Source organism: Urtica dioica, chromosome 8 (assembly GCF_054948205.1).
Source record: "Urtica dioica subsp. dioica isolate 48M chromosome 8, U.dioica_male_clone48M_v1_H2, whole genome shotgun sequence".
In the NCBI taxonomy this organism is placed as follows: Eukaryota; Viridiplantae; Streptophyta; class Magnoliopsida; order Rosales; family Urticaceae; genus Urtica; species Urtica dioica.
This window is the reverse complement of record NC_142763.1, coordinates 6,518,959-6,634,902: the sequence shown is the minus strand read 5'-3', so window position 1 is coordinate 6,634,902 and position 115,944 is coordinate 6,518,959. Positions and strand designations below refer to the sequence as shown.

General features: G+C 37.4%; 11 protein-coding genes, 1 non-coding gene and 3 pseudogenes across 13 annotated transcripts; 7 read left to right on the top strand and 8 right to left on the bottom strand.

Moving 5' to 3' along the window:
* The first annotated feature begins 6,288 nt into the window (after window positions 1-6,288).
* On the top strand, window positions 6,289-8,703 carry LOC149387667 (uncharacterized). The gene is made up of 6 exons (XM_089623836.1): window positions 6,289-6,430; window positions 6,515-6,601; window positions 6,922-7,067; window positions 7,153-7,231; window positions 7,338-7,462; window positions 7,996-8,703. Exons 3-6 carry the CDS (start codon window positions 6,996-6,998, stop codon window positions 8,047-8,049), a joined length of 330 nt encoding a protein of 109 aa, XP_089479962.1. The 5' UTR covers window positions 6,289-6,430; window positions 6,515-6,601; window positions 6,922-6,995; the 3' UTR covers window positions 8,050-8,703.
* A 5,135-nt stretch (window positions 8,704-13,838) lies between these two features.
* Window positions 13,839-17,904, bottom strand: DGL1 (dolichyl-diphosphooligosaccharide-protein glycosyltransferase 48kDa subunit family protein). The gene is made up of 13 exons (XM_089623633.1): window positions 17,556-17,904; window positions 17,334-17,470; window positions 17,062-17,187; window positions 16,752-16,805; window positions 16,500-16,613; window positions 16,233-16,288; window positions 16,112-16,153; window positions 15,613-15,688; window positions 15,362-15,433; window positions 15,115-15,240; window positions 14,916-15,020; window positions 14,463-14,546; window positions 13,839-14,272 (listed from the first exon to the last, which is right to left on the bottom strand). The coding sequence occupies exons 1-13, from the start codon at window positions 17,821-17,823 to the stop codon at window positions 14,225-14,227; spliced, it is 1,308 nt and encodes a 435-aa protein (XP_089479759.1). The 5' UTR covers window positions 17,824-17,904; the 3' UTR covers window positions 13,839-14,224.
* Window positions 17,905-26,751: 8,847 nt separating this feature from the next.
* On the top strand, window positions 26,752-30,427 carry LOC149387665 (Pentatricopeptide repeat (PPR) superfamily protein). The gene is made up of 5 exons (XM_089624814.1): window positions 26,752-26,973; window positions 27,212-27,298; window positions 27,426-28,492; window positions 28,587-28,926; window positions 29,302-30,427. The coding sequence occupies exons 3-5, from the start codon at window positions 27,463-27,465 to the stop codon at window positions 30,332-30,334; spliced, it is 2,403 nt and encodes an 800-aa protein (XP_089480940.1). The 5' UTR covers window positions 26,752-26,973; window positions 27,212-27,298; window positions 27,426-27,462; the 3' UTR covers window positions 30,335-30,427.
* A 3,034-nt stretch (window positions 30,428-33,461) lies between these two features.
* On the top strand, window positions 33,462-37,370 carry LOC149387664 (NEDD8-conjugating enzyme Ubc12-like). Its single transcript, XM_089621869.1, has 6 exons — window positions 33,462-33,673; window positions 34,521-34,637; window positions 35,095-35,203; window positions 36,080-36,158; window positions 36,253-36,369; window positions 37,005-37,370. Exons 2-6 carry the CDS (start codon window positions 34,529-34,531, stop codon window positions 37,143-37,145), a joined length of 555 nt encoding a protein of 184 aa, XP_089477995.1. The 5' UTR covers window positions 33,462-33,673; window positions 34,521-34,528; the 3' UTR covers window positions 37,146-37,370.
* A 1,300-nt stretch (window positions 37,371-38,670) lies between these two features.
* LOC149387663 (deSI-like protein At4g17486) lies at window positions 38,671-41,641 on the bottom strand. Its single transcript, XM_089621868.1, has 4 exons — window positions 41,359-41,641; window positions 40,276-40,513; window positions 39,725-40,012; window positions 38,671-39,157 (listed from the first exon to the last, which is right to left on the bottom strand). The coding sequence occupies exons 2-4, from the start codon at window positions 40,487-40,489 to the stop codon at window positions 38,919-38,921; spliced, it is 741 nt and encodes a 246-aa protein (XP_089477994.1). The 5' UTR covers window positions 40,490-40,513; window positions 41,359-41,641; the 3' UTR covers window positions 38,671-38,918.
* Window positions 41,642-43,696: 2,055 nt separating this feature from the next.
* LOC149387662 (arabinosyltransferase RRA2-like) lies at window positions 43,697-45,476 on the bottom strand. The gene is made up of 2 exons (XM_089624669.1): window positions 45,190-45,476; window positions 43,697-45,085 (listed from the first exon to the last, which is right to left on the bottom strand). Exons 1-2 carry the CDS (start codon window positions 45,379-45,381, stop codon window positions 43,958-43,960), a joined length of 1,320 nt encoding a protein of 439 aa, XP_089480795.1. The 5' UTR covers window positions 45,382-45,476; the 3' UTR covers window positions 43,697-43,957.
* A 1,563-nt stretch (window positions 45,477-47,039) lies between these two features.
* On the bottom strand, window positions 47,040-49,450 carry HVA22K (HVA22-like protein K). 2 transcript variants are annotated; one of them, XM_089624144.1, is made up of 8 exons: window positions 49,311-49,450; window positions 49,181-49,239; window positions 48,707-48,804; window positions 48,356-48,407; window positions 47,985-48,048; window positions 47,695-47,790; window positions 47,505-47,577; window positions 47,040-47,402 (listed from the first exon to the last, which is right to left on the bottom strand). In XM_089624144.1, exons 1-8 carry the CDS (start codon window positions 49,326-49,328, stop codon window positions 47,287-47,289), a joined length of 576 nt encoding a protein of 191 aa, XP_089480270.1. In that variant the 5' UTR covers window positions 49,329-49,450; the 3' UTR covers window positions 47,040-47,286. The 2 variants fall into 2 exon arrangements, with proteins under 2 accessions (XP_089480270.1, XP_089480271.1); XM_089624145.1 differs by having other exon boundaries at window positions 47,040-47,390.
* Window positions 49,451-55,151: 5,701 nt separating this feature from the next.
* On the top strand, window positions 55,152-55,952 carry LOC149387660 (uncharacterized). Its single transcript, XM_089622213.1, has 2 exons — window positions 55,152-55,466; window positions 55,656-55,952. The coding sequence occupies exons 1-2, from the start codon at window positions 55,152-55,154 to the stop codon at window positions 55,950-55,952; spliced, it is 612 nt and encodes a 203-aa protein (XP_089478339.1).
* Window positions 55,953-64,055: 8,103 nt separating this feature from the next.
* Window positions 64,056-66,959, bottom strand: LOC149387659 (pfkB-like carbohydrate kinase family protein). Its single transcript, XM_089624143.1, has 10 exons — window positions 66,869-66,959; window positions 66,748-66,833; window positions 66,551-66,670; window positions 66,160-66,262; window positions 65,962-66,009; window positions 65,781-65,878; window positions 65,549-65,663; window positions 65,240-65,322; window positions 64,683-65,154; window positions 64,056-64,215 (listed from the first exon to the last, which is right to left on the bottom strand). The coding sequence occupies exons 2-10, from the start codon at window positions 66,829-66,831 to the stop codon at window positions 64,157-64,159; spliced, it is 1,182 nt and encodes a 393-aa protein (XP_089480269.1). The 5' UTR covers window positions 66,832-66,833; window positions 66,869-66,959; the 3' UTR covers window positions 64,056-64,156.
* A 6,341-nt stretch (window positions 66,960-73,300) lies between these two features.
* On the bottom strand, window positions 73,301-74,146 carry LOC149387658 (pentatricopeptide repeat-containing protein At5g50390, chloroplastic pseudogene; annotated as a pseudogene).
* Window positions 74,147-74,244: 98 nt separating this feature from the next.
* Window positions 74,245-74,958, bottom strand: LOC149387657 (pentatricopeptide repeat-containing protein At5g50390, chloroplastic pseudogene; annotated as a pseudogene).
* A 3,857-nt stretch (window positions 74,959-78,815) lies between these two features.
* LOC149387656 (uncharacterized) lies at window positions 78,816-79,282 on the top strand. The gene is made up of 2 exons (XM_089622211.1): window positions 78,816-78,832; window positions 79,123-79,282. Exons 1-2 carry the CDS (start codon window positions 78,816-78,818, stop codon window positions 79,280-79,282), a joined length of 177 nt encoding a protein of 58 aa, XP_089478337.1.
* A 9,206-nt stretch (window positions 79,283-88,488) lies between these two features.
* On the top strand, window positions 88,489-88,722 carry LOC149387655 (transcription factor RADIALIS pseudogene; annotated as a pseudogene).
* Window positions 88,723-90,159: 1,437 nt separating this feature from the next.
* Window positions 90,160-90,263, top strand: LOC149387654 (small nucleolar RNA R71). Its single transcript, XR_016301118.1, has one exon. It is a non-coding gene; the product is annotated as a small nucleolar RNA R71 (small nucleolar RNA).
* An 18,706-nt stretch (window positions 90,264-108,969) lies between these two features.
* On the bottom strand, window positions 108,970-110,183 carry LOC149387653 (pentatricopeptide repeat-containing protein At5g50390, chloroplastic-like). Its single transcript, XM_089622210.1, has 2 exons — window positions 109,486-110,183; window positions 108,970-109,387 (listed from the first exon to the last, which is right to left on the bottom strand). Exons 1-2 carry the CDS (start codon window positions 110,181-110,183, stop codon window positions 108,970-108,972), a joined length of 1,116 nt encoding a protein of 371 aa, XP_089478336.1.
* Between the last annotated feature and the right edge of the window lie 5,761 nt (window positions 110,184-115,944).

Here is a 115,944-nt window from a genome sequence, read left to right as displayed (position 1 = left end):
TATTTATAGTGAATGGATGAATGTTGGGATAAAACTGTCCTTTAGCTGCTGTTGGGTCACGGCCCTTTTTGTTGAAGGAAAATAGCTCGCGATCCTTTTTGGTGAAGGAAAATGTCTCGCGATCTTTTTTTGTGAAGGAAAATGGCTCGCGAGACTTTTTGTGAAGGAAAATGTCTCGCGATCCTTTTTTGTGAAGGAAAATGGCTCGCGAGACTTTTTTGTGAAGGAAAATGGCTCGCGATCCTTTTTGTGAAGGAAAATGGCTCGCGAGACTTTTTGTGAAGGAAAATGGCTCGCGAGACTTTTTTGTGAAGGAAAATGGCTCGTGAGACTTTTTTGTGAAGGAAGTGTCTCGCGATCTTTTTTTGTGAAGGAAAATGTCTCGCGATCCTTTTTTGTGAAGGAAAATGGCTCGCGAGACTTTTTTGTGAAGGAAAATGGCTCGCGATCCTTTTTGTGAAGGAAAATGGCTCGCGATCCTTTTTGTGAATGAAAATGGCTCGCGAGACTTTTTTGTGAAGGAAAATGGCTCGCGAGACTTTTTTGTGAAGGAAAATGGCTCGCGAGACTTTTTTGTGAAGGAAATGTCTCGCGATCCTTTTTTGTGAAGGAAAATGGCTCGCGAGACTTTTTTGTGAAGGAAAATGGCTCGTGAGACTTCTTGTGAAGGAAAATGGCTCGTGAGACTTTTGTGAAGGAAATGTCTCGCGATCTTTTTTTTTGTGAAGGAAAATGTCTCGCGATCCTTTTTTATGAAGGAAAATGTCTCGCGATCCTTTTTTGTGAAGGAAAATGTCTCGCGATCCTTTTTTATGAAGGAAAATGTCTCGCGATCATTTTTTATGAAGGAAAATGTCTCGCGATCTTTTTTTGTGAAGGAAAATAGCTCGCGAGACTTTTTTGTGAAGGAAAATGTCTCGCGATCTTTTTTTATGAAGAAAAATGTCTCGCGATCTTTTTTGGCATCATGGGCGAATTTGGGCTGGACTTCACATTTCTTCATTTTTTGGTTGGGCCTTAATGTTTTTTCGGGTGAGGAAAAATCCATCACAACAGTAAGGATTATTAACACGTTTGAACTTTCAAATTTTAAAATAAAAATCGTTAATTGAAAATAAAAATCGCTGATTGATTTTGTGGGATTAAAATCGGAATTTTAGGATATTTTGCATTATTTGATTATGATTCTTTCTAAAATTATAGGATGAGTTAAGCAATAAAAACGTTTTCTTGCAAAAAAAATGCAAGTTTTCGCTGCTAAAATAAGAGACAAATTTCCCTCTTATTTTTGAAATTTTCAAATCGATGCGATTTACCGCATTTATAATTTTTTCTTTGAATGTGGACGCGACTTGTAGGGTTTATCCTTGAATTTCATAAAAGCGGGGTGAATCTCCCGAATCGCGGCCATAATATTTGAGAACATTTAGGTCGCGTCTCTTGTGGGAAAATTTAGTTCGTGTCTAAAAGTGCATTTTATAGTAGCGGTAGTTAATTAATGAATTTGATCGTATAGAATTACAAAAGAATTTGAGCATATATTATAGTACGAGTTGCATGGAAATAAAAAAAGAAGACCGACCAAACCAACGATCGAAAAGAACATAATGAATAAGCACAATATTTTAAACAAAAAATTAGTCAAATAAGTCACCGAAAATCTAAGAATTGTTAAATAACCAAATTTTTGTAAATAACCACTTCAACTTATTTACGACACTAAAAAAAATAAAAATATCCAAAAACATTCCCGCTTATTTTGGATTTTTTTTTATCTTTTTGAATGCCGTAAATAAGTTGAGGTGATTATTTACAAAAAAATTACAAAAAATAGACTATTATACCAAACGTTATAAGTCAAATGACTATATAACTAAAAGACCATATTTTAATTCTTTCTTTTTAACATTATACGAATGACAAAAAACAGGAAGAAAAATACAAGTTGTATTTGTATGTACCTTGACTATAAATTATATCCGATGTATTTTGTGTGTGTGTGTGTGTGTGTGTGTGTGTGTGTGTGTGTGTGTGTGTGTGTGTGAGAGAGAGAGAGAGAGAGAGAGAGAGAGAGAGGTCTTAGCAGTATGTATTAAGAGTGATTGTAAGTACTGTATATGTTTCCACACCTTTATATAATCCCTTCTAAGTTCTAACTCTTAAGTCTCCTATTTTATTTTTTTTATAGTGTCTATCCTAATACTTAATTAGGTTTAGATAAGGAATCAAAACTGTTTTTCATGAGTATCGTTAGGAATCCCACGTAAAAAAATAATGGAAACTAACGGTCATGAGTTACTAATGTTTTTTTTTTCTCTTTGTGAATATAGATACCCCAGAAATATGGAATAGAATCTCTCTCTCAACTCAATTACAGAGTGATTTGGTCAACCGGAAGAAATATAGAAAAGGATAACCATAAATAGTATTTAAGGCACGGTGGACAGGATATGGTTCCTTAAATTTTGATATTTTTCCGTATATATATATATATATATATATATATATATATATATATATATATCTATTAAAATATAATAAGTGTAAATCCGAAGTTACTGCTCATAAGGTTTTATCCAATTAAAATATGCCACGTAAGCCAACTCTTTATACAAACCGTTTTAATTTTTTTGTTTTTAATTTGTAACCGTTTGTGGGTTTGTTGTTAACGCTCTTTTTCTCTCAAGTGAGAATACCCAGAGTTTTTTTATTCACACAAATACCCAGACCACGATATATAAACACGTCGATTCATTGTTTCTCAATCGATACATCTTTTCACTTAAAATAATAAAAACCGTTGTTGGGATATAAAGAAACTTTACAATTTGTTGCTTGACACATTTAATATATCGACGGAAACTCGAGTGATTTTTTAATATTTAATTCTCAGGTTTCTCTTGATTCTTGATTTTGAATGGAATCTCTTCACTTCCACGCGCCGATCATTTCTCGGCTATGAAGACGGCGACGAAACCGACATCCAGGGAATCGGAGACGGCGACGAGGAGGAAGAGGAGGTCTCGATCAGGATCATCGGCGCGTCGGAGCACGAAAGAGATAGCGCCGGAAACCGGACTGGAAATGCCGGAACGAGTGACGGTGGCGCCGGGGACGGAGTCGCTGGAGACTCGGTGGCGGAACGAGAGAGTCTTCGTACCAGAGATAGGATATCCAACATTTTGCGCGGTGGTTTGAGCAGATTTTGCCGTTTACTCTGTTTCTTCTCTCGTTGGAATTGTGCGAAAGTAGCCTCTACGCCAGAAAATCCGGAGACATAAACGAACCCTAAAATGTTTCGTCTGACAATGGCCCTATTCCTTCCTCGCTCCTCCCCTGTGAAACGTTTGTTACTGAACACGAATTTTGTATTGTACATGAACATTTTTTTTTCTTCATAGAAATGGGGGATTTTGAAATTGTGTGTTTGATTTTGGGGTTCTTGTGCTCTGGATCCAAATTTGAAATTATAATTTTAGTCTTTTCACGTGTGCTAGGTTTGAAATTGCTACAGCGTTGCATACTTCCAGGTTCTCTAGCAGCAGGTTGTGCAGAACAACTGTGTATTATTACTACAGCTTTGCATACTTGCAGGTTCTATAGCTTTGGAGGCGACAAGAACTGAGGAAATAATTTCTCCACATCTACCTTCAAATATGATACCCACTCTTTCGTAAGTCTGCTTGTTTGTTATTTTTAATTTGGCTTATGTCGATTATCATGCTTATGTAATCACTGTATGGTTTACTTTTTTTTATTTGAATTTCTTTTAATTGCCCTATTCTGCAAAGTTTTTTCACTGTTTGTTGAAATGCCTCAGTCAAGGTTTGTTGAAATGCCTCAGTCAAGTTTTTTTTTCCTTTTTCTTTGGTCAAAATTACCAATCCTTCGTGTTCCAATTTATCACCCTAAACTTCCAAGACGACATTTAAACCCTAATCCTCAATTTAGCTCATGAAAATAGGCTGCTTTTTTTTTATATATATATAATTCAACGAAATGGTGCACTGCATATATATTTTTCTTAGCCTTTGGTCGATTTGCATTAGTATTTAGTCAGTTAGAGCAGAATACTCTGTATACTGAAATCAATGATTATCGCATGTTGTAGTTAGTGGATGAAATTACAATGTGTTCTCTTTTTTTTTTTTATTGATTAGCTTAATTTGTAATTATGCAGGACCATTTAGTTTTGAAGAAAGAAAGCCAAAAGGGAGTTTGCTAAAATTGCATCTTAATCCACATTTTTTCCCAGGTTTCAAGTATCATATATTTGGATACTCCTGTTGGCATTGGCTATTCTTACTCAAGACGCCGAACCAAACAATCCTTGATTAAGAGAAGCCACATGCAAGCCTTGGTCCCACCACGAGACGTCAGCTCACAGGCTCCCAATCTCTCTCTCATTTTCTAATTTTGATTTCATGTTGTAATTTTCCTCTTTTCTTTTAGATTGCAGGATCTTGGGGTTTGTACAAACACCAAAAGTATTTTGGTTGTGAATTCGTGCGCGGCTTTGCCTTTGTCCAAAATCAATTAGGAAGTTATGAATTCGTCCTTATTCTGATTGGCCATTGTTCTATGGTTTGTTTGTTAGACTTGTACACGCTTTTGTATCAGACCATATAAAATTGAGGATTGTTTCTTCTGTTGAATTTATAGTTTGGGTTCTTAAAGAAAACATATTCAATCTATTTGATTCTTTGGGCTTTACTCTTTTAAAATGTATATCATCAGGTGGAGGACAATGTTTGGTATCCCAGCCGTGCCTCTATTTTGTTGGCTCTTTCAGGTTTTCGTATTTTTAATTAAGCTCTCGACACAATTCGTTCTGGATATGATTGATTTGTTTGCTTTAATATCCTAATGACAAATATATGTCCACTTTTCTTTCAGCAAGAGAAGATTCCTCAAGCCGAAAAGGCCATCAAAACATTGTATGGAAAAGAGGATGAGGTCATCGCTTATTTATCATCTGCAGGCCAAGGTTCCACTGATCCCGATGCGCACTGGTTTGATCTGTTTAGTACCCGTTTCTGGAAAGGTATATTGATATCATGTCTAGCTAAGGATAGTATTTCGTGTGGGCTACTTTTTGGAAAAGCTTCGTATCATGGTCGGGTGGTTCTTGGTTATGTCCAGTCTTCTAACCGAACCAAACATGACCAAATAAATTAAAGGAAAAAAAAACAGATTGAAAGTGTTCTTGTTATATGATGGAAGTACTTTGTAGGTTACGCATTTAGTTCATTTTGAAACAATAACTCTCACATGCGCGTATGTACTTTGTAGGTTACGCATTCAGTTCACTTTGACGGATGGCTCAGAGAAGTTCGAAGCTGCGTGCTTTGGTTACACTGCTGAAAAGATCTTTTCATGCAAGGCTTCACAAATATCCAAAATTTTGGAGCAGGTTAATCAATAAATGAAAATGTGTACTGCTTATCTAAATTATTTTGAATAATTTACAAAACTAATTCACATTTGCTAAAACAAGCTACGCAAAAAGATTCTTTGAAACCAATATTCGAGGCCAAAGAAGCTATCACAAAAACATTCTATGTTCAAGACACGAGAATTCTAAATTCAAGAGGAATGTAAGACCAATTCACCGTTAGCCAAGTTTACAAGCTCTCCGAGCTTAATTGTGTCGACCAAGAATTGAAGAACGAAGATGATGATCTCTTCCCTGCAACATCCACCTCCAACAGAAAACCTAGGCTTTGATTGAACTATTTTTTATTTTATTTTAAAAGATTATCATGCATTTTCTATGTTTTTCTTTTTTTTTCTTCCATACATTATCGTTGCGTTTTGGGATTGCGCGTGTTGATTGAAAAACTATGGGAAATATTAGTTTTATTTATTTGTTTGTGAATACGATACTTGCTTTATATTTCTTATTATCACAAAATTCAAATGGCTTCACTATTAAGTGTATCATCCACTTAAGTATTCAGTTTAGAGATCTCACTTGAATTGGTTGTTGTTGAACTATCTCTTGAATATTTTAATTACGTTCTTATTAGCCTCGGATCTGCTAATCTATTAAAATATAATAATAAGTGCAAATCCGAAATCACTGTTCATAAGGATCTACCAATTAAATTGCGACATGTAAGCCAATTCCGAAATGTTCACACCTCACTTTGAATACAAACCGTTTATTTTTTACTTTGTCAGCGTACGAAATGTTAAGTGCCTATTCATTTTTGTTGTGACTATTTGTAATCCAATAAGATTACGACACAACATCACTTTCTCTTCATTAATATAATGAGAATCCAACAGCAGGTTGAGCGGTTATATTTGCCTTGGAAGAACGAAAGAGAGAAAAAGAGAGGCTCAATAGAAAGAGAGTGCGAGAGATGGAGCGAGAAAGAGAGTTCGGGAGAGAATTGGATGAAGAACGAGGATTCAACCGCTTAAGGTATGGCTCTCCTTGTTTTCCTTTGGTTATCTTTTGAATTTTAGATACGAAATTCTAGAATTTCGTCTTGCGTTTGATTTGAAGGTTCAAAGATGAAATTCGTCTTCAGTTTTGGGGGTTTAGGCGAGCAAGTGGAAAAGAAATTATGATTCATCGTTGGAACCGCTCAAGGTAAACAAATATTTCTTCTCGTGTTGTCATATTCCCGAATTGCGACCTCTTATGGGTTTTTCATTTGGGATGTTTGGGTTCTTCAATGGGTTTTATCTGTTTATTTATATTTTCTGGGTTGGGATATGATTTTTTAGAGTCGAACCTCTCTTAGTGTTTTCCTTATACACGAGTATGATATTTTAACTCTGAAAAAAAGCTATAACAATATTTGTGTATTTTGAAATATGACCTATCTGTAGGCATTTCTAGGGTTTAGCTATGGTATATTGATAAGGATAGGCTTTGAGATTGATATTTGGTGGTATTATGGAATAAAGCGAAGGAAAAAGGAGGCTTGGTCTCGAAAAGTTCGAGTTTTGGGGGGTCTTTGAGTTACACCGTCACAGCGGGTATGGGATTGAACTCGAGGAATGATGAAGAGGATAGTAAAGCTGTGGCCAAATTGGAAGAAGTGTTTTCCTCGGTCAGAATTCTTCATTCTTTTGGTTTAATTTAGGGTTTATGTAATTTGAGTTTGACTGGTGAGAATTATGTAATGTTTTTCACAGATGGCCATCCAAATCAGTAGATATATTGTGACGATGATGAGTACGGGAGTAATCCTGGGAGTTGGCTTTCGGATATCTGGTAAGTATCAACAAAATTAAAATAAATACATAAATCATGTACTGAAAATGTTTAATGTTTAATGGCTTACAAATTTGAACCTGGTTTTTTTTTTTTTTTTTTGAAGGGGGTGACAGTGTTGATATGGTACAGCTGGCACAGGGGAATCATCATCGGGACGATGATCGGGTCCAACATGGTTTTGGAGGAGTATTGCCGAGCCGGTCCACGCATAGTCGTTATAACCAGAAGGTAAGCAAAAAAAAAAAACCCAAAATCGCCTTTTGATTTCCTTATTTCATGATGCAATGATTAAGGTTGATAAAAACTCGACGTTGGATTTGCTTGTATCGAACAGTACGAGGGGGCTAGGGAAAGCGCTCGCTCGTGAATTATATATATATATATATATATATATATATATATATATATATATATGTGTGTGTGTGTGTGTGTGTGTGTATAGATAAATAAATAGAAGTCCTTTTTTGTCACTATTACTGCCACATAGAAGCAAAGTTGGATTTCAAAAATCTAAATGATTTGGATACACACATTTCTTAGTTCGTCTAGAGCCATAAAGAGATTAACTTTTTACTTTGGTGAATGTTTTTAGGCTTATACTTGTATGTGGTCTTGTTTTATATTACTCTGAGTTTGTGTGAATTTTTATGTTGTTGGCTTTGAAGTTTGTCTTTCACACCTCCCTATTTGGTCTGGCTCAGTACGTAGTTAGTATTACTCTTTTGTAGTTATTTCCAGTGCCTGTGGGTGTGTTATTGCAGGGGCTTGTAGGTTGCAGCACATTCTACTCACTGGTCGCTACAAGCTTCAATTAAATTGTGTTATAGTGATTACATGAATAACTTTGTGTATGAAACTAATGATCTATTAATATTATAATATTATTAAAATGACGAGCTTGACGTTCCGCCTTCTACCTCGATGACGAGCTCTTAAGCATGGCCTTATCCACGAATTCAGGTTCATATTTTCCCTCTCTCTCTATTACAAACTCACTTTACCCCTTTCCTTTAATTGCAGTCCAAATAATTTGATTCGGTGTTTTCTCTTCTCCAAGGTACGTACATTGATGTCTCAAACATTTTCTCCTCACAGTTCATTGATTGATGTCCTGCGTAATTTCTCCTTGCAGTATTAGGTTCTAGGGCATGATTTCGGTCACAAATTTATAGGAGTTTTCTTATTTAAGGTGGTTGTTCATCAAAGTTAGCCTATTTATGTAAAAAAAAATTAATTTACTTATATATTATCAAGTTTGAAAGCATAATTTACTTATATACTAGCAAATTTTATCGAGCCATGCTGAGCGCAAGAACATAGCTTCCGGTAGGTAATATAATCTGAGCTTCATGTACAATGTCTCTCTGTTGCTAGGACTAATTGTAGATCACTCCTTGAGAATTACTCTGTCAAATCCTGTTTTATTAATTTCATTTATAATTTTCTCTATTTTGGATTTTGGATGTTAATTTCAAATGGATCGGTTGATGTTTTGTTCTTGAATTTGGGTTTGTTTCATATTTTCGAAGTATACACCTATATAACCCATTTGTAATTATAGTATGTTTTCCGTATAATGACAAAGTGGTTAATCTCATCAAAATTCAAGTGTAAAGCAATGGTGCAAATAATTGAAAGTTCATAATTATTTAGAAGGTCATGGTACTAATGCTTCTTCCACATTGCAATGATGAAATTCTAGAGATGAAGAATCAAAATCTATTATCTCTTACTTAATTTGAATTTATTTTACTCCCACGGTTTATTATGGAATATTATCTCTTACAATTTCATATTATTTTTCAATTGTATTTTACTTTGATGAATACTGGTAAAACTCTTTAACAAAGATGTATTAAAAAGCCATACCATTATTTTAAAATAAATTTACCAATTAATATCTATAATCACCACGTGCGAAGCACGTTCTACATCCTAGTATATATATATATATGTATTTATTCATTTTGAAAAAAGACTGGAGAAATGAGATGAAATGTAGATAGAGATCAATTCGATTTTCCCATAAAATGTTTTGATTTGTGCTAATAAGAATAACTCGAACCAAGCGTGGCCTAAATGGATAGAGATCAATTCTAAAATACTTCCTTTTTTTTTTTTAATATCTCAGGTTTAATTTAAGAAAGAATATGATGACATTAATTTGTTTTTCCTCCTTCTACACGGGTACACTTATTCCGTTACCCTTATCCGTTACAATTTTTTTTACCCATTATCCAGTCCCGTTTAACGGGTTTTTGAAGTGGGCCAGATAACGGGATACCCGTCGAGTAAACGGGTAAAAAATGCTGGACCCATTACCTGCTTTAAACAACAGGTACCGCTTACCCACTTACCCGTTTATAAAAATAAAAAATCACCCAATGGTGGACCCAAAAATTCAAGTTGACGGTAACCAAGATATATCAATTATATAAAACATCGTATAATAAACTATATTCAAAATGTCTAATAAAAACCGTTACATAAAAATATTAAAATAGTGAATCTCTTACGATTTGATCTTTTTTAATTTATTTTCTTATTTTGTACGACTCAATCTCTATTTTTCAAAAAAAAAAAATGATCCATAAATTTTTCGATACTGATTTGGGACCGGACGTTTGTCTCAATGTCGACGTGGGATAATTTGAATCGAACGATTGATAGAAAAGTTTAAAGATTGGACTTAATTAGTCGCCACATATAAATTGTAAGAGAACCGATAAAATCTGCACGAGAATGTGCATACAAAATAATTTATGTAACTCATCACCGGTTGAAATAATTGATTTTTATGATGATTTAAGCGCTTTTTATTTTCCTTGTTAGATATTTAGATTAAATTATTGCAAATTTTCAACGTACTTTCGCAAAAACTATTTAACTAATTTTGCTAACACCACCTACCCTTAAATTTATACTATTACATATTTGTATAATTTCATTGTTCTAATTTTATTATTATTATTATTATTATTATTGACACCAATATTACCATTTTCATACCACTTTACAAAAATAAACCAAAACTCTGAATTTGACACATCTATTATCAAATCACATGTGGAAAGCTCATACACCCTTTTACCAAAATCAACTAATGCCCAATTCTTTTCTTCCTTTTTTTCCTTTTAGTTCCGTTTCCCCATCCCCTTTCTCGGACTTTGGCAGCTCACGAAATTGAAGAATTTACTGCCCAATCTGTCAGAAAATCTTGTTGTTGATCTGCTATGTTCCCTCATCAAATCTCGTCTTCAAGATTTCGTGACGAATCGATCATGCATGATATATCAATTTCGTGATCGATTTTTCACGAAATTTTGTGATCCACTGATCACGAAATTTTATTGTAATTGAATTTTTTTTTTGCTTCAACTTCGTGAGCTTGCTTTTTTTTTTTTTTTTTTTTTTTTTTTTTTAAGATCAAAGTAATTGAAATCACTTGATTGAAACAAAATTAAAAAAAAAAAAAAAACCATCAATCTTTGTTTTTTTTTTTTTTTAACTTGACTTTCCGTTTGACTTATGAGATGGTAAAAAATATGATATTCGTGACCAATCGATAAGATTTTGTGATTAATCACTCAAGAAATTGGAGAATTTCATGACAAATCTGTCACGAAATTGGAGAATTTCGTGACAAATCTATCACATAATTCAAGATTTCATGACAAATTGATCGTGCATGACAGATTGATCACGAAATTCTTCTATTTTGTCACAAAATTCTCCACTTACACGACCGATCTGTCACGAAATTTTGAGAATTTCGTGAGTATTTGACACTCCAAAAAAATGAAAAAAAAAGAGTAGAGGAAGTTGTTTGTTATTGAAGATTTTAAATCTAATATCAACATGAATTTTGTGTACGTAACATTTTTAAAACATTATATTATGTATTGAATGACATAAAACAATGCTTTTTGGTATACGAAAGTTCAAAATCACCTAAAATCAAAATCTACATCCATCACACAAAGCAAGATAACTAGAATTTCAAAATAAAAGTGTTATGGGCAATTTCTCACCAGCAAGACTCAAACAAAAAACAAAACCTAAACCTAATGCTCTACTCTTTCTCCCATTAAAACTGGCTGTGAGAGAACAAAAAGAGAAAGAAGATCTATCTCTCCCACCACACAAAAAAAATGAAAAAGAGAAAACATTCTCTCCTCTCGACCTCGCGGTTTTGCTTGCTCCTACAAAAATCCGCCACGCAAGTAACCAAACTCTCGGCGAACCCGTCAGACGATCCCGATCCCGAGATCCCAATCTCGAGCTCGAGCCATCGCCGGACACTAAAGTCGTAGACGGTGCGTCAGAGCTCTCCAACATCTCCACAGATAGGATCTCCGCCGCCATGGTGAACATCGCCGCTGGACTCGTCGTAGGCCATCGCATCGTCGTCGATGGCCTTGCTGACCGGAGCCTGAGATTGCGGCTAGGATTGAAATTCTGCGGAAACCGGACGGAAATCAGAGTTTTGGAGAGTACCGGCCCCGGTTCTTACAATACCGGAACTTTCTTTGAATTTCGTGGTAATTCGGATGGTAACCAGGACAAAAACCGGTTCGTGAAAACCGGCTTGATTCTATGGTTTTTTTCCAAAAAAAAAATCATGGTAGTTTAGAGAAAACTGGGACCAAAATCAGAAGAGTGTCGAAAAGTTTTAAGGTTTGTTCCGCTAGACTGAAGGTGATTTGTCACTCTTTCCTGCGTCCCGACGGAAAGCGAGCACGGAGACGGGTAAGTGTTCAAATCCGTTTTTTTTAGTTAAACATATAATTATTTATTATATTTTTAAATATTTAAATGTTAACTGACCAGGTGTCGAGTAATTGAGAACGGAAGGACTATTCCGTTATCCGTACCCGAGCCTGTTAAAATATTAACGGGTATTACTGTTAAAATAGGGTACTAGGCCGAAACGTGGATAACGAACCAAATTGCCATCGCACTAACTTCAGCAAAATAATAAATAATTTTTGGAAATCCTAAATAATTAACGATTTTTTTTTGGGCTTGTTTATATTTCTGATTACCTGCACTTACTATCGATGCAATTCGGGTCAAATTCATTTGTTCGATACAAGCTTAGTAGTTAACAAGTTAGTTGTACTTTTAATATGATCAAAATTTCCAAATTGTTTGGGCTCATATTCATCGTTTATATAATTTTATTGACATAGTTAATATTTTGTTTATCTTATCAATGCATATGATTATAGATTTCTTCAATCCTCCTTGGTTGTAAATCACTATGTATAAGACTATATCTTATTGTTTGTGATTTCAAGCTATCGACATGATAAATTTGTAATTGTCAAATTTTTTTTTAATATTTATTGTCATAATAGTTGTACAGGTTCTTTAATAAATTTTACATTGTATCGACCCCTATTTTCTAAACTAATAAGCATTCAAAACTAGCAAATTTTAAGTGACGTCGCCTCTTCTCAACTTAGGAGAAGGTTATTTTTTATCTTTATTTTCTTTTTCACAAATATATATATATATATATATATATATATTATGTTTCAATAATCCAGACAATCAGATATGCTTTTTGTTTCGACCGATCTTTAATCGAAGTGATTTTGAATATTTCTTCAGGTGGAGGCAATCCAAGGCCTCTCCAGAGACTTATAGGCGAAGGAAGAGAGGGTCTAGGGCTCGGGACTCTCCACAAGGGCTTCAAGGTAGGAGTTGGACCCTCGCTCAGCGACAATGACTTCTAGGGTATTGACGGTAAATTGCTTGGTGGTAAATTCGGATGCAGGATCGGCGATGGTGGCGAGGAGGTGGTAGAGGACTCCGTGACGTCTCGGGACGGGGAGTTTGTTTGTGGCAATGGCTATTTTTGTCCAAAAATGAGACAAAATTCTAGTTTCAAATATTTTAGATAGCGAGTCCAACCACGATATTGACCAGATTTTTAGATCTATGATATGAATTTATTTTTTTTTAAATAGAATAGGAAGTTCGATGGCACGACTCCCCTCTGAGCTCTGGCGGTTGGTTAAGTTGAAATCCTCTCACTAGCTCAGGGTTCGAGAGTTGTAAATTGCGGTTTACGCTCTTTTTAGTTTTAATCTCTCAACTTCAAGATATTAAGCTCTGAAGAAATTACTTCGTAGTTCAAAACACACAAGCAAACTTAAGACTTCAGCATGTTTAAAATATCAATAAGAATTACTATTAAGTGTCTAGAAAGTTAGAAACTATATGTAGTGTGTAAAAAAAATTATCACGGGAGAAAAACACATAAGACGACTCGACAATTATCATCTTAAAAGATATATAACACATTCAACCTAGCAAATTCACCCCAACTGGCTGGCTAGTCCAGGTGGCAAGACCTCTACTTGTACTGTCATATCATGCAAGATGGTTTAATCTCAGCGAAACTAAAATGTTATTATTCTTAGGGAAATTTACACTAATTCAGGGTGATAAATAATTGTTTTTGAAGCTTAGGATAAAAACAACGGTTCGAGGTTCACTATGATGTTTTTTTTTTTTTTTTTTTTTTTTTTTTGTAATGACAAGTCAGCTATGCTTTAAACAATTTGTAGATGTGCTATATCAGCATAAACAAAGCTTTAAATAAAAATATGTTGCATTATATACTTTGAAGCCAAAATAAACACAAAATGGTAACATACAAAATTACGGATTGGTAAAAGTTGAGAGTTCAGAGTTCCAATTTGCTCCTCTTTTTTTTTCTCCTTTAAACGTAGACATAATGTGTGTTCATTTATATGAAACTAAATTAACATACCAAGTAGCTTTGATGATAAAGAGAGTGTTCCATTTAACTATTCAATGACAACTGACATAAAAAGATCATATTATATTGAGAAAAATTAACCTTGATTCTCATTTAACCCTCATCAAAATTTCCCATCCAAGCACTAAATAATATCTCATGCCTAAATTAACGTCTAAACATCTCCCGAAATCTATCCTTTTATTTTCTTTAAAGATCTACTTGCTGTATAGGTGGACAGCCGTGAAGACGAAGAAACCAGCCATCTGCAAAGTAATTGGAGAGTTAGCTCGTTAAATTTTCACCGATGATTAAAATGAATGCGATAAAGTATCTTCACATAGCCTAAATCTTAGTCAATAACTCTCTCTTACATCCATTTTAACATTAGTTTATGGTTTATATCTAATGCATGTGATGTTCAATGCAGAGAGAGGGAGAGAGAGAGAGATATACCATAGAAAATACTGCTCCGTAGTAGGGATAAGCCGTTGGTATAAACCTCTCATACTCATTGTGTCTAAATGGCCGGACTGGAATCTGCAATTTCAAAGTCCAAAAATCATAAACACAGTTTTTTTATTGCAACTTGACATCTTCATAATTCTGTGAAAGTTAATTCTCTAATTTTCAGGGGCAGAGATTGTACTGCATGGAACCTGATAAATACTATAATTATGCTCAATCATGTTCAAGTTTCTATGACAATTTCAAATTCTAGGTGATATACTAATCATATTTAACGCTGGCATTAAAAAAAATGAGGAAAACTCTTTAAGACGTATAGGTCGTTATGCAAATTGTTCAAGGTTCAATTTACAGGAAAATGTTCTCTCCCTCTGTTCAGTGTTCATTGGCTTTGTATATATGGAAACACAAACGAAATCATTTTCAAAGAACACCACATACCTGCTTGGAAAGAGATAAGGCCGTGTACCCAAGTCTCTGGTACTCGACCTTGAACTGGAAAACTCCGTAAACATCTGGGACTTTAAATGACGTAAAATAGTGACCCTGCAGTAAAAACATCATACTCAATTAAAATGGTACTGAATATTTTGTAACTCAAGCTATATGCAAAGAAGGAAAATAATATTTTAAATGGTACCTTCTTGTCGGTGGACAAGGTTTTCAGAACATAGGGACTCATCATGTAAAACTGCACTTGAACATCATCTGCAACATATGGTTCCCAGCTTTTCCCAGACCATTCATAAATCTCAACCGAGTATTCCTTCAAACATAAGTCAACATGAGTAAACTCCAAATATATATATATATATATATATATATATATATATATATATATATATATATATATTCTATAAGCAGAACATCATTGCAAGAAAAATTACCACGTCGTCGTTGATCCTGTAGATTGCAGGTTCATTCGTTTCCCCAACTTTGTGGTGCCTTACATCCACGGCCTATAGTTAAATTATTTCCTCTTACAATGAGATATTAAGAATCTAAAAATTATCTGGGCATAATAGAATCCATTAAAGTCATTCCTTTTTCAAAACTCTTTTTCCCAAACGCTAAATCGAAAAAGTATTCAAATATAAAGAACATATCCAGAGAACAGTCTAAAATGTGATTGGCTCACCTTGAGGTGCCCTCTTTCATGGAAAATCCATTTGCTAAGTTCTGTCAAAAACTGCTCATTACCAGATTTCTCAAATCTGTAACCACATGATAGCAACGTCAACGTCAAAATATTTTTGATCAACGATAGAGAAGAAGATTATATATCCTACGGACACAGGAAGTTAACTAATTTATCAAGTACTCTAGCTTACATGAACTAGAAGATTAGTAAAATTTATCTTGTTTTCCTTAGTAATTTCAGCAATTTTATCCAAGCTCAGGCTCCTAATAGCTTCCAACAGGCTCAGCCTAGGTTCTCAATACGTTCCACATATTAATATCCACTTTTAGACTGGCAGGAATATTTAACTCTTTTGTATAATTACTAAAAAGGGTGTTCCTCCATCTATAGAACATCACCAGCTGACATTCTTACGGTTTTTTCCAAATTGGGGAGTCGGGACCCAAAATCCATTAACTGATTTGATGAAATGTAGGTTAGCAGGAATATAACTCACTTAATGGGGCTCCCAGCCTTCTGCACCTCAGACCTAAAGAATCTGAAAAGAGATAGAGATCTTGTTAAAGGAATTGTATAAAAAAAATGAAGACATCAGACTTTCGGAACAGACTACGTACTTATTGCTGAACATACTCAATGAGCCAGAGATCAATACACGTGCGTTATTTCTAGCCTGCCACCAAATTTTTGTATCAGCATTTTAGATACAGATATTTGTGTTTCTAAATACATTCATACAGTACCAAAAAGCTGGCATAAGGTTAAATCACATGTCTTCTAAAAAATCTTAAAGCCAAAAAAATTATATGCATCTTGAGTCTTGAAAACAAGACTCAGTAAAAAAGAAATTGAAAACATTTAGAATTTATTTCAATCAAACATGCCTGCAGAACTGAGACCAATGATATGGAAGATCCACTGAGTGATGGAGGATTTGACAGCTTGGACTTTGGGTTCACACTATATGCTGAAGCCGAAGCAGAGAGAACTTTCATCACCTAAATGATGGTTATATTCACGTAAATGGCAGGATAAAGAATTTAATAAAATGAAACTACTGAATGTAAATAGGTAGATGTGAAGTAAAAAAAATATAACAAACAACATAAATTTTATAGGTCAGCGAAAATTCTCACCAGACTATTGGAGGGGTTAATAGTGTGTCCAATTCCCTGAAAAAGCACAGGTGCCTACAAAAATATCGCGCAGAAAAATTAGAATTTCCGATGTAGAATAGAGTGAAAGGTAATGGCCATTAATCAAATATAAGCCCTTGATTTCTATATTCTGATAATTTTCTACACGGAAAAAAAAAAAGAATCAGCATTTCTTCTTTACAGAACAAGCAGAACATTCACAAAAATAACAAAGCCCAGCACAAAATGCATATTGGTTATCACGGGCTATTTACAGAAAACATGAATTATGTAGAAATCTTGTACTTACCTCAATCTTCTCACTGCCCAACATCACATCGGAAGCAATGAACTCGTCACTGGCGATCAACGTGTGATCTCCTTCAGTGTCAGAGAGGGCATGGCTGGTGTGATCAATGACCAGAGCAGAACCGTCCTGTCAAAGAAAGAAAATTGCAAAAAACAAAAACTTTACGTTTTGAATGAATCTGAATATATGACATTTCGAAAAAATAAAATGTCATTATGGAAATGTCATATGAAAACGAGAGTACAATTGAGCAGAAAGAAAAGAGATTAAACCTCGTCAAAATCAACTCCACATTCGACGGCGATCTCACGGATCAAATCGGAAGAGTTGACATCGGCCGCGAGAATCAAATCGCGTCCTGAATCCACAAAATCCAGAATCGCGGCAACATCGACCGAGCCTCCGAACCCTAGGGAAACCCGATCGAATCAATCGGAATCAGAAATCGAAAAGACCGAACTCTGTAGTACGAAAGAGAAAACGAGGAGCCTTACGATCTACTGTGGGAGAGAAGACAACGACAGCGTCGTAGAAGTACTGTCCATATCTCTGTAACGCGATCTTGGGGTCTTCGGCGAGCTTGAAGTCGAGGTCGAAGCCACGGGACCGGAGGGAGTTGAAGAAGAGGGAGTGAGACGATCGGAGGGCGAGATCGTCGAGGATAACTAAGACACGGCGGTCTGTGGGTTTCTCCGGCGAGAAGGAGTAGCAGAGAAATGGGAGAAGTAGGGTTAGCGCTACGATGGAGATGAGCTTCGACATTGCTTCGCTCAGAGATAGAGAGAGAGAGGGTTTTCTTTCTTCTGAGTCAACAGACCTGAGGAGAAGAGCTCCGTTAATCTCTGTTCTAAAACGATTTAGTTTAATTTGGTTTTTTGTGCAAATAGTCCCTGAATTGTTTTAAATGTGCTGTTTGCTCCCTAGCCTATTTTTTAGAGCATTTTAACAAATATATAGTTTTTTTTTTTTTTTTGAGCAGACAAATATATAGTTAATCTTACAAAATAAATTTATGAGATTTTATTATATTATAATACGCTCCTCAGACGGAGTCCGATGAGATACGACTGTCTACGATGATGTACGACGTGTTCCTTATGTGTACGCTAGTGTTCGACAAGACTCTCTCGTATTTTTGACCCCAACGCCTCAAAATGGCAAAACTAAATTAACAAAGGCATAAAATCTTCATTAGAAGTTTAGAACCAAAAGCGTCAAAAATATGTCCTCAAATTTGAGGGAAAAAAATATATTGTATCAGTTTATTTTTTAAAATCAAAATTATAAGTTTTCAATATTTATTTTACGAAATAAATTTGACTCGCTTGATTTTCATAGATAATTAAACTACTACATACCGTAAATTTGTTTTATTTTATTAAAATAACAAACGTTTTATTTACGTTTATATTATAAAAAAAAACCATGATAAATTGCACTGAAATGACATAATGTACCATTTTTTAACTAGTTAGTACCAATTACCAAGTGTATTAAAAAAAATATAACAGAATACTTAAAAATAGAAACATATACAAACTATCTATTTAGATTTTCAAATGCAAATTTTTTTGAAAGAAATAAAAATTTTAAAATTTTCCACTCTTGAATTGAGTCATAGATTTTTTTGAATAATTTGGTCTTAATAAATATATGGGCGGGCTAGATTTATGGCCATTTTGAAACTTGTAATTGCATTTTAGCCACCTTTTAGATAATTTGTGACAATTGGCCATCTTCATTTATTACCAGGTGCAAATAGTCATATGTACCCCTACAACTTATTCCCGATTAACGATAAATACAACCCGATTAACGAGGCATTTTTAAAGCTAACACTCAACAAACTCAAACCGAATACCAAAGGTTAGCGAAAACATAGAAATGAAGTTGAAAACAAAGGTATCTGAAAATCGCGGATAATAAAAGGGGAAGATATTTTGCAATGGCGAAAACAAGATTTGGGAAGAACAAACTCGAAGCTACGGTGGAAAAGGTACGAACTTTTGGATTAATAATCGGTAGTGATGAATAAAAATGGGTACATCCATTAAAGAATAGTTCATTTTAGTTCATGGAAGATCGATAGTGATGGAAAAGTTTATGCATGTCCATATTTACCGGTGATTATCAATAACAATGGGAATCTCCACTATTTCCGATTATGATAGTTGTTTTTTTTTTTTAAGAATGAACCGGATTACGAAATTAAAAAAATAATTTTTTATAGCAACTGATATTGAGACTGATATGGAGACGTTACAACTGAGTTTTAAAAAATATTTTTTTTTATTAATGAAAATTATACTGTGTTGATTCGGAATGAAAAGTATATGTATGTCCATATTTCCGGTTATTATCAATAACAAATTAGTTTATGATATTTCAGATTATTAATAAGAATAAATAAAGGGTATTTTGGTTGAATGAAACGGTTGAACATGAAAAATCAACTGAGATAGAAACTCATATATGAAAGTAATTATTTTTTATTATTGGAAATTAAAGTTATTATCAGTAATTAAAATTTTGAATTGTGCAGATGAAGAGTAGTAATAGTGCAAAACAAGTGAAAGGGCCGAAAAAGATTAAAATGGTTGAAATTGTCCAACCAGAGGTATGTTCTTAAATTATGGATTTATGTTCGTTATTAATGACATTGAATTGCACATTCTGATGGTTTTTATTTTAAATTTCATTGATATCAAATTCTGAAAACAGGACATTTGTTAGACTGAAAAATTGGTAATGTTAATGAAATGAAGTTGTACATTTTTTTGACTTTGAAAAGTAGGCAATTAGTATTAATTACGTTTAGGATAATTTTTATTAATAAAAATGAAGTGCACATTCTACTTTCATTATTGTTGAAAAAGGTTACTGATACATATAATTAACAGGTTGGAGATTTCGTTGTGCGTGAACACAACTGGAATTAAAAACAAAATATCATAGCGCGATCGAAGTTTAACGTCATTGAAACAATCAAGTCAGGACTGAAAAATGAGAGGCAACAAACTCTTTTCCAGCATGGGCCGTTTGGACATATCCAGGATTTGGAAGGGACGAAGTTTCCTAAACATCTAATGCACTTACTTGTTCTGCATCGAGTGGAAAGCAATAACTCAAAAGAGTTATGGTTTGACATTGGTGGAAATATAGCTGTTTTTACAATGTACGACTTCCAAATAATGTCAGGTAATCTCAAAAACTTGTGATGTTATTACGTTATATTAATCAGAATAACAACTTAATAGTTGTTAATAGTCAAAAATCAACTTCATGTATGGTTAATAATGTATGGCTTTGGGAAATTGTTATTAATAAATGGTAATAATTAAGTTTATAACCCGTTATACAGGATTGAAGTGTGGTCCGATACCTAGAGCCCAAGACAGGCCTCATATTGTTAACATGTTGGCGGAGAAATATTTCACTGAGAGGGGATCTAAGAGAGGAAGACGTTTGTTGTCTATGCTGCAATCTGATATGGACGCGACAGATGAAGAACGCGTTGCAATAGCAAACTTGGCAGTTCTTGAAACCATGATACTGCCAAAACAAAACAACACCAACATGGATGATGAACATCTTCTCCTAGCAAACAATGCGGAATTATTTGCAGATTACCCTTGGGGGATACTCAATTTCGATGCTCTCTATAAAAGTATGAGAAAATCTGGAAACTTCGTCATGAAATCACCAGATGGGTACAACTTACAGGGTTTCTTGCATCCACTTCTGGCTTGGGTATACGAAGTGGTACCTCAATTTGAAAAACAAGGATTTACCGAGAGGATAATATTTCATACCATGCCAAGAATGTTGAAGTGGACCTATTATAATAGTGTTGGGTATGACATGTTATGCAAGTGGATTTTCAACAATGTTGAGGTATGTGTCATATCTTATTATAAATATTAATTTTGAGAAATTATTAGTAATTACCACATATTATCATATTATAGGTGGACATTAAATGGGTCCAAACAACAGCAGAGGAGATTGCAGCAGGATACCCTCAAAGAGATGATATTCCAAAAGAAGATGAACCCACACTCCAACCGGATAAGGGAAAAGGCAAAAGCGTAGCTAGTAGCTCGGATTCGAACACCGAATATCTGCAAAAAGCTGTAGAAGACCTCACTAACGGGCTTACATATGCGTTAAACCATATAAATAAACTTGAATCTGAATTGGAGATGGTGAAGAACAAGCTGGAAACAGTAGAAGGTTTGGTAAAGGGACAATCGAATCAGGTATAATAATATTACGCTTTTGATTGTTGATATTAATGGTCTTTTATGTTTAATTTTTTTATTAACAATGATTACAGGGAAACAAAGGAAAAACTGTTCATGCAAGTGAGGAAACAACACCTACTACAATGGTAACGAGTTAATAAATTTTATATTTAAAAAAAAAAACTTAGTAATAAAAGAAAATTATGAACTAATAAATGAAACAGAATGGTGTTGGCAAGAATTGGACAACCCCTACTGCTAGTGCAAGTGTGGAAAGATCTCATTCTTCAATGGTATATTGTGATAGTTTATATTATTAATTAAATTAGTGTTGGCTGATAATGATAATGAAAAATTTGGTAATTAATAGTTATCAATCATTAATATTTGTTAAAAAACCAGAATGGTGGTGACAATGCTTGGACAATCACTACTGCTAGTGCTACTGTGGAAAAAACTCATCCTTCAATGGTAATGTGTGGTAGTTATTAGATGGTGTAAATTTTTTTTTTCGGTAAATTATTAATATATGGTAATTATCATAGAATGGTGGTGGCAATGTTTGGACTACCCCTACTGCTAGTGCAGAAAAAACTCAGATACCAATGGTAAAAAATTCATCCTACTATATTAATATGTGGTAATTATCATATAATAATGTTTAATACATGGTATTTATCATAGAATGTTGGTGGCAAGGCTTGGCCAACACCTGCTGGTGAAAGATTGGTAAAGTGTTTCATGTAATTAGTAATAAATTTATTTGGTTGTTATTAATCATTCATTTGTGTTAATAAAACAGAATGGAGGTGGCACTACTTGGGACAGACACAATACTGATAAAATAACACCGGAAGCCAAAAGCACCGTAAGTTTGGAATTATAAAACTTTTGTTCTATGTTAAAAAAAACTGTTCACTTATACTCTGATGATTATTATAGGACAATTTGACCACAAATCAGATATAAAACAAAGAAATTCCAAATGAATTAACTCTGAATGACATGGTAAACAATAATAAAAAGTATGTACTTGCTTTAAATATTCCTATAACAAACATTGATTTTGTGGAAAATAGATGCGAATCTTCATGGATAAATTGAGCTATAACAATCCACTAGATAATACGGTAACTATTTATTCAACACTATTATGTAAATTACTGTTTATTAACCGAATACTAACCATATCTATTTGTGTTACAGGAAAAACAAAATGCGTCAATCTCAAATTCAGTGGACGTCCAACAAACAACTCCGTCAATAGGATATAAGATCAATGATGGTAAAAGCAATCTTGCAGAGGTAATTTGTGTTAATAACGTATAATATTGTGGAAAACATTGCTTCATGACTAGCATGTGATTTGACAGGAAACGCCTATAAAGACGGAAACCATGAACAACGTGGCAATGACATCAAACCTGAAGAACCAAAATAACATGGTAAATATGAATTACGTATTTACATAGTGGATTATCATGTATACATGGTATTAATTTATGTTAATTATTACTTATTAATAATAAGAAATAATCGTTTATTACTAGAATTTAACAAAAAGTTATTAATCGCCATAAACAGGAATTGTCCCCGTTGTTAAGGGGTTTAAAAACTGCTTGTTATAGCTCCTCTCAGTTGTGGCGCATAAACGACGACGTAGCATACATTTTAGATAATTGGAAATACATTACTGACGATGAAACAAACTCTCAGGATGTTCAAGAAGAAGAACCGGAGGCAGTCTGTATGAGTCCACTAATCATGAAGGCACAAAAACGCGTCAAAAAAACAGTGGAAGTGCGACCTCCGATCGTATTGAGACCCAAAAGAATTCAGAAACGTTCAGCAGTGACTAAAACACCCTACACAACGGAAAAGAAAACGAAGAAAAATAACGGGGAACAGAATGGAAGCCAACCAAATTTTGACTTGGGAATTTGACCATGTTTATCGGCTGTTTAACATTTTTTATCTTTATTATGTTTTGTTTTGCAAAGCATTGTGCCATTAGCTTTAATAAATGGTGCAAAAACAATATGCTTATGGGTTGGGTTTGTTTTGGAATTTTCTTAGTTTGAATTATAATTATCTTTTGTAATGCGAAGCATAGCGCCGAAACATTTATCTTAAGGTTTGGTCTTTTTGGTCTCATTCTTAATATCTACTGTATGATTCTTATTTTTCGTAGTTTACAACATCCTGTTTGAATTTGGTTAATAACTAGTAATAAGTCACGTGGGTAATAACTGTTAATAATACATTCAGATAATAAAGAATATTAAACAGAGTGCATCATTAACAACAACACGAATCTTGTTGGAAAGGTAAGATTGGAATAATAAAACTTTTGTTTGATTGGGAATGAAAATTATAACATGAAAAAAAAACAAACAAACAAGTAACAAAAATTTAACAAATATAATTAAACGAAAACTAAACAGCTTTGCAACCCTTTTTGTTGTGACCCGGCTTCCCACAACTTCCACAACGTACATGGTATGGTTGGAAAAGCTCATGTTTGGATCGATATCTCTTCATCTTCGGACGACCAGATTGCCGCTTTAAAATTGGTGGTGGAATTACTTCGTCGTCATCCAACAAATTCCAATCACCATCGTGTTCTATTGGAAATACATCTTGTGAGTAGGTAGCTTCATAGTTCTTCTGTGTGTAGTAATCAGGCACAAAGTCAATTGGCTTCAAATTCCTCCGATACAACGCTGCGGCCGCATGAGTGCAAGGAAAATCATCTAACTGCCAAACACAACAAGTACATGTTTTGTTCGCAATATCAACAATCCTGTGGAAACTACCCTCGATCACCTCGAACTGGTTATCATTAATGATATTGACCTGCAATTCCATAAACAATTAACAATTACTATGCGTTATTAATAATGATTTCACAAAAAAATCACAGAAATATACTTACCTCCATTGTTCTTGAATACTCTTCAGAATTGAATAAAGCTCCAAAACCAAGTTCGGTAAGACCCGATGACAACGCCATCTTTGGAATCAGTGCCCTTTTTTCGTTGAACCATTTTTGAACTTTACAACGCCAATACAACACTAAACAAGCCACGGGATAGCTGCGAGCTTCCTTTAGCACCGAGTTTAAACATTCGGAAATGTTAGTCGTCATAACATTGAATCTCCTACCCGGGAAATGACTTCGAGACCATAAAACAGGATTTGCATCCAGGAGATAACTTTTTATGTTAGGGCTTGTCTCACCAATTGCATTCAACCAGTAATTGAAATCTTTGTGCGTATAAGCCTTAGCACAATTATAGAATAGTGGCTGGATAAAAGATTTACCAAACTTTGCTTTAACGTTTGCCCACAAGTGTTGCATACAAACAACATAGGTTGCCTCCGGAAAAATGTTGCGGACAGCTTTCGGGATCGATGAATTCCTATCAGAAACAATTACCAACTCATCTCTGACACCGAACGCAGCACGAATGTGAGTCATGAACCAATGCCAAGCTCTGTCATTCTCAGAATCAACGATCGCAAATGCCAACGGAAATAAATGGTTATCTCCGTCTTCAGCCGTGGCCAATAGCAAAGTCCCATGCGATTTTCCTTTGAGAAAAGTGCCATCAACAGATATTACCGGGCGGACATACTTCCATCCATGTATTGAAGCACCAATGGCTAAGAAAAAGTATTTGAAATTCCCATCATCATCGGTTTCAGTAAGCGTGTATGTTCCTGTTATTCGTGGCATATAACTATTAATAATACATTCAGATAATAAAAAGTAATAACCGAATTGCAGCTGTCATTATCCCACAGATAATTACTGTTAATAATACATTCTGATAATAAAAAGTAATAACCGAATTGCAGCTGTCATTATCCCACAGATAATTACTGTTAATAATACATTATGATAATAAAAAGTAATAATCAATGTGCATCATTCAAAAGTAGTAACTACTATACCTGGATTTTTTTTCCTGAATCATCGATCCCACAGTAGGGAAATGTGAATATGACTTCTCAAAATCACCCCGAAGATCATTCAAAACTTTCGCACGCGCCTTCCATGCCTTGAAATAACTAATCTACACTTTGAATCGGGTACGCATAATCTCCGCCACACCCTGTGGTGTAATCATGTCCGCCATACAACCCGAAAAGTCAGGTTTGAGACACTTACTGATGAGGGAGGCCGAGCTTGTTTATGGCGATGCATAATATTCTTCCCAAAACAAGAATGCACTTTCACAAAAGTCCTAATTACCCAGAATTTAGAATCCGAACAAATATTAGCATTCAACTTCCAGGAACAGTCAGAATTAATACATGTGACACTATACCGTGTCTTGCTCGATCTCCTGACTCTAAACTGAAAATTGTTTCTCATGGCCAACATACTAATCGCCATAACCAAAATATTTTTACTCATAAACAGATTATTGACATCAAAATCAACGTTTATGGGTAAATTTTTCAAAGTCTTGTCATCAACCAAAACAATATCACCGTGAATTTCATCATGATCAGAGGATAATGAATTGGCGTTAGAGAAACACTGACGATCAAAAATCTTCACTGCAAAAAACATAAAACACCAACAACAAACGATTATTAAATTGCCTTAACTGATATACATCACAACCGAAAAAACATGATCACGTAACAAAATAACATACCTGACTCGCTAAATTCCATACTTGAACCATCCATCATGAAAAAAAAACTGAGAAGACCTTACTGTTCGATTGACCTTTATTTTTTTTTTTAAAGAAAATAGTAAATAGGCGCTGAGTTTACTGCTAGTGCTAGTGTGAAAAAACGAAATTAAACGTTCAAAATCTAACTTCTGCGATTATAAAGGAAAAATTCAAAAAAGAAACAAAACAATAACGTGTTGCGATTTTAAAGGACGAATTCAAAAAGGAATGTCAACCACAACGTGATAGCTGACCGTGATAAACTGAATCTCTATAAAAAAGGAAAAAATCAGTCAAATAACCACGTAATAAAAATCTGTCAAATATACACGTATCTCTTTTTCATAACTTTTCAAAATAAATTCGTTTAAAACAGGAAGGTTATAATAGATATTTCAATCTACCAAAATCAATGACACGTAAGGGAACTGGCTATTTTTCAAAAAAATCTCAAACGTGTGACAATATGAAATTGATAAGTTTTAAGTAGCTTACTACGTTAGAAATCTCTAATATATCGATCTAAAAGAGTTATATTTTCTTCTGAATTTTTAACATTTTCAAGTTAAAAAATCGAATTTAGCGTGCTTGATCAAATTCAATTAAATTTATCATGTATTATTAAAAAATAAATAGAATATTACATTTTGTTAACATGATATGTAGTATTTATTTATTTATTTATTTTTTCCCTAAAACCTAATAGAAATGAACTTACGAAACAAAAATTAACTTCCTTTATTCCTCTCCTCATTCCCGCCTCTTCAGTGCCACCGGTGAGGACACGTCTTCGCGCCGCCGCATTACCTCAATCCCTTCGGAGAGAACAGGAAAGAGCTCTCCGTCGTGCGACTCAACTCCGCCGCATAGCTCCGGCAACATTCGGCCTCGACGGTGGAGTCACCGCGTTCCGGAGGCGTCGAACATCGTGGCGGGAGAGTTAGAGGAAGATACAGTCAGTTCTCGTGCTGTTCCTGGTATCTTGATTCGTTACTAAAGCAAGCTAATGAGTTATATGCTTTGTAGATTAGTGTTATGGTTATATAGAGACGAACAGCTTATGCTGTGTTGTAACTCCGTAACTTTTCTCTATATTTTGGCTCGGTTACTCTTTTTATTATGTGCTGTGGATTTTTTTGTTTGTTTGTTTGGAATTCGCGTGACTTGTGAGTGATCTTCATTCATTTTCATCCCAGTATTGATATTGCGTTTCAGGGAGCAGAATGATTGAGATTTTTGAAGTTAAGGAGAAGCATATAGAGATTGCTGGAGAATTGGAATGATTTATGAACGAATTCTCGTGTACGGACAAATGACCATTCAGATTTTTTAAGCTTCAACGAACTGTTCTTCTTCTTCTTCTTCTTCTTCTTCTTCAGACATGGAAATGTAATGATTCCTCTTTCTCTTTCCTTTTTTTCCTTCTCAGGGATTTCAAGCCATGAATTCCTTCTTGAGCTTCGAATATGAGAGCTCCAATGGACGTCCGTGCTCAGGCCAATCGCTACGCGGCTCAGCTTCTGTACTGCCGGCGTCATATTCCGATCCCGCAATCACTCGCTCGAACGGTCCATGCCAACATGATTGCCTCCGGATTCGCGCCACGTGCCCACATTCTGAACCGTCTGATCGATATCTACTGCAAATCTTCCAACCTCGTTTACGCCCGCAAGCTGTTCGACGAAATTCCCGAACCAGACGTTGTTGCGAGAACGACCCTTATCTCCGCCTACTCCGCCGCTGGAAACCTCAAAAGAGCCTGGGACGTATTCGGGGCCACCCGGTTCGAGATCCGAGACACTGTCTTCTACAACGCGATGATCACGGCTTGCTCTCACAACAACGACGGTTCGGCCGCGATCCGACTCTTCCGTAGCATGGCTTCCGCCGGAATTAGGCCAGACAATTTCACGCTATCGAGCGTTCTCAGCGCGTTGGGGCTCATAGTCGAGGACGAGAAGCAGTGCCGGCAAATGCACTGCACTGTCGTGAAGCTCGGAATGGGATACACCACCTCGGTTTTGAACTCGTTGGTCTCGCTCTATGTCAAGTGCGCTTCTTCTTCGGAGTCTCCCTCGTCGGCTTTGTCGCTGATGGGTTATGCTCGGAAGGTGTTCGATGATATGCCGGAGAAGGACGAGCTCTCGTTGACGACGATTGTCACTGGGTACGTTCGGTGCAATGATTTGTCCACGGCTCGGAAATTCCTCGACGGAATGACCCAAAAGGTCGGGGTCGTGTGGAACGCTATGATGTCGGGTTATGTCCACCATGGCCGTTTCACAGAAGCTTTGCACTTGTTTAGGAAGATGCGTTCTTCGGAGATTCCTTTTGACGAGTTTACGTACACGAGTGTCGTCACCGCCTGTGCTAACGGAGGGTTGTTTCGGCTCGGGAAGGAATTACACGGCTACATCTTGAGAACCGAAGCCGAGCCGAGCAAGGACTTCTCGTTGTCCGTGAGCAACGCGTTGCTCACGATGTACTACCGGTTCGGTAAGATTAAAGATGAATTTTACATTTACTTTAACAGATAAAAGTTTTGAGCAAGGACTTCCAGTAAAAGTTTTAACCGTCTGTGCACCTTTAGGTAAGATAGGCGCGGCGCGGGAGATTTTCAACCGGATGAAATCAAGAGACTCGGTCTCGTGGAACGCGATCCTGTCAGGTTACGTGGACACGAAGCGGATAGAAGAAGCGAGAACCTTTTTTGCGGAGATGCCCGAGAGGAACATCTTGTCGTGGACTGTCATGATCTCGGGCTCGGCCCAGAATGGGTACCCAGAAGAGGCCATGAAGCTCTTCAACCAAATGAGGTCCGAGGGCTTTGAGCCCTGCGACTACTCATTCGCCGGTGCGATCATATCGTGCGCGGTCCTTGGCGCTTTGGAGCAAGGTCGCCAGCTACACGCACAGCTGCTACAAATAGGGTACGACTAAAAGTAAATTTAAGGTTAATTTCATTCACCTTTTAACCGGAAAGTAAAATCCGGTTAGATTAACCAAAATTAATCAAATATGTTTGATTTTTTATTCGGTTTTAAAATACAATCGCCAAAGAAATGTAGGGTTAGCTAGATATATATCCTTATAAACATGATAAAATTTATATACAGCTAACCTTTCGTCAATTGTAAGTAAATCCAAATTTGCGTAAGTACACAAAGAGGTATACATGAAATGCTCGAATTGTCCACGTGATGTCACGTCATCCGAATGGCTATTTACGTATAATTAACGAAATATAGACTCTATAGCAATTCGCAAACTTTTAATGGCTTAATTACTTATAAATTCATCTTTAGGTACGGCTCGAGCCTGTCTGCCGGGAATGCGCTCATAACGATGTACGCTCGGTGCGGAGTCTTCGAGGCCTCCGAGCTCGCGTTCCTCACGATGCCGTGCGTGGACTCGGTTTCGTGGAACGCGATGATCGCGGCCTTGGCTCAGCACGGGCGAGGCCCCGAGGCCGTTGAGCTTTTCGAGCAGATGCTGAAGGAAGACATCCACCCCGACAGAATATCCTTCCTCACGATCCTCTCGGCCTGCAGCCACGCGGGCCTAGTCGAAAAAGGACGGCACTACTTCGGCTCGATGCAGAGAATTTACGGGATCGCCCCCGGAGAAGATCACTACGCGCGCATGATCGATCTGCTCTGCCGAGCCGGGAAGTTCTCTGAAGTCAAGGACTTGATCGACTCGATGCCCTCCGAGCCGAGCGTGCCCGTATGGGAAGCCCTTCTCGCGGGGTGTCGGACCCACGGGAACATGGATTTGGGAATCGTAGCAGCGGAACGGCTCTTTGAGCTGACCCCACAACACGATGGGACGTATGTTCTCTTGTCGAACATCTACGCCGAGGCGGGGAATTGGGAGAACGTTGCGAAGGTTCGGAAGCTGATGAGGGACCGGGGGGTCAAGAAAGAGCCGGGTTGTAGCTGGGTCGAGGTCGAGAGCAAGGTCCACGTGTTCTTGGTCGACGATACTAGGCACCCCGAGATTCGAGCGGTGTATTTGTACTTGGAGAATCTGGTGCTTGATATGAGAAAACTGGGCTATGTACCGGATACGAAGTATGTGTTACATGACATGGAATGTGAAGCGGACAAGGAATACGCGCTGTCGACTCATAGTGAAAAACTAGCCGTTGCGTTCGGGCTGTTGAAGCTTCCTCGAGGGGCTACGATAAGGGTTTTCAAGAACCTTAGGATCTGTGGAGATTGCCATAGTGCTTTCAAGTTCATGACGAAAGTTGTGGGCAGAGAGATTGTGGTGAGAGATGGTAAGAGGTTTCACCACTTCAGAGATGGGCAGTGCTCTTGTGGAGATTATTGGTAGATCAAAATGTCTAGTTAGCAATCGTTATTTTATTTATTTATAGAAAGTTGATTCAAAATTTTGATACTTACAGGCATAATAGGTACTGTTGAGCAACTAAAAATTTTTGATACTTACAGGCATAATAGGTACTGTTGATTCAAAATCAACGTTAACGTTATGTTGAGATGTATTTTCTTTCATTTGTGGTCATGTCTTGTTTATTAGATAGAATCAGTTAGAGCATCGGAGATGCTAAAAATGACCATTTTGACAGGTCATTTTATAAAATATATTTTAATTAAATATCTCTCCACATAAGCATGAGCAACTAAAAAAAAAAAAAAACTTCAATGATGAGCATCTCTAAAAGTTACATGAGCTCACCTTAATATTTTATCATTTTATTTAGGTACACCAACTCATTATTTAATTGTTAACAAAAAAGAAGAGCTGAGCATCGGTGCTAAGTAGAGGCGTCGATACTCAAAGTTGGTGGTTCTAGAATACCCACAATGCATAAAGCACTAGTCGATGTTTTTTTTTTTTTTGGAAATTTTACACTAGCCTATGGCACTCCCATTAGAGTTGTCATTATCTTGTTATGTGCCTATATGTGCGTGTTGCACGAGTCGATGTAAATGACATTCTCATAAATTACCTTATTTGGCATGTAATATACTTTTAAAAAAGATTCACAGGATATTAACTTTAACTGTAAAATTGGTAGGATAGAAAAATGGCTCATATTATATTATAAAATACACTAAACATTTTGAACAATGGTTGTTTCGTCCTCTCATGAAATTATCAAGAATGCTTTAAAACGTTGTCAAGAATCCCTAAAAAAATAAATGTCTAATTTAACAAAAACTTTGGCCGAGCAAAGTACACATGGCATAAAAAACTTTCTCTCTCTAGAAATTAGGGTTTCTCTCTAAACCTCTTCTTCTCCTTGTAGCAGCCGCCGCCGCCCCCCAGGATGCTGCTCGCCGGCGTGCTCTCAGCCACGGCGTCGGTCCTGGGGGGAGCCCAGTCCTCGACCCAGCACCTGAACTCCGTCCTCAAGATCCTCTTCTCTCGCCGGAGCCACATCCGCGCCGGCCTAGACCTCTTCAGAACGGCGCACAAGCACGGCGTCGACCCGGACACGGAGTCCCACAACATAGCGATGCGAGGCCTGGGTTTGAACGGCGATCTCAGCGTCGCCTACAAGGTGTTCAACGAAATGCCCAAGAGAGGCCTCGTCCCGGACCCTCCCCCCTCCGACCCCCGTGATGTCCCCGGCACCGGTTCAGCCCCGACGGTGTGGACTAGCGTGTTTTGGAGGTGCACAGCGAGTCCCTCCCTCTCGTGTGTAGATCCGAAGCTCCGACGTGGTCCCGTCGACCCCGATCCTTATGGTCCCTCTCGGATGGAATCGCTGGAGGTGCTCCGTGCCACGGGTTCGAGCCATCGAAGCTTGATGCCGAGTGACAGTTGTGGTTCGTCGACGTTCGCGACGCGGCCGTGCTCGCTGCAGATCTTGGGTGCGGGTGTCTGCTTTTTTTTAGTTTGTTTTGGTTTTAGTTTTTTAGTTTGTTTTTCTGGTGTTGGAATGGACCTATCCTTTTATTGTTATGCTTTGTTTTGTGTTGGACTCGGATTAGCCGTAGTTTCCTTTCCCGTAGTGGATTTCCTGTTAGGTTTTTATCTATACAGGTTGAAGAGCCACCCTATTCGTGGTTATCGGACCAAGTTTGGTTGGATTTTTCCATCGCCATTCTTTGGGTTTTTTAACGAGCCTCTTGTGTGCTCTATTGGTGCTTGTAATTCTTCCCGTTGTCGAAAGTTTGCACATATCGTACTTTTACCGAAAGTTAGTGTTAGATTCACCTCGACTTAGGTCTTGGTAATCCATGTACTAAGGTGTTATTCTCCTGTGTTGATGGGTTTTTTACCCAATATTAATGAAAAATCCGTGTTATTAAAAAAAAAAAAACAAAAACTTTAAACAAATAGCTTTTATATTTTAAATCTCTCTCTCTCTCTCTCTCTCACACACACACACATCACGAACTCACGACCTAGCATATAAATCGATTACACACCTCACCGCACGAATAGCGATTTCTCTCTCTCCCTTCCTGACCCATCCATTTTTCATCAACTAGTTCGCCTTAAAGGTCTAATATTAATTATGTTTTATGACAATTTCTATATAGAATTAATGTATTAATGATCGATTTTATGTTTTTGAAGTTATATAGGTTTCAAAGTGGTTGATAGAAGTACATGTATTTTAGGGTTTCACAAATATTTGTTATGAATAAAAATTCATTATGTTGTGTGATGTGGTGAGCAATGACTTGCTATGGTGTGCTGTAATGTGTTGCGGCTTGCTATGGTTCGCATGGGACCGCAGTCACCAGAATGGACTTCACCTTCATTCGAAATCCTGGAAAATTTGCAAATCTCTAACTCGAATATTAGAATTATAAATCTAAAACAATCAACCAAATTCTTCATTTTGTTCTTAAAAACACTGATAAGCAACCATAAAAAACTAAAACAACCATTAGAATGTTAAATCTATCATTAACAATAAACTCTCAAACTCTACTTACTTTTTTTTATTTATTATTATTCTCAATGTTAGTGGTGGTCGAAGAGCGAGCTTCTTGGCGACGGCAGCGACATATCATTTTTTTCTTTTGTTTTTTGAGTTGGGTTAGAGAGGGGGTGAGATGAGAGAACGAGAAAGTTATTTATTTTTTTTTAATGAGAATGTGAGAATGTTTAAGGGTAATTTGGTTAAATATATATATATTTTTCAAATGTCTCCTTCAATTTATGTATAGTTTCTAAATTTAGTGAATTTTAACACCGAATTTCTTCAATTTCTCTTTTATTATTATTAATATATGATAATTACTATTATAATTGTACATTCGAAAGAATATAGAAGTTTAAGGGTTTTCTAGGTTTAGTAACCGGGGCTTAACATAAGAATTTTATAAGTTTCCAAAAATTGAAGATCAAGAACTTGAATTTCAATTATTTGTGAAAACCTATCAATTATCAATTGGTAGAACCCTTAGAAAAAATAAAAAAATTAAAAACTATTTTCCTTGTCCATATGTTTAATTATTAAAATTGAAATTCTGTATCAATTATTAAAGCAAAAGTCTCTTTGCGATCACGAGTAAATACTGAACAGTACACACGCGCATACAGACACAATTGTTCAGAATCAGATTCCTTTTCAAGCCGTCTCTCTCTCTCTCTTCTCTCTCATCGCGATCGTGAAACCTTTTCTTCATCGAAGTCCAATCGGACTAGCTCTCGTTCCGCTTCTGTTCGTTCTAATTCTAACCCAAGGTTTTTATGGTTCTAAGATTCAATTTACATGTTTGTTTGTTCGATTGGGTTTCGAAAACGAGTTTGATGCTTGATTTTAGAAAATCAGAAAAAATAATAATAATAATTAGAAGTTGTTAACTTTTTATTTTCTGTTGTGATTATGGAGCTGAGTTCGATTTGGTTTGTGATTAAATCGTTGTCTGTGAAGCATCGATTATTAGCGATGAATAGTTTTTTCTTTTCCTTCTTCCTTTTTGTTTATTTTTTCGTACCACACGGTATTTATTCGGAACGCTTTTGCGTTGTTTGTTGTTTCAATTCCGCGAAATTATGGGACTTTATTTGAGCTGGGCTTACTATGGCATATATCTATGTTTTTATTTACTGTTCTGTATTTGTGGAATTTCTAGATTGTGGAATTCAGGCGAATGAAGTAAATTTTTGTAGTATGATTTTGGTCAACTTTGGGTCAAGCTAGGAAAGGTTATGTATGAACTTCAATTACACTTGTTTTGGCCTCAATTGGAGTATGATGACAAAGATAAGTGAAGTAGAGTAGATTAATTGGGTTTTTATAGCTTGGGAATAATAAAGAGAGAAATTTTCTTCTTGGGTTTTTATATTGTTTATCGATTTGATGTTGTTCCATTGTTAGTCATACTTAAGCTAATAAGTTGTGATGCCCGAATTCATTGATTTAGTTTTAGTATTGATGGTTGTATAGGGGATAAAAAATTATGTTGTATCCAGTTTATTTTTTATTGCAGGCTCTATTTTTAGGTTGTGTGTTGCGGATTCAATATTTTCTATAGCTTTTTGAAATTTTTAACAAAAAGAAGTTAATGCTTTTAATATTGTGTTTCAGGAAACAAGATGATCAAGCTTTTCAAAGTGAAGGAAAAACAGAGAGAGATTGCTGAAAGTAACAAGGGAAAGCCACCAGTCAAAAAGCAAAATGCGGGAGAATTGAGACTTCACAAAGGTGCTCTAATTTTTTTTGTTTGGTTTTATTTTTTATTTTTTATTGTCAAAGTCCAAGTGCTTCTGGATGAGAGTTTCTATGGATGCTATATTTATGTTTGTCCAATATTTAACATATATATGTTAACTTCGAACCTATATCCTGTGGAAATTACCATTGTGGAGAAATTACCAATACCTGTTGGATTGGCTGAGCATATCTTCAGAAATATTTAATTTGTAATTATTCTCCAAGTGCCGAGTGGTTGTGCTGATTCCAAGAACTTTGATGTGAAAACTGGCACTGCTAGATGATTAGGATCTCATACTGTGCTTTTCTCTTTGGACCTTGTTTTTTATTTTCTTTTCTTTTAACCAAGAACTTGTGAGTGCCTTATGGACACAAAGAAAGATTTGCTTAATATCCTCATCTTCTAATTTCTCTACCTCTTGACGGCGACGCTATGGTTTTGTTGCAGATATTAGCGAGTTAAACCTACCAAAAACATGCTCTATATCATTTACAAATGGCAAGGACGACTTGATGAATTTCGAGGTCACAATTCGGCCTGATGAAGGGTATTACAGGTGAGTACTTTTCTCCAACGTAGTGTTATTTTATTCTAGTATGCCATTGATTCTGCGCTGCGTTAGATTAGATAGTCTTGCCGATATAGATACGTCCTAATCAAGAAATATGTTCCCCTCTTTGGATGGAAGTTCCACGTTGAAGTATCCCATTTGGCCTCTTCCTTTGTAAATTTGTGGAAGGATGATAATAGGAGCAGAAATTATGGTCAACCAAGGAGAATATGTGATTGTCAAGGATTCCCTATCCCTGCAACGAAGAAACAGAATATTCTGTTGAAAGATCTTATATGTTCAAAAACTTGCTTGTACAAGCCATGTCTCGTTTTTTTATCTAGGCAAGCATAACATGGGTGGCATGGTGAATTTTTTTACTGAAAACAGGATGGTGTAAAGGCAACTTCCTTTAACCTCTTTGTACACTACTCGGGCAGTGCGATTTGTTCTGTTCTTGATTACTTCGGACATTGACTTATCAATGGATACACTGAAATACACAGGTTGGATTGGATTGCCTTGGCGATTTCCAAACTTGAGTAGAGACGGGTTTGTCTTGCCTCATGGTTACCCGGTTATATCTCTTGAGAGATCCTTTTCTAAAATAATTTTTATTTTTATTTCCATGAGAAAAACTTCCATATGACTCGAACCCATTTTCTCATTTGGGATGGAGGTGTTTACTGAGCTATACTCTCTTGTCATTTCTTGAGAGATCTTCATGCCTGAGTTCAATAAACTTAGATGAGCTTCATGACCCAAAGAGCTCAAACAACTGGCGTGTGACTGCCAGTGTATATCGTACCAGTTCATTTTTTTTTATCAGTTGAATAGCTTAGGTATTTAAAACTTTTTAACTCCCGTTATCTTTTGCTGTAGTGGCGGTTCCTTTCTTTTCTCCTTCCAAGTTCCTTCTGTCTACCCTTACGAGGCACCGAAGGTCAAGTGCAAGACAAAGGTAAAAAAATACCAACATTTTTTTTTTTCCTTGACAATAAGATAGCTCAATGCAGTGATGGCAATAAAAGTATCATCTCACATCCAATTTGCAGGTATATCATCCAAACATCGATTTGGAAGGAAACGTGTGCCTTAACATTCTAAGGGAAGATTGGAAACCCGTTCTGAACGTAAACATCGTAATATACGGCCTGTTTCATCTCTTCACGGTAATGACTGTACCTTTCATTTCCTTCATAATTATAGAATTCATGGAATCATAATAATTATTAGATATTCAGGGGTTGGATATAAATTTACAAAGTTATATTATCAAATAATTAGGAAACTAGCCATATTTACACTTTTAGATTGCTATTTGGCCAACCTTTAGTAAATATTTGATAAATAGCCAATTTGTATATATTGTTCATATGAAATAGTGTTAATATTGTGTAAATATTATTCATATGCAATAAAAAAAAATCTTGTGAATATTTACTAAAGGTTGGCTAAATAGCAATCTAAAAGTGTAAATATGACTATATATCTAATGGACCCTTATATTATTAGTCTATAAGTAGGTGGGATTATAGGAGAAGAGGGTGTGAAAATTGTACGAGTATTGATGAAGGAAGAAATTTCTTTAAGGTAGAGCAGAGACCTCTTAAAGTATGCAAATTGTATGAGAGTATGAAACATTCCTAGCATTAAAAAAAATTGGATGAAAATGTTGACGAAGGGTATGAAAGTTTCTTTAAGGAAGAAATTCCACGCTTCTCTAAAGTCCGAAAATCTATCATTGTGTATAGTATATACCCTTAAAGAAACACTTAAATTATAGCCAATTTGTCGTGCATCGCAGCAACCCAATCACGAAGATCCGCTGAACCACGACGCGGCCGCGATTTTGAGGGACAATCCGAAGCTGTTCGAGTCGAATGTGAGGAGAGCGATGGTTGGCGGGTACGTTGGCCAGACCTTGTTCACTCGCTGCTTGCAATAGTATCATTGGCACGAACAAACCCGAACTGTAAAATCACTGTGACATGCGTCGCGTGACTTCGTTCTTATATGAACACGCTCTTATTTGTGATTTTTTTGGGGAGTGACTTGGGAACTCAGTAATGTGATTTCTAATGTGACTTTGTAGTAATGCACTCCCACCATGTCTGTTCATATGCTAAAATTGTGGTGACTGTACTGTGTACTCCACAAACTTTTCTTTTCACCTCCAAATCATTGTGGTATTCTGAAAAATCTGCTTAATTCTCTCAAAATGTGTCAAAAATCTGGAAAAAGTCTTAATTCTCTGGTTGAGGCGAAAGTTAAGATCAAAAACATTTTTATTCATCTTTTAATTAATCTGAAAATATTCCGATAAACGGAAATTAACAGCGGAATTTTCAAATTTACGTTTTTAAAAATAAAAAACCAAAAATGCATGTTTCTTTGTGGTGTTGGTGGTCGAGATTGTAGTAAATATTACTTCCAAAGATTGGAGATATTACGTTTTTATCACGATCAAACCGAGTAACTTGGCCAACAAGAAAATGATATTAAGCCGAGTAAAAACAAGATAATGAGATCAGACTGTGACTCCAGTGTGAGCTCCACTACTCCATGTGACCCTTCCTGGAGTGAAACATGACGAATATTTTTATATTATTATATTAATGTGAGATATTATGTGGTATAAGCATAACCATATTAATCTTCAAAATTTGCCCCCACACCACTTAGTAATATCAATACTAATTTTTTTCCTACACATTGTCACGTATATATGACGTATTATCGACTAATTATATCCTCTAGATTACTTTTTATTCTTATATATGTTGATCTACATAAATATGATCGTGAGTGTGTAAGTGGATGTCCAATGGGTATGGGTCCGACTGCTTCTAATGAGCACAGCTAAACACCTTTACCCACCAATTATAGTGTGACACCAAATATCTGTTTTAGAGACGCTTTTTTTTTTGTGCGTGTGATTGCCACTTATTATTGTTTAATTATTTCAGAGATTTTTGTGGAACAAAGAACAGAGTAAAAATCCACTAAAGAATGAGAGTCTCGTTTAAGCACCAGCGATTAAAAGTCTTCTCTTTGTATTTCTTAGGCCATTTAGGTTGGGGTGCGCAAAAAAAAAAAAAAAAAAATCGAACACTTGTAAATTGGATCGAAGTATCGAACCACCGATTTTCTAAACTGTACTGTTAGTCCGATTTAAAACCTTTTTTTTCCTAACTCGGTCTAGTCCAGTTTTTAAGCTGGTTTAAAACACTATAGAATGCTTCATGTTAATATTTTTTTTCTTCAGAAAATAGTTATTTAATTGTTAAATTTATATGTTATATGAACAAATTTAAAGCAACCAAAATGGTTTAAACAGGGCAAACACTGTCTAAAACAAATATGTTCAGTTTGATTTATTTTATTTTTAAGACACTTCTGTTAGCCCGTATAAGTCTGTTATTACTTTGACTTTTTTGTGACTATAATTCTTCAAAACAAACACAATGAAAGAAGCAATTCAATTTCAATACCATCAATGATCAAACATCCATTTCACAATTTTACAAGAATGACTCGACTAACTTCACAAACCTGGATTCAGCACTAGGACGAATGAAAGTCTAATTGTTAATATCAAATTTTAAATTTTTTTTACAAATTGAAAAAAAAAAACACGGCGTTTTTTTCATCCAAGAACTCACGGGAAGAGAGACCCGAAAGGGGAAAAAATGGCGGCTCGGTTCTCTCTTAGAATTGATTAGCCTTCCTTCAAGGTGGAGCGATTCCGGGAGCGCTTGAGCTCCCATGGCGGCAAACAGCCTTTATAGTGAGAGTGTAGAAACAGTGAAGACATTGAAACTTCTTTCTGGTTCATGGATATCGAAGAAAAGCAACCGAAAGCCGTTCTCAGCCTCTTCTTATCGCTCTCAAACTCTCCCGAGTCCGGAACCGCTGATGCCTTCAGTGCCTCCGGTAATATGCAGTTGCAAAATGACCCTTCAAAGAGAAGAAAAGAAAAAAAAAAAAAAGTGACACAAATATTAAATTCCTTAAATCCTATTCGATAAAAAACAAATGAACTTCGGCGGCCAAGGTTTGGAACCTGAAAAAAAAAAAAGTGAAAAAAACAGGGAAAAAATTGACAGCTTTTATCTTTGTCGTGTTTGGATCGAGGAAAACATGAGAAAGATGTAAAGTTGAAGTGGGCAAGATTTCATTTTTTTTGTTCTCACAATGGAGTGGATTATCAAAGGAAATTCAAGCATCTCACTTTTCCTATCTCTTCCTAGTTATTCTAGTATTTATTTATTTTTCTTAGCACATCACATGAAATCTACTTTTTTCCGCTCAATTCTTCCACAACTTCCAAACACAATAGAGAATTTCGATTCTCGATCAACATTCCCTCACACATCTCCACTTTCCTCCCAAAAAGAAATCACACTCTTTTAGAAAAATTTCGGACTGCGCAACCGAGGAGCCCTAGATTTTCAAGAGAATCGTTCGTTCATCGAGCGAGCGAGCGAAAGAAAAGAGTATAGATCACCCACTTGGGGTTTGTACCTATTTTGGCGAGGCGGTTGACCCAGTTGGGCATTTGTTTGCCGGTGAGCTTGAAACAGGTGTCGGCGCAGAAGTGGTTGCAGTTCTTGACGATCAAGTGGTACGTGTCCCCGTTGTAGTTGGTGGACTGGCGTTCCATGAATTCTCTGACCTGGAAAGGATCGAGGCAAGTCGTGCCCATCAAGATCGCCTTCCTGAACTTGAAACCCGGACACTGTCGAGGGTCCACCTCAAACACCCCGCTCGTCGAGTAGTCATGGGCTCCAAATGCATATTCCACTCCATGAACTGTATAATTATCACGCAAAAAAAAAAAAAAAAAAAAAAAATACAAAATAGCCATTTGCACGTTTTAGCTATTTCTCTAATTTTAGACAAACTTTCGCTTTCTTATTTTTCGACGTTAGCAAAGAGGACCACGTACAAACCATATTTCAACTCCATGAAATGTGTATCATGTAAATTATAGTCCCATAAACAATTTCACTAAAAGCAAACAAGGCCTAGTTACTGTTTCACCTTTCATGTAGAAAGAAGAAAAGGCAAATTACCTTCGACGCCGGAGTGAAAGATTCCAATGCCGGCCCAATAAACGTAGCCGTTGACGGGGGTCAAATCGTAGACGTTGAGGTAGACTGGCGTGTTTCCGGGGTAAGCCGTTTCCTTCACTTTCGGGAACAGACAAAACTGGGCCGCGGCTTTGCCTCTCAGACACAGAGGCATTATCGATTGCCATCCATTCTTGTTCTTCGATCCTGATTTCATTCTCGAACGCGAAACCACCTACTTCTGCACATGTCACGAGAGAGAGAGAAGCCCGATTTTCGTATCAAATCATTGTATCAATGCAAATACTGCAAGTAGATCCTTTTTTTATATATATATAAACTATCTAATCACTAAGTTCAAAGTCCATTTTTTTTTGGGAATTATTAGGGATTAAATTCCAACTGGGCATTGTAAGTTACTAATAAAAAGAAACAACAAATGAAAAGAAAAAGAAAAAAATCAAAGCTGAACTCATTTCCAGTCATTGATTTCTGGCTAGGTTTCTATGAGTGTCCATATAAACAAAAGTATTGTCATCTCTCACTAAGCTAAATCTAATTGACCATATATACAAGATAATTTTTTTTTTTATTTTTTTTTTATTTTTTTTTGGTGTAAGAATGAATATCAGATGACCAGTGACCTATGAAAAAGATTTTGAATGAAACACGGAGTCCGAAAACTTTGACTTTTTTTATAATACGGCTCTAATTTTAGGATAAGAAAAAACATGAAATCGGCTAGTTCCATCCATTACACACAAATGAAAAGAAAAGAAAAAAAAAATTGTCTAAAACTACAAATCTAGAAAGTAGTCAACTTTACATTTCCTAATAAAAACAAAAAACCCAGGACTTGCTACAAAATATCTGATGATGACAATCATAACATACAAGGGAATAAATCAGATTCGTGAACATTAATGATTCAAAATTATGATAATAAAGACCAGCTAGAGAAGTAATAAAGAAATGTGTTTTCTGATCTCAACCCAGAAGGGAAATAAATTCAGTAGATTGGAAAATAATCAAAAAAAGAGTCGACGACATAACAAAGGAGACCAATGAATGAGACCTAAAGCTGACCTCTCTGAGGAATGAGAATCGAAGCCCATCAAAGAATGAAGAAAATGCAACCACCGACACCCAAAGAAGCCATTTTTAGAGCTCTGAGATTCAGAGCTTCAAATGTTTTCACTTTCTTCTTATTTCCTTTTGAGTCTCTTGACACCCACAGCTAGTTGATTTCTGTTATTTCCTTATTTATTTCTTCTGCTTCTTCTTCGAGCAAAAAATGAAAGCTGGCGAAGAACAGAAACGACTGTCCTTTTTTTTTCAAGATCAATAAAGAAAAGAAATTATTAAACTCTCTGTGTTTATTTTATTGTTTTATATTTATGAGAAAGTGAAAATATGGTAAGAAATCCTGTCTCTTATGTGACACTTTTGACTGGCTTTGGACTACTTTATTTTTAATTAATTCTGGAAAATTACCTTTTAGCATATTTAATGCGTTGCTGTCACACTAGAGTTAGTTGGAATAGTCTTTCTCCTGCGCAGAACACTTTGGAATCCAAATTTTAATGAAAAATCAAACACTTAAATTACGAAAATAGGAGGGAATTCGAAAGAAAAAAATTTAAGAAAAATAAAGTCCGTATTGGGTTTGTTAATTCACTGAAAATTTGAGAAAAACAGAAGGTTTTTTTTTTTTTTTTTTTTTTTTTTTTTTTTGTGTTGCTTGAAAAATAGAAGTTCTATAGTTTTAATAATAAATCTCCTCATTTTATTTTCTCAATTTAAACAATACAACAAAAATTCAATAAAGTATGCAACCGCTCTTTTTTATTATTATTATTAATAAAAAAAATTATATGCTCCAATTTTCAATAAACAAAAAATTTGGTATACTCATGTGAAAATATATAAATTGTATCAGAGCTCCAACAACAAGATCCGGAGGTTGCACATCAAGGATTTACAAAAAAACTGATTCGTGATCTTGTTTACACACCAATTCACATTTTATACCTTACAAATAAGGTAACGCAAATCACACATTTATAGTTGTATAAAAAAAATTGATGAAATTATGATAAAAACAAAGTCGCCGCCTGTTAATCTTTCAAAATTTATACACAAATAAATCTAAAAAAAGACGACGACTAGGTGCCTCATAATATTTTTTAGGTTGTGATAAATTTGGCAAATAAAAAAGAGTAAGTTAGATCTAGAGAATTGTGAGAATGCTTCTGAGAAATTCAAATTTTTCCACAGAAGGTTTTAAAAAAACCAAAAAAGATTTTGTCATGTTATCATTAGCATAGTATTCAAATTTTTCCGCTAAAGGGTTTGGAGATATTTTTTAGCATCTTGTTGTATTATTTTTGTTTTTGTCTCTTTCTTCCCCCTAATAATAGCTGTTCAAACTTCTATCTAGGATGACATGTACTACAATTTGTTTTGATTTAGACTAAGTTAATAATTGATCAAATCATATAGCTTGTTATTACTTTTATTGATCAAATAGTTTGTTATTAAGTATATATAGTAATTGAGACTGGCACTGAATCTTACACAAAATAGTTATGCACAGTATTATTTGCTCTCTCTCTCTCTCTCTCTCTCTCTCTCTCTCTCTCCATTGAAAAATAGGATAAAATATTGTAAAATTAGTTCTTGGCCAATATTTAGGAAGAGAAATAAATGAATAGTCTACCGCACGGAAATGAATTAAATGATTTGTGCGGTTGTTGTTGTTGTTGAATGAATCGCAAGGCATTACGGAGTTGTGTTTATAATTTTATCAAGTATAACCAAATGAAATTTTGGCATAAACTACAATACAAGTGAGATCATAGTTTTAGACAGTTCCCAACTTTCCATGTCTGTTCATGTGTTTTCATATTTACTCGAAAGCTTGAAGAATCTACGAGTTATGTTCGTGTTGTCTTGTACCTAAAATCGGAGGCTGGTTCTATTAATAAATTTCAGCCAATTAACCACAGGAAATGCTGGTCGAAAATTGCGAGCCACAGAATCAGAAGTGGTTGATCGACCGCTACAAGTAAGTGTCGCCATACATCGTAGAAACTCATTTTCAGTTTGCACATTCTTTAATCTTTCAACTCTTTTTTGAGGTGAAACCAAGTATTTCTGTCCGTCACAAATCATTAGTGAGACCGTGACGAAACCATTGCTGTACTGTTCTGACTGAAATCCTAAGTGCAGGTTTTGGTCCGAGGCAGAGAAAGGATTGAGGTCCTGGGATTGGAGAACAAATAATGCAAGGAGATCTCAAGGACATAAATTGATGGATTAGGTATGCGAATCGAGAAAGCGAGGTCTTCTATTTCGATGCCCGTGGTGTTTCATATACTAGCTAAAGTGTTTACTAATAATAAAAGAAAAACCAAAGCCAACATTAAACAGCAAAATTTGCCTACCCGGAAAAAGATTCACCAAATAGAAATCATAGAGGATAAAATATACATAAGCTTAATTCATGCCTGGTATTTGTTCTGTTCACTCGCTAGAAATCTCCACAATGATACAGCAGCTTTTTGCTACGAACACAAAAGGAAAATGTAATTGCAAAACTCCCTGAAGAAATTATAAATTCAAGTACGATATATATATATATATACACCCCAAAAAAGGGCATCTAAAACCGAGCACGAAAACTCTACCCCGAGCCAACGGGGAAAGAATCTAGAGCATCCTGTTTCCCATTCACATAAAAGTCAACGATCGCTCTCATCCTCGGAAGCTTATCCGGGTGATAGTTCACGTGAACGATCACCGGCTTCAACTTCCTCAGCTCCGAATCTCCCCTCACAGTCTTGAACAAAACCTTGCTGTTCATGAACTCGTAAAAATCCAAGACCCTCCGAGAAGCGTGAAGCCCATCGTAGCCGGGCCGAGAAGGGTAAAAAAGCTCCTCGTTGAACACAGCCTGGTCCCACGCCCTCGAGTCCCTCGCCAGCCTGGCGGACACGCGGTCCAGAAGCTCGATGGCCTGCACGGTGGGCCTGATGTAGAAGAAGCCCGAGTTGAAGACCCAGTGCCGGATCGTGTGGGCCCACCGGGCCCACCCCATCGGAGGGTCGTCGGAGACGTCGTCGAAGCCGTAGGAAGTCCGGTTGTCGTGGCCGTCGGTCATGGACTCGACGTCGGAGTCTCGCCGGAGATGCTCGAACGGGTTTCGAAGGTACACGATGTCGACGTCGGAGAGGAGAACGGAGTATCCGAGCTCGAGGAAGTGTCTCAGGACTCGGAACTTGAGCCCCGAGACAGCGTGGTTTCCTCCGGCGCGCCGCGCCACCGCGGAGGAGGAGAACAATTCCTCCGGCGGCTCGTGGAATGGGACTTTCTCGGACTCGCAGAGCTGGGCGGTTTCGGAGTCGAGAGCCACGACGAGGAAGTTTTTCACTCCGACTCTTTGCAGGTTTTCGTACCAGAGCGCGAGCATGGCTCGAACGTTCGAGTTCGCGAGAGCTACCACGAGCTCGTTGTCGATCGCGACTCGTTTGAGGAGCTCGGCGAGCTTCGGGTTTGCTGACTCGTTCGGGATTACGGTCGGGTTGGTTCGGGAGGACTTGACGGAGCCGAACGGGCCGGGTCTGGATCGGAGGCCGAGAAGCTCGACTTCCTTCTGTGACTGGCCTTTCTGTTGCTCCGCGAATTGGAGCTTCGAGGTTAGTTCTTTGATCTGTTTCTTCAGCTCGGCGCTCTTGTCTTGCTCGGCGATGAACTTAGATTTCAGAATGTTGATCCTGTCTGGCGATTCGCATGAAGTCCAGGCGAAACCGACCTAGAGATCGAGAGGCAGAAAAACGCTTTCGATTCGCATCGCAAAGCAGAGGAAGAGCAATAAAAGTTGGAAACCCTAGTTTGAGCGGAGATTGAGAAAAGAACCTGAGAAATGGAATCCACGAGGCGGCGATTGAGAGACGAAGCGGTGTTTGGGAGGAGAAGGCCCTTGGGGAAGAAGGAAGCGGAGAGACAGCCGAGGAATATCCCGATAGCTATGGCGGCTGTGACGCGAGATTTGCAGTGACTCGACCGAGAGTTGTCTCTCATCAACGGACCGTCTCTCCGACCCGCCATTGCCGATCTTCTTCTTCTTCGCCTTCTCACTTCTTGGTCAGACTTGGAGTTGGAAGTGGAACAGAGCTTTTGAAAATAAAGATGTTTTTTTTTTCTTTGTTAATCAGTAATGTACTTGTACAATCTTACTTAATACGTTAGTTATTTTTCGAAAGGATTCTTTTTTACAATATAGCCGATTCAAACTTCTCATTTATAATAGTGTAAAAATATTCAAATATACTTTTAATTTTTTAGTGAACCCGTTTTTTCAGGATTTCAAAATAACTAATGTATGTGTCTAAATTTTAATCCATTCTTTTGTACCAAATAGTTTCAAAACTAATTCTATCATCAAAGTTAGTTAACAAATTTTTAAAAAAATTAATCGTACTTCTAATTTTGTTAATCCAGTTTCAAAACACACATGATTTCAAAAATTTTAATCGTGCTTTCAAAAAATTCAATCCACTAAAAAAAAAAAAAAAAAAAAAAACTAGATCCGCAACGAGAAGGCAACGACGTGTCAAAATATTTAATCTTGTTTTCAAAAAATTTAATCCACTTTTCGATAACAAAAATACTCAAAACCGAAAACGAAAAAAAATGAAGAAGATGATGGCGGTGGTGATGACGATCGACGTTGATCTTTGATATCTGACATTCGATCTCTGACGGTGATCTAGAGACCGCCAAGTCCTAGTCCACTCACGTAGATTCCGGCAAAAAATTAGAGTTTCACGTCGGAGAAGATGAAGATTAGGTTTTCACGACGATTCTGATCCATGATGGAGCAAATCTGGATCGAGATCTGGAACACACGAATCGCTTCTCCAGATCGAAAGAGTTGAATCTTCATACTCCGTTCTTCAATTCACACTCTCTTCGATCTTGATTCTGATCATCACAAGGCCTTTGAGATACTCCAACACGTCGTTGTCGGCCCAAAAAACTGGTGGACGAGCTTTATTTGTCGCCAAAGGAGAGACTGAGAGGAGTGAATCTTCAACGGCGACAAGATAGTCTGATTTTTCGGGCGGGCTATCAAACGCCCTGAGATCCTGAAACACTCCGAGACCTACCACGTAGTTCTCAAGGCATTGGGAAGAAGAAAATTCATGAACGTGGCTTTGGTTCTGAGCGACACGAGAGCTTAAAGGTATTTTTGGAGTTTTTCAATTTTGAGCTACTTTAATTCAATTTTGCAAAGTTGGATTATTCTAACAAAGCCAAACTTAAAAATGGCTAGATAATTGCATTGCCCTTTTCAAGATGAGTAAGGTTCCATAAAAAAAAATAAAAAAAAGATGAGTAAGGCAAAAAAGAAAAAGAAAAATAAAGACTAAGCGTCGTCTTAAAGTAATGAGAAATCCTTGTTTTGATACACTTGCAAAGAAAAGGTGAAGAATTGCAAAACGGTCCTTGAACTTAAAATATACATGTTTCAAGAAGGAAATAGTATATTCAATTCAAAATTTCCAGTTTACTTTTTTTTTTCCTGGACAAAATTAGCTGAGATCTTGATCGTTATTTTCTTCTAGTTTTGAAAATCATAACGCGACTATTATCTATTTATTTTCCGGTTTGAAATTCTATAATACAATTTTAAATAAGAAGAGGGAGGGGAGCAGTAGTTTTTTTTATATTTTATTTCCAAAACTAAATGAAAATTCAAGACATAACCAAACACTACATGATTAATGAAATATACCAATGATTCCTCAAGGAATCTTAGCATGAAAGTAATTAAGTCCCTCATCCTGATCAAGATCCTCTGGCACACACTGAAACTGGATACCATAACTACTCTATAGTATATAGTATACCTCCATATATGTACAAGGATCTTTAACTAAAAACATCAAGGCATTAATTAACATTGGAAGCATATGTCAGAAGTTGTGGAAGAAGAGTGATGATCAATGATCAATCTTCTTTGTCTGATGAAGAGTCCTCTTGTGTGGGACCCTCGATGGCCCGGCCCAATCGCCTTCCCACCGCCGGCTCCGGCGGATTTACAGCGCTCTTCACTATTCCATTGGCTGTTGTCAGAAAAGAGAGATTAATATCATCGTCTAGTCTATGAAAATAAGTTTATTGAGAGGGTCATTATAATCACAAGGAAAATAAAATTTAAAACATACTGTACTCCAGAGTCTTCAGCAGAGCTGTCTTTGCGAATTGGAACTCAGCTGCGTGATTGCTGACAAATTTACCCTAACAAGACCGGAAATGAGATGTTACTCTTTCGATTCAACAGTTTGACCGCAAAAGTATAAACAATATGGAATGAGTATTATGCTATCAATCAAAGTCACGGAATTTTATTTTTACCATTTCACGGTACAGGTACTCGGCGATTTGATCAAGTCTTGCTTGATGTTTCAGAAAGAGGGGTCGCAAATGGCTCTGGTACAATTGCTTAGCTCCCTGGTTAACACCAAATGAATCATTTCTCAAACTTTTATTCTCAATTTTATCCTCGACCAAAGTAGCTGATAGAAATAAGAATTGAGAAATTGAAAAACTTCTTATTCAGTCTAGAACAAGAGAGGCCTGTTTCGAATATTTATCTCTTTTAACGTTTATGTTCCACAAAAGTTTTCTAAAAAAAAAGGGCTTACATTGGAAGATGGAAGCTGTAACCAAACAAGAAATGCAAACTTCGCATGATAATAGAGCGGAATCCTGATGAATAGACAACACACTTTCAGATCGATAGATCTTGCTATATCAAAGTAGAAGAATTTATGAATCGCCGATCCAAAAACACATAATACAAGCAAACATTACAGGGCTTCTTATGCATAACTTCGAGTGAGATAACCGACACAGCGATACTATAAGCTTTTCAAACTATAGCTGAATCGTGGATAAAACGTTACAAAAACAAGTCCACTGTATTTCAAGGATATCGTCACTTAAGTTTTGCTTGCCATCCAAAACAAAATAAATTCTTTGACCAACTTAAACAATGTGAACACGGAAAGTTTACCAGGAGATGAGTTTGTCAGTAAACAACTCGGCGATGCTGAGAGATCCAAAAGCTGCAAGGTACAGAGAGACAGGTGAGTGAACAATTGAAAATAAAGCTCGGAGATTAACATCACGAGTTAAATCATTGGATAAGTACTTCAAAGCTCGTTAAATTTTCTCGATCGAACACTCCTATAATCACCGATTTAACTTTGTAGTAAGGCATAAAATCCGTACAGAAGGATATATCAGTGTTTCTGTTCATTTTGTCGATTCAACTGAGTTTTTTTTTCGAAACAATCTTTCAACGAAAAATAGTGATAATGTTGGTGGTTTTAAAAAAAGGATACGAGTATTGAAAGTTACGGACCTGCCCAATAAACAAGCCACCTTTGTTGCTCACTCTCGTCTTTGCTCTCGATGGCTTTGAATGTCGAGTAGACAGGCAAACCGAATCCCACAGAACAACTGCAACAAAATCACGATTCTCAATCTGGATAACAACTCATTACAAAATGTATCGTAAAAAATGAAACAAGAACATCTAATTACAACAGCGATAACAGGAAGTTGGAAAAAAAAAAAAGAAGCCTTCTGGCAATTTGCATAAACCCCTTGGTTCTTTTCAACGAATTTGACAGATCAAAAGCGCAACAACTTTTCTTAACCCTAATATTACGAGTAATACCTAACAAAAACAATATGAAATTATAATAATAATAATTATAATAATAGTAGTATTTATAATAAACCTACATACTATGACACATAAACCGTGTAAAAATGAGCCGAAACCTAATTGGCCGGAAACTTGAAACTGAACAGAATAATAGGAAATTCTTACCAAGCTGTACGGACAACAATGTTGGAGCCAAGAGGGCTAAGCAGCAATCGCAATCCCATCTGTATATTTGAAAACCAATCAGGAACCCAATTTCGCTATCGAATTTCTTTGAAACGAGAGAGAGAGAGACCTCGCTTGGGATAGCCATGGAATTACGATCGGAGAAGATGGATTAGTTGATGATCGGTCGATCGATCGATCGAGTGCAGTTCTCGAGTTTCTTTCTTTCTTTCTGATATTGTTTTGGTTTTTGAAAAAAAATGTTTTTTTTTTTAATTTTTATTTTTAACCAGGGTTTCTTTTCTTATTGACAAAATTAATTGCCCTTTTAGTAATATACTAAGATCTTCGTAATTTCACGATTCTGCCCCACGACAAGATATTATTTACATTTGAGTACTTATAATATCTTTGCCATTAATATTGATGCAAAAAAATAGCTTCATATAATATAACACATAATTGACGCAATATATTTACGAATATTAGATTGATGGTGGTTTAATTATGAAAAATGGTCAATTTAGCACTCGAATAGATTTTAAAAAAAAAAAGTGGTGTTAATATAAGGAAAAGTAAGCGTCATAGATGAACTTCGTTTTCTACTTGGGATTCCTAGTGTAGCTGATAATTTAGGGATTTCAAAGCGAAAGATGAACTTTGCAAGATAACGTGTGATGACGTTATGAATTAGAGTACAGAGTCAGGTAATAAATAACTTAAAAGAGAAAAGATTTAAGTCTTTATAATGATAATAATCAAGGATTAAAATGCCGGGAAATGTCGTGGAAATTACGGCGAAATCGCGGTGATCGGAGGTGGCCGGCAAAAATTTGCCCATTTGTCGTTTCGAGTTATTTTGTCGGCGAAATGCCCTGGAAATGTCGTTTTCGTTTCCACGTCGTTTTGCCGATGATGTGTCGTTTGGTTCCTTGTATAAAACCATCATTTTCGGGCGACGAAGATCACCGACAAAACGACGCAATTCCCATCGTGCCCAGGTAATTTCGAGCGTCCACGAACAAAATCAACATATTTTCGGTCATTCCGTCGTCAAATCGCCATGATATCGGCTAAGTGTCCGAGAATTTGTGTTGGACTGAGAGAAATTTGGCATTTTTGTGTGTTTTTGAATTTTTTCTTCTCCATGTTTGAATGTTTAAGGTCTGTAAAAATGCCGAAATATTGGTGAAGAAGAAGAAAAGCGTGGCCCACTTGACACATGCGGAGAGAGAGAGAGTCAGACTCTTTTGAAAGAAATTTTTGAAATAAATATATATATTAAATTAAAGCAATTAATTCATGTACTTTTATGGAGAAACGTGAGTCCAATCTATTAATCCATTATAAAACCAAAAGTCCAAATTGGTGGTACACGTAGCACACCGTACAAGTAAAGTTTGAAAGATATTTATTCATCTAAAATTGTATATAATAATAAAAAAATTAAAGAAATAAAAAAACTGATGTCCATATATATATATATATATATATATATATATATATTATTGTACAACATTTCACTTTCAATAGTATATTTTCACTTTCAAATAATAAAATTTTAACTTATTTCAAAGAAATCTTAACTTATATTTTATTATATTATTTGTGTTTCGTTAATTATTTTGTTTTGAATTTAAATTTGGACAATGTATAACGAATAGTTTTTTTAATTTAAAATTATGCAATATTATTTCCGTCGGCATTTCCGTGTTTTATCGAAATTTCCGTCGGCACCGCAATTTCCGTCGGTATTTTCTTAAGCAAATTTCCACATTTTTTCCGTCGCAATTCCCATCGGCCATCGCAATTTCCGTTTTTTTAGGCCATCGGCACGAAATCGGCCGTCGGCATTTCAATCCTTGATAATAATAGGCTTTCTTCAAAACAAAAATAATAATAATAATAGGCTAATATAATAAACTAATATATGCTAATAATAGCTAATTTGAATGTTGCGAGTTTGTGTCCTCTAGAACCCCTAAGACGACTATATATTTATAGATGGTGAGGAGCTAGATTAGTTTATGTGTTGGTCGGGTCGAGTAGACTCACTTACCCAGTTGAAATTAACGTGTACGTCGTTCAATTATGTTGGTGGAATTACTTCTTAAACAACAGATTGATTTTAACAAGATTATAAATCAACAATCAAATAATGAATTAAACAGAAAAACAATAAAAGACACATATAATTGATAACCATGTTCGGTGATAAAAACATCTACTCAGGAAGACTGATACGTGAATAGTCAAAGGTACATGAATATTAAGTTTGACGAACTTCATTCTGCAAACACCTTCGTCTTTGACTCACTTTTGTGAACGGTAATCTGAGCTCCCTTCAGATCAGTGACTCACTCTCTTTTTCACGCGACTCTTCCTCCCGAAGATCGTGCGATCCTCTCCCAAAGATCTTCTCAGCGTATCAACGCAAAACACACTCACAAAACTGTGTACACATAAAGTACAGCAGCAGCAAGTTCCTTGAACCAGTTGTCGATGGAGATCTCCTAGCAGAGAAGCTAGTTCAAAGTTAAGGTCGACGTGAATTGACTAAAAATTTCGTCAATAGATACAAACCCTAGGTGGGTTTTATACGATACAATTCATAATCTCCCACGGAATCTAAAAAGTCAGATTTTAATTAAAATATTTGATACTTATTTGTTCATAAAAATCGCAGTCGAAAGATATTCCAGTTATATTCACGCAGGAGGAAAAGTGATTGACGTAACCCGAGTTGGTTGAACAACTTCTTGCAACTTCGACTTGAACAACTGTTATAATTTATTTTGTCAAATTTATCCACGCCACACACGACCCAACACCAGTCACCAGTGATGTAGTATTCTACGACCTAATACATGCTATAACGTTGGTGGTATAACTGATTATGAAAACTAGCAATAAAATTAAAATGAAATATTTTATACTTGAATGATTAATCTGCTTTTACGTATGCAAGTTGATACTAACATTGTTTTGTTGTTCAACTATTCTACGACCTAAAGGCATAAACACTTTTTCACGAATATGAGATTCCTCAAGTCTTATAATCTAGAGAAATTGCCCTATTTGCCACTCTTTTGATAACTTTTTTCCACATTCCACTAAAACCTTAATTTGTCCAAAAATGCCACCATGACAAGAGTAAAAAGTCAAGTTTGCCCTTCACTATCTATTTTCTTTACAAATTGGCATCTATGTTTACTCAGCCATTTTCTCTCGAAATGAAGACCGATTAATAGGTGAGTCTCAGTCAATCTCTCTCCTTCATCCATCTCTTCTCTCTTTCTCGTCCAGTACATCTAGGTCTCAGTCTCTCTCTCTCTCTCCTCATTCGTCCATCTCTTCTCTCTCTCTCTCTTCCAGTCCATCTCTTCTGACTGTCGTCCAAATCTTCTCTCTCTCTCTCTCTCCCCCATCTCGTCCAAGCTCTCTCGTCCAGATCTTCTCTCTCTCTCCCCCACTCTCCTCCATCTCGTCCAAGCTGAGAAAACTCGTGAACACAGCTCAAAAACGTCGTCGGATGAGCTCAGTTATTGTCGGAGGAGCATTCCGAATGTCAGCCCAAAAAAAGAGAAGTTGCAATCCACGAAATAAAACCCTAGGTTCGTTTTTTTTTTTTTCATTTTCCGGGTATAAAAAAGCTTTTCGTCTTGAAATAATGAAGTTTTTGTTGTTTAAAAGCATGGGTTTGTTATAGGTATGTTATGTGATTTTTGAAGATGACGTTCACTATTTGTTGACATCAGATGTCAACATTGTTGACATCTACAGTCAACAAATAATAACTCTATTTACTTTTTTGTACGCAGTGATAAGGGATATTTATTTATTATTCAAGCACAGTGGTACTTGGGTTGAACCTGGTCGGTATCACGAGAAAGGATCTTTCGGAATCGTGGTGCTGTACAACGTCAACTTCGCTAGTTTGATGCAAATTATTTACACGAACTTGCGTAAATCACCATCCACTCATACTGTTGGTGTTGCATACTCGATGGCTGGTGCAGTGCAGCCTGTTGAGATAACCAACGATGACACGCTCAAAGGTTTCTTATATTTGCGGAGAAGACGAGAAGATGACATGGAGAATTTTCAATTGATATTGGAAGTAAATGAAAAACAATCGGGTCCCGATTCAGCAGGGATTGGATCCACTCCCAACAGCCGTGGTAGTGGTTGTGTTGGAAATCTACCTAGAAGAGTTTCCGACATGCCATCTATAGCCGAGGAGGGGTGTGGTTCGGTCCCAACTCCTAATCAAACTATGGGATTAGATGAGTTTATGTTATTTGACGATGCGACACAACGACGAGGCTCTCCACCACCACAAAACTGTCCTCCACTACAAAACTCGCCTCCACCACCACGAAACTCGCCTGCACCACAGAACTCGTCTCCACCACGAAACTCGCCTCCACCACGAAACTCGTCTCCACTGCGAAACTCGCCTTCACCACAAAACTCGTCTCCACTGCGAAACTCGCCTCCACCACAAAATTCGTCTCCACTGCGAAACACGCCTCCACCAGAAAACCCTCATCCGCCGCCACCACGATCTCCTCCACCACCACGCAACTCCAATCCTCCACTGTATTCGCCGCTGAATTCACATAGCGTCCCAAGTTCATCTACTAGGAGCGGTGCAGACGATAATACTATTGTTTTGGATGTCCATTCCCCTGTATATATTGAGCTTAATGCACTGTATGCTAATAAAAAGGCTTTACAAAAATACTTGATGTTGTTCACTGTAGTCAACAACTTCACATATAAGACAAAGAACTCAGACAAAAAATATATGCACATTGTTTGTCCGGGAGAGAGCTGTAATTGGTCTATTCGAGCTGTGAGAAAGGAAAACACGCCCATATTTCAAATTAGAAGGTAAATTGTCTTATGTTCCATACGTTCTCTGTCTGTTGACTTCTCTTCTTATTTCTAGTTGATTTCTACTGTTGACGTAGATGTCAACAAACAAAAAGCAGATTGTTGCAGATGTCAACAATGTTGACATCTCATGTCAACATTGTTGACATCATGTGTCAACATTGTTGACATGAGATGTCAACATTATGTCAACATTGTTGACATCTCATGTCAACATTGTAGATATATGATGTCAACAATGTTGACGTCTGTGTTATAATTCTGAACTTTTTCCCTAGTGATACTCATGGAATTTTCATGTTTCAGGTTTGACAAAGACCACAGTTGTGCCTTACACGTAAGGCAAGGACGTCACTCGCAAGCAACGAGTGAGCTAATTGGAGAGGTTGTAAAGCACAAGTGTATTGATCCAACGACGGGTATGTGCAGACCGAAAGAGATAATGAGTTATATGCAAATGGATTACGGTGTTTCCATGACTTACAAAAAAGCTTGGCTGTCCAGAGAGAAGGCACTAAAGTCCCTCTACGGTAGTTCAGCAGATTCGTAAGCGTTCTTACCTAAGTTAAGGTACATGATCGAGACTAAGAATCCCGGTTCTTTTTTTGACCTAGTCACTGGTGCGGGCGGCGTATTTGTCAGTTTTTTCATGGCACTCGGCCCTTGGAGAAGTGGTTGGGAGTACCTTAGACCTGTGATTATCGTTGATGGTACCCATTTGAAGAACTATTATAAAGGAACGTTGTATACAGCGTGTGGGATGGATGGAAACAATCAAATATTTCCGTTAGCCTATTGTGTTGGTCCTTCAGAATCTAACGAGGCGTTGAGTTACTTCTTCGCCAAATTGAAGGACGCTTATGGGGAACGGGAGAATCAAGTATTTGTATCTGACAGACACGCTGGCATAATCAATGGTGTGAGGACGGTATTTCCGAGTTGTTATCATGGTTTTTGCATGTTCCATCTTGCCGGTAATTTGAAGACTGCTTTTAAGGGGATTACGAAGGATGTGAAGTGGAAATTTTACGGTGCCGCAAAGGCATACACGATGAGTGAATGAGAAAGTTACATGGTCATGTTGGACGCTGAAAATCCGGAAATACGTCGATACTTGGCAAATGATGTCGGGAACCATAGGTGGGCACGATGTATGTTCACGGAGAAAAGGTACGATATCATGACGAACAACAACGCGGAAGCATTGAATGCATTAAACGTAAAAGTGAGACAGTTTTCAGTTGCAAAGTTGATGGATTGGCTAAGAGAGATGAGTATGAAATGGTTTTATGAACGTCGAGAAGCTGCGAAAAAAACACAAACGATTCTGACAAAAGAATACCACGCCAGAGCGGACAAGTACATTGGATACGCTGTTCGAATGACTGTAAGTGTTTAATAATCGTTGATATGTATAATCTGATGTCAACATTGTAGACATCAGATGTCAACATTGTTGACATATATGTCAACATTGTTGACAATGTTGACATCTGATGTCTACATTGTTGACATATACACGTTGTTGACTTCTTTGTTCATAACTATATCTAATCAACATTTTTTTGTATAATAGGTCAGACCATCTTCAGTCAACGAGTTTGAGGTAGTAGACAGAGAGGGGATCGTATTTGCCATTAATTTAGATGATAGAACCTGTTCTTGTCATCGATGGCAGACGCATGATTTTATTTGTCCACACGCAATCGCGGCTTACCGAGTTCGCAACCGTCTAGTTGAGAGCTTTATTTCGAAGGTATATACGACAGAGTATTTGCGGGAAACCTACGCAGCTGTACATCATCCTCATGGCGACATTTCGAGTTGGGATATTCCCCCTGAGGTGGAGAATATCCGCGTTATTGCGCCTTAGCACCAGGCACGTGCCGCCGGTAGGCCAAAAAAGCGAAGAATACCCTCTCAAGGAGAAGATGTTATTAGGCGCAAGTGTGCGCGTTGCGGGGAAATTGGTCACAATCGTCAAACTTGTAATAGTGCAACTCTATTGACCTAACCTCCTTTGTCAACCTTTTTTTGTTGATTTCAAAGAATTGTCTACTTTGTTTGTGATTTCAGATATTATATTATCGTGTACTTTGTTTGTAATATTAGATATTATTGTGAGTTCATACTTATTTGGTTTTGTGATTTCAGATGTCAACAATGTTGATATGTAGGTCAACAATGTTGATACTCGGATGTCAACATTGTTGACATGTATGTCAACATTGTCATAATAAAGTACAGATAAAATAATAAAATACCGTAATCAATCAACAATATTATAATAAAGTACATATATAATGAAACTGAGATTAAGTTAAGGTTTTACATACCATAATCATTAAAGTACCATAATTTTTACAAAAAACTAAGATTAAGTTAAAGTTTTACATACCATAATTATTAAAGTACCATAATTTTAACAAAAACTGATATTAAATAAATAAGAGTTTATGAATCAATTTAGCTCATTCATCCTTGTCGTTGTCCGATTGGGCCTCTCTTGCAATTTTCACCGCCCCGTGTCGGTAGAGGTCGATGGTGTACTTTTGTCGGTACATGGCGATGTCCTCTTGTTTGATTGCCGACACGTCAAACCCATGAGTCATAAACTCAATGGTCTTCACGACAAACATGCGACAATCGCCGCTGTTTCACAAAAATAAGGTATTAGACAATTAAATTTTTGTATTATTCGTAATATTAAACATGTAACTATGTACATACCCATTTCTCTGTTGTGGCATGTTGGCAGCAGTTCCGACTTTGAACTTGGCTGAACTGGTGTCTTCAATACCCAATCTATCAAATGCGTGAAGAAAACAAAGAGCTAATGGGATGAATTCAGCCAGTTTTTGCACGTGGGCCGTCACCATTTTCCTATGGTATTTGTTTTCGGACATTGAATCGTATATTGTAATAGACCGCTCCCGAATGTTCACAAGTAGAAGGAGCCACTGCGACCTATCAGCGTGACAAACAGGCACGTATACGACATCAACGTCCACCCACGGCCATGAATGCTTCAAGGATTTGTTTGTGGCAGTTATGTAGTCCACGATACGGGACTGATTTTCCCAATCAAATAGATCCTTGTTCTCACACTTCAGCCACGATTCATATCCTTGGATGCAGTAGTTGTGAAAGAAGACGTTCATTATGGTGAACGAATCTTTTAATTGACCCAACCACCGCTTCTTCCTAAGGTAGTATGATATAACATCGACATGCTGCAATTACAATGAATAGACATGTAAGCATGATCGATAGGATGACATCAGATAACAACATTGTAGACATTAGATGTCATAAGATGTCAACAATGACGACATTGTTGACATCTGCTGTCAACAATGTAGACATCAGATGTCAACAATGTAGACATCAGATGTCTACAATGTTGACATCTGATGTCTACAATGTAGATACATTGTAGATGTCTACAATGTAGATACATTGTAGACATCAGATGTCTACATTGCTGACATTTGATGTCTACATTGTTGACACCTGATGTCTACATTGTTGACATCTGATGTTAGGGATCAAAAAAATCATACAAATAAACTAATAGAGAAAGGATTTACCTGATCGGAGAGCCACTCTTCGGGCGTCCACATCGTGTAGAAAAAGGATTTTGATCGCACTTCAAGTTCCGTGAAATTCCACCGCCATGGCATTTTATCTTCCTTTTTCGAGTACCAACGGCCTTCTTCGTCCTTACTCTTCCTCACTCCAATCTTGAGCCATGTCTCCATTATAAGGACGTCTGCAAGAGAAGTTGGATTTAAAGGAGGAGACAGCGGAATCTTTTGTACCCGATCGACACCTTTTACCAACTTCATAAATGGCCTTGGGACTTGAGTTGGAGTGTATTTTTCTGGAGGTCGAATGACTCTTGTCGGTCGCTTCGGTGAATCTTCTATGTTTATTGGCACCAGCTGCCAAGAGTCCCGATTTTCCTTGTCCCGAGCATCGTTGATCTCGACCTCCATCTCCTGTACTGTTTTTCCCTCAGGAACCGAGCCAATCCATATTAGTTGACTGTCATCATACATCTCATCCTCGTACTGTTCAGCATCCAACTGCAACATGCGGGCTTTAGACTGTGATTCAGTCAATTCTTCTTGACTGTCTTCTATTTGGCTGTCTTCGTGAACAGGGCCTATAAAAAGGAGACCAGACATTACGTTAAACATATTTCAAAAAATACCATAGATGTCAACAATTGTCAACATTGTTGACATCTGATGTCAACAACATTAGAAGTCTACTATCTTCTTCGGCTTGTGTCTTCCCCTCATTTTCCATCTGTTATGAATCTTCGTTGTCTCTCTTCTCTTCATCTTTCTTCTCTTCATCTCCCTTTTCATCATCTCTATTCTCGTCGTCATCTTTTTTCTCTTCATCTTTCTTTTCTTCTTCATATTCTTCGTCTTCTTCGTCTTATTGCTCTTCTTCAACTTGCATGTCTTCTTGTGGCGGCACAGGCTCTTCTTCAACTTCTCGAGGCAAAGCCTCAACTTGATTGTCTTCTTGTCGATCCACCGACTCGACAATCTTGCGGGACAATTCCATAAACTGTTCATTCATACTTGTCTTGAATGATTTGAATTCATGTTTCATGTCTATCTTAAACAAGCTCCACTCTCATTTCAAGTGGTTGACCGTGTCTTCGACACTCTTCAACCGAGCCTGTGAAAAATTAAAGATGTGACAATTTGACAAGCCATATGTTATGTTATCTACATGTTAAAGATCAGTCCATATTACCTCGGAGTCGGTGCTTGGAACTGCAAAAGCAGTTTCGGATGAGAGGGATGTGTCCCCTTCAGATTCAATCCGAGCCTGTAATATCAACAATAAATCTCAACAATTTATCAATAATATCAACAATATATCTATTGTTTGTTGACATCGTCTGTATGTCAACATTGTTGACATCAGATGTCAACAATGTTGACATCTGATGTCAACTATGTCAACAATGTTGACGTCTGTATGTCAAGATTGTTGACATCTGTATGTCAACATTGTTGACATCAGATGTCATCATCTCTTTCAACAAATCTCAACGAAGACAGAAAGTAATTACCTCTGTTTTGCCTTTCTGGTTTTTCTTCTTCTTCTTTTCATCTAACTTAAAAATAGTTTTGGATGGGCGGGACGTGTCTCCAGCAGATTCAATCCGAGCCTGTAATATCAGCAATAGATGTCAAAAATTTATCAATAACGTCAACAATATATCTATTGTTTGTTGACATCAGATGTCAACATCTATTTCAACAAATCTCAATGAAGAAAAAAGAAAGAATTAAAATATTTACATACATCTGCTTTGCCTTTTTGGTTTTTTTTTCTTCTTCTTCTTCTCATCTGACTAAAAAAAGTGATCCTCACCGATGGTGTTGAACGCTAACTCCTCCGATTGAAAATCGATGTTTTGGAATGTGTTTTCCAACACATGAGTCGTCACCGATTTCCAGCGTCGCATCAGTGGAATAGCTGTTTCCGACACTTTGTCACACACCGCAAGTGACGTGAACACATGCATCGTCTCGAATGCCCAAATCTGTAGTGGATACAGAAATGAGGGAAGGTTGATCTTCCCTTTTGAGTCGGACTTCCCGCCAACGTTCTTCACGTATTTGACGGCGCTTTCGTGAAAGAATTTCCAAACCACGTTACCTCACGGATATTTGTTAAACTGGTTTAAGTCCTCGATCAGCTTAACGTACGACAAATCTTTTGTCAATAGTGCCCACAAGAAGAGTAGTAGTGTCTATTTATGTACATTTGATGTCATATAGTCTTACGAAGACTCTTGCTTGTAATTGCTTATTCATTAATATAAAGTTGAAACGTTCATTCATTCTTTCTTTGTTTGAAGCTTTATGTTTAACCTTAGTCTTTTAGTCCATAAACAAACTTAACAACTTACGAAGAGACAAATGTAGATTTGCATGAACAAACTCTTCGTAGTTTGCTTAAAACGATATATTCGCAATCTTAGGGTCAAAGGACTATTGACCTCAGTACGATTGTTAGAAGAATCTATGATGTCTGGTTATGAGGCATTGAGAGTTGGAGACTCTATAGTTCTTCTAGGTATCTTCCGAAGGTACTGAATTGACCAGTGCACTTCTAGAGACAAGATAAGAACAAACCATTTAACCTCTTATGTCTCGAAGTCACTATGTATGAATTGCATCATGCTTACCTTAATCCTGAAATGAGACATGTCATTTCACACCTTAGTATTCTCATTTGAGAAAGTCAGAGTTCGGACTCACTATGTGATTCCGAACAGGGCCTATTGGTGAAGTACTAAGTTGTGAGTATGTCATGAGTAACTTTGTGAAGTTCTCATAGATATGGAATTCATGTACAAGATTGCTGAAATGCAATGCATGTCACCTCATGCTTTGTTCCTTGGAGTGTGAATAAATGAACGGGCCAGTGTCCAAATTGAGCCCTGACTCTTTTGGATGAAACAATGTGACTTGTTAGCTCCTCGTCAATACATTGTTTCTAACTTATTCACAAGCGACAAAGGAGTTGAGGAAATAATAGCTAGAATGGTAAAATGGTAATTTAGTAAATCCCGACTAGCTGATGACATTCATGAAGGGTAAACATAGATAATATTCAGTGGATCCGCTCATCATAATTAGGTCGAATTCTTGAGTAGAAAATAAATTCATTTGAATCGAGAGATTTTCAGTGTCAGCTCTTTAGTGGAGTCAGCTGGCATTAAGCTAAACTTGGAAAAGGTTTGTGAACTTTTGAGTCCAAGTGTTTAGCTCAAGCTTTGTTCATTTGGGTCCATGAGGTCACTGTCACGAATCACATCGATAGGAATAGTTAAACTGGAAGCTAAGTCAAAACGAGAACGAAAATAGTCAAAAGGGTATTTTTGTCTTTTGAGACAAAGGATGAAATGAATGTCAATAAATTTTTTGACAAGTTCATTTGATGACTTAATGTCACTCGGCCATGACTTGATCATTGGGCCTCGTGAATTAATTTCATTTCATAAGAGTTTTATTGAAAATTCTTAATGGGCCTTTTTCATGTTCTCATGAATAAATGAAGAAGCTTCTAGAAGCTCCTTCTAGAGACATGTTGGGCGCCTACCGTATAGAGAAATAAGAGAGTTTATTTTGTGCATAAAAGTATTTAGATAATTGCCAAAAGAAAAAGAGGAAACAAATTTCCCACACATGCTTGTAGGGAATCGGCCAAGTTGAGAAAAAGGAAGGCAAGGAACAAAAATGGAAACAAATCCAAGCCTTCTAGAAGGCATCCTTGGCCGAGTATCTCAAAGGGAAAAAGAGGAAATTGGCTCATGAATGTGTGATATTCTATAGAAGAGGAAACTACCTTATTGAAGGTGAGACCTCTCCTATAAATAGGAGCCTCATTTCCTCACATTTCAATCATCCAAGTTTAAGAGATTTGAGAGACTCTCTCTCTAGAACTTTGGCCGAAACTCCTCTCTCTCTCTCTAGTTTATTTTCGATTTTTCTTATTTTGGCACCTAGGTCCTCACTCGACCTAGTGTTTAGCTCTGCGACTTCAAGACTCGTTCTTAAGTCGTAGTGTTTAAAAGTGCCCACTCACTAATTCCTTTATTTCGAGTGATTTAGTGATAGAAACTTTCGTGGTTTCTCGAGGTGTCGAGGAAAGAAAGAGAGACGTGCTGCGAGGGGAGACGAGCGTTGCAACTTTCTAAGAGCTTCTCAAAGATCAAGCTTCAAGAAAGGTTAGTAAACTTCTTAGCTCATATTAGTTTTTAATTACATGTACTTGCACTTGTCTAGGTTAGTAAAAACTGTTTTTACTTGTAAAAGAAAATTTTTAAAATTCCGCCGCTTCTCGAAGCGTTAATTATTTTCTTAAACCCTAGATCGATTCCAACAAAATCAGGAATGTTGGTGTGGCTAGGTGCACCGAGGAGAACGTTGCACAGGAAGTGAAGGATTAAGAACTTCACCCGCCTCTCGGGATTGTCCCACCCTTTGCTCTCCTTCAGTTTAGAAGTCAACACTCCCAATGACTTCAGCGTGCCATTCTGAAAAATGTCCGAGTACAAACCACCGTCAGCAACTTCATTGTATTCGGGAGCTTCAAAGTTGTCGACGACGCGGAGACCAGTGATTTCCGCGAAGTGCTTTATCGTGAAAGCACGTGGTTGTCCGGCAACCTCAATAAATAGTGCATCTTCGCACTCCTCCTCGCCATCATACCTACCAACCTTCATTAGCAAGTGGTTCATAATCTTCGAAGAGCGGTTGATTTTTGGTAGTTGCAGAAACTGGCCAAAGCAGCAATTGCTAAACAATGACCTCTCTTCTTCGTTCATATCCGCAGCTTCCTCGAATTTCTCGAGGGATCCAAAGAAACTGAAATTATGGTCTACAATGTTCCCTTCGGGAACAAATCTCGACCAACCCTGAAAATAAAGATTAACAGATAAGGAAATGATATGAGAATCAAGAAAAAAAATAATAAATTGTTGACATCTATGTCAACAATGTTGACATCAGATGTCAACATTGTAGACATATGTGTCTACAATGTTGACATCCGATGTCAACATTGTTGACATCTATGTCTACAATGTTGACATTAAACATAGATGTCAACATTGAAGACATATGTGTCTACAATGTTGACATTAGACATAGATGTCAACATTGAAGACATCTGATGTCAACATTGTAGACATCTGATGTCAACATTGTAGACATAGATGTCAACATTGAAGACATCTGATGTCAACATTATAGACATCTGATGTCAACATTATAGACATCTGATGTCAACATTATAGACATCTGATGTCAACATTATAGACATCTGATGTCAACATTGTAGACATAGATGTCAACAATGTTGACATAGATGTCAACATTGTAGACATCATTGTCCACTGTTGATATAGATTTCAACAATGTTGACATATATGTCTACAATGTTGACATCGATGTCAACATTGTTGATATCTATTCAGAGACAAATACAACAACAATACAAACCGATTCCCATGTTCAGAGACAAATATTCCAACAAGTATTCAGAGACAAAATCACCAACAAATATTCAGAGACGAACCGATTCCCATGTTCATAGACTAATATCCTGAAAAATCAAGAAAATTTCATCAACACTAACCCATAATTTCATCAACAACACTAACCCAAAATAAATCAATAAAATCGAAATAAATCAATAACTGTTAGGGATTTTGGATCAAAGACTAACCTTTGAAGTTCCCATTTTTGTACGGGGTTTTTTGGAAACCAGTTCTTCCTCTTCCGTGTCGGACGAACTCGTCGTTATGTTCTTCCTCTTTGGGGGCTTCGCCGCCGCGATTTTCATCCGGGGTTCGGGTTTGGGCGAAGTTGTTGTTTTCCGTTTCCGAGCCGACATTGGACTTGCCGGCTCCTCCGGGACTTTAGTTACGATTGTCCGAGGACTCCGACGCGGGAGTATCGGACGCGGGGGTGATGGGTTTGAGTCCGCCATTTTTCTTCTCGACGTTAGGGGTTCGGGTGAGAAGTGATGGGTTTGAGTGGGTTGAGAAATGGGAGTTACTGTAGAGACAAAATGGGTGGGTTTGAGTCGACGGTTTCCCGGAGGTTACATGCAGTTACAGAGAGAGAGAGAGAGAGAGAGAGAGAGAGAGAGAGAGAGAAGTCCGACGGTTTTGACGTGAGAGAGAGAGAAAATGAGAAAAGTTTGAGTTTGAGATGAGAAATATGAGAACAATTCGGGAGAAATGAGTTTTGACTGAGTCTTCATTTAGGCTGAGTAAACATAGATGCCAATTTGTAAAGAAAATAGATAGTGAATGACAAATTTGACTTTTTACACTTGTCATGGTGGCATTTTGGGACAAATTAAGATTTTAGTGGAATGTGGGAAAAAGTTATCAAAAGAGTGACAAATAGGACAATTTCTCTATAATCTATGAGAGCAATACAAGCACAATTAAGAAGATAGGCCAAATTTGCATGTTCTTTTAAAGCAAGAAATATCAGTTCTTATCCAGCATATCATATTAGTTCTTCAATGCATCAACTCATGGCATACAACTTTTGCTCTTGAATACACCAACCGAGCATCATCTGCATAAAATGAATACACAATACAGAAACCAAATTAGTTTCGTATCATACGGTAGCTCAAAGAAAGCTGAAAGGAATAAGTAAAGAGAATTACATATAAATATAGAAAAATAAAAATAAAAAACCAGTCATATTCAGAACTTCTAGTCTGAGGTTCTAATTTTACAGATGCAATTGAAGTTTGAATATGACAAGGCTGGAATTCGAAAGCTTGGTTATTTTGGGTAAGACTAAGTTTAAAAAATGGCTAGACTGCTATAACGCCTAATAATAAAGTTGAATCAGGATACATATACTAAAGTTGTATAAATTCCATACTCGAGTAAAAACCAATAACCGTCTCAGTCTAACCTATTCTCAGAAGTAAATATTTACATAATCTTGAGAAAAAAAAAAAAAAAAAAAACCCCCGCACACAATGTAATGATGGTCAATACAAATTTTCTTTACACGACAAAAAGGCGCACCTGCAATCGCGGCCAAATCAAAACTACTCGGGACATTAGTCTCCGCCTCTACAGCGGCTTTTGAAGCTGCAATCCCGACCCCGATGCTCATCATCACGTCCGACCCATCACAGATCGAAGAAACCGCGCCGCCGACCAAGCAATCTCCGGCCCCGGTGAGCCTCACGACTGCCGCGGAAAGGGCGGGAAAATGAACCCCGAACAGACGACCCTCCGATTCCGCAGAGGAACGCTTGGTGGTTTTCATGGATCCCGGCCCACCCTCACAGCATAAGAAGACTCCGTTCGGGCCGAGCGTCACGACAAGTATTTTGACTCCGCTTCTCAGCAGAGCCCAGATGGCGGGTTTGAGAGTTTCGAACAGGGACTCCGTCGAGAGGTTGTCGTTCGGCGTGTAGGAGAACGATTCTCTGCCCGATAAGGCGTTTGCCATTGCGATGAGCTCTGCTTCGTTGGGGGATGCAAAATGGACCTATGAAATCGTGATCCTTGTTTACACTCGTGCACGTATATATAGGAGAAATTGACAATATTATATGAGCTACTAGAATACTCACATACTTGGCAATGGAAACAATTCTTCTAGATTTCGTTACCGATACAGGCTCAAACCAGACTGGAATGTTAGACTCTGCCGCGACTGAGAGATAACAACAACCCGGTAAGTAAACTTTTAAAAAAGCTTATATAAAAACATTCGACTTACATTGATAAAATACATTATAAAGCCTCTATTTGTAGACCAACAACTCTTAGTAATACCATATCTCATCCTTAACAATGAACTTATCATTTATTTATCTAGGCTCCTAACAGTTTCCTTGTAACTCAAGGAAAAATAGTCCTTGCAAAGTTGAAGGACTTACTTTGGCAAGAATATTCTAGAGCCGGAAGATTGAGATTTGCATCGACCATCAAAAGCGGAGCAGAATGTATATTGTGCTTGAATTTTTGGATCCACTCGGGGGTGAGAAACTTCTCCTGTATCAGATAAAGACGGAGTAACACAGGTTTTTTTTTTTTTTTTTTTTTGGTAAAAGTAAAGTAAAGCCTAGTTCACGAAGCACCAAGTTTTAGGCTATCGATGGAAAAACTTACGATGGCTTCTACACTAGCAACCCCAGCCGTGACTTCTCCTTTATCGTCAAATATATTAATCACCACAGCGGTCTTAATCTGTTGTCGTATCTGAATTCCTACTCAAATTTTACTACATGCCATTATGCTTGAAAATACGCAAGTAAAAAAAAAAGAAGTTGATATTATACAAATGGATTACCTTCTATAGAAAGCTTCGAAGATTTCCAGTGTTCCAGCAGTAAATTTCCTGGCCAAGAACAGAGTTAAATCGGCAATCAACATTTTAGCATCAAGATTCTCGAATAAACGTGGTTAAAGTTGATACATAAGCGATCAGAGACATTATGAAACGATTCTCTTCAAAGAAAATCAGATCAGAAACATCAAGAGAGATTACCTGCCATGTCATCGCCGAGTACACTGATCATAAAAGGCTTGGTTCCGAGCTTTGACACACACTCTGCGATGTTCCTCGCCACGCCACCTAAGACATAGTTCACCTGAATATCATGAAGCACCGGACAAAATAAAGAAACTTTTGCTAATGAAGAAGAAAAAAAAAGAGAACAATTCAGAAATCTCGCAGATACTACATTGGAATGTTATCAATCACTTGTCTCTTTACATGATTTTGATATCACTCACGCGCTGAAGAACTTCTAATCTTATCATACCAATTGGAATGAATATCATAATAATCTGACAATCACTTTAACTGGACCGATTTGGTAAACAAAAATGAAGATCATATCTACATATATAACTATTTATGTATATATAGTCCGTACCATTCCGGGAGTGGTGGTTCTGGGAGTGGTAGGGAGTGAAGTAGTGGCATGAATATCCAACACCATACCTCCGATTATCACTGCTTTCACGTTCTTCGATTTTCCATTGCTCAGTAATTCCTATAACATACACAGTCAACATCGGAATTTTCTTGTGAAACTCAATGAAGCCAAAGAAAAGGGTAGAACAAGCTCACGGGTTGAAGAACATCGTCGGGCTTCTGTGAATCTAGAAAGTGGCGATATATGCGATCTAATCGCTTCCAAGCATTATTTTCCATTTTCGACGCTTTTTTTTTTTCTCTTTCTTTCTTATTTCCCTTTCTTAACGAAGCTGATCAATTTTGCTGAGTTATTTGACTCATTTCCAGTTCTCTGAAGTTCAACTTGAAAGTGAAACCAAGCTTGGCCAAACGAGAGAGAGAGAGAGAGAGAGAGAGAGAGAGAGACGGTATATGACATGGGCTGGACTTTTATTTGTGAGCCCAATCTTTTTGAGACGAGAGCAATGCTCTTTAGGCAAGAAATTGGGGAATTTCCACTAATACCAAATTCAAGATAATTATATTTTTTAAGCAAATATGTAAACATTGATTCCTCAAATATTAACAAACCCATAAAGTACTGTTCTATTTAACCGCTAACAGTCGTATTTTGAAATAAAGAGTTGTTTACGATTTCAATGTAAAAAAATGGTGTTTGAGAAAGTTCTTTGTAGCAGATATTCTTAGAAGTAGCATAAAAAGGATATCTGGGAAATTCCCCTGTTTAGAGTAGACTGAGGCTTGTCATCGCCCAAATTCCAGTATGCAGCGACAATGTAAAGATAAATTTTCTCAAATACTACTATTTCATAACTTTTTCTCATTTTCCACCGAAACTTAATTTTGCCAAATATACTACTAAATCTTGAAGAGATAATACTTTGTAACCATGATTACACTCAACCACAATTTTTCTTACAATCTCATACAAACTCCTTTAATGAGCATTTAATATTGACATTTAATAGAGAAATGACGTGAACCAGACATTTAACTTCGAAACACTCTCTCTCTCTCTCTCTCTCTCTCTCTCTCTCTCTCTCTCTCTCTCTCTCTCTCTCTCTCTCTCTCTCTCTCTCTGCGGTAAATCCTATCTCCTTCACTTAAACTCTGAAACCCTCGCCCAAGCTCCGCACACAAGGTCCGTCGCCAGATCATCACCCAAACTAAAGCTCTAAGTTCGTTGTTTTTGCCTTTTCAAATTTTCTGTGAATTAAAAAGTTCTCTGTCATTTTTTAGGTTGTTTAAAGGTTCGATTTGGTCTGAGTATGTTTAAAGATTTTTTTTAACGAAATTTATTATTTGATGACTTTAAATGTCAACAACTGCCATCAATTGTTGACAGTTATTGTCAACAAATAGAGAACTATTTACTCACGGATGTCAACAATTTGACGGATATTGTTGACAACTATGCCAACAATTGATATCAATTGTTGACATCTATATCTACAATTGATAACAATTATTTACATAGTTGTTAACAATTACCCTTACATGTTTCATGTCCGTCCAGTTCTGCGACGCCGTCCAATTCGCGAACACGTCATCGAGTCCATTCACATCCACGGTCCGAGCTAGGGTTTGAACTCACGATCCCGGTGATTCGATCATAAATCCGATCGGTATCACAGAGCTTCGCCAATTCTCGTTGTCGAAAGGACTTCTTGAGGTCGGATTTAGTGGGAGAGAAATTTCAACAGAGATCTGAGGCTCTTCGACGATGGTGGATTCGGTCGGCGATGGATCGACGGAGATCTGGGAGAAGGAAGAGAAGGTGGAGATTGTCTTGATTGCATTGGCGGATGATATATTTTCTTTATGGTTTGGATGATTGACATTTGGGATGCCATTGGTGGAGCTTCGAGGAGGAGCAAAGAAATTGGACGCCATTGGAAAGAATGAAGTAGATTTTGAAGGAGCTGGAGATTTGGGTGGTGCGTGTTTTCATAGAGAAAGTGGGGGTGGGAATGACTAAGAAAAGAAAATGAGAGAAAGAAGGAAAAAAAAAATAAAGAGAGAGTAAAATTGTATTTTTACATTAGGCTAACTAGTATTTTTGTCCAAATTATAGTTTTAGTGGGAAATGAAAAATAAGTTATAAAATGGTAGTACTAGATGCAATTTTTCAAATGTAAAACGTATCCACAGCATTAAGAAATTTGTGTTTCTGTTTAGAAAATTGTAATTGATGAATAATACAATGTGAATAACCACATGAAAAGAAAATACAATGTTTAAAAAAAAAATCTGCAAACATTCACATTTTTGTCATGTATCCTTCTATTAACTAAAGAAAAATTATAGTAAAATACTCGTAGTTGAGTAAACAAATATTTCTTAAGATCTTACCGATACTTTTATAATCATACATATTTTGTTTTATTGAAGTAGCTACGATTTGCAATAATTTAGCATGTTAAATTATATGAAATAATTGGTTGAGATGATAATTTTTGTTATCAATTGAACAAACTCATTATTTTATAATAAGAATACTAAATCCACTAAAAAATCAACTCATTGTCATGGAGCTGGGATTGCAGTAAATTGGTGATTTGATATAAATCGGTAACTAATGAAAAAAATTACTCACACTTAACACAACGCAGGGGATAATGAATTTCGCATATGGTGCAAGAACTTCAGGATATATCAATAACGCACTAAATCTTCCAATTTGTAAAACGGTGGTTGTTCATATTTGTATATGTTTATCTATTAATATTCCATATCACAAATGTACTCATGGATTTTACTTTAATGCTTCTCGTGTTTATCCTATCCCACCAACATTTAATTTTTGAATACAGCAGGAGTTTTAGAAAGTTGTTCAATGTGCGAAATTATTGGTATCTTAAAATAATATCTTGTAACAATCTAACAAAGACTTTTCAAGCTAACCCAGTCAACACAAAGCATGAGGAAGATCATCCACTAACTAAAAGTATCAAACAAATATTTTTTCAAGTCTTCTTCAAATCATTTTATTTTTCTAAGTAATTTATATCAGCTATATATTGTGTGTAATTTTGTCTTTAAGCCTTGTATCATCTTGGCAACTTAATATTCTCTGTATTCGTATTATTTAATTGTTTTTTCATCAGTTCTTATGAAACCTCTTCTCCACTTTGCTATATCAACAATTTAAACTCTTAAGGGTTTCCAAGCACGTCATCTTCATTTTAGTCTTTGGTCCTCAATATAAACCTGGCCTAGCGGTAATAACCGCTAGTCCCGTCCCGCCCGAGCCCGGACTCCCGTTGTTTGGCCAAACAGGAGTCCCATCCCGCACTGCCGGCCTTGGGCTAAGGCGGGCTAGGCCCAAGCCTAGAGCCCCATATGTGGATGGGCCCCCAAAAATTTACACTTTTTACTTATTTTTAAGAAAATTTACATTTTTTACCCTAAAAAATTACACTTTTGGCCCATTTTCTAAAAAATTTACATTTTTACCCTGAAAATTTAAATTTTTATTAGTTTTATAGGGCCCCAAAATATTGAATCACCTAGAGCCCCCGGTGAGTTTGGGCCGACCCTGACGGGACGGTAGCAGGTCCCGCCTAAAGGGATTCGGACCCCGTTAGGCGGAAAAAAAAATATAAAAAAATGTTTAAAAAGAATATAAATAATTATATAGAAGGATGTAATTGAAAGAATTTTAAACTAAGTGGGTAGAAAAAAGAATAAAGAAGAATGTAAATTTAAAAAGGATTATATAGCTAAATAGCCTCCCAGTTTAGACTGTTTTTGTTTTGGCCAACATTTGGTTAAATTCGTGTTAATAGCCAGCCTCATTTATTTACAAAGCAAAATACCAAAATAACCTCTCAACCGTTCCCGCCCTTAACCTCCTTAAAATAAATTCATATAAATCAATATATTAGGATAATAACTGCCGCGGTTATTGAGGAACATCATAAAGCTCCGTAATTAATACCATTGATTCACGCAATCTTCTCTCTCACACGCTATCTTCTCTCTCACACAAACATAAATGTCAATTTGAAAACCCAAACATCGTCTTCTTCTCCTTCTTCTCTTCTGCGTGTGGCCACCAGCAACAACCCGAGCCCGAGATTCTCTTCCTCGCGCGCGCCATCCCGCTGAGACCGAGCGCCGCCGTCTTCTTCTCCTTCTTCTCTTCTGCGCGCGGCCACCAGCACCAGCCCGAGCCTGAGCTTCTCTTCCTCGCGCGCGCCATCCCGCTGAGACCGAGCGCCGCCGCGCGCGACCGCCGCGAGCCGCCGAGTGCGCCGCCGACGAGGAGACACCGGAGAATAGGTGGAAGGGCGCTGGAGAGTTCAATTCTACCAGAAACAATGTGAGGTTTTGTTTACCCAAATTGATTTCGAAAATTAGGGTATTGAAGATTGATTTGGGGGTCGGAGTTCTCAAGAAGAATTCCGTGGTTTTGATGTTCTTTGATGCTTGATTATGGCTGATTAATATGATTGGATGCTCGAAATTGTACATTGAATGTGGGTTGTGGCTTCATGAAAGTGTTTGACCGTGTCTTTGATTTTGAGTTTTGGACGAGTGGTTACAGTTACAGTATGTTCGTGTAAATAGAAATCATATTTATAGTATATTCATGTAAATACGAAGCTTATTTACAGTATATTCATTGTAAATACGAAACTTATTTACAGTATATTCATTGTAAATACGAAGCATATTTACAGTATATTTTGTGTAAATAAACTGAAAAAAATTTGGAAATATTTTGGGCACGAAAATTCTGGAAATTATGAATATATGGAAGACAAAATAATATCAATAAATGAAGAATATATTAACAGATTTTATCCATAATGAATTGCAACGAAAATAGAAACTAATTACCTAAAGGCAACACTAAAATTTCCAAATACATAACAATTAATGGGCTGAGAACTTTCCAAATCTGCTGGAAAATTCAAATTTCAAATTTGAAAACTTCTCTATTCGGTTTCAATATTTGATTCGGAATTTAAAAAAAAAACTGCCCAATTAAAATAGCGTAAGGGCAAAAATGTACAACTAATTCAATTAATAAGCTGCCACGTAAGCAAGATGGCTATTTACGGGACATTAACGAAAGGTTGGCTAAAACCAAATTGCTAATGTTTAAGATGGCTATGCAGCCAATTATTTGATTTAAAAATGGGCCTCCTAAAAAACCTCACCGACCCCTAAAAAGGTGTGACGGCGAGGAAAAAGAGCACCCCTTTCATCGTTAATTATTTGAAAATTTATCCCGGACAATGGCCGGGATATCCCTTAGTTATACAAGTTAGTCTAACCATTTATGTTTACATTTACGAAATCAACTTCAAAATCGTCAAGAATATCGAAGCACATGAATGTTTCTTGTGCTCGATTTCTATGTTGAATCCAATCCTTACCACACGTCAATGCTTCGACCATCTCCGGTTTCAAGCTACATCTTCTATCGTCGATGATGCGGCCAGCGCTACTAAAAGCCGCCTCAGATGACACGGTTGAAACAGGGATGATGAGGATGTCTTGTGCCATAGATGACCAGACCGGGAACCTCCTCGCATTCTGTCTCCACCAAACCAATAGGTCGATGGCTTCGTCATCCGGTTTGACCCACTCGTTCCGATCGTACTCTTGGATCTCCGGATGGGACTGTGCGTCGGCTGGGCTCCACCTCGTCTGACTTGTCCCAGTTTCTTGTTGTTGAGGCGATGGGCTGTAAACGGGCGCGTTGACGAAGACATTCGTGTATTGGTGTCTTCTTGGATACTGCGTATGTGATTGATTTGCTTGTGCTCGATATTGCGGTAGGAATTTCGCCTCGTATACCCTGAAAAGATCATAAAAAGCTTGCACGATCCTCGCGAGATCAAGTGCAACGTAATCTTGGTCCTCGAAATGGTTTCTACTATACTTAAGAAATTTTTTTAAACCACCAATTTTACATCGGCAGTCTAGAATGGCTCCAAAACTGTATAATAATGGAACCTTTCCGCGCAGACGAGCCGGGTTCTTCCCATTGGAGTCCGTCTGGACTTCACCGGGATCCAGGTCTCTCAGGGCATGGATCAGCCCCCAGGTTCAAGCTCACAGCTCGGTGGGGGTATGGAAGAGGTCGCCACAGAAGCCACGATCGATCCGGACGGACTGCCCCCGCCCCCGCCAACGGGAGCATCTCCGGGATCCTTCCCATCGAACTTCGGACCTCGCCCTGCGATGACTTTCCAAATGTTCACCCCCCAATATTTTAGCAGACAGAACCAGGCGCAAACTAATCGGGGCGAAGTCACGGTTATAGTAATGAGTCCAATGAGGAATGGAAAGACAGAGTGGAAAAGTGGAAAGCGAGGCAAGAAAAGAGAGGAAATGTGCTCAGCAAAGACGATGTAAACGACATTGAAGCCGATGAGGATGATTACATGTAAGTCTCAAATCACCTCTCAATAAAAGAATAAATAAAAATTACTCACAACTGAATAACAAGAGTAGGCCAATTTTTATTTATTATTGAGCTATGATTAAATGGACAATCTTAACATTGAAGTTGTGTACTTGAAAAAGAAAAGACAAGAAAGTCGCCAATAATCTCCACAAGAGCAATTCCCATCTTTATGATACTAACTGAAGAATATAAGTAAATGAAACAAGGTGTAGTATAATTGTTGAAAGAAATTACCAATAATCTCCACAAGAACAATCTCCATCTTTGAAATGGTGAAACCTACTAGCGTCCCTGAGAACGATTTCTCTCCCGGCGACCAAAGCGATCAACTTGATCGCGGAGTGGCAATCGCCGCCCGTCGGAAGTACTGATGATCCCGAACGAGATCGCGAGTTTCTCGCTCTGGTGCGACGACCGTTCTTCGCGTTCGTCGAGCACAGAGTCTCGCTCGGGGACGTACCCGAGCTCTGTGATCTCGGTCGTCAGTTCCTCGAGTTTCCGGTAGATTTTTTCGGTTCCCGCATGGGTCTTGTCTCCAGACCGAAACACGTGAGCCTGTTTCTTCACCTCTATCCAAGTGCACGCCGGGAAAATCCTCAGACCCTTCCTTTTCAGGGTCCGAAGCACGGAAGAAGCTTCCTTTGCCTTTCCTGTGGCCTTGCATATTCTCAAGAGGACTAGATAGCCGTTGAGCTTTTCCGGCTCCATTCCGTAGATCTTCTCGGCTGCGATTCTCCCGAGCTCCAAATCCCCGTGGACCTGGCAAGCGGTGAGAAGCGCGGCCCACATGTTGACCGTGGGCTCGAACGGGGCTTTCAGTATCATCTCGTGGGCTTCTTCCAACCAGCCTTCTCTCCCGAGCAGCTCGATCATGCACGCGTAGTGCATCGCCTGATGCTTGACCTTGTGGTCTGTGCTCATCGACTCGAAGATCGCCCAGCCTTGATCGGAGAGGCCCGAGTAGGAACAAGCCGAGAGGACCGCGAGGAACGTGACGTGGTCGGGGATGATCTTCCGGTTGTTCTCCCTCGTCATCCTCTCGAAGAGCTCGATGGCCTCGCTCCTGAGCCCGTGGTTGCCGTACGCGGCGATCATCGCGTTCCACGTGATCACGTTCTTGAGCGGCATTTTGTCGAACACGTTGCGGGCGTCCTCGGCGCTGCCCCACTTTCCGTAGAAGTCGATGAGCGCGGTGTTGGCGACGAGGTCGAATCCGTAGCCGTGGCTCACGAGTTCCAAGCCACCGTCGTCTTCTCCGCCATCCTGGAGAACACGAGCCGAGCTTCTTTAATGGAGTTGCGCTTGCTGTACATGTTGATCAGAGCGCAGGCCACGAAGGCGTTGGCCACCACGTTGGACTTGACCGCGCAGGAGTGAATCTGCCGTCCGATCGTCATGATTCCGAGGCCAGAGCAGGCTCGGATCACGGTGGCGAATGTGTGGGCTCCGATCTCGGAGAATTTCTCGTGGATCATCCTGTTGGATGAGACCAAGTCCCACTCGGGCAATTCGTCGAACAGTTTGCGTGCGTCGATCATCATCGCGCACCTCACGTGCATATAAAGAAACCTCTTCCTCATGTGCAAATCCAATTCAAGGCCAGTCCTGGAAACGAATTCAGAGAGATTTTTCACTCCTCTAACGGAGTTCAATCCGATGCAAGCATATACCAGTGAATCGAGAGTACTGGTCCGGATTCCATTACAGCCAGCGATCTCCAAAACCCTGAAAAGCTCGAGTGCTTCTCCGTATCTCTTCCCCGAAACAAGGTTCTCTATTTCATCGCAAATCCCACTCATCGACCTCGTAGCCACCTTCGGCTCCTCGATCGATGCCGTTTTTTTCCTCTCGCCAACGTCCACCGCGAAACGTTTCGCCTCCGGGCGTGGCTGGAGAGAGCACTTTGCGCGGGGAGCCACAGCCTTCGGCGGCGATATCATAGATCTCCGGCGCTCGAAGGACCGAGTATCGGAGGAAGAAAAACCGAAGACGCAAGAAATTGTGGCGGTTCGAGATCCGAGCGAGATTTCCTTGGCTATAGAGTGAGATCGTAGCTTTGGAAACACACGCACGCAGAGAAGAAAGATCAGAGCGAGTTTCGTTCGGAGATTTGCTTATCGACAAGTCCATGGCAAATAGAACGGAAAAAATGTGGGTAAAAGGCATTCGATTTGCAGTTTTCAAATGCCGTTTTCTATGGAAAAACGATAAGCCGATAAAAAACTGAACGGAAAAAATGTGACAAAATATATTTAAAATATATACATTTAATACATACATATATTTTTCAATTTTTAAACATATATAAATAACAAAAAATTGGCTATGTAAGCCACCTAAACTATATGAATTGCAAATTAGCCAATCTTTGGTAAATAATTTGTAAATAGACAACTTGCATACGTGGGACTGCCTATAATATATGTTTGGTTGTGTTAAATAAGGCTTTTATTAATTTGTTAATAAGTTTACTTGACTATTTACAAGAAATTAACCAAATGTGAGCTATATCTCAATCCACTATATCCGTGTGGCTATATAACTTAATAACCCTATAAATAATATACATTATGTTTATAATCTTTTTTAATAAAAAATTGTGTATATATATATATAATATTTTATAAATTTGTGCTATTAATGTATAATATTTTGTAAATTTGAGCTATTTTGTATGTAATATTTTTTATATAATATTTTGTATGTAATATTTTCAAATGAAATAGAATCTTCACAAAATATTTGAACACTAAAATATGTAATAATATTTTGTTGTAATACTTGATACATTGTATATAATACTTAAAAAAAAAAAAAAAAACGACAGCAGCAAAAACAACAGTAAAAACGACAAACGATGAAAATCGGCGAAAAACGACATAAACCGAAAAACGACGACGAAACGACATATTACCCTTTCGACGGCCGTTGACTCGCCGGAAACGAATTTCCGGACGAAATTCTTGGAAATTCGTCAGCTTTTAAATCCTTGATTCTAGGTACATAAATTTAATAAAAATTCAAAAGTGTCGATACAAATTAAATTTTTTATGAATAATTTAAATATAAATATACAATCAATTTATAACGATTATTTTGTCTAATATTTTTTTAAAAAAAGAAATACGATTTAAGGAAAGAAATATCTATTCCTTTACACCATAAAAAAATGAGTTTAGTTTTATTCTGTTGGATGTATCGAGTTCGTTGTGTATATTTTTAAGAGTTGAAACCTAGAATAAAGTCAATATAGCGGCTCATAATTTTATAATTTACTTTTTTTTTATAAAAATAAACTCATTTGTTTTGAATATATCTAGATGAAGTCTATGATTAACTTTGAGTTACATGATTAAAAATGAATTTTATTTTTCAAAATAAAACAATTTATTTAAAAAAAATAATCATATAAAACTAGTTATTTAATAAAATAACAATTGTTTTAAGTTTACATCAAAATAATCAAAATTCTTATCTATTTAGCAATTTTTTATACAGCTATACTACATATAAATTGCATACCTCAATATGTAAATCTATTAACATCTAATATTTGCCTTTTTTATTTTATTTTATTTATTTGGACTATCTCTAATTTTTAGATAAACCTAACTAGCTAATAATATACCAATAAAAAAAATCAAAATGAATGATTTTTTGTAGGGCTGTACAAAACCGAACCGAAAATCGGATAAAACCGATATCCAAACCGAACCGAAACCAAAATTTTGAGCCACGTCAGCTAACCGAAATTCGGATTCGGATAACCGATCCGGTTTACAAAACTGGACCGGATATCGGATTTGATTTTGGGAAAATTTGGATACCGGTTATTTAACCGATTTTTTAAATTAAAAATAAATATATATTAAAAAAAACTTCTCATATATCAACTTCTACTGCTACTACAACTTGATTTGATTATGTGATTTATAAAGGTATAATTTATATTCCATTAATAGGACGGTTAATTTTATCGTATTGTCTTATTATGTATTTGGTTCAAAATATTATTATATTATCATATCATGTATTGTTACTTTGAAGAAGGAAGTAATATTTTGATATATGGTTCAAAAGATTTTTTGGTGTTGTTTGTTTCCATTCCATTGGATATATGGTTGTAATTGTAAATACAAACTTAATGTTAAATGTTGAGAGTTGAGTGGGTGCCAACCTAGTTGGGATGTGCTCAACCTCTCATATATCATTCCGTTCTTGATCAATATCAATGAAGTATTATTTTTATTCCATTTTTACATTCATGTTTTTACTACCTGATTATTTATCATTTTAAATTTTAATTTTTTTTGTTTGCATCAACAGATAATCATATACAATTAATATGCCAAAACGTAGTTTTGTTTCTTTAGATAGAAATAAACTGGTATAGTTCACAATGAAAGAAGAGTCCAAATAACAGTAAAAAAAATAGAAAGAAAAAAAATGGAAGCATGCTAAAACGTGAACATGCTTATACTATTTCCGATTTTATTTTGCAAGTATGAAAAAATGATCAAGACAGCGTTTCTTAGTCCTTAACTATACGTACGTGCTTCCATGCTAATAATAAAAAATAAAATAAAGAGATAAATGGCCTGTTTGGTATAGATTTCAAAAACTGTTTTTTAGTTTTTAAGTTAAAAAATTTGAAAATAAAAAGTGAATATGTTGTTTGGTTTGACTTTTCGGGTAAAGTTTTGAAAAAAAATTTAAGTTGTTTTGAAAATAGGGTAAAGGAAAGTGAAAATAAGATAAGGGAGTTTTTCGAAATTGTTTTTCACTTTTTCTCGCGTGGTACTCTGTGCACTTCTCTTTCATTCCTCATTTTCGAGCAAAAAACTGAGAGAAATAAGCGCAGATCCGAGAGAGAGAGAGAGAGAGAGAGAGAGAGAGAGAGAGAGAGAGAGAGAGAGAGAGAGAGAGACGGCTTCGTCTTGCCGGAGTCGCGCGCGTGAAGAGACGACCGAGAGAGATCCCGGACGAGCTAACCCAGCCGTCTCTCACGTGAACCGCCGCCGTGGAACGAACCCGAGCGCGCGACCGCCGTGAAGGCTGAGCCGCCGCGAGTTGAAGAGGACGCCGGCGAGTGAGAAGGTGAACGCCGGAGGGGTTCAATTCCTCCAGAAACGAGGTGAGGTTTTTTTTTCCCGAATTGAAATTCAAGATGTTAGGGTTTGAGGTTTTGGATTTGGGGCTTTTCTTAATCCGAGTTGTTTATGAGCAATTGATTGAGGTTAATGGTTGGTGGAGCTTGATAATCGATGTTGATGATTTGAAATGAAGAAATTGAACTCGAATTTGGTTGGGTTTTGTTGTGGCCGTGGGCTTGGTTTTGGCTGTGTGTTTCGGTTTGTGACTTGTCTTGGCTGTGTGTTTGTTGTGGCCGTGTGACTTGTCTTGGCTGTGTGTTTGTTGTGGCCGTGGGCTTGGTTTTGGCTGTGTGTTTTGGCTGTGTGTTTCGGTTTGTGACTTGTCTTGGCTGTGTGTTTGTTGTGGCCGTGTGACTTGTCTTGGCTGTGTGTTTGTTGTGGCCGTGGGCTTGGTTTTGGTGGGATCTGGAGCTCAAAATCGGGTATCTGGTGGGATCAAAATGTGAGTCTCGTAAAAAAAACTCTGAGATTCTGAGAACTGCTCTTTTGTTTGAGAATTCAATTTAGGTGAAACTATCATTGCTTAGTTTAATTAGCTAGTGAAGTGCGTTGTATAACAATTACCTTATCTACGATGATTATTAAGACAATTTGATGAGCTTGTAGTCGCTTTAGGTACTGATTACGTGATGTCATTATCAGCAATGAGATATTTTGACAAGTATTTATTTGGTAGACATTCACATAAAAAACTTTTTTTATGAGTCTCTAGTTTATTTAGGTACTGATTTGTGGTATATTTGAAATATCACCTTTTTCCAATCGATATTTGTTGTACCATAACCATGTGCTGAGTTCTATCTAAAGGCCTATTTTTGAATAAAATGTTCCTTCATCAAACTGTATTTTGTTTTACTGTAATTGTGTTATTGTCGGTCTTGTTGTTTTGTATCTTGTCGATGATGATAAACGATTTCCGATTTAACAATAATGTGATCTTTGTCGGAGCAGGAAAGTTAAGAAGGGAAGACCAATGAAGAGATCGAAAAATGTACGGAAGACAAAGTCCATTGCGAAAGCGATATCTAAGACCGAGCAATCCGTGGAGAAAGTTTTGAAGCATGATAGCAAGAAGTCAAGAACTCAATCCGCCAAATTATTGTACGAGTGAGCAACTGATTGTTGTTTACAATCATGTGCTAGAAACGATTACTTCAGACTATTTATTTTCTGGAAAATAAAATGACAGCTTAGATGTAAAGAAAATAAAATTACAACACAACAATATTATGAGCGGGGAATAAATAAAACAAGATTGGAAAGCACAGGCCGAGGACCGTTCGACGGTCTCCTTAAAGTAATATTGCCCTCCCCGTGGGTGCCGGAAACGACGAGCAATTTACCTCCCAGGATACAACGGCGGAAGCGAGAAGAGGTTTGCACCAAACGGACTTCTCCGGCGAACTAAACCTGTAACAGAGCTGAGCACCGACTACAAAAGAAAGAACAATTTCTGGAGAGAGGAGGAGCTGAGAGAAGCAGGGAAAAAGTATCTCCGAATGAAATGAGCAAGCCTCTATTTATAGGCTACTATCTCAGAGGTTACATCCTTTAGCCTCACACAAACAGTCCGGCCATTATGGCAATTAACCACCATTAACAGCCACTAATGCTCCAGTTACGAACGTTAATACCCACTAAACGCAGGGATACGAATGGTTGCTACGTTAATACCCACTCAGTATTATTGCATGCGCTCAGAATTATTGCATGCATTCATGCATGGTACAAAATTAATTCCGACCATAATAACACAAGTTATTTGTGGAATTAACAAATTAATAAAGTGGAAATTTCAATAAAAAGATAGAATTGGCCCAAGGCCCAAGCCCAAGCCCGAGACCGAGACATTCCCGAAACCCGAAACCCGGGCCCGGGTCCGGCCCGGCCCGGCTCGGCTCGGCTCGGCGGTGGCGCGCGTGTGTGTGTGTGCGCGCGCGAGGGGTTAAGAGATAACCCACCCACACTCTCCTCTCTTGTACTTGTTTGACCACTAAATAAAAAGGAGAGTGTATAAACACTACCAAAACACTCATTCCCAACCCATATGGGACTCTTGATTTCCACTTCAATTACACATATCCAATGTGTTCTTTGAGCATACTTTAACCATCAATTTCTCATTCATTCTAGCTCCAATTTTGGCAAAATTATAATCGATATTATACCCCATTCCGCAAGGAAGAATAATACGAAAGAATTATCAAATTCCGTTGAGTGGACCCCACTCAAACTTTTGCCTAAAGTCAGCAGCTTAATAGACAATAAATATTCAATATTGTCTATTCACTTCTCTAATACTCCAACAATCCCCCACATGAATGAAATTGCATGACGACAACAAAAAGACTCGACACGACTCAATATGGTGATCAGTTCTACGGTCAATACCAGTATAGGATAGGTAGACAAAGTCCTTGAACCTTCCCTTGTAGAAGTATGTCATGTTTACGGACTACTCAGTAGACACGATGTCCTTGAACTGTTAGTCGTTTGTATATAAACGATGAGCATATATCTCGCTGATATCTTCCTGCCACAGGTTTTAGTTCTCATGGTTATGTTCATTTCGGCCCTGAACATGCGCCTGGTTCTGCAAGAGTTTCTAAAGAATTACGCCCCTTTAATTCTCTTTCGAAGCGGCCTCACTTCTCTCTCACATAGGTGATCCTTACGCCAAAGAGTAATCCCGCATTACTCGTTCGGAATCTCAAAGATCCGATTTCAAAGAATCATTAAAAGCACAATGCTTAGCCTCGTACGGGTGTCACCGTTTTTATCATAGGAATAGGACCGGGGTTTCCCCCCCCCCCCCCCCCCCCCCCCCCCCACAGTGACCTCACTTTGTTTTAGCAGTTAGGTTGTCCCTTTGAACCAAGTTCTTGGGATCTCCAGTCATCATGGTTGGGTTTCCTTTGCTAAAATTTTTATATCATGGGCTTTAGTCCCATTCCTATTGACATCTTCTCTACTTGGTCCCTATTTAACCCCTTGGTTAGCGGATCCGCAATATTGTCTTTGGACCTTACATAGTCAACACTTATGACTCCAGACGAGAGAAGTTGTCTTATGGTATTATGTCGTCGACGAATATGTCTAGACTTACCATTATACATAACATTTTGTGCTCTACCAATTGCAGATTGGTTATCACAATATATACATATTGCAGGCACAGGTGTTGTCCAATTTGGAATATCCTCTACGAAGTTTCTTAGCCACTCAGCTTCTTCACCACACTTATCCAACGCAACAAACTCAGATTCCATCGTGGATCTAGTTATCACGGTTTGTTTTGAGGATTTCCAAGACACAGCCGCACCACCTAAAGTGAATACATATCCACTTGTGGCTTTAGAGTCTTGTATATCAGATATCCAACTCGCGTCAGTGAAACCTTCAATGACTTCGGGATGTCTAGTATAGTGTAGACCATAATCACGAGTGAATCGTAAATACCTCAGTACTTTCACGATTGCTTTCCAGTGTTCAGAACTTGGATTACTCGTGTATCTCGCAAGTCTACTTACAGAGTAAGCTAAGTCAGGTCTCGTACAATTCATCAAGTACATTAGACTTCCTATTATTCTAGCATACTCGTTTTGAGACTCGCTATCTCCTTTATTCTTAGACAAATGGTGACTAGTGTCGATTGGAGTTCTAGAGACTCCACTATCATTCTTTGCAAATTTATCTAGAATTTTATCAACATAGTGATTGACTCAAAACAAGTCCATTAGATGTTCTTTTAATCTTGATCCCCAAGATAACATCGGCCAATCCCAAATCTTTCATGTCAAATCTCGAGTTCAATATATCTTTTGTGGATTTAATCATGCTTTCATTACTTCCAACAATAAGCATATCATCCACATATAAACACAAAATCACATAACCGCGTTCGGTCGTTTTAATGTAGACACATTTGTCACACTCGTTGATCTTGAAGCCATTTGACATCATGACATTGTCAAATTTTTCATGCCATTGTTTTGGGGCTTGTTTAAGTCCATACAATGACTTAATCAGTTTACATACTTTCCTCTCTTGCCCATGTGCAACACAACCCTCGGGTTGGTCCATGTAGATCTCTTCTTCGAGATCACCATTTAGGAAAGCAGTTTTCACATCCATTTGATGGATTTCAAGATTGCACAAAGTGGCAATGGCTATAATCAATCTTATAGATGTTATTCTCATCACGGGAGAATAAGTATCAAAATAGTCAAGACCTTCTTTTTGTCTATAACCCTTAATTACAAGTCTCGCCTTGTATTTATCAATTGAGCCATCCACTTTCATCTTCCTTGTGAATATCCACTTAGAACCAAGAGTTTTACTTCCAGGAGGAAGGTCAACTAGTTCCCACGTGTGGTTATGCATTATCGAGTCAATTTCACTTCTTATGGCATCCTTCCATAAGTGACCCTTGACTGAATTTACAGCCTCTTTATAACTTAGAGGTTCTGCCTCTAACATATAGGTAAGGAAATCAGATCCAAATGACTTCTCCACCCTAGCTCGCTTACTTCTTCGAGGTTGTTTAGATTCTATCTCATCCTCGGATTCCTCATCAAACTCTTGAGATATTTCTTTTATATTCTCAAATTGTTGATTTGAAGAACTCAGTTCATCTTCCTTAGTCTTATATGGAAATACATGTTCAAAAAACGATTCATTTTTAGACTCAATAATAGAACCTTTGTGTATATCAGGATTCTTAGATTCGTGCACAATAAAGCGATAAGCATTGCTATGATGTGCATAACCAATGAATACACAATCTACGGTCTTCGGACCGATCTTCATCCTTTTAGGTGCGGGAGCCAAAACCTTGGCCAAGCACCCCCACATTCGCAAGTATTTATAGGAAGGCTTCGTTCCTCTAAATAATTCAGACGGGGATTTATCCTCTTTCTTCCGAGGTATCTTATTCAAAAGATGATTCGCAGCCAAAATGGCTTCCCCCCACATTTCTTGTGGTAACCCCGAGCTTAGCAACATTGCATTCATCATCTCTTTGAGAGTACGGTTCTTTCGTTCGGCAACGCCATTCGATTGAGGTGAATATGGTGGAGTGACTTCATGAATAATTCCATGTTGAGCACAAAACGCACCAAATGGTTCCACATATTCACCTCCACGATCACTACGCACCATTTTAATCTTTTTCCCAAGTTGATTCTCAACTTCCAATTTATACATGGTAAATTTCTCAATTGCCTCATCTTTGCTCTTAAGCAAATACACATAACAATACTTCGTACTATCGTCAATAAAAGTCACAAAGTATTTGTTACCACCTATCGTAGGCATGAATTTCAAATCGCATAGATCGGTATGGATTAATTCAAGTGACTCACTTTTCCTTTCAACACTATGAAAAGATGTTCTCGTTAATTTGGCTTCAACACATATCTCAAATTTGTGTTTAGAATCAATATTAAATTTTTGTATACAATCCAAATTAATTAATTTGCGCAAAGTATCATAATTCACATGACCAAGTCTACCATGCCACAAATTAGATGACTCAAGCATATAAGCAGAAGAGGAAGCATTCTCATTATTATTCTTGCCAGTAATGGCGATTACATTCATCTTCCACATATTATCTTTGATATAGCCTTTACCCACATACATCCCATTTTTACTAAGAACAATCCTTTGAGACTCAAAAACCATTTTAAACCCATGGTTACAAAGAAGAGTTCCAGAAATAAGATTCTTCCTAATGTCGGGCACGTAGAGAACGTTGGTGAGCTTCATTTCTTTCCCAGATGTCATTTTGAGGATGACGTGGCCAATCCCCATGACGTCGGAGGTGGCCAAATTTCCCATGAACAGCTTCTCCCCAGTCGGGCGCATGTCGAGCGAGCAAAACGCGTTCTTGTCGGAGCAAATATGGCGGGTAGCACCAGTATCTAACCACCACTCCTTCGGGTTTGAGTCTACCATGTTTACTTCGGAGACTACGGCGACGAGAAATTGGTCATCTCCCTCGGTCTCAACGGCATTGGCCTCACTCTTCTTCTTCTTTTGCGGCTTTCGGCAATCCGCGGCGCGGTGACCTTCTTTGTCGCAGTTGAAGCACTTTCCAACAAACTTTTGTTGGTTCTTCTTCTTGAAAGCAGCCCCTTTAGCCCCAAGCTTGTTGGCGGGCTTCTTGCCTCTCGAGCCTTCACCATGCTCGACGATGTTGGCTCTCTCGGACGTGGTTTTGAACCTCTTGTCGGAGCCACGGTTGTCTTCCTCTATACGAAGGCGAACCACCAAATCTTCAAGACTCATTTCCTTTCGCTTGTGCTTCAGGTAGTTCTTGAATTCCTTCCAACCCGAAGGTAGCTTCTCGATGACGGAGGCAACTTGGAAAGACTCGCTAATGGTCATTCCCTCGGCTTGAATCTCGTGAAAGATAAGTTGCAAATCTTGCACTTGACTCACGGTCGTCTTATTGTCCACCATCTTGAACTCGAGGAAGCGGCCCACAATGTATTTTTTCGACCCCGCGTCCTCGGTCTTGTATTTCCGATCGAGTGATTCCTAAAGCTCTTTAGAAGACGCCTTGGAACTATACACGTTGTATAGGGAGTCCGCTAGACAATTCATCACATAATTCCGACACAAATAGTCGGAATCCTTCCAAGCGAGAAACGCCATTCTCACTTTCGGATCGGTCTCGTCCTCTTGGAGAATCGGAGGATCGTCGGTCAAAAACCGTACAAGGCCTATGGTGGTCAAATAAAAGAGCATCTTTTGTTGCCATCTTTTGAAGTTCAAGCCATCGAACTTCCCCGGTTTCTCGGCCGGCATCATCACGGGAGGCCCTCGGACCGCGCCCACATTTTGAACATGACCCGCGGGTCCGTTCACGGCCATAGCCGCCATCGATTGAACAAGACCCGCGGGTCCGTTCCCGGCCGAAGCCTCCGCCGAATTTTGCACGACAATGTTCGGGTTCGTGGCGTTGGTCGTCAATACCTCCATGTTGGAAGGCAGCGGGATGATCGGATTCCCCGACGCATCTACTCCGTTCACAATGTTGTTGTTGTTGTTTTCCATTACTACAAAGAAAAACAAACCAAGTTAAAAAATTGTTGATAAAATCAACACAAACAATAAAATATTTTAAACCTCCTTCCACGAGCAAGCTGTCTAAGAACGAATATTACTTTAAGATTGTTAGAAACGATTACTTCAGACTATTTATTTTATGGAAAATAAAATGACAGCTTAGATGTAAAGAAAATAAAATTACAACACAACAATATTATGAGCGGGGAATAAATAAAACAAGATTGGAAAGCACAGGCCGAGGACCGTTCGACGGTCTCCTTAAAGTAATATTGCCCTCCCCGTGGGTGCCGGAAACGACGAGCAATTTACCTCCCAGGATACAACGGCGGAAGCGAGAAGAGGTTTGCACCAAACGGACTTCTCCGGCGAACTAAACCTGTAACAGAGCTGAGCACCGACTACAAAAGAAAGAACAATTTCTGGAGAGAGGAGGAGCTGAGAGAAGCAGGGAAAAAGTATCTCCGAATGAAATGAGCAAGCCTCTATTTATAGGCTACTATCTCAGAGGTTACATCCTTTAGCCTCACACAAACAGTCCGGCCATTATGGCAATTAACCACCATTAACAGCCACTAATGCTCCAGTTACGAACGTTAATACCCACTAAACGCAGGGATACGAATGGTTGCTACGTTAATACCCACTCAGTATTATTGCATGCGCTCAGAATTATTGCATGCATTCATGCATGGTACAAAATTAATTCCGACCATAATAACACAAGTTATTTGTGGAATTAACAAATTAATAAAGTGGAAATTTCAATAAAAAGATAGAATTGGCCCAAGGCCCAAGCCCGAGACCGAGACATTCCCGAAACCCGGGCCCGTCCCGGCCCGGCCCGGCTCGGCGGCGGCGCGCGTGTGTGTGTGTGCGCGCGAGGTGTTAAGAGATAACCCACCCACACTCTTCTCTCTTGTACTTGCTTGACCACTAAATAAAGAGGAGAGTATATAAACACTACCAAAACACTCATTCCCAACCCATGTGGGACTCTTGATTTCCACTTCAATTACACATATCCAATGTGTTCTTTGAGCATACTTTAACCATCAATTTCTCATTCATTCTAGCTCCGATTTTGGCAAAATTATAATCGATATTATACCTCATTCCGCAAGGAAGAATAATACGAAAGAATTATCAAATTCCGTTGAGTGGACCCCACTCAAACTTTTGCCTAAAGTCAGCAGCTTAATAGACAATAAATATTCAATATTGTCTATTCACTTCTCTAATACTCCAACATCATGAATATATTTTTTGCTCAGCTGTATCAAGCTATCAGTTCCTCAATATATATTATTAGTATCACTCTTCATCTGATTATAGTTGAATGTTTCTTTCTGTTGAAGCTGCAACTAACCAACTTATCAACATTGATATGTTTGCTATTTTCGTTTTCGGGTCGAATTGACCCATTAAGAGATCATTAAAACAGAAAAAAAAAACCTATTTGCCATTGGTAAAATGCCGTTTTTTATTCTTAGTGTATGCAGTCAATTGGATCTTTTTTTTTTCTTCACACTTTTATACAAAGATGCTAGCAAAAGGAAGTAAAAGCAAGGTCTGGCTTTCCGGGGGTTCCGGTCGGGTTCCAGCCGGGTTCCCTCGAACCGGAGGAGACCGGGACGGGACATGCAAAAACCGTTCATTATGTGTAGTTAAATTTATTGTATTCAATCTAAACAATAATGTCATATTTATATTATGTGTAGTTAAATTTATGTTTAAAAAAAAATTGAGTTAAGAAATTGTTTCCATGTACCAAACAGTTTTCCCTTTTCATTTTTTCAAAAAAAAAAAAGTGAAAAGTGTACCAAACAGTTTTTCCAGTTTTTTCAATTTCTCAAAAACAAAAATGAAAACTGTACCAAACAGCTTTTTGAAAACAACTACAAAACAGTTTTTCAATACAACTACAAAAATTAGAAAACAGAAAACAAAAAACTTTTTGAGTTAAGTATCAGTTCCTCAATATATATTATTAGTATCACTCTTCATCTGATTATAGTTGAATGTTTCTTTCTGTTGAAGCTGCAACTAACCAACTTATCAACATTGATATGTTTGCTATTTTCGTTTTCGGGTCGAATTGACCCATTAAGAGATCATTTAAAACATAAAAAAAAACCTATTTGCCATTGGTAAAATGCCGTTTTTTTATTCTTAGTGTATGCAGTCAATTGGATCTTTTTTTTTCACACTTTTATACAAAGATGCTAGCAAAAGGAAGTAAAAGCAAGGTCTGGCTTTCCGGGGGTTCCGGTCGGGTTCCAGCCGGGTTCCCTCGAACCGGAGGAGACCGGGACGGGACATGCAAAAACCGTTCATTATGTGTAGTTAAATTTATTGTATTCAATCTAAACAATAATGTCATATTTATATTATGTGTAGTTAAATTTATGTTTAAAAAAAAATTGAGTTAAGAAATTGTTTCCATGTACCAAACAGTTTTCCCTTTTCATTTTTTCAAAAAAAAAAAAGTGAAAAGTGTACCAAACAGTTTTTCCAGTTTTTTCAATTTCTCAAAAACAAAAATGAAAACTGTACCAAACATCTTTTTGAAAACAACTACAAAACAATTTTTCAATACAACTACAAAAATTAGAAAATAGAAAACAAAAAACTTTTTGAGTTAAGTACCAAACACTACCAAAATATCTCACTTCCCCCTTTCAACTCATAAACACCCAAGTGAAATGTGGTTCCTAAGGAGACAAATAACTAATAATAGTGGAAAAAATATTAAATGTTTAGACAAAACACTACTTCTTTACTTTTTTTTTTTTGCAAAAATACCACATGTTACTATTTAGTAACGCCGTAACTACTTGCACCGTTAAGTTCAAACATAAATTTTAACGGCGAAAGTATTAATACGTAACTAAATTTGTAACATGAGATATTTTTGCCCAAGAAAAAAATGAGTATAAATATCGATTAGAGTAAATTTGAGCAATTTTGCCGCCATTTTATTTTTCAAATGTCATAAAAATTTAACAAGGCACATCCGTGACAACTAGCCACATCCCACCTTATAAAAAGCAAGCCTTGCATTCTTTTATTTTTCATTCAAACCATCACTCACACTTAGACAAAGTTCTAGTATCCTCTTTGAAGCTCTTTTTTCAATTACATTATTCCCGTTCTTATATATATATATATATATATATATATATATATATATATATATATATATATATATCTTCCCATCTCTCTATCAAGCTAAAAACACAAATGGCTTCCTCCACAAAGCCGTCATGGACCGACAAGCAAAATAAGGCCTTCGAGCGTGCTCTTGCCTTGTTCGACAAGGAAACCCCGGACCGTTGGGTCAAGGTTGCAAGAGCCGTTGGCGGGAAAACTGCCGATGAGGTTAAGGTGCACTGTGAGCTCCTCGTCGAAGATATTAAGTTTATCGAGTCCAATCAAATTCCGCTCCCAAAGTACAAGACCATCGGTGGGTGGTAAAAAGAGGTATACCATGCATGGTTGTCAAATATAAGAGTTCTCTCTTTTTTTTTCTAGTCAAACGATTTACAACTACTTTTTCCCATCTAAATAACAAGCCCAGATTTTTGTCCCACGATAGTGCTTCCCAAATCCAAAGCTTACTAATGGCTCAATCAGCACTAACTCCTATAGTTGGTTGATGCCATAACTTATTTATCATAATATGCCCATTCATTTAATGATATTTATTAGCCGTTGGATTTTCCGATGTTATTTAATTATGTTAGAAGCATCGTATAGAATTTATCCAAAAATGCTCATCCTTTGAATATTCTATTTAAAAATAATAATTTTAATGGCAAAAGTATTTATACGTAACTAAATTAACATCGGGTATTTTTTCCCAAGAAAAAAAATGAGTATAAATATCGATTATAGCAAACTTTGAGCATTTTTGCCTTTTTTTTCAAATGTCTTAAAAATTTAACAAGGCACATCCGTGACAACTAGCCACATCCCACCTCACCCCTCACTCTTTTCCCCTTATAAAAAGCAAGCCTTGCATTCTTTTATTTTTCATTCAAACCATCACTCACACTTAGACAAAGTTCTAATATCTTCTTTGAAACTCTTTTTTCCTTTTCACTATTCCCGTTCTTATTATCTTCTTCCCATTTCTCACAAGCTCAAAACACATATGGCTTCCTCCACAATGCCGTCATGGACCGACAAGCAAAACAAGGCCTTCGAGCGTGCTCTTGCCTTGTTCGACAAGGAAACCCCTGACCGTTGGGTCAAGGTTACAAGGCCTTCGTTTCGTGCATGAACTCGGTGGTGGAGTTTATGAAGGCGGTTGTTGACGTGGCCAATTTGGCGATGAGCTCCTCTAGGTTGGTCTCGCCCTTGTACGCCCGAAATGGAGGAGCCTGGTATGGCGGTGGTCGGGGCTGATTCTGTGGTGGACGAGGCTGGGCTTGAGGCGCGGGTTGCATTGGCATGTTGTTTTGGGGACCTCTCCATCCCCCATTCTGGTAGTTGTTCCTTGGGCCTTGATTGTAGTTGTTCTGGGGCGGCATGTTGTTGATGAAGTTGGCTTGTTGGCCGTTGTCCCCATAAGCGCACACGTCACTATTGTGCTGCCTGTTGCACCAGAAACAGACTTCAGGGGTGTGCACGGCTTGAACGGAGGCCTTCTGTCCCTGGACTGACTTTGTGAGATCTGCCACCTGTGCTGCCAGTGCCTTCATCAGCTCCATCTCGGGAGTGACTGGCATATTCTTCAAGATGCGCCGCTCGGACGGGCATTGATCGTTGTTGTAGGCCAGCTCCTCGAGAATGCTGTGAGCTTCCTCCTCTGTCTTATGAAAGAACGATCCTCCAACGGCCGTGTTGACTAGGGTGCGGGATGATGGTGAGAGACCGCCATAGAAAATCTACACCATCATCCACCCTTGGATGCCATGATTTGGACACCTCCTCTCTAACTCCTTGAAGCGCCCCCATGCTTCAAACAATGACTCCCCGTCGTATTGAGCAAATGAGTGAATCTCGTTGCGTCTCTTGTGCATCTTCTCGAATGGGAAAAACTTTGAGATGAATTTGACGCGCAGGTCGGCCCATGAGGTGATGGTACCCGGCGGGAGGGAGTTGAGCCACGTCTTGGCTCGGTCTCGTAGTGAGAACGGGAATAGGCGGAGGCGGATGGCTTCGTCGGACACGTTGTGGGGCTTGAACGTGTTTGCGATCTCGACGAAGTTCGTCAGATGGTCTTGCGGATCTTCGGCAGGTGATCCAGAGAATTGATTCGCTTGGACCATGTGTATTATGCCGGTCTTGATCTCGAAATTCTGATTACCCGCAAGAGCCGGGAGAGCGATTGCCGATTGCGCGGCGTCGGCTGGTGGTAACCCATATTGAAATAGGGTCTTTGGTCCTTCATTCGCCGCGTTGTTCCCTCTATCTTCCATTGCCCGTTCCTTTGATTGTTTTCTGTTCGTCTTGCAGAATTTTTCGATCTCAAGATTTAGTGGAACGAGGTTTGATGTTCCCTCACTCCGCATGCACCTTCAAAACAGAGAAAATGACACGCAAAGTTAGGAAACGCATAACCAAATCAAGTGGCGAAGCAGATTATTTTTCGACGCTATTGTAAAAAGTCCCCGGCAACGGCGCCAAAAACTTGTTGCGATATTTTTATAACTAGCACGCAAGCGGACGTATCGAACAAGTAATAGTGTTACGTAAGTAACGGATATCGATCCCACAGAGACTAGTTACTATAGCGACGTTAAACAACCTAAACAAATTGATTTCACAGTATTAAAGTGGGAGATGCAAGAATTAACTACAATTAAAATAACAAAAACAGCAACAGAAATTTAACATGAAACTTTGAATAAGAGAAAATGGGGGTTACGACTTCACCGGAAAATTAAGACTCGGGGTTCGGGATCCAACAACTTGACCTACTCTACTCACGCTAATCTCATTCTCCCTATGATATAACTAGCCTCTCTCGAGTGATCTAGCAACCTACGCAATTGACGGATTATATATCCTCTCGGCCTCTAATCCTATTAAAACAATCACGAGCAATAAACACGAGAATTCAAACGATCACATTAAGCTTAAGCCATCTAGCAACCTAAGAACAAAACGAAGCATGGATTATGAGCATGAGTTTTCGCCCTCTCTCGAGTGACAGAAGACTCCTAAAAACAATCCTAAAGATGGCCAATCTAAAGAACGCATTAAGAACACATCCACACAAGCATGAATAATTAAGTAATTCAAAGCATAATTTCACCCTAACGAAACCCCCTAACCCAATTCAATCCGGCTACATCGCAACCCCGCTAAAAATTCTAGCCTCTAACGGAATCCATATTTAACAACATAATGATCAAAACAAGAATCAACATAACCATAAATAAGAAAAACACTATGAGATTCATGATGGGAAGAATGGAACTATCAATTAACGAGAAATTAGAGTAATAGAGAATAAGGGAAAGAAGGAAAAACTATTAAAAACGGGAGTTCACGGTTGCTTGTTCGTCGGATCGTCGACTCAACTTCGCTCCCAAACAAAAGCTCTCAAAGAAAAAGTGCACCCAAAAGTAGAAAAAAAACTAAAAACAAACTAGAATGAGTTAATTAGGTTACAAGAGATGTTTTTAGCCCTGAATGTGTGTTTTTCGGAGTTATCTGAGCCTTCCAATTCAATCCAAGGGTCAAAAATCTTCAGAAAACGTTAATTTCCTATTTCAGTAATCCGGAGGCGCGCGGCGCGCGGTAGTCGATGCGCGGCGCGCGGACCCAGCTCCAGGTTATGCGCGCTCCGCGCATAAGACTCTGTGCGATTTCACGGTTTGTGTCCCCGTATGCGCGGCGCGCGACTAGAGGCACGCGGTCTCGGATTCTGTCTTCCCGCGGCGCGCGGTGCGCGTAGTCGCCAAGTTTCTTGCTCATCTCTTTTTTTTTACTCTATTTTGACCGATTTGTCTCCGAATCCCGTCATCTTTCCACGAAATGGACTGTGGACGCTCTATTGCTCCTCTAAACCTGAAATTACTCAAAAACCTACTAAAAACCATTAAAATACTTGAGAACTCGTCAGTTTTTGGTTCAGGAGATAGGAGTTTTACGCGTGATTAACGCACCTATCACGTGCTTCATCAGACTTTGTGCGACTTCCAAGTCGAGTTCTTTTTGTTCTTCTCATCCGCTTCGTCGGCCGGCGCTGCTCCCGTCTCCATACCTTGCCCAGGTCCGAGATGACTTGGATCTTGGAAGGGTTCGTGGTCTTGACGGTGGCAGAGCCCCGATTCTCAGATCCGTTCGTCGGTGTCGAGATCTGGTGTGACGACCCGACTTTTCGGACCGTCTTACTTATCTTACTTTTTAAAACTTAAGAAAATTTGAGGTAAATTTTTAAAAAAAAAAAAAAACATAACTTAAAATATAAAGTTTGAAAAACTCATAACCTAAAAAAAAAATTTCATTTAAAACTTGATGAACGAAAAACAACTAAAAAGTCGAAGTTGCATAATCAAAAATTAAAACCCAAAAATACCATAGTAAATAAATACCATAAATAAAGTCGTAACCTTTAACGGAATTGAAAAACATAACTTAAACCATGAAAAATAAAACCTTGGGTTTGGATTATTGAAAAACTGAAAGCAAAGCGGAAGTCTTTTATTTTCTAAAACGGCAACCATAACCCAACCCTCTCGCTATCGCCGCCGCTGATCCACCCTCCTCACTTGCTCATATGTTGTTTACCTACAACACGGACGTAAATACATAGAGTGAGCTAACGCTCAGCGAGAATAACTATAACTCACAAAAACATAAGCAATAAAACAAAAATGCATGAACCGGTTATTAGTACTTTAAATTTTAACTGTGACATGAGATACCCTATTATAAGTCTATCGTATTTTAGTTCGGGGGTCCCCTAGAGTAGCCGTACCGATTTCAGTGTACACTTTGGTAACGAACCATGGGGCTGCGACCTCCCATAGTACGCCCCGTCACATACATAAACATATGAAGAACTCTCTATGTGAGCCCGTAGTTCGGCTCGAGAAATTCCTCTAGGTACCTCTGTAATTCGAGGCGGTACGACTCTCTTGCTTACTTAACTTATTAATCGTGTTTATTACGTTAAAAGCATGAGCGACATAAGATAAAAACATACATGATAACATAGCTAGAAACATAAGACGTGTTATAGATATTCTAACACACGGCATAAGATAATAACATAAACTCACATATCGTCATATCATATCATAACAAGCACATTCCGAACAAACACGCACACACAAAAATTCACACAATACATAAATACTTCATATCACATAATACGTATTATATATATTTTTTAACTAATCCGTGTTGCAGTGAGATTATTCTCACCTGGATATCGGAATTACGATCGAAGACCGTCGAAGGAAAAGGATGCTCTTAATGACTCGGAACCTAAACGGAAAAGGTTTACTATTACTTATCAGGTAAGAAAAGGATTTAATACATGACTTAGTTTCTGGAAATTTTCAGAAACGAGATCCGACGTGAAATTACTAAAATACCCTTGGCTATTAGGGTTTCGGAGAAAACTGAAACTCTGGAAAAACTTTTGTAAAAATTCAAGTACGTATAAAATATAATTTTGAGTACTTTTTGTAAAGGCATCACGGCCAAAATAATATTCTAACTATTTATTAAAAATAAAAGAAGTGCTAAGATCTAACTTTAAAGTTTTTGTCAAAAACTGTCTGCGCACCGTTTTGAAAATAATCAGAAAATATTCATTATTTTAAAAAAATATTTTTCGATTAAAGGTTTAGATAGAAGACATTTAAACCTAAAGTTTCCAAAAAGAATCAACGCAAAACCAAATTTTTTGAATACAAAGTAAGCGTTTAAAGTCTGAAAATAGGGAATAGGTCTCAGGTCTGTGCGCCGATTTGAAAATAATCGGCAAATATTCTGTATTTCATAAAAATATTTTTCGATTGCAGATTTCGATAGAAGACACTTAAAACTAACGTTTCTAAAAAGAATCAACGCAAAAACAATTTTTTTTAAACCAGCACAAGCGTTTTAAGAAAACGTTTTCAGGGAATCCGAATTAGAGAGAAAAGAAAACATACCTAATTGGAGCTACGAATTTTTCAAACCAAGAGAGGATGAGGGAGAGAGAGCAGAGAAGAAGCGTTAAAAGAAGAGGAGAGGATGTTTAAATAGGGTTTAAATAAATAAACCCTAAAAGCCAAACCTAAAAGCCCAAACCCTAATCCTACTTTTAATATTAATATATTAATTATTATTATTATTATTATTATTATTATTAAACCTAAAACTACACGGATCACATTAACTTTTATATATATATATATATATATATATATATATATATTTATATATATAAACGTAAGAATCTAATGTTATATAATATAAAGTAATATATATATATATATATATATATATATTATTACGTTAACTTAAATTTCCTATAATGTATATATATATATATATATATGAATTATGTATAATAACTTATTTATAATATATAATTTATAAATATTATATAACTTATATATATTATATCCATATTTTATAATCTAAACAGCATAATAAAATTAAAAACACTCTAAAGTACACATAAAAAAAAAATTAAAACTTCAAAAACTACCACATAAATAAATCATTTACTACTACTTTATTAAAAAAAAACTAACGTAACTCGAACACAAAAATTTTAGCTTTTTAATTAAGCTAAAAAAAATTGGGATTTCACAATCTCCCCTACTTATTAGAATTTTCGTCCCGAAAATTAAAAAAAGTCGAGAAAAACATAAGAATTCTTACTTGGACATACTAAAATCCTTTAAAAAGATCGGGATATCGTGTTTTCATGTCTTGTTCCCGTTCCCAAGTAGCTTCTTCTATCTTGTGATTCCGCCATAGCACTTTTACCAAAGGAATCACCTTGTTCCTCAAAACTTTCTCTTCGCGATCGAGAATCTGGACAGGTTTCTCTTCATACGTCAAGTCTTCGTGAACTTCGATGGGCTCTTGGATTAATTCATGTGTCGGGTCAGGTAGGTACTTCTTGAGCATCGAGACATGAAACACATTGTGCACTAATGCTAACTCGGGATTCAGGGCTAGACGGTAGGCTACTTTTCCGATTCTTTCTATGATCTCGAAAGGACCAATGTACATCGGGCTCAACTTTCCCTTCTTGCCGAACCTCATCACACCCTTGAGAGGTGCTACCTTCAAGAACACCAAATCTCCGACTTGAAATTCCAAAGGTCGTCTTCTCTTATCGGCGTAATTTTTCTGTCGACTTTGGGCAGTTCCCATTCGATCACGAATTTTCTTGATAGCCTCTGTTGTGTCTCGGATAAAATCTGTTTTCTCGAGATTATTTTCTCCCGCTTCAAACCAGTGAATTGGAGATCGGCACTTTCTCCCGTAGAGAGCTTCATACGGTGCAACGCCGATTGAGGCTTGGTAGCTGTTGTTGTATGAGAATTCAATAAGTGGCAGCCTCTTACTCCAACTCCCACCAAAATCCATGACACATGCCCTTAGCATATCCTCTAGGGTCTGAATCGTCCTCTCGGATTGGCCATCCGTTTGGGGGTGAAAAGCGGTGCTAAACTTCAGTTGCGATCCCAACGACTTTTGCACGCACCTCCAGAAGTTAGAAGTGAAACGACCATCGCGATCAGAGATGATGGATAGAGGAACGCCGTGCAGTCTCACCACGTTGTTCACGTATAACTCAACCAACTTCTCCACGGAGTACGTGACCTTCATCGGGATGAACCTAGCAGACTTGGTCAAACGGTCCACCACTTCCCAGATAGCATCATAACCCTCAACCGTCTTAGGTAATCCAACCACAAAATCCATTGTGATTTGTTCCCACTTCCATTCAGGAACTTCGATTGGCTGTAATTCTCCAGCTGGTCGTTGATGTTCGGCTTTCACTTTCTGGCAGGTAAGACATTTACTGACAAACTTCGCAACATCACCCTTCATTCCGCTCCACCAAAAGTGTTCTCGGAGGTCTTGATACATCTTCGTGGAACATGGGTGAACTGAATACGGTGTCTCATGTGCTTCGGTAAGAATTTGCCTTCGTAACTCATCTTCGTTGGGTACACAAATCCTTCCATCGAAAAAGAGTACATCATTCTCCGAAATGGAAAATTTTGACTCTTGGCTTTCCAACGCATCGTCCTTCAACTTTGACATCTCCGGATCACGCATTTGCGCTTCCTTGATCCTCTCAAAAAGATCTGACCGTAAGGACATATTGGCTAATCCTTGTGTGATAATTTCAACCCCTAAATTGTTGATTTCATCAGTGAGTTGAGGAGATAAAGCTCGCATCATCGATAGACTAGCCTCACCCTTCCTACTTAAGGCATCTGCTACCACGTTTGCCTTTCCGGGGTGGTAATGGATACCACAGTCGTAGTCCTTAACCAATTCTAGCCACCTTCTTTGCCTCATATTCAACTCCTTTTGAGTGAAAATATACTTTAAGCTCTTATGATCGGTAAATATCTCACATCGAACACCATACAGGTAGTGTCTCCAAATCTTGAGGGCAAAAACCACTGCGGCTAACTCCAAATCATGAGTAGGATAATTCTTCTCGTGATTTTTGAGTTATCGTGACGCATAAGCCACTACTTTGCCGTTTTGCATTAACACAGCACCAAGACCTGTCTTTGACGCGTCGCTGTAAATAGACAAAGGTTCTCCACTTTCAGGGACTATAAGTATTGGCGCGCTGGTGAGTCTTCTCTTCAACTCACGAAAACTCTCTTCACACTTCTCGGTCCACTCATACTTCTTATCTTTCTTCGTGAGGGCGGTGAGTGGAGCAGCTAATGTAGAAAACCCTTCAACAAATCTTCTATAGTAGCCTACTAAACCGAGAAAACTCCTGATCTCTGTCACACTTCGAGGCGGTTTCCAATCATTGACAGATTCTATCTTGGAAGGATCAACGGAGATCCCATCCTTAGAAACCACGTGACCAAGGAAATGCACCTTATCCAGCCAAAATTTGCACTTCGAGAATTTGGCATATAGTTGATGTCGTCTCAAAGTCTGTAGTGCAACTCGCAGGTGTTCTTCGTGATCTTCGACACTCTTAGAGTAAATCAGAATGTCATCAATGAAGACTATTACAAATTTATCCAAGACGTCGCTAAAGATCCTATTCATCATATCCATCAAGGCTGCTGGGGCGTTAGTGAGTCCAAAAGGCATGACCGTGAACTCGTAATGACCGTAGCGGGTGCGAAAAGCAGTCTTTGGAATATCGTCCTCTTTGACTCGTAATTGATGATAGCCGGATCGCAAGTCAATCTTCGAAAATACTTTTGCTCCCTTGAGTTGGTCAAACAAGTCATCAATCCTAGGAAGCGGATACTTGTTCTTGATGGTGACCTTGTTAAGCTCTCTGTAGTCGATGCACATACGGAAAGATCCATCCTTCTTCTTCACGAATAAAACCGGTGCTCCCCATGGTGAATGACTTGGGCGGATGAATCCTTTATCCAACAACTCTTGAAGTTGTGTTTGTAGCTCCTTGAGTTCAGCTGGCGCCATTCGGTAGGGGGCCTTAGAGATCGGTCCCGTACCAGGTAGTAATTCAATCCCAAAAGAAATCTCACGCTCTGGAGCTAAGCCTGGTAATTCTTCGGGAAAAACATCTACATAATCCCTCACCAGTGGCACGTCGTCAGGAGTTGCTTCTACATCCTTAGTCTTGTCCACTACCGACGCTAGGAATCCATAACACCCTTTACTCATCAATCTTCTAGCTTGTAATGCTGACACCAACATCTCAGATTTCTTGAGTGGCCTTCCTTCAAAGGTAAACCCTCTTCCCGTTACCGGTTTGAAGATTACCCTTTTTCGGCGACAATCGATCATTGCATTATTCTCGCCTAAGAAGTCCATACCCAAGATGGCATCAAAGTCCTTCATTTCTAAGACAATGAAATCGATCCTTAACTCATGACCACCAATTATTATCGGTACTCTTTTTAAACAGTACTCTGATAATAGCACATCATCAGACGGTAATGCCGTCCTGAAAACCTTCCTAGTTTTCACTACACTATCGCCTAATTTCCTAGCCAGTTCTAACGAAATAAAACAATGTGTAGCACCAGAGTCAAACAATACTAAAGCGTCAAAATGAGCTATAAGAAGCTGACCTGCTACCACATTCAAAGAGCTGGCTAGAGCATCAGCGTTGGTGTAGGCGTAGATGCGGGCTTGTTGTGGTGGTGGAACTTGGGTGGTTGGAGGTGCTTCTAAACGACCTTGAGAAATCTGTGGCCCTTCGATGGCAGCTTGCATGAAGTAAAGTCGTCCATTCGGGTTGTGCTGCTGATATTGTCCATTCTGATAGGAATTTGATTTCGGACAATCCTTGAGAAAGTGACCAGGTTGACCACACTTGAAACAAGTCATGGTTCCCTTCCGGCACTCTCCAGGATGCATCTTTCCACAAGTCTTGCATACTGGAAAGGTTGTTCCCTCTACCTTGACCTTGTTGTTGGCGTTGCCACCATTTCCAGGATGACTTCTCTTCTTTCCATTCCCATTCCATTGGGGTTGTACCTTGAAGCCTTGACGGTTATGGTTAGGCTGGGGATTTCCTGTTTGGTTTGGCTTCCTGTTGTCGGGTCCTCTGCTTTGACCCTTCTCCTCTTTTCGAGCCTTGTAAAACTGAGCTCGTTCCTCCTTTACTTGAATCAAGTGGTATTCAGCTCGCATGGCACGTTCGAGGCAATCGGCGACTGTGGTAGGTGGCTGACTTCCACTATCAATGGCTAAGGCCAATTCCGGTCGGAACATTCCCATCATCCTCCTAACTCTTTCTGTCTCTGTTGGAACCAAGTGAGGACACAGTCTGGCCAATTGATTGAACTTACTAACAGCTTCAGTCACAGTCATCGTCCCTTGTTTCAGCTCCGCAAACTCCTTCTGCTGAGTGTTCATCGCTCGCATGTTGAAATACTTACTGTTGAACTCCCCAGTGAAGTCTTCCCAAGACATAGCGCGTGTGTCTCTTCTAGCTGCTACTGTCTCCCACCAGTAGCGTGCATCCTTCTTCAGAACAAAAGACGCGCATATGACTTTCTCAATTTCCGAGATATTCATGAAGTTGAAGATCTTCTTCTTCTCTGACATCCACTCATCAGCCACTAAAGGATCAGTGGAACCTTCAAAATCTGGAGCTCTCATCCTCCTGAACCTTTCGAAAAGATCATCAGCCACAACAACTTGGCCCATCTGATGTACATTCTGGGGAGGTGCTGGTGGTGCTTGTTGATCCTCTTCCACATTTCCATTGACTTGGGGAAGATGGTTCCTCAACTCTTGTATCTCCACTTCTTGGGCTTCGATACGTTGCAGCAATGCAGTAACGAGTACTGCAAGATCTGGCTGGGCCGCTGGCTGAGGTGCAGGGGCTGGACCGTCGGGATTCACTGCTGCTCCTTGTTGTGCGGGAAACGGAGCGGCATGATGAGCATCTTGCATTGGGACATCAGCGGCAACTCTGCCTCTTCCCCTACCTCGGCCTCGTGGTCTACCTCTGCCTTGTCCACGAGCAGCTTGAACGTTTTCCATCTAAGAACTCGAAGACATAGTCGCGATTAGGGTTTTTGACTTCTAAAACTATTAGGATCGATTATAGAAAAGACTTAACATGCCAAAACACCCTCATACAAGGAACTTTATAAAACCATTAAGATAAGAGTGTTTTCCAACATATAAACCAAATCCGAAAGTGATACTCAAAACCAAAGAAAACAAAACCAAAACCTCAAACAAAAAAAATAAATAAATAAATAACGAGTGGTTTAGACTTTGGGGAGGATAAGAGGAAAGAAAGAGTGATGGTCTAAAATAATACGAAGACTTAGTCTTCTTCTGGATCATCTTCACTAGGATCTTCTTCTGATTCAGACTCGACAGGGTCCATACTAGTATCGTTCCCTAGTGGCAAATCGTCATCGTCGGCCAGCTCCATGTAGTGCTTCATGTGCCTCAAGAAATCTTCGTAGGTTAATCCAGGCGCAGGTTCGTAGGTGCGATACTTCCCTCGTTGCTTTTCAAACTCGGAGAGCCCGTCCCAGTAAATACTAATAGCCTCATCATCATCGAGATGAAAAGGACAGCGATGGAACATGTCGGAGGAACGGTTGTAGTACTCCCTTGCCGTCTCCCCGTCCTTCATCTTTCCATGAACTCAAGATTTGCCGGTAACGTTTTCTCTCCAATTTTTTCTTCCAACCTTGGGCGGTGAAGTTTCGTATGACTCCGTCCTTCATGTATTCCCAAACGATTTGGGGGTGATCCTCAACCTTCCTTTTCCAGTACTCCAATACTCTCCCTTGTACTTGTAGTTGTGCAAAGGATAATTGTAGAGGTTCCCGAACTTGCAACACTTGAAAACAAATGTCCATGTTGTTGCACCATTCCCGCGTGCCAATGATATCTGTCACCTCGCTACTAAGAACTGGAGGTTTCGTCTCTAGGAATTTGATCAGGAGGTTGCTATCGTCATTGCGGCATCGGGTTTCCGCGATCACGTGCTTTGTTACTTCATCATCCATCTAATAAGAGAGTAAGAAAAAAAAAATAAACTAAAGGTACGAAAATATAAAACAAAACTAACTTACTTGAGTAGGGGACAGCCGTGCGATCGATAGCGAAGGGGGTCGTAGGTTCGTTGCTCTGATACCAACTGTGACGATCCGACTTCTCGGACCGTCTTACTTATCTTACTTTTTAAAACTTAAGAAAATTTGAGGTAAATTTTTTTTTTTAAAAAAAACATAACTTAAAATATAAAGTTTGAAAAACTCATAACCTAAAAAAAATAAATTTTCATTTAAAACTTGATGAACGAAAAACAACTAAAAGGTCGAAGTTGCATAATAAAAAATTAAAACCCAAAAATACCATAGTAAATAAATACCATAAATAAAGTCGTAACCTTTAACGGAATTGAAAAACATAACTTAAACCATGAAAAATAAAACCTTGGGTTTGGATTATTGAAAAACTGAAAGCAAAGCGGAAGTTTTTTATTTTCTAAAACGGCAACCATAACCTAACCCTCTCGCTATCGCCGCCGCTGATCCACCCTCCTCACTTGCTCATATGTTGTTTACCTACAACACGGACGTAAATACATAGAGTGAGCTAACGCTCAGCGAGAATAACTATAACTCACAAAAACATAAGCAATAAAACAAAAATGCATGAACCGGTTATTAGTACTTTAAATTTTAACTGTGACATGAGATACCCTATTATAAGTCTATCGTATTTTAGTTCGGGGGTCCCCTAGAGTAGCCGTACCGATTTCAGTGTACACTTTGGTAACGAACCATGGGGCTGCGACCTCCCATAGTACGCCCCGTCACATACATAAACATATGAAGAACTCTCTATGTGAGCCCGTAGTTCGGCTCGAGAAATTCCTCTAGGTACCTCCGTAATTCGAGGCGGTACGACTCTCTTGCTTACTTAACTTATTAATCGTGTTTATTACGTTAAAAGCATGAGCGACATAAGATAAAAACATACATGATAACATAGCTAGAAACATAAGACGTGTTATAGATATTCTAACACACAGCATAAGATAATAACATAAACTCACATATCGTCATATCATATCATAACAAGCACATTCCGAACAAACACGCACACACAAAAATTCACACAATACATAAATACTTCATATCACATAATACGTATTATATATTTTTTTTAACTAATCCGTGTTGCAGTGAGATTATTCTCACCTGGATATCGGAATTACGATCGAAGACCGTCGAAGGAAAAGGATGCTCTTAATGACTCGGAACCTAAACGGAAAAGGTTGACTATTACTTATCAGGTAAGAAAAGGTTTTAATACATGACTTAGTTTCTGGAAATTTTCAGAAACGAGATCCGACGTGAAATTACTAAAATACCCTTGGCTATTAGGGTTTCGGAGAAAACTGAAACTCTGGAAAAACTTTTGTAAAAATTCAAGTACGTATAAAATATAATTTTGAGCACTTTTTGTAAAGGCATCACGGCCAAAATAATATTTTAACTATTTATTAAAAATAAAAGAAGTGCTAAGATCTAACTTTAAAGTTTTTGTCAAAAACTGTCTGCGCACCGTTTTGAAAATAATCAGAAAATATTCAATATTTTATAAAAATATTTTTCGATTAAAGGTTTAGATAGAAGACATTTAAACCTAAAGTTTCCAAAAAGAATCAATGCAAAACCAAATTTGTTGAATCCAAAGTAAGCGTTTAAAGTCTGAAAATTGGGAATAGGTCTCAGGTCTGTGCGCCGATTTGAAAATAATCGGAAAATATTCTGTATTTCATAAAAATATTTTTCGATTGCAGATTTAGATAGAAGACACTTAAAACTAACGTTTTCAAAAAGAATCAACGCAAAAACAATTGTTTTGAAACCAGCACAAGCGTTTTAAGAAAACGTTTTCATGGAATCCGAATCAGAGAGAAAAGAAAGCATACCTAATTGGAGCTACGAATTTTTCAAACCAAGAGAGGATGAGGGAGAGAGAGCAGAGAAGAAGCGTTAAAAGAAGAGGAGGGGATGTTTAAATAAGATTTAAATAAATAAACCCTAAAAGCCCAAACCCTAATCCTACTTTTAATATTAATATATTAATTATTATTATTATTATTATTATTATTATTATTATAAAACCTAAAACTACACGGATCACATTAACTTTTATATAAATATATATATATATATATATATATATATATATATATAAACGTAAGAATCTAATGTTATATAATATAAAGTAATATATATATATATATTAATATATATATATATATGAATTATGTATAATAACTTATTTATAATATATAATTTATAAATATTATATAACTTATATATATTATATCCATATTTTATAATCTAAAGAGCATAAAACACTCTAAAGTACACATAAAAAAAATTAAAACTTCAAAAACTACCACATAAATAAATCATTTACTACTACTTTATTAAAAAAAAACTAACGTAACTCGAACACAAAAATTTTAGCTTTTTAATTAAGTTAAAAAAATTGGGATTTCACATCTGGTCCGGTCCGTGCGTGAAATTTCTTGGAGTTTGCTTCAACCCCTGTCATGGGTCGAGGTCGCTGATGGTGGTGACTTTTCTCGGCCGCTTTGCAGGCGGGAAGGTAGGCTCTGTTTTTGTCTCCGGCCGGGGCCGCTTTGTTTTTCAGGGCTGTCCCGATAATCAGTCGGTGGGGTGATGAGAAGCTTGGCAGATGGTGGAAGGGTGAAGTTTGGGTGCGGATCTGGGTTTTTTTCTTGTTTTGATTTGGTTTAAATTGTTGTTTGTTTAGGTTTAATTTTCTACAGTTCAGTTTTAATTATGTTTACTCTTTAGTCTCTAGTGCACCGTGTGGGTGTTTTTTGTGAAGTTCCAAGTTCTTACTAGGGTAAAGTTTTTTGGCTCTCTGTTAAAAAAAAAAAAAAAAATTGGATGTTGTAAGTTAGAGAGCCAAATTTTGGTCTTGAGTTGTGCCAGGTTTGGAGGCCCTCGTGATGTTCGAGGTTATCGTAGGAGTCGAGCGTTGTTCTGTTATTGGCAGAGCTAGTCTTGCTCGTTCCGAGATTTTGCAGAAGACCTTTGTTGAATGAGTCTAGTGGAGTTCTTCACGAGTATGTGCATGACGAGTACGTCTATACTCGGTCGAATCCTTCATTGTCTTTTTTGTTCCGATGTGTTTGTCTTTTGCTTCTCATTTTCATTTCAGGACTTTTGTCCGGAATCTTTGTAAGGCTAAAAGCCAGTTCTGTTTTGTTAATGAGAAATCCTTAAAAACTTTCAAAAAAAAAGCACTGGCTTCTCACTTATATACCGATAAGAATCTGTTAACAAAAAGAAAGAGCCTTCCTAAAAATAAATTTAAAAATCTATTCAAAAACACATTCGTGTTTACTCTTATTAGTTCCTGGAAAACACATCCTTATTTGATATATACAATAACTAACTGAAGCGAGCGTTTTTATTTTATTGTTTATATTTTTTTTTCGTTTCATGTATTTAATTAATTACTGGAATCTATTTGCAAACCATTAATTTCGTGGCTTCACGTACTTATTATTTTATTGTTTTCCATTGCAGGATTAGAATCCTCAAGCTCAACCACGTATCGGATTAAATATGATCGAAGAATAATCTAATTTTTCGTTTTATTTCGTAATTTCCAGCTATGCATGTTTAGTTCGTTTCGTAATTGCTGTTTCTATTTCTTTTTTGATTATCTCTGTCTCCCTAGCTTTTTGTTCTGCAATCTCGTATTTTCCAATGTAAGATTTCATTATGAGATCATTCTGTTATAATCAGTAGTCTCTCGCCTTCTCTCTCTCTCTCTCTCTCTCTCTCTCTCTCTCTCTCTCTCTCTCGTATCAGCGTGTCACATTTCTGATCCAAATACTGAATCAGCTATGTAAAATCTTCGAAAAATATATCATACGAAACAGCCAAACAGAAACCGCAAGCTCAAAAAGCAGAAGAAGAAAAAAGATATATGAAGCGAAACCGAGAGATCTCTGACTTAACCGAAAGGATGTATTTGAGTTACTAAATAACTATTTCTAGGGAGACTTAAGTAATAAACAGTATGCTCAAAAGACACACAAATAGATGCACAACTTATAGGATAAATAGGATTTTTTTCTCCTAAACATAAAGTAATAATGTTCTTTTAATAGAAAGGTCAGATAAATTTTACATTCGATGTCCCTGAACCTCATATTTTGCAATCTGCATTCACCTTAGAAAAACAATTTACTATATATAAGCCAATTTTAAAAAGTTATCCATATAAATATTACTCAAATCATTAGGATTTGTTCCCCCTCAAAATTCCACCATCTATATAAATCTTCAATATGTCAAAAATATTTATTACAGAATGTGTAATTTTTTTTCATATATCCAATTTTAGATTATATTTTATACGCACTCCCCAAATATCGACATTAATATTAATTAGGTCACTCTTCAAATATCCAAAAAGAGTTGTACCAGTAGTGATAATTTATTAGTTTTATTTTTTGTTTTACATAGCACACTGTTTTTTTTATAAGGTCAATGATCAATCTATTTTGTTTAACATGGTCAAAAAGTTCTCATAAATAGCACAAAACGAAAAAAAAATAAAATAAAATAAAATAAAATTGAACTACCAACTTGTTCAAAGCATCTCTTGGTACAATGAAACGATACAAGGCATATCTGTAAATGCAATTCCCTTTTTTTGGGTTGGTACGAGAACTAAGTACTAATTCTTCAAGTCAATCAGTATTTGAGAAAAAAATTATATTTTTCCATATATGCTAGTTGATAAATTTTGTGACATGTCAATATGGCAACGTAGTAGAATAATGCTTTATTAAAATCCTTTAGTTGGTTGATGCCATAACTTATTTATCATAATATGTCCATTCATTCAATGATATCTATTAACCGTTTGGATTTTCCGATGTTATTTAATTACATTATAAGCATCGTATAGAATTAATCTAAAAATGCTCATCCATTGAATATTCTAATTTAGAAATAATAATTACCGATGCATTTATTTACTTGTTCAATTATGAAAGAAATTTCTCTTATTAATCTTTATTTATATTTATTTTTATAGGAAATAGCTTCGTCAAAATTAGTTTGAGCAATTTCAATAAGATATTCTCCACAGAAGAACCAGCCGTGTAAATGTTTCTCACTAATTAATAGTTTCTGCCTCAACTAGATAGAATTAGAAATCTCGTGTCACCAAACCTTGTTGGAATCAACCAGCTAACCAACTTTAATAAGATTGTGGATAGCTTCTTTAATAGTACTAGAGCCATGAGAAATTTAGACTATGCATAAGTTATTACAAGCAACAAAATATCATTAAAAATCAACTCTATCGGAGTCGTATTATACCCATCGTTGAAGTTTGTATATCATATATCTTTGAGAATCAGACTCCGAAAATGGCGTCTAACAAACCTTGTGACATGTATGAATGTCGTGGAGAATCGCACTGTCACGCCCCGGTAAAAGATGAGGCGTGATTAAAGAATATAATCTGAACAGTAATAAACTCTACAAAACTAACCCACGGTGCATACTCAGTTGATTACTTTACAAGTCCAAAAATAAAAAAATAAAACGAAAAATAAAACCAACCTTCGACACTTGATAGTCTATCCAGCAACCACCTTCAAACTCTCGACCACACTTAATCCCGAGGTCTTTCTAACCCTTCTCCTTCTCATTTCCTGATTATAAGAAAAATTTAAAGAAATAGGGATGAGCCTGAGGCCCAGTAGGTGCTATAGTAATGGTTTGATTTTTAAAAAGATTTTCGAAAATAATACTTACTGTATAATAATAATATTCTTGTCACGTGTAAATCACCATACACGTACAAGTATACCTTGCAGAAATGTAAATTGCAGAAATGTAAATTGCAGAAATGTAAATGACAGAAATTTAAATTGTGTCTCTAGATACTTCTAAACGTGTACTATCTCCTGAGCCGCCTGCCAACTTAACCCGTGGCAGTCCTCTGATCAGAGCAAGGTGCACTCTCCGCACCGTAAACATGTGTGTGAAACCGGCTTGTCCATGATATACGAAACATTTCATTTCGTAAATACGGGATATATGTATAATATCGAAAATATTCTCAACTTCATTATCGGATATACCGAATTGAAGTTCCGCCACATTTTCTAAAAACGGTTCTGGGTTTCGTGGCACGTTCACAAACATTTTCATTTCGAAAATAATATATACTTGAGGCCAAACCATAAAATCAGGAAAGAAGGGTTATAATAACCTACCTCGAGAGTAAGGGTCTATATCGCTCTTCCATGAGACGTCCGCTCGTCCTGTGAACGTTCACTAATATCGAGAATCCAGACGTTCACTTACTCCGTGAACCTCTAAACGACTTTCAGTCTTGAGTCCTATCACGGTAAATCAAACCGATCCTGAATCAGAATTCTATGAGTAATCCATAATACTCAAATTCAAACGTACGATTTAATAATCGTATAACCCAAAGACATTTCTAACTATAAAGTCCAAAACTCGCATTTCTTGAACGAGTCTAATTTCATTTCCATAATGAAAATATGAAAATAATTCTAGCGAAACAAGTATCATTCTTTTCTTTTCCAAATTCAGAACTGTCAATAACTTATCTCAAGTATCTCAAATCATTAATTACCAAAAACCAGAATCTCAAATCAACATCACACGGTCAAACAAACTTACGGCCAAACAAACTCATGGCCAAGCAAGAAAACCAAAACCAAATGTTCAAAATCAAAAATCCATAACAATTCGTCCAATTATCCAAACACAATCCATCTTAAACTCAGTTTTGTAACACAAATTCAGTCCAAAATCATCAAATCACATCCAGAATATCAAAACCCCCAATTCAGATTCATACAAACCCTAAACTTCTAATTTTCGTCCAAAATCCAAAATTTCATCAAGAAACATGCTCAAACTCTCCAATCCGAGTAACAATCATCACTAATCCATCATAAACAAGAGCAATGACAAGTTGATTTCACAAAAAAACTCGTTGAAATTGAAAACTCCCAATTTTTTCATGTGGAACCCTAGATCCCACAAATCCAATTCGGGTTTGAATTTTCCTACCCACTTTTCGTGATATTCAGCTTCCTCGGTGCTCACTTTCTCTTTCCCGGTGTCTTTTCCTCGGCGGCGGTCCTTGGTGGCTCGCGGCGATTTCTCTCTCGGTCACGGGAGCTCGGAGGCGCGCGCGAGGACTGAAGAAAAAGAAGAAGAAACGAGGTGAAGAAGGTAGTGGATGAGGATCGGCCGACTGGTTTCGTGGTTCTTTGGTTGTTGAAGCTTTGTTGTTTTTTTTTTTCTTCTGTGAAGGAGAGGAAAAGATCTGGAGAGAAAACGTGGAAGAAGAAGAAAGAAAAGAAGAGAGAAGAAGAAAAAACAAAATAGAAATGTGTAGAAAAAAAACCTCAAATTTTGCTAGTAAACCCCTCCTCACTTCTACCTCAAACAAACCGACCCCGAGCTTAACTTTTTATTTCAAATAACTCCAGAAAACATGACAATTACGTCCTTGTCACAAAATTTTGTGACTTCAACCATAACCGATCGAACCTTTAATTAAAAGCTTCAAAACCAAGAAAATTCTCATTCGTTCTCAAATAACTCAAATATACTCAAGGTTTCTCGGAAATAATTCTCGTCCTTAAGAATTTATTTTCTTAAATTAAATTCCGGAATGTCTCATCGGAAAATAATTTATTATACACGACGAACTCGATAAATCCTTTATTTTATTCCGAGATTTCTCCTTACCTTAATATATTTCAAATCAAAAAATACAGGAAATACTTCTTAGAAAATTAATTTACATAATTTTCTCGTCCTTTGATTCACTTAATTTACAAGATTAATCTTAAAACTTCGAGTCGCTACACGCACGAGTTTCTAATATTTTATCATATATATTTAGCATTTTTATTGTTAGATTATTAGTAATGTAAATTTATTTTTTAAATTCAAGTAACTTGTATTGAAGCATTATAGAATTTGTATTATATGCGACATTATTTAGTACCCTTATTTCCTAATCGATATCAGAAGTGGCAATTCTCCCGAGCTCCAAATCCCCGTGGACCCGGCAAGCGGTGAGAAGCGCGGCCCACATCTTGACCGTGGGCTCGAACGGGGCTTTCAGTATCATCTCGTGGGCTTCTTCCAACCAGCCTTCTCTCCCGAGCAGCTCGATCATGCACGCGTAGTGCATCGCCTGAGGCTTGACCTTGTGGTCTCTGCTCATCGACTCGAAGATCGCCCAGCCTTGATTGGAGAGGCCCGAGTAGGAACAAGCCGAGAGGACCGCAAGGAACGTGATGAGGTCGGGGATGATCTTCCGTTTGTTCTCCCTCGTCATCCTCTCGAAGAGCTTGATGGCCTCGCTGCGATGATCGAGTTCCAAGCCACCGTTGTCTTCTTCGCCAGCCTGGAGAACACGAGCCGAGCTTCTTTAATGGAGTTGCACTTGCTGTACATGTTGATCAGAGCGCAGGCCACGAAGGCGTTGGCCACCACGTTGGACTTGACCGCGCAGGAGTGAATCTACCGTCCGATCGTCACGATTCCGAGGCCCGAGCAGGATCGGATCACGGTGGCGAATGTGTGGGCTCCGATCTCGGAGAATTTCTCGTGGATCACGACGAACAGACTGATCGCCTCGGCGAAGTGCCTTGACTCCACGAGGCCCACGATCATCATGGTGGATGAGACCAAGTCCCTCTCGGGCAATTCGTCGAACAGTTTGCGTGCGTCGATCATCATCCCGCACCTCATGTGCAAATCCAATTCAAGGCCAGTCCTGGAAACGAATTCAGAGAGATTTTTCACTCCTCTAACGGAGCTCAATCCGATGCAAGCCCTTACCAGTGAATCGAGAGTACTGGTCCGGATTCCATTACAGCCAGCGATCTCCAAAACCCCGAAAAGCTCGAGTGCTTCTCCGTATCTCTTCCCCGAAACAAGCTTCTCTATTTCATCGCAAATCCCACTCATCGACCTCGTAGCCACCTTCGGCTCCTCGATCGATGCCGTTTTTTTCCTCTCGCCAATGTCCACCGCGAAACGTTTCGCCTCCGGGCGTGGCTTCCAGCTCTGTTCGATCGCCGACGAGCACTTTGCGCGGGGAGCCACAGCCTTCGGCGGCGATATCAGAGATCTCCGGCGCTCGAAGGACCGAGTATCGGAGGAAGAAAAACCGAAGACGCAAGAAATTGTGGCGGTTCGAGATCCGAGCGAGATTTCCATGGCTATAGAGATGAGATCGTAGCTTTGGAAACACACGCAGAGAGAGAAGAAAGATCAGAGCGAGTTTCGTTCGGAGATTTGCTTCGAAGTCACTGACATAAAATACAAAAATTAAATAAATAAATAAATAAAGTAGTTGGCTGAGTGACCAAGAAACCCCATTCGATAACGAGATCCGACCTTTGTTAAAATTAATAATAGTTCATTGAAAAATTAGTAGTTCTAGGCGAGGAAAAAAATGTCGTTTTCGTTATCGTTTCGAGCCTCCTGATTTACGGAAAATCGACAAGTCGATGGAAAATCGAACGGGAAAAATGTGGAAAAGGGTATTCGATTTGCCGTTTTCCATGAAAAACCGACAAACCGATGAAAAACCGAATAGAAAAAATGTGGCAAAATATATTTAAAATATATACATGTAATACATATATATATTTTTCAATTTTTAAACATATATAAAGAAAATACATTATGTATATAATCTTTTTTAATAGAAAATTGTATATATATATATATAATATTTTATAAATTTGTGCTATTAATAATATTTAATATATATAATTTATAAATGTGTGATATTATCTATTAGAATTGTCTCATAGTATGTGTGATATTATATATAATAGAATTGGATATTATATATAATTTTTAAATGTGTGATATTATATATTAGACGATGTGTGATATTATAATTTATAAATAGAGGTTAGACTATGAAACAAATATCTAGTAAAAAACGATAGTAAAAAAAAACGACAACAGCAAAAAAAGACACAAAAAAGAAAAAACGACAGAAAAAAAACGACAGACGACGAAAAACGACAAAAAACGAAAAACGACGAAAATCGACGAAAAACGACGACGAAACGAAAAAAATAGCTTTCGTCGGCCGTTGACTCGCCGGAAACGAATTTACAGACAAAAATCGTGAAAATTCTCCGGCATTTAATTCCTTGCTTCAAATGCAGCATAGAAAAAAGAAAATTAAAACAGTCTTCTAAAAGTAGGAATTCGGAGTCCACCTACCCAAGGAATCAAATGCCGGAGAATTTCCACGATTTTCGCCGGGAAATTTGTTTCCGGTGAGTTAACGGCCGTCGAAAGCTAAATATGTCGTTTCGTCGTCGTTTTTCGCCGATTTTCGTCGTTTTTCATTTTTTGTCGTTTTTCGCCGATTTTCGTCGTTTGTCGTTTTCACTGTCGTTTTTTGTTGCTGTCGTTTTTCTTTTTTGTGTCGCTTTTTTGGTTGTTGTCGTTTTGTTTTGTTTTTTTTTTTTTTTGGGATGCTGCTGTCGTTTGTTTTGCTCTTCTTTTTTTTTTTTTTTTAATATTTGTCTCATAGTCTAATATATAATATCACACATTTAAATAAAAATATCACACATAATCTAATATATTATATCACACATTTAAAAATTATATATAATATTCAATTCTATTATATATAATATCACACATACTATGAGACAATTCTAATAGATAATATCACACATTTATAAATTATATATATTAAATATTATTAATAGCACACATTTATAAAATATTATATATATATATATATATATATATACAATTTTCTATTAAAAAATATTAGATACATAATGTATTTTCTTTATATATGTTTAAAATTTGAAAAATATATGTAAAAATTGAAAAATATTACATGTATATATTTTACCACATTTTTTCCGTTCGGTTTTTCATCGGCACGTCGGTTTTCCATGGAAAACGGTATTTGAAAACTGCATTTTACTTGCCATTTTCCACATTTTTTCCGTTCGATTTTCCATCGACATGACGATTTTTCGTAAATCAGGGACTCGAAACGGCAACGAAAACGGCATTTTTTTTCTTGCACCTACCACATATAATTAATTGCCATCAATTAATACTAAAGCTTTTTGTATAAGCCCATATACACTATACTCAATTAATAATAAGACTTAGTATAAGGCTATAAGCTCATATACAATTGTTTGAAATCAGACTCATGCTTTTCATACTTACATAACTAACACATGACTAATGTTTAAAAAATATAGAGCAATCGTTCATCTTCTATTTTGTACCAGTGTTTGAATACAATGTTTGAATATAGTGTTTTAATAAGAAAATAGAGAGAGAGAGAGAGAGAGAGAGAGAGAGAGAGAGAGAGAGAGAGAGAGAGAGAGAGAGAGAGAGAGAGAGAGAGAGAGAGAGAGAGAGAGAGAGAGAGAGCTTATATTCATTTTTTCATATTTAAATTTTGGGTTTTTATTTAATAATTTTTTTCTTCCTTTCTTTTATGTATACTTCTTGCTTTTGCTTTTTAGATTTTAATTTTTGTGAGTATATATGTTTTTTTTAATTGTTGTGCATTATCAATATAGCTTTATTATTTGTCAATATAATCAAAGAATAATTATGTCTAATTCTTGAAGAATTAAGGGAAAAAAGGAAAATTTTTATTCAATCCAAAAACAAAGTTTTCAAAAAAAATTCACGAAGTTACCAATTCTCTTTACGTGTGTTAAGAGACGTGATGTATTCCTTAATATATGTACGAAAAGTTATTGTTTCACCTTATATCCATTAGTTTCTAGCTCGTAGATTTTTTTTTTTTTTTGGAAAAAATAGAAAATAAAAATTAGAAAGGAATAAAACCTGAAAAAGTAAACTACAAGTGTCTACGAATGTGTAAGAGAAATTTCATTTTCTAGACATAAAAGTTATGGAAATATCTCAATTAGACCCGTTAATTAAAAAATATCCAAAATTGGACTTTTGTATCAATTTTGGACGAAAATACCCTCAATTCAAAATAAACCTCATCTCCATCTCTTTCCATCTATTTCATTCTCACTCTCTCACTTTCTCTCACTTGCTCTCCACCCAACCACACCAAATCCGACGTGAGCCCCGTTCCGACGCCAACCATGTGACGACCCGACTTTTCGGACCGTCTTACTTATCTTACTTTTTAAACTTTCGAAAATCCTTTAGAAAACTTGGAGGAATTTTTTTTTAAAACGCATCGTGCAAAGGTGAACCAAAATTTTAAAGATTTTAAAAAGAAACAAAAGCATTAAAGAAACATATAGATTGCATTTCAAAATATCTTGAGAAGTACTTAACCAAATATGAAAACTATGACATACTCAATTTAAACCAACATACTAGAAAAATAAAATGTAATCCATAAAATAACTTTAATGAACTAGAAAATCTTAACTTGTAGCGGAAGACTTATTTCTTAATAAAGAAAACAAAAACCTTAAAATTTATTTCTTAATAACTTGTAGCGGAAGACTTATTTCGTGAATGGAAACCATGACCCGCCCTCTCGCTATCGACGCCGCTAGTCCACCCTACTCAGTTCTTTGCGAGTTGTTTCCCTACAACACATACGTATATTTTTTTCGAAAAGATGAGCTTACGCTCAGCGAGAATAATATAAAGCTCACAAAATAAAGTAATGCAATGCATGAGCCGGTTATTAGTATTTTAAACTAATTGATGACTTGATCTTTCTTTTCTTGCTTCTATCAACTTTTAGTTCGGGGTGCCCCTAGGGTAGTCATACCTATTTCAGTGATCACTTTAGAGACGAAGATATGGGGTTGCAAAGCCCACATTTCGCTCAATCTAGCTAATAAACTTATTAGGGCTTCGGCCCGAGAAATTTCCCCATTTGAGCCTCGGCCCGAGAAATTCTCCATAATACCTCCGTAGCTCGAGGCGGTATGACTCCCTTGCTTAACTTAATCTTTTCACTTTGAATCTTACGTTACATGCTGATATGAGATGAGCATAAAAACTTTTATATATATTCTCATACCAAAAACATGACTAGAATAAAACATATATCTCAAATATACTTTAACATAACACCACATGACATACAACACATAAATCACAAACTACTTCAACTAGTAACGCAATCAAATAACAAATCGCATACTCAAACATATAAATCTATAAACAAGTCATATCATGAATAAACACTCATCAAATTTATTTTGAACTAATCTGTGTTGCAGTGAGATTATTCTCACCTGGATATCGAGAGTTACGATCGTAGATCGTCGAAGGAATTGTACGCTCTAGGAGAATTGGAACCTAATCGGAATAAAAGACTATTGGGATCAGCTGAGAAAAGTATTCAAGACATATTTTAAGTTCTGGAAATTTTCAGAAACGACATTCAACGTGAAATTACCAAAATACCATTGGCTATTAGGGTTTCGGTGAAAAATTAAAGCTCTGAGAAAACTTCTGTAAAAATTCCAGTACGTATAAAACATAATTTGGATCACTTTTTGTAAAGGCATTATTGCCAAAATAAGTTTTTAACTATTTGTTAAAAATAGAAGAATTGCTAAAACTATCTTTAAATTTTTTGTCAAAAACTGTCAGCGTACTGTTTTGAAAATAATCAGAAAATATTCTGTATTTCATTAAAATATTTTTCGATTAAAGGTTTAGATAGAAGACATTTACAAATAACTTTTCCAAAAAGAATCAATGCAAAACCAAATTTGTTGAATCCACTGTAAGCGTTTAAAGTCTGAAAATCGGGAATAGGTCTCAGGTCTGTGCGCCGATTTGAAAATAATCCAAAAATATTCTGTATTTTATAAAAATATTTTTCGATTGCAGATTTAGATAGAAGACACTTAAAACTAACGTTTCCAAAAAGAATCAACGCAAAAACAATTTTTATGAAACCAGCACAAGCGTTTTAAGAAATCGTTTTCAAGGAATCCGAACTAGAGAGAAAGAAAGCATACCTTAGGGTTACGAATTTTCAAACCAAAATAGGGATGGGGGAGAGAGCAGAGAAGAAGCGTTAAAAAAGAGGAGGAGGTGTTTAAATATGACTTAATTAAACCCTAAAAGCTCAACTCATAAAAGCTCAAACCCTAATCCTACTTTTAATTATTAATATATTAATAATTACTATTATTGTATCTATTATTATTATTATTATTAATCATACAAATTGTACACGTTATCTTATATTATATAAGACCACATGTATATATTACATAGTATACAATATTATAATATATATATATTTTTACTTACGTACACATATATATATATATATATATGACCTTTAATTCATAGCTATGATATATATATATATATATATATATGTAAACTATGTATATTTATACACACATAATTTATTTATTATATATATAATTTTTATATATAATATCCATATTTTGTAATTTATAGAGTATATTAACTTTAAAAAAAAAACCCTAAAGCATACATTAAAGAAAAACTTCAAAAACTACCACATAAAAAAAAATCATTCACTACTACTTTATAAAAAAAAAAAACTAACATCACTCGAACACCAAAATTTTAGCTTTTTATTAAAGCTTAAAATTTGGGATTTCACAATCTCCCCTACTTATTAGAATTTTCGTCCCGAAAATTAACAAAGAACGGTGAGAAGAACTGTAAGAACTATTACTCGGACATAGCAAGTCCCTCAAGAAAGAGCTCGGAATATTGCGTTCTCTTGTCTTATTCTCATTCTCAAGATCTCGAAAACTTTCATCTACAGGTCGATGAAATCGATCCTTAGCTTCTGATCACTAATTATTATCGACACTGTTTTAAGCAGTACTATGATAATGATAAAACATCACCAAACGGTGATGCCACGTCCTTAAAACTTGTCTAGTTTTCTCCACAGTATTGCCTAACATCGTAACTTTTCCACACAAAAAAATGTGTGTTGATCTAGAGTTAACCAATATAAAGG

Coding starts and splice junctions, on each gene's coding strand:
- LOC149387667 (XM_089623836.1), top strand. CDS start 6,996: ATGGGATTGAACTCGAGGAATGATGAAGAGGATAGTAAAGCTGTGGCC. Junction 7,068..7,152: donor TGGAAGAAGTGTTTTCCTCG/GTCAGAATTCTT, acceptor TGTTTTTCACAG/ATGGCCATCCAAATCAGTAG. Junction 7,232..7,337: donor AGTTGGCTTTCGGATATCTG/GTAAGTATCAAC, acceptor TTTTTTTTGAAG/GGGGTGACAGTGTTGATATG.
- DGL1 (XM_089623633.1), bottom strand. CDS start 17,823: ATGTCGAAGCTCATCTCCATCGTAGCGCTAACCCTACTTCTCCCATTT. Junction 17,471..17,555: donor CTTCTCTCCCACAGTAGATC/GTAAGGCTCCTC, acceptor GGGTTTCCCTAG/GGTTCGGAGGCTCGGTCGAT. Junction 15,021..15,114: donor CCTTGTCCACCGACAAGAAG/GTACCATTTAAA, acceptor TTTTTACTGCAG/GGTCACTATTTTACGTCATT.
- LOC149387665 (XM_089624814.1), top strand. CDS start 27,463: ATGAGAGCTCCAATGGACGTCCGTGCTCAGGCCAATCGCTACGCGGCT. Junction 28,493..28,586: donor CACGATGTACTACCGGTTCG/GTAAGATTAAAG, acceptor GTGCACCTTTAG/GTAAGATAGGCGCGGCGCGG. Junction 28,927..29,301: donor GCACAGCTGCTACAAATAGG/GTACGACTAAAA, acceptor ATTCATCTTTAG/GTACGGCTCGAGCCTGTCTG.
- LOC149387664 (XM_089621869.1), top strand. CDS start 34,529: ATGATCAAGCTTTTCAAAGTGAAGGAAAAACAGAGAGAGATTGCTGAA. Junction 36,159..36,252: donor AGGTCAAGTGCAAGACAAAG/GTAAAAAAATAC, acceptor TCCAATTTGCAG/GTATATCATCCAAACATCGA. Junction 36,370..37,004: donor GCCTGTTTCATCTCTTCACG/GTAATGACTGTA, acceptor CGTGCATCGCAG/CAACCCAATCACGAAGATCC.
- LOC149387663 (XM_089621868.1), bottom strand. CDS start 40,489: ATGAAATCAGGATCGAAGAACAAGAATGGATGGCAATCGATAATGCCT. Junction 40,013..40,275: donor CTTTCACTCCGGCGTCGAAG/GTAATTTGCCTT, acceptor ATAATTATACAG/TTCATGGAGTGGAATATGCA. Junction 39,158..39,724: donor CAACCGCCTCGCCAAAATAG/GTACAAACCCCA, acceptor TTCTCTTTGAAG/GGTCATTTTGCAACTGCATA.
- LOC149387662 (XM_089624669.1), bottom strand. CDS start 45,381: ATGGCGGGTCGGAGAGACGGTCCGTTGATGAGAGACAACTCTCGGTCG. Junction 45,086..45,189: donor TCGTGGATTCCATTTCTCAG/GTTCTTTTCTCA, acceptor CTCGATCTCTAG/GTCGGTTTCGCCTGGACTTC.
- HVA22K (XM_089624144.1), bottom strand. Junction 48,049..48,355: donor ACTGACAAACTCATCTCCTG/GTAAACTTTCCG, acceptor TCTATTCATCAG/GATTCCGCTCTATTATCATG. Junction 47,578..47,694: donor AGTACCTGTACCGTGAAATG/GTAAAAATAAAA, acceptor CGGTCTTGTTAG/GGTAAATTTGTCAGCAATCA.
- LOC149387660 (XM_089622213.1), top strand. CDS start 55,152: ATGGTCATGTTGGACGCTGAAAATCCGGAAATACGTCGATACTTGGCA. Junction 55,467..55,655: donor GATACGCTGTTCGAATGACT/GTAAGTGTTTAA, acceptor TTTGTATAATAG/GTCAGACCATCTTCAGTCAA.
- LOC149387659 (XM_089624143.1), bottom strand. CDS start 66,831: ATGGAAAATAATGCTTGGAAGCGATTAGATCGCATATATCGCCACTTT. Junction 66,010..66,159: donor ACTCGGCGATGACATGGCAG/GTAATCTCTCTT, acceptor GTTCTTGGCCAG/GAAATTTACTGCTGGAACAC. Junction 65,664..65,780: donor TTGCTAGTGTAGAAGCCATC/GTAAGTTTTTCC, acceptor TATCTGATACAG/GAGAAGTTTCTCACCCCCGA.
- LOC149387653 (XM_089622210.1), bottom strand. CDS start 110,183: ATGGAAATCTCGCTCGGATCTCGAACCGCCACAATTTCTTGCGTCTTC. Junction 109,388..109,485: donor GGAATCGTGACGATCGGACG/GTAGATTCACTC, acceptor ACTCCATTAAAG/AAGCTCGGCTCGTGTTCTCC.